Source organism: Ovis canadensis, chromosome 1, assembly GCF_042477335.2.
Source record: "Ovis canadensis isolate MfBH-ARS-UI-01 breed Bighorn chromosome 1, ARS-UI_OviCan_v2, whole genome shotgun sequence".
Lineage (NCBI taxonomy): Eukaryota > Metazoa > Chordata > Mammalia > Artiodactyla > Bovidae > Ovis > Ovis canadensis.
Window position 1 is genome coordinate 203,770,032 of NC_091245.1, and position 142,503 is coordinate 203,912,534.

A 142,503-nucleotide genomic window follows, 5' to 3' on the forward strand; every position below is an offset into this window, starting at 1 on the left:
GCTTTAGGCATTGTTCTCAACTAAGAGCAACACTAGGAAAATGAGTATGAAAATCAGAAGTGGGTATGGACACCAGATGTTCAGTTATTGGGATACAACAAAGATTTACAGCCAGCAAGTGAACAAACATTCACAGAGCTCAGATGATGTGCAGAAAGAGGGTGGGAAGGAAGGAGGAGACAGGACTGGAGAGGGGTCAAAAGAGGAGGAGATAGTTTGAAATCTGAGGAAATGCAGTGGATGTGAAGGGATAAAGGCCTTCACGACAGCTAAGGAGAAAGGCAAACAGATTCAAGGGGGATTAAACTCTGACTGATGGCAGAGGAAACTGACTTTGACTCAAATGTCCGGGCTCAGTCCTTCCTTAGCTGTGTGACCACAGGTGAGAGATTCCTTAACGGTGAAGACACTATGGGTGTCGTAACGGTTAGTTTCTTTGCCCTCAAAACAGCAGCACACACCTGCAAGTATAGACAAGCCCACGCATTCACACACACCTACACGCTTGCATCTGCTTGTCGAGAGGGAAACACATTTGGTTTCTTCCCAGGAGCCCCACCCCAGCTTCACTTCTGTTTGGTCCCCCATGTGTGTGAATGATTTTAGTATCAGCAGAGAGGTTAATTCAGTGTGAATAGGAGTGTGAAAGAAAGGTTGTGGAACCACGAACCTGGGTTTAAATCTTGGTGTTGGTTTACGGTGGTCACCTAATCCATTGCTTTCCATAAAAACACACTGCAAGTCATGTTCAATTTTAAATTTCCTAGTAGGCACATTTAAAAAGTAAAAAAAGCAGGTGAAATTAATTTTAATATTTGACTTAATCCAATAGATTCAAAATATCATCATTTTGATTTTGGATGTGAGCAAGCAGTAAGCGGTAGCTTGCAGAAAGCAGCAGCGAGCAGTAGCTGGAAGCAGGGTCTTAGTTTCCCAGACTGGGAGTCCTAACCACTGGACCATAAGAGTCAGCACTTAGGGCTAAGGTCCCTAGTCTTACAAGAACAAATTCAGGCAAGGAAGCAGAAGGTAAAGAGAAAAGTAAAGTTAAGGCAAACCATTAAATATCACAGTTATCCAAGCCTATGCCCCAACCAGTAATGCTGAAGAAGCTGAAGTTGAATGGTTTTATGAAGACCTACAAGACCTTTTAGAACTAACACCCAAAAAAGATGTCCTTTGCATTATAGGGGACTGGAATGCAAAAGTAGGAACTCAAGAAACACCTGGAGTAACAGGCAAATTTGGCCTTGGAATACGGAATAAAGCAGAGTGAAGACTAATAGAGTTTTGCCAAGAAAATGTACTGGTCATAGCAAACACCCTCTTCCAACAACACAAGAGAAGACTCTACACATGGACATCACCAGATGGCCAACACCGAAATCAGATTGATTATATTCTATGCAGCCAAAGATGGAGAAGCTCTATACAGTCAACAAAAACAAGACCAGGAGCTGACTGTGGCTCAGATCATGAACTTTTTATTACCAAATTCAGAGTCAAATTGCAGAAAGTAGGGAAAACTGCTAGACCATTCAGGTATGACCTAAATCAAATCCCTTATGATTATACAGTGGAAGTGAGAAATAGATTTAAGGGCCTAGATCTGATAGATAGAGTGCCTGATGAGCTATGGAATGAAGTTCATGACATTGTACAAGAGACAGGGATCAAGACCATCCCCGTGGAAAAGAAATGCAAAAAAGCAAAATGGCTGTCTGGAGAGGTCTTACAAATAGCTGTGAAGAGAAGAGAGGCAAAAAGCAAAGGAGAAAAGGAAAGATATAGGCATCTAAATGCAGAAAGAATAGCAAGAAGAGATAAGAAAGCCTTCTTCAGCGATCAATGCAAAGAAATAGAGGAAAACAACAGATTGGGAAAGACTAGAGATCTCTTCAAGAAAATTAGAGATACCAAGGGAACCTTTCATGCAAAGATGGGCTCGATAAAGGACAGAAATGGTATGGACCTATTAAGAAGAGGTGGCAAGAATACATGGAAGAACTGTACAAAAAAGATCTTCATGGCCCAGATAGTCATGATGATGTGATCACTAATCTAGAACCAGACATCTTGGAATGTGAAGTCAAGTGGGCCTTAGAAAGCATCACTACAAACAAAGCTAGTGGAGGTGATGGAATTCCAATTGAGCTATTTCAAATCCTGAAAGATGATGCTGTGAAAGTGCTGCACTCAATATGCCAGCAAATTTGGAAAACTCAGTAGTGGCCACAGGACTGGAAAAGGTCAGTTTTCATTCCAATTCCAAAGAAAGGCAATGCCAAAGAATGCTCAAACTACCGCACAGTTGTACTCATTTCACATGCTAGTAAAGTAATGCTCAAAATTCTCCAAGCCAGGCTTCAGCAATACATGAACCGTGAACTCCCTGATGTTCAAGCTGGTTTTAGAAAAGGCAGAGGAACCAGAGATCAAATTGCCAACATCCGCTGGATTATGGAAAAAGCAAGAGAGTTCCAGAAAAACATCTATTTCTGCTTTATTGACTATGCCAAAGCCTTTGACTGTGTGGATCACAAGAAACTGTGGAAAATTCTGAAAGAGATGGGAATACCAGACCACCTGACCTGCCTCTTAAGAAACCTGTATGCAGGTCAGGAAGCAACAGTTAGAACTGGACATGGAACAACAGACTGGTTCCAAATAGGAAAAGGAGTATGTCAAGGCTGTATATTGTCACCCTGCTTATTTAACTTCTATGCAGAGTACATCATGAGAAACGCTGGACTGGAAGAAACACAAGCTGGAATCAAGTTTGCCGGGAGAAATATCAATAACCTCAGATATTCAGATGACACCACCCTTATGGCAGAAAGTGAAGAGGAGCTAAAAAGCCTCTTGATGAAAGTAAAAGAGGAGAGTGAAAAAGTTAGCCTAAAGCTCAACATTCAGAAAAAGAAGATCATGGCATCCGGTCCCATCGCTTCATGGGAGATAGATGGGGAAATAGTGGAAACAGTGTCAGACTTTATTTTTGGGGGCTCCAGAATCACTGCAGATGGTGACTGCAGCCATGAAATTAAAAGACGCTTACTCCTTGGAAGAAAAGTTATGACCAAGTTAGACAGCATATTCAAAAGCAGACATTACTTTGCTTAAAGTCCGTCTAGTCAAGGCTATGGTTTTTCCTGTGGTCATGTATGGATGTGAGAGTTGGACTGTGAAGAAGTCTGAGCACCGAAGAATTGATGCTTTTGAACTGTGATGTTGAAGAAGACTCTTGAGAGTCCCTTGGACTGCAAGGAGGTCCAACCAGTCCATTCTGAAGGAGATCAACCCTGGGATTTCTTTGGAAAGGAATGATGCTAAAGCTGAAGCTCCAATACTTTGGCCACCTCATGAGAAGAGTTGACTCATTGGAAAAAACTCTGGTGCTGGGAGGGATTGGGGGCAGGAGGAGAAGGGGATGACCGAGGATGAGATGGCTGGATGGCATCACGGACTCGATGGACGTGAGTCTGAGTGAACTCCGGGAGATGGTGATGGACAGGGAGGCCTGGCGTGCTGCAATTCATGGGGTCGCAAAGAGTCGGACACGACTGAGCGACTGAACTGAACTGAAAAACAAAAGTACATGCTGGGATGAAACTGGAGCCAATTATACAGAGTGAAGTAAGCCAGAAAGAAAAACACCAATACAGTATACTAACACATATATATGGAATTTAGGAAGATGGCAATGACGACCCTGTATGCAAGACAGGAAAAAAGACACAGATGTGTATAACGGACTTTTGGACTCAGAGGGAGAGGGAGAGGGTGGGATGATTTGGGAGAATGGCATTCTAACATGTATACTATCATGTAAGAATTGAATCGCCAGTCTATGTCTGACACAGGGTGCAGCATGCTTGGGGCTGGTGCATGGGGATGACCCAGAGAGATGTTGTGGGGAGGGAGGTGGGAGGGGGGTTCATGTGTGGGAACGCATATAAGAATTAAAGATTTTAAAATTTAAAAAATAAAAAACTAAAAAAAGAAGAAAAAAAAAAAAGTATATGCTGAAAGGCACCTAGTTGAGCTCAGAGAGACAGCCGCACCTTTGGGAAGTTTAAATCCTTAATGAAGGGGCAGTTTTCTGGGTCTTCACTTCCCTCAGGCCAATCACCTTGCTTTGTCCCCTCCTTGGGTAATTTGTCTCAGGCCCCTCCTGGGGTCCACACATACACCCTAGCCAAGTTGGATCTCGAAGTGAAGGCTTCTGGGAGGAGTATGACTCATTATGGCCTGGAATTATCCTCTGACTTTTGACTCTAAGGAGCCTTTCTGCCTTATCAGACAGGGTTTTTTCCTTTCTTTGTCCTTGCCATGATTATTCCCTTGAGGTAAGAGAAAAGACTGGCTATTTACCCTCTTTTTGTTGACTGTAAATTCCTCAACTGAAGCCCACCTATCTCTTACCTCAAGAAATGAAGAGAGGAGGCTCAGTTCAGTTCAGTTCAGTTGCTCAGTCATGTACGACTCTTTGCGACCCCACAAATTGCAGCACACTATGCCTCCCTGTCCATCACCAACTCCTGGAGTCCACCCAAACTGATGTCCATTGAGTCGGTGATGCCATCCATCCATCTCATCCTCTGTCCTCCCCCTCTCCTCCTGCCTTCAATCTTTCCCAGCATCAGGGTCTTTCCAAATGAGTCAGCTCTTCGCATGAGGTGGCCAAAGTATTGGAGTTTCAGCTTCAACATCAGTCCTTCCAATGAACACCCAGGACTGATCTCATTTAGGATGGACTGGTTGGATCTCCTTGTAGTCCAAGAGACTCTCAAGAGTCTTCTCCAACACCACAGTTCAAAAGCATCAATTCTTCGGCACTCAGCCTTCTTCACAGTCCAACTCTCACATCCATACATGACCACTGGAAACACCATAGCCTTGACTAGACGGACCTTTGTTGACGAAGTAATATCTCTGCTTTTTAATATGCTGTCTAGGTTGGCCATAACTTTTCTTCCAAGGAGTAAGTGTCTTTTAATTTCATGGCTGCAATCACCATCTGCAGTGATTCTGGAGCCCCAAAAAATAGTCAGCCACTGTTTTCACTCTTTCCCCATCTATTTCCCATGAAGTGATGGGACTGGATGCCTAGATCTTAGTTTTCTGAATGTTGAGCTTTAAGCCAACTTTTTTACTCTCCTCTTTCACTTTCATCAAGAGGCTCTTTAGTTCTTCACTTTCTGCCATAAGGATGGTGTCATCTGCGTATCTGAGGTTATTGATATTTCTCCTGGCAGTCTTGATTCCAGCTTGTGCTTCCTCCAGCCCAGCATTTCTCATGATGTACTCTGCATAGAAGTTAAATAAGCAGGGTGACAATATACAGCCTTGACATAGTCCTTTTCCTATTTGGAACCAGTCTGTTGTCCCATGTTCAGTTCTAATTGTTGCTTCCTCATCTGCATACAGGTTTCTCAAGAGGCAGGTCAGGTGGTCTGGTATTCCTATCTCTTTCAGAATTTTCCACAGCTTATTGTGATGCACACAGTCAAAGGCTTTGGCATAGTCAATAAAGCAGAAATAGGTGTTTTTCTGGAAGTCTCTTGCTTTTTCGATGATCCAGCGGATGTTGTCAATTTGATCTCTGGTTCCTCTGCCTTTTCTAAAACCAGCTTGAACATCTGGAAGTTCACAGTTCACATGTTGCTGAAGCCTGGCTTGGAGAATTTTGAGCATTACTTCACTAGTGTGTGAGATGAGTGCAGTTGTGCGGTAGGCTAGCTGATTGCAAATTTCCAACCTGGAGCCCATCTATCTCCCACCTCAATTTCAATCTGTAATTAATAGGAAAACTTATGAATGACATTTTTCTATTTATTTTACACTGTGGCACACCTTATTTAAGCTGCTAACAGTCAAATGTGGCCACTGACTAGACGTCAGAGGCTCCCTGCTTCCAAGGAATGTAGCAGAAGCTGCCAGATCCTGAGGCCTCCATGAAGACTGGTCACAGGGAAAGTAAATGCAAGGTGCTTGGCACAACCCTGGTGCATAGAACATACTGGACAATGTCTACTGTCACAGCCGTAACTGTCTTTGTGGTCCTCATCTGCTCGCACACGGTACAGTCCCCATGCGACTCGGCTGGCCAACTTTTCCCAGCCCACCTGAATGGAGTCACCACTAAGCGAGTCAGGTTAGGAGAAACAGAGCTGATTATCCTTGAGCCAGGAGCGGGTGGTTCCCAGCCTCCCAGTCCACCCACTGCCTGACAATGGTGTGATTCAGGGCAGCGATAGAGGATTGTTGACTTTACAATAGGGGGAGGTCGGCCAGGTGAGGCATTGTTTGCTGCAGCTAGGAGAGGCTCAGTCCATGGGATTAGGTCTCTGGGGAGGTAGAATTATGGTATCAAGTCTTGACCTGAGAAGGTGGGTTGTGTACTTAGGAAAAACATGCAGCAGCCACAGCTCCAAAACTTCAGGCTGGCACTGTCCTTGTTAAAGATGATCTCCACGGCTGGTTAGCCTGTTTTTCCTTCTCTTTCCTCCTTCTATCTTCTCTTCCTTCCAGACATACTTTAATCCGTTTACTACCAAGGCTTGGCATTACACATAATAAGCACCACTGCTAAGTTCTCTGTGTGTGCCTAGCCCTGTGCTAAATATTTTGTTGTCTTCTTCTGATTTAAGGTCCTCAGCCAACCCAGGGCTATAGGTATCTCTATTATTCCCATTTTTCAAATAAGGAAAACTGAGGAACAGAGAGGTTAAGCAGCTTACCCAAGGGTTTACAGCAGGGTGTGCATCTAGCCTGTGTGGCTTCAGAGGAGGAAGCAGAGTTCTTGTCTTCAATGAGTGGATACTAGGAAAGCAGTGGGGGAGGAACTAATCTTCTGGAGAAGTCAGGGAAGGAAGTAACATCCTGGCTGGGGCTTGAAGGATGAATAGGAGTGTGCTGATGGGCAAGGTAGGGAGGAAGTGGGGGCTTCCCAAGGAAGCAGGAGCTGGAGCAGTTAAAAACAAAAAAAAATGTGGATTACGTGATTTATTTTCTTTGTCCTTCCAGCTGCCTCCTCTATAAACTAAACGATTTTTGTTGCTCCCAACCCACCCAGTAGCTTCAGGCCTTCCATTGGTAATCTGTCTCCTAAAGTTCCCTGCCTCTGGAACTTCTCTTTTTACTTTTATCAATCATATGTAGGCAATGTATGAAAAACTGTAGAAGATTTAGAGCTCATTTTTCAGTATCAAAATGTTCTTAGGGAAAATCTGCTTTACAGCATCAAAAGTGGGGTCTTCTTCAAGAATCTCTATGGTGTTGTGGCCAAGAGCACAGACTCTGGGCTCAAACAAGCCTGGGTGTGATCCCAACTCTACCATTCATCAGCTATATGTTAATAGATTGAGGCCACCGTTAACCTATAGAAAGGATGTGAAGTCAGGCAGGATCCCACACAAATAAAGTGCCTGGCACACAGCTGGGTCTGCACATCACCAAAGAGATTCTAAAAGATAACAAGGGGCCCTTAAAGGAAGACAGGTAGGATTTCCAAACCACATCTCACACTAACCTTAAATGAAGGAGGTTGGAGGCAACAGTGCTGGTTGATGAGGAAATATCAAGGATGTCTCAACTTTTCAGGGCACCTAGGGTCACTCAGGCCTAGGGCCTAACTCACACTAACCCACTGTAAAAACAACTGATGTATAAACCAGACCCTGAAGGTTAGTTTATACTGGAGAAGGATGCCTCTCTGGCATCTCCCCAGCAGGTTGGACAAACACTGACAAATTCTTCCTCTCTAATCACCCTTTCATATCCTGCAAATAGTGTTCACTGTCACTTTAGAATGCCAGGCAACAATGCATTTGACCTTCAATAGCTTGCATTCAATGCTGGGCAAACGCCCTGGTTCCTGAATAGGAGGCCTGGTCCTGTGCAGAAAGGTAAATTTTAATTAGGGATAGACTATCTCTGAGGAGCTGCCAGGCACCTTGCTCAGACCTGGGAACTTCTCAAGTTATCTCATCAGCACCTTTACAAGCAGGCTGGGAGGATGCAGTCTCTGCAGATGGCTTCCTTCATCCAGAGGTATTGGTTCTCATGGATTTCACTCCCAGTGGGTGGTTTTATCGCTAAATTCTACCCTAACCAATACTGCCTGCATTGACCAAGGAGGGGAAGGGGAATTAACACCACAGCATGCCAGCACTGCTGAGTGTACCTACAGTCAACCCTCGTAAAGCCTCGCTGGAAGTTACCTTCACAACCACGTGATGACTGTGTCACCCCATAGCACGTGTCCTTCCTAATAGCCCAAGTGGAAGATCTGCCAGGTTAACAGGACCAGAACTTGGTTTTGGGACACATTCTCACAGAGGGCCTGCAGCTCTGATATATTTTCTTTCAGTGGAATCTCTGCTATAATTCAGTTGCTTCTTTCTAGATTTGGTCTGCATGTTGGGGTTTAAGGAGATCCTGATGAAGAAGTAAAAGAATATGGGTTGGGAGCTGGGGAAATGGGTGATGGTGATCAAAGACTGCAAACGTCCAGTTATAAAATGAATAAATTCTGAGGATGTAATGTACAGCATGAAGGCTACTAGTTACCAGTATTGTACTGTATACTTGAAAGGTGTTAGAAGAGTAGATCTTAAATGTTCTCATCACACACGAAAAAAAGGGGGAAATAGTAAGAATATTAGGTGATAGATGTGTTCAGTTCAGTTGCTCAGTCGTGTCCGACTCTTTGCAGCCCCATGAATCGCAGCACGCCAAGCCTCCCTGTCTATCACCATCTCCAGGAGTTCACTCAGACTCACATCCATCGAGTCTGTGATGCCATCCAGCCATCTCATCCTCTGTCGTCCCCTTCTCCTGCCCCCAATCCCTCCCAGCATCGGAGTTTTTTCCAATGAGTCAACTCTTCTCATGAGGTGGCCAAAGTACTGGAGCTTCAGCTTTAACATCATTCCTTCCAAAGAAATCCCAGGGTTGATCTCCTTCAGAATGGACTGGTTGGATCTCCTTGCAGTCCAAGGGACTCTCAAGAGTCTTCTCCAACACCGCAGTTCAAACACATCAATTCTTTGGTGCTCAGCTTTCTTCACAGTCCAACTCTCACATCCATACATGACCACAGGAAAAACCATAGCCTTGACTAGACAGACCTTAGTCGGCAAAGTAATGTCTCTGCTTTTGAATATGCTGTCTAGGTTGGTCATAACTTTTCTTCCAAGGAGTAAGCGTCTTTTAATTTCATGGCTGCAGTCACCATCTGCAGTGATTTTGGAGCCCAGAAAATAAAATCTGACACTGTTTCCACTATTTCCCCATCTATTTCCCATGAAGCGATGGGACCGGATGCCATGATCTTCATTTTCTGAATGTTGAGCTTTAAGCCAACTTTTTCACTCTCCTCTTTCACTTTCATCAAGAGGCTTTTTAGCTCCTCTTCACTTTCTGCCATAAGGGTGGTGTCATCTGCATATCTGAGGTTATTGATATTTCTCCCGCAGTCTTGATTCCAGCTTGTGTTTCTTCCAGTCCAGCGTTTCTCATGATGTACTCTGCATAGAAGTTAAATAAGCAGGGTGACAATATACAGCCTTGACGTACTCCTTTTCCTATTTGGAACCAGTCTGTTGTTCCATGTCCAGTTCTAACTGTTGCTTCCTGACCTGCAGACAGATTTCTCAAGAGGCAGGTCAGGTGGTCTGGTATTCCCATCTCTTTCAGAATTTTCCACAGTTTCTTGTGATCCACACAGTCAAAGGCTTTGGCATAGTCAATAAAGCAGAAATAGATGTTTTTCTGGAACAACTAACTTAAAATGAATGTGGTAATTCATTTTGTAATATGTATATATCAAGACATCATGTTGTATATCTTAAAATTTACACAGTGTTTGGTGTTAATTATATCACAGTAAAAGCTGGAAAGAAAAAAGGGATATGGGACAGCCAAAGTTGAGTGGGATGAGAAAGACGTGTGTTCAATGGGAGTTCTCACCAAATCCCACCAGATGGAGGCATATATAGTAATAATTTAAAGAGAATTCTAGACATAAATAAGAGAGAAAAAAGATATTACTCAAAATTACTAGTAATATTTTTGGAGCATTCCTTTTTGTATAATTTTGACCTTTGGAATCATGGTGCTGTTTTCAGTAGTCAAAACAATAAAATTAATTCAATGAAACTGGGAGGAGGGAGCTAAAACGGAATACAAACAGAAGCAAACGACTTGTATTTCAAATGAAACACAGTGAAAGGGAAAAAAGAGAATTAATCCAAGTAACTTTTGAACTCAATTCTTTGATTGCATATTGTCAGTCTAAAAAAAAAAAAAGAAATGCAAACAAATCTTGAAACTCTCCGTAGTAGGTTTGCTTTTCCATAGTGGAATCAATGTGGTAATTCCTAAAACTATGTTGTGTGTTGTAATGCTGAGCAAATGACGCTGTTCTACTGTTTGGGAGGCCAGGTTCTCACTGGGGAGGAGAATGCAAATGGGTGAAGACCAGAAAACACTGTGAGTTGGAAAGATACTAGAGGAGGCAGTATAAGTTTATAGTTTTACATAGGCAGCATGAGTGACTGTTGAACCACATGAAATTACTATTCTTTCCAATTTTGTCTACTGTGAGGGTCTAGAAGCAAAGGTACTCAGCAGGACTGAGTACATCAAGTGCTCAGATCTCAATTTTTAAGTAGTGTTTCCCATGAAAAGCAAGCAAAACCCATTGAAGAAGTGACTGATTTCAAGAAAAAAGTACAAGATGGCCTCATGCCAGAAAGTAAGCACCTGCTGAAAGAATGATTAGTTCATTTAGAGGAACCACTTGAAGGAAATCAATTGCCAAACCTGGGACAGCCTGAGCATCAGAACATAATGATAAGAGTACTGAATTATAACTTATTGAATAAACTAGTGACCCATAAGTCTGTACTGATACTAACTAAATAAGGAAGAAGGAAAAACGTTTGCTTACAATAAAATGCCAATTACTAAATATAGTTGAAATTACAGAGCTAGAAAATCAACGTTATAACCATCCATGGAAAAACTAATTAAGGCAAGAATCATTAGTATACATTAAAACTGAGTGAAAATTTTATATATGGAATAGGTTACCTATATAGTGTCAAAATATCTCCCCACAAACTGCTTATTAATTACTATTCCTTGTAAAGGGAGAAATTATAATTACATAAGCTGAGAAACCTGGAAGACATCATCCTAGCCAAATAATCAAAATTAGCATCACCAATAATGGACAAACACACCACGTGTTTCCTGAGGACCCAGCATCACTTCCATGGTGTTCCTGTCGGGAGGGAGAAAGGACAACCTAAAGCTAATCACAAGCAAAGATTAGACACATTTCTAGACACACTATGTGTGTCGAGGGAAGATTAGACACACCTGAGCAAAACTAGCCTGTACTCTTCCACAATGGCAACTCATGAAAGACAGAGAAAAGCCAAAGAACTATTTTAGACTAAAGGAGATTTAAAAGAGACTTCATAACTAAAGACAGTATTTGATTCCAGTTTGATCCTGGATTGAACCTTGAGATAAGGAGGAAAGATTGCTTCAAAGAACACTGTTGGGACAATTGACAAGTTTTGCAAATGGAATATAAGTTGTAAAATAGTATATACATGTTAAATTTTCTGATTTGATAACTATTCTGTGATCATGTAAGAAAATGTACTTGCTCTAAGGAAATAGACCTGAAGTATTTAGGGATAAAGAGAAAAGTGATGATATCTGTATTCTCAAATGGTTAAGAAAAAAATAGTATTAATCTGACTCTGTGTGTGTGTGTGTGTGTGTGTGTGTGTGTGTGTGTGTGTATAGAAAGAGAACGTGACAAAATAGCAACAATTTGTCAACCTGGCCAAAGAGTATCTGAGAGGTCTTTGTACTACTGTAATTTTGAAGATAATCAAAATAAAAAATTAGAGATACTATAAAGTTGCTTGGAGAAGGAAATGGCAACCCACTCCAGTATTCTTGCCTGGAGAATGTCATGGACAGAGGAGCCTGGTGGGCTACTGTTCATGTGGTCACAAAGAGTTGGACATGACTGAGTGACTAAGCACATAAAGTTGCTAGTTATTTAAATACCAGATAATGATTAAGAAGTAGGAATTATTAATGGCATCCCTTGCCATAATGCCCAAATGCTATGGAATTTATTCAGTGGGCACATTGACTGTGTCCCCTTAAATCTACATGTTGAAGACCCTATCCCAGTGTGATGGTAACTGGAGGTGAGGCCTTTGAGAGGTAACTGGGTTTGGGTGACATGATGGGGTGGACCCCTCATGATGGAATTGGTGCCCTTATGATAAAAGAAGAAACCAGGACTCTCTCCCTGCATCATGTAAGGATACAGCAAGAAGGTGACTGTCTACAAGCCAGGAAGAGTCCTCATCGAGAACCCAACCAGGAGAATTCCCTGGTGGTCCAGTGCTTAGGACCTACTGCTGAGTTTGACCCACTGGCTGAGGAACTAGGACCCACAAGCCTCAGGGTCAAAAAAGAGAAAAATGCCCATAAAAAAGCCATCCAGTTTGACATCTAGATCTTGAACTTCTAGCCAAGGACTTCTAACTTCCAGAATTGTGAGAAATAATCTGTGTTGTTTAAGCCACTCAGTCTAAGGTATTTTTTACAGCAGTCCAAGCTGACTAATCTCTAAATTACAGAAAATACTAAATATAGAGTGATCTCCCAATGAGAAGATTCAACTCTTGAGGGCCAAATGCTTGTAGCTTGAGACATTCCCAATAACAGCATTATACATGGAGATTGGGCTGGCCAACCCTCACTTTCTGTAAATGGCATAACCAAAGTCCAGAGAAATTAGATGATCCTCCTGAAACCTCACATCCGGCAGGGGCTGAACTCAAGACCCACCCCCACCCCCAACCCAGAGACCTTCCAGATGGGTGCATGGTGTTTGTTGTTCTCTTTCATCATGGAATTTGTTGGGTCAATACTCAGACAGATAGACTATTATTAACTACAGGACAGAACCAATAGACACGCCCACAGCTTTGATACAGCTTCTGCTAATGCAAGGGTCCCTGACCTCTGGTGGGCTTACATTAGAGGACATCGACCTTGGGAATGAATTTGTTTTCACCTTTCCCAGTGCTGACACTGGCCTCAGGGGTGGGTGCTCTTTAGTGGGGCCTCTGCTGTGTGGTGTGGAGGAAAGGCTGGAGCTTATGGTTGGGTGAAACTGTCAGATAGAATCTGTCACTAGCTGTGTGATTTCAGGCACTCAGTTTTCTCACCAATATAAACAGAGACAATATGTATATTTTACAGGACTAAATGAGTTCATGTATGTGATGTATGGCCAGACAGTCACAAGTCTTAATTTTTAGTAATTTTTTCTTTTTTCTTTTGGTCCCAAAGCATTTATGCCTGTTAATGGAGCTTTAGATAGAGGGATGACTTACTACAAGTCACTTAAATTTTTTTCTTGCTAAAATAATATTTTAGAAGTAATTTTTCTGTGTTTTAGAAAAACTAAAAAAAAAAAAACCAGAAAATAAAAAAGATAAGAATATTTCACTATACTTTCTTCTATGCATATATTACATACATTTTATATAAGATAAGATAATACTGTGCTTACTGTACTGCCAGTTGCTTTTAGATCTGACAATAGATCATTCCCATCTTGATACATGGTCAAACTGTAGCTGTACAAACCTACTTGTACAATTTAATTTTCAATTACTACACAGTAATTCACTGACAATTCATCTGATTATTGAAATTAATGCTCTTATAGATACAAAGATTGTTTTCAATTTTCTGCTGCTAAAAACAATGCTACATTTAATATTGTCATGGGTAAATCTTTGTTCACACCGTTAATTATTTTCTTAGTACAAATGGCTAGAAATGGAATTATGGGGTTAAAGGAAATTCCTAATGCTACAATTTTTGCTATGATTTACCACATGGCCCTCCACAAAATTTTAAAAAGTAGTATTCACACTAGCATTGTATAAAACATTGGGAAATGATCTTCATTTGAATGTCCCAAGTTTATACTTTTGGGCTCCAAAGTGGACAGACAGATGGAGCAGGACCATGATAGGATAGGGATGGGGGTGGGGTAAGAAGGAAGTTCCTTCATTCAAGTAACTTCCTAAATTATTCTCCAGTGAATGAAGCCATGACAGGAACTATGCTAAATGCTGGGGATTAATAATTAAATTCCATAAAAATATCATATTGCCTGCCTGAGGAGCAGATAACAATACCATGTGATAAATCTAAGCACAAAAGTTAAGCCCAGGGATTAGCCCCAGTCCTGGGTAGATGGAGGGGCTAAAGGGAACAAGCAAACATTTCCTGGAGCATGTGACATCCTACACAACTCTTGAAGCAAACAAGAGTTAATTCCATGAAGAAAGGCAGAGGGATTAAGTGATCACGACCTCCAAGTGGGAGCACACTCAGGAAAGTCTAAGCACCAAAGAATTCAAACCAGAAATGTTCTAAAAAGGCTTTCTAAAGAAGTGCCTATTTTTTGATCCACTCCATCCTAACTTGAGAATAATGTGCTCCAGTGGCATGAGGTGGACAACAGACACTGGGGCTGTAGATGGCAGTCATTGACCACAGGGAGGGCATCTGAATTTAGGAGTGAAGGGCCATGCTCTTTAGAATGAAATCCCCATGTGATGGGGGATACCTGGCTTGCAATACATAACTGGTGACAATTCCCAGCCTCTTCTGTGTTTTTGTTATTTTTTTAAAAATATTTATCTATTTGGCTGTGCCGGATCTTAGTTTCCACATGCAGGATCCTTAGCTGTGGCATGCAAACTCTTAGTTGAGGCAAGCAGGATCTAGTCTCCTGGCTAGGGATTGTACTCGGACTCCCCTGTTTTAGAAGCACGGAGTCTGAGCCACTGGACGACCAAGGAAGTCCCTCTCTTCTATCTGTTAACGGGTAGTTTTTCAAGTGTTCACCTTTTCTCTGGAGTTAAGATATCTAAACTTCAAAAATGCTATTGATTTTGGACAAACTGGGCCCCAAAGATTATGGGTAAATTTTCTTTTGCTGCAGTTTTATGTGACTTGAGTGTGTGTGTGTGTGTGTGTGTGTGTGTGTGTGTGTGAATTAAAAGGGGAAGGGGAAGAGGGGAGAAAGGGAAGGACAGGGGAAGGACAAGTTACCAAACCAGAGGGGTAGACAGGCAGGCAGAGAGCTGAGGCCCTCCTGTGTTGCATGGTTTGCATGGCATTCTCAAAGCACTGGAGTCACAGGAGGGTTTTATAGACTAAGTTCTCATGAAGATCATTCCAGAAAACAGTGGTAAGAGACCCAGCTTCTGCAGGATACCCCCCTCACTAAGGTAAGAGGCAAAAGAATGGACATGGGTTTCCAGCTCATGCTCGTGTGTTCCAGCCTGCTCTCCACCCTCCACTTCGCAGCAATCTTCTCTTTCAGAACACCTGTCCTATAGACTTCAGGCTCCAGCATCAAATAGAGAGACAGCCTTAGAGGGACTGTTTATCCAACCTCCACAACACAAAGGGGTATACAAGTGCTTAAGCCAATTCCTTGTAATACCCCGCAGTGGTTCTGCTTCTCTGGTTGAACCATGACTGATACATCACCTGTCAGAGGTGATGCTACAGCAGAGATAGAGGTGATAGTGCAAATAGAGACAAAGGGATGCCTCTGAGCTGCACTAAAGTGTAGAAAATCAAGACTTGGTGACTCATTAAGTATGGCAATGAAGAGAGAGAGGGGTCAAGAATGACCTCAGAAGTCTCAGGCCAGGCATCTGGGCTGAGGAGGTGTGATGTGAGGTCATCACGAGAGAGGAGCAGTTTAGGGAGGGAAGGAGATGGAGGACTGAGTTGGGACTATTAAATCTGAGAGCCTGATGGATCTCTACATGGAGATTTATAATACGTATTGAATATATGGGACTGAGGCTGAAAAAGGATAAGATCATCGTCAATACCACAGGAGGTAAAACCATGGGAGTGAATAAGCTCCCTTCTGGTAGGGCAGGTTAGGTGGTAAGATGAGACTCGAAGTCTCATGTATATAAGAAACAAGCAGAGGAAGATGAGCTAAAAAAATAAATGTCTGAGATTGAAAGGCTGCAAAAGAGAAAGCCAGGCTCCACAGACAAGGCACTGAATTAAAAAAGGAAATAGGTGGTCAGAGGGTCATATGCCAGTGAGTGTTTGAACAAAAAAAGGGCTAACCAGATATCCATTTGATCCAGCACCAGGAGGTTTCTGGGACCTTTGTTGACAGTGGTGTCAGTGGAGTGGTGGGGCAGGGTGGGGTGGAGAAGCCAAATTGCAGTAAAAAGCTGGAGGCACTTCTGTTAAGCCCGGGTTAAAAGATGCAAAATTTTTAACTATGAAATGAGAGGGAAATAGACAGAACACTTCACCAGTGTTGACAAGATGACAAGATATACCAAGTTCTGATATGAAATCCTAGTATTAAATAAGCATATTAGCATTTTCTATCTGCATTTCTGAACATGTTTAGGGCTGTCAATGAGCCCATTCCATTATTTAAAAAATTGTTTTAAGCCTATTGATGTAGTTCTTTGCTAACCTTATCCCCACCTCTATAATTGTAGCTGCAAACAATGTTAAAAAAATAACAACAAAAACTTAAAAAAAGAGAGCCGAGAGAGTTCAGGAAGTTGAGACCATTGTTCATAAAAGCTTGGCTATCAATAAAAGAAAGCAACAAATGATAGAGAGGAATACAGCACTTAGGAAAGACCTTTAAAACAAATGGAAAAAAAGAAAAGAAAAAAAAATAAAACAAATGGAAGAGATTCAAGTACATTTCTGTACTGATCTGCTGGGGGAGGCATAGGGCCATTGGGGTGGGAAATTGTTAAAAAATACCTCAGAAGGGAAGAAGGAAGAAATTGTATGGACTAAACAGATAAATAAATAAATCAATTGAATTATACATTGGATAAGATTGCCAAAGGGAAGTGAAAGTCACTCAGTCATGTCTGACTCTTGGCGACCCCATGGACTGTAGTCCATGAAATTCTCCAGGCCAGAATACTGGAGTGGGTAGCCTTTCCCTTCTCCAGGGGATCTTTCCAGCCAAGGAATCTAACCTAGATCTCCCCCATTACAGGCAAATTCTTTACCAGCTGAGCCACAAGGAAAGCCCAAGAATGCTGGGGTGGGTAGACTATCCCTTCTCCAGAGGATCTTCCCAACCCAGGAATTGAACATGGGTCTCCTGCATTACAGGTGGACTCTTCACCAACTGAGCTACCAGGGAAGCTTCCTGATATGAGCTTCCCTCATGTATGATATCGGAGAAGGCAATGGCACCCAACTCCAGTACTCTTGCCTGGAGAATCCCATGGACAGTGGAGTCTGGTAGGCTGCAGTCCATGGGGTCGCTAAGAGTCAGACACGACTGAGTGACTTCCCTTTCACTTTTCTCTTTCATGCATTGGAGAAGGAAATGGCAACCCACTCCAGTGTTCTTGCCTGGAGAATCCCAGGGACCGGGGAGCCTGGTGGGCTTCCGTCTATGGGGTCGCACAGAGTCGGACACGACTGAAGCGACTTAGCAGCAGCCGCATGTATGATATGGGCTTCCCTCATAAACCACTGAAACTTCAGAGTAACTCAACTCTGTTTTACAAAACATCTCTGAAGTGGAGGAGGTTGAATACAATACAGAAAAAATATTAATAGTGTTTGTGTCTGAGATAGGAGGCACTTGTTTTTATTCTTTCAGCTTCTCAGTATTTCCCAAATTTTCTTTAGTGAGAATGTAACATTTTTTTTAAATTTAAGTAATAATTTTTTGAAAGGAGATTTGATAGTAAAGGGGAGGGAAGGGATAGAAATTGGCTTGAAAGGGATGCAGTCTTAATGGGAGAGTGGTATTTTAGGGCAGGAATTATCTGAGAATGTTTGCACTCAGTGGGGAGGGCGAGTCTGATGTTAGGTTGGAAAGGATGCTGGGGAGAGCCATGTAATTAGGGAACATGATGGGGTAGAATAGGCTAGGGGGATGGCTGAGAGGAGAGAAAGACCCCTACCCTGAGCAAGAGAGAAGGAGGTAAGAATGGATGACTTTGGAGATAAACTGGAGGGAGGTGGAGGGTATTTTGGCCTGGGATCTTTCTTTTATTTGGAAACTGGGAATTTCAATCTGTTGAGGGTTGAAATATGGGAGTGTTATCAGGGGCTTGAGGAGGCAACTCTTGCACTCTTGTGGATTAACCACTGAGTGTGCTCAGTTGCTAAGTTGTGTCTGACTCTTTGTGACCCTATGGACTGTGTGTAGCCCACCAGGCTCCTCTGTCTGTGGAATTTTCCAGACAAGAATACTGGAATGGGTTGCCATTTCCTACTCTAGAGGGTCTTCCCAACCCAGGGGTCCAACCCATACCTCTTGAGTCTCCTGCATTGACAGGAGAATTCTTTAGCACTGTACCACCTGGGCATCCCACTGGGCAGAGTGGGAAATAGAGGGAAAATGAGGAGCGTGAGGCTGGGAGTCCTGTGGTCCCACCTAAGGATGGAGAGCAATGCTTATCAGCACACCAAGAACAAAGTGATGGGAAGCCCTTCAGCCAGACCCAGCAGGCTGCAAACAGGAATGGGAACGTCCAGCTGGAGCTGGGCCCTGGAAAGGCAAAGAAGGTCAAGACTTGCAGAGGGTGCTGTGTGGGTATCACTGAAATTGCTGACTGTGAGATTGGGGCTCACAGGCAAGAAAGTGAAACCAGGAGGAGTCCAGCAAGACGGAGGGACTGAAGCCCTCAGTGAAGCTGAAAAACCAGTTTAACTTACCCAAGGGTGTGTGAGAGGTGGAGGAAAAGGCAGCTAAAGGACCAAGAAAGGGTGTAGCCAGATTTACTGTTCAGGATGAGGACAACTGCTCCATGAGGGTGTGACTGTGGGGACAAGATCCCTAAAGTAGTGTCACTGGACCATGTCTAATCTCAACAAAGACTTTATTTGAGGCTTTCTAAGGATAAGACCATGTCCTGTGTAGACTGAAAAACAAAGAGATAGATTAAAATGGACCAGACAATCAAGGTATGATGATTGAGAAGGGGAGTAGCAGTTTTGTAAAGACTTAAATGCTGATTTAAGGAATCTAGACTTTATTCCTTGCATTAGAAGTTTCTAAATGTTTAGAATCATGTACCCCACTAATAATAGAATGTTTGAATATGGATATGTATGACTAATTATTCAGTTCAGTTCAGTTCAGTCGCTCAGTCGTGTCCGACTCTTTGCAACCCCGTGAATCGCAACACGCAAGGCCTCCCTGTTCATCACCATCTCCCAGAGTTCACTCAGACTCACATCCATCGAGTCCGTGATGCCATCCAGCCATCTCATCCTGGGTCGTCCCCTTCTCCTCCTGCCCCCAATCTCTCCCAGCATCAGAGTCTTTTCCAATGAGTCAACTCTTCACATGAGGTGTCCAAAGTACTGGAGTTTCAGCTTTAGGATCATTCCTTCCAAAGAAATCCCAGGGTTGATCTTCAGAATGAACTGGTTGGATCTCCTTGCAGTCCAAGGGACTATCAAGAGTTTTCTCCAACACCACAGTTCAAATGCATCAATTCTTCAGCACTCAGCCTTCTTCACAGTCCAACTCTCACATCCATACATGACCACTGGAAAAACCATAGCCTTGACTAGGTGGACCTTAGTCAGCAAAGTAATGTCTCTGCTTCTCTGCTTTTGAATATGCTATCTAGGTTGGTCATAACTTTTCTTCCAAGGAGTAAGCATCTTTTAATTTCATGGCTGCAGTCACCATCTGCAGTGATTTTGGAGCCCCCCCAAAATAAGGTCTGACACTGTTTCTACTGTTTTCCCATCTATTTCCCATGAAGTGATGGGACCAGATGCCATGATCTTCATTTTCTGAATGTTGAGCTTTAAGCCAACTTTTTCACTCTCCTCTTTCACTCTCATCAAGAGGCTTTTTAGCTCCTCTTCACTTTCTGCCATAAGGGTGGTATCATCTGCATATCTGAGGTTGTTGATATTTCTCCCAGCAATCTTGATTCCAGCTTGTGTTTCTTCCAGCCCAGCGTTTCTCATGATGTACTCTGCATATAAGTTAAATAAGCAGGGTGACAATATGCAGCCTTGACATACTCCTTTTCCTATTTGGAACCAGTCTGTTGTTCCATGTCCAGTTCTAACTGTTGCTTCCTGATCTGCATACAGGTCTCAAGAGGCAGGTTAGGTGGTCTGGTATTCCCATCTCTTGAAGAATTTTCCACAGTTTATTGTGATCCACACAGTCAAAGGCTTTGGCATAGTCAATCAAGCAGAAATAGATGTTTTTCTGGAGCTCTCTTGCTTTTTCCATGATCCAGTGGATGTTGGCAATTTGATCTCTGACTAATTATTATATATGTCTATATCAATAATTGATATGCTCAATATTAGCAAAGCTTAATTTCTTTCTTTGCAGGTAAAAATAAGAGTAGAACCCTTTAAGAAAATGAGAAGGCGAATCATATACTGGGAGAAATTGTTTGCAAAAGACATACCCGATGAAGGATTTTAATCCAAAATAATGAACTCTTAAAACTCAACCATAAGGAAATGAGCAACCCAATTAAAAACTGGGCAAGGAGAGAGACAAAATGGTAGAGAAGCAGGTGGGTAGGAGTCCCTGACTGCCAGAAAGGAATACGTGTGCTGTGCTGTGATTAGTCGCTCAGTCATGTCTGACTCTTTGTGACCCTATGAACTGTAGCCCACCAGGCTCCTCTGTCCATGGGGATTCTACAGGCCAGGATACTGGAGTGGGTTGCCATGCCCTCCTCCAGGGGATCTTCTCAACCCAGGGATGGAACCCAGGTCTCCCGCACTGCAGGCAGATTCTTTACCATTGAACCACCAGGGAAGCCCAAGAAACTGGAGTGGGTAGCCTATCTGTTCTCCAGGGGAACTTCCGAACCCAGGGATCAAACTGGGGTCTCCTGCCTTGCAGGTGGATTCTTTACCATCTGCGCTACCCGGGAAGCTCCCCCAACCCTCCCTTTTTTTTTTTACTTTAACTGCTCCTAACTCTTGCATGTCTGTAACTAAGTTTGCTTCTGCCCCCTAACTCTGCAGGAGCTAAAATTCACATTTTCTCCTATAACTCTATGCTAAAACCCCTGTCTGGTGTTTACCCTTACAGCACCCTTCTCCTTGTAGATACATATCAGAAAAGAAGGCCACAGAGCCAGCGAACCACCGGGCTCAACTCCTGGGTTACTGACGGCAGTTTATGACTGTCTTTGAAACAATGCAAGAGGAAGAACTCAGCCTCATCACTGACCCCTAACTGCGAGCCTTGGCTTATGTAAGCCCCTAGACTCCTCACGGAGGGGGAGAACAATTCTTGAGGCATGAGCCTGCTGGGATCCTCTCTCCACCAGTTGAGAATAAAAGCCACCTTTCTATTTCCTCCAAGCTCTGTCTCTGTGTATTTTTCATTCTGCTTCAGTGGGCAGAGAAGGCTAGACTCTGGCTGGCCACAACTGTTGAGCTGCACCCTAGAGGTCTGCAAGTCCTGTGCTTGCCCAGCTGTGAGACTGAAGAAAGAGCCCAGAGTTTGCGACAGAGACATCAACGATGTAATGGATGAGGGAGCTTACTACACATCTGAAGCAAGGCCCTGGAATGACACCCCACAGTGTGCAGTGGATGGTGGGCAGAATGTGCCAGCAGGCTTCACTCTGGGTGGGGGGAATAGGAAGGCTATCAGTTATGGGGGAACTGACTTCAGCTTGGCTCATTTGTTACCAGGAAACCAGCAGAGTAGCTGAGCCCTCTAAAACCCCCAGGGGCTAAGTACCTTCCTGCAGCAGAGGTTTTCTCTTTGTTAAACTATCAAGGAGAAGCCACTCTGAGCTCAAGATTAGAACGGTACCTCAGGTGGGATGAGGAGGGGAGTATATAGGTATTTTCTAATTAGAACCTATGATTTAAGAGGATGATTTAGGGACAGTCAGTTGAATAAGGTGTAGGTGAAGCAGGAACTGGTCAAGCAGGGGATGTACAGAAGCTTTTCAGCAAGTACTTTGTAAACCTTGTTTACAACATTGCCATGTGATTGTTACATGGAAGAGAAATGCCCATCACCCTTTGTCAATATCACTGGAACCACTTTTTAAATTTTCCTGTGTAGCAAATTTCCATGAGTGCTTTTGATGAATACTATTCTATTATTCTTGGGCTTCCCTGATGGCTCAGCAGTAAAGAATCTGTCTGCCAGGGCAGGAGATGCAGGTTCAGTCCCTGGGTGGTCAGGAAGATGCCCTGAGTAATGGGAGATAGCAGTGGCAACCCACTCCAGTATTCTTGGCTGGGAAATCCCATGGACAGTGGAGCCTGGTGGGCTACAGTCCATGGCATCACAAAAGAGTCAGGGACATGACTTAATGACTCAAAAACAACAGTGTTCTCTAATTCTAATAGTCACTGTTATTATCACTGTTGTATTTCTATTATCCTGACTCCCACCACATATTGTTGATTGGTGTGGTGATACAATATTGAAAAACATACCTGAAATTCAGTAACTTTGGAAGATGAAGCAGATGTGATTTTTAAAAAACCATTAAGAAGGCAAGTAAACGAGACCCATGCAATGCTATTAATTTAGGAGAGCGCACTCTGCAAAATATTAAAGATGATGTTGAGAAAATATAGGGCTGTATTAGATGTAAAAATATGCTGAGGCACTGTTGATTTAACAGCTCCATAACTCATTCTCTCTAATTTATGTTTATTCTTGAGAAGAAATTTTTCTAGAATATGCACATTTCAAATATTACTAAGTCTTTATGTATGCATTCCTTTCTTATATCAAATAAATCACATAGGAAACTGTTCCAGGTAAATTCAAGTCAGGAAATCCTAGAGACATTTGGAATGCAGTGTTAGAATTTGAAAAAAAATGCCCCAGCTAGAGCTATAAAGTTGGAAGTTATCTGTGTAAGATCGAGAGTTTCAATCATGAGAAAGAACAGACTTCCTAAGCTTAGAGTACACATTTAAGAGAAGCTCAAGGACATAATCTTCAGAAGCCACCAAATTCAGAGTACAGGAAGAGGAAGCAGCTAGGGAGGACCTGACTGAGTACCTAGAATGTGTCATGAAGGTTCCAAGCATTTACTTCTAGCGTGGAATTTAATCCTCCCTACAGTCCTGGCAGACTGTTGGCATACACCTGGTTGTATAATGGAGGCCAGAATAAATCAAAAGTTGAGTTGTCTTAGCCCAGACAGCACAAGTCTGTCAGATTAAGGCATGGAATGGGATGACAGAAAAATCAAAGGCACAATTATAAGACAGAGAGGAGAGAAACCGGGGTAACTCAGATGAAATGAACCAGCGCCCTCTGCCTCAGTAAAAGACACCAGCCTCTACCCAGTTTGCAAAGCCACAAATCAGGAGTTATCCTTCACCTCTCTCTCTCTTACATTAAATCCATTTGTAGGTCCTAGGGGTTCTACCTGAAGTTACATTCCTATTTTTCAACCACATCTTCTGCTCACAACCTTAGACTAAGGTACACATCTCTCCCCTAGAAAGCTCCAGTCACTTCCTATCCCATGGCTACTCTTTCCCAGATACAACCCATTTTTCCTATAGCAAATAACAATGTAACATGAATGCTATTGGCTTTTGGGGGCATTAATTAACCTTCATTCATTGTTAGGACTTCATTGTTGGGAATGTCCTGTCCATTTCAAAATGTTTAGCATCCCTAGTCTCTGTCCAGTACCATCCCAAGTAAGTGTCTCCAGTTACTTCCAAATGTCCCCAGGTGGGGGGAGTGGGAGGGAATAATACTGCTTCACCCTACCTTTCCTCATCCCAGGCCTAGAACCATGGTGCCTGGTTGATCTCTTAAGGTAAATCAGATTATGCCACTTCCCTGCTTAGAATCTTTAGTGGTTTCCCATTGCACTGATTTTTCTCAATGCAATCCTAATTCCTTCTGGGGGACTTCAAGGCTGTTCACGACCTGCCCTCATCTACTTCTTCAACCTCATCTTCTAAAGCCATCCTCTTTCTCCTCTTAGCTGCTTCAGTCCAGCTTCCTTTCTCACCCTTAGCTACATCAACATACTTTCTGCCTTTAGGCTTTCATGCCTGCTCTTCCTCTGGGAAGCTTCTCCCTTGTCTCCTCTAGACTAGCCCTTCTCTTTCTCTGCAGGGTTAGGCAATAGTACTTCTGAAGGGGTGAGGCTGCCAGTGGCTATCCTGGCTAAGACTGAAGGCAAGCACTGATGACAGAAGGAGAGAAGGAAGAAGGGAAGGGGGGAGAAGGAAAGGAGATGGGGAGGGAAAAAGAGAGAAGGGAAATGATTCCTGGACTCTGTGGTGCCCTAAGTAAGACTCACCCATTTCAATTCCCAGCACACGAGGGAGTGACATTTCTCTTTTTACTTAAGCTGCTTTGGATTGGGTATCTACCACCTGCCAAGGAAAACACTCTAATACTTCGTGTTCCCTCACAGCCACACCCGAGTATAACAAGGGTAGAAAGCGAATGAGTCTTTTAATCCTGGGTGAAAGGTGAAATTTTCAGAATTCCCTTGCAAAGTCCCTCAAAGAAGGACTAATCTCTTTGGCAGAGTTGCCCAAACCATTTCCAGTTCTTCACTAAATATTGCCTCTGCCCCCTGCCCCATTACATCCTTTCTCTCTTTCTTCATCCATCTCTTCCTATCTTTTGCCCGAAGGACACTCAAAACTCTTCTCTCCTGGAAAAGAAATCTTCCGTCTACCTTCTAATCTATCCTGAAGCAGGAGAACAGATGAGTTCCAGGCTAGACATTTTTGCAACCAGCCTCCTGTTTATACTTCCAGATAGAAATAACAAGTTCAGTTCAGTTCAGTTGCTCAGTCATGTCCAACTCTTTGCGGTTCCATGGACTGCAGCACGCCAGGCCTCCCTGTTCATCACTAACTCCCGGAGCTTGCTCAAACTCATATCCATTGAGTCAGTGATGCCATCCAACCATCTCATCCTCTGTCATCCCCTTCTCCTCCCAGCATCAATCTTTCCCAGCATCAGGGTCTTTTCAAATGAGTCAGTTCTTTGCATCAGCTGGCCAAAGTATTGGAGTTTCAGCTTCAGCATCAGTCCTTTCAAAGAATATTCAGGACTGATTTCCTTTAGGATGGATTGGTTGGATCTCCTTGCAGTCCAAGGGACTCTCAAGAGTCTTCTCCAACACCACAGTTCAAAAGCATCAATTCTTTGGTGCTCAGCTTTCATTATAGTCCAACTCTCACATCCATACATGACTACTGGAAAAACCATAGTTTTGACTAGACAGACCTTTGTTGACAAAGTAACGTCTCTGCTTTTAAATATGCTATCTAGGTTGGTCATAACTTTTCTTCCAAGGAGCGAGAGTCTTTTAATTTCATGGCTGCAATCACCATCTGCAGTGATTTTGGAGCCCCCCAAAATAAAGTCTGACACTGTTTCCACTGTTTTCCCATCTATTTGCCATGAAGTGATGGGACCAGATGCCATGATCTTAGTTTTCTGAATGTTGAGCTTTAAGCCAACTTTTTCACTCTCCTCTTCCACTTTCATCAAGAGGCTCTTTAGTTCTTCACTTTCTGCCATAAGGATGGTGTCATCTGCATATCTGAGGTGATTAATATTTCTCCCAGCAATCTTGATTCCAGCTTGTGTTTCTTCCAGTCCAGCGTTTCTCATGATGTACTCTGCATAGAAGTTAAATAAGCAGGGTGACAATATACAGCCTTGACGTACTCCTTTTCCTATTTGGAACCAGTCTGTTGTTCCATGTCCAGTTCTAACTGTTGCTTCCTGATTTGCATACAGATTTCTCAAGAGGTAGGTCAGGTGGTCTGGTATCACCATCTCTTTCAGAATTTTCCACACTTTGTGGTGATCCACAAAGTCAAAGGCTTTGGCATAGTCAATAAAGCAGAAATAGATGTTTTTCTGGAACTCTCTTGCTCTTTTGATGATCCAGCAGATGCTGGCAATTTGATCTCTGATTGCTCTGCCTTTTCTAAAACAGCATGAACATCTGGAAGTTCATGGTTCATGTACTGTTGAAGCCTGGCCTGGAGAATTTTGAGCATTACTTTACTAGCATGTGAGATCAACGCAATTGTGTAGTAGTTTGAACATTCTTTGGCATTGCCTTTCTTTGGGATTGGAATGAAAACTGACCTTTTCCAATCCTGAGGCCACTGCTGAGTTTTCCAGATTTGCTGCTGAGTTTTCCAGATTTGAGTGCAGCACTTTCACAGCATCATCTTTCAGGATTTGAAATAGCTCAACTGGAATTCCATCACCTCCACTAGCTTTGTTCATAGTGATGCTTCCTAAGGCCCACTTGACTTCGAATTCCAGGATGTTCAGAAATAACAAGAGGAACAGGGTAAACAGCCGGACTTTGTCTCCTGTGGACACTTTAAGATAATAGTCCAGCAATGGCAGGGACAGAGAGGGACTAAGCCCTGCTTGGGTAAAAGATCAGGAGCTCACATATTTCCCATCCTTGGAATCAGAAAGACCTCAACTGAGCATGCACAGAAAGGCTCCTCGGGGGTCAAAAAGGGAGAGGATGCCAGACTGTACGTTTTGCTAACTTCCCAGGGACGCTCGTGCTGAATTCCATCTTGGCTAAAGGATGCATGTGCACAGAGGGGAGGACCCTGAGATAAATCAGCGGTAGGGTCAGAGCAAGACAACTGGCCAGAGGAAAACAAAGACCAGGAAGACTGCCCCCTTGTAAATGATTTAAACTTCCCAAGGTGTGACTCTCTGAACTCACCTGTGAGTCTCTCTGCATGTGTTCTGCTTTTCTAGTACACGTCTTACTTTCCTTTCTACCTTTTGTCTCCTTGGCGATTTTTTTTTTTTTCTAGGTAGACAAGAACTGGGGCCCAGAGTCTTAGCCCCAGTCCCTCCTGGTCAAGTGCTTAAGACTTTGTGCTGTCACTGCTGAAACCAAGTTTTCATCCCTGGTCAGGGAACGAAGGTCTCGCTGTAAGCTGCTGCTCTCCACTGTGTCTGTGCAAAATCAATCCTTTAAGATTATATACTCTCTCTCCCACCCTTCACCATCAAACTGCTTGAAAGATATTACACACTCCTCTCATTTTCTCATCATCTTCCACCAGGCATCTTCCACCCTGACACCAGGCTTTCATACTCACCCTTCTTGAAATTCTATAAGCCAGTGGTCACCGTCACCTCCGAGTCAGTGTACTAACCCATGGCCTTTTCTTGGTCCTCATGTTTATTGCTCTTTCTACAGCCTTTAGCTCAGCTGGTCACGCCCGCCTCATCTCCCCTGGCTTCTGAGGCACCTAATGGTTTTCCTACCTTCCTGGCCATTCTTTCTGGTTACTGGAGTGTTGGCAAAACCACCAGGCAAGAGTGATAAGGTGAGTGTCAATGCCTGATTCAGTCTTCTTGGGTCAAGTGAAACCACTCAATCAGTTATTAGTCCCAGTCCTTTAAAATTTCATAAGAAAGGGCCCATCACTTAGGTTGCTCAGAACAACCTAATGCTAGTGGATAAACATTGAAATTGTCTAGGCACCACTCTATAATGGGAACTATTTATCTCTTTATGCTCTCTGAGCACTTGGATAGCATCTACAAATGTCCACTGGATTTACCACTGGAGGTACCCCTTTTCTATTCATACTATAAACCAGAGCTTAAACTTGAGGTCTTAAAATGGATTGGCTAGAATCCATTTTAGTATATAACTCTGGGAGTTGGTGATGGACAGGGAGGCCTGACGTGCTGCGATTCATGGGGTCGCAAAGAGTCGGACACGACTGAGCGACTGAACTGAACTGAACTATATATATACTTCCCTGGTAGCTCAGAGGGTAAAGTGTCTCCCTGCAATGTGGGAGACCTGGGTTCGATCCCTGGGTTGTGAAGATCCCCTGGAGAAGGAAATGGCAACCCCTCCAGTATTCTTGCCTGGAGAATCCCATGGACAGAGGAGCCTAGTAGGCTACAGTCCATGGGGTCGCAAAGAGTCAGACACGACTGAACAACTTCGTTTCTTTCTTACTATATACACATATAGTACAATCAACAGGTATAATTAAAGTGAGGCTCCTGTGTTAATTACTGACTTTTCCTTACCTGGGAATTGGTGAAAACCAATGGTTGGTTTGTCTGTACAAAGTTTCAGCACTTGGTCCTAATTTATTAATATTTTCTGACCATTATGAAATGAAAGAGTTATTTTCTTAGAAGGAAATTATCAGATCATATAGGTTGTGAGCAGATCCTGGTCTTACTTTTTCCCATGTATATAGGAGGTTTTGTTCTATTTTATTCCTATTTTCACTTTGGTTTTGATTAGGGACACTTGTGGTATGGTTGCTGGAAAGACCACGTCAAGGCTGAGATTGGACAAAGCAGGCAACAATCATGATGACATTTCAGCTTAGAACCTTTATTAGGGCATTTTTAATGACAAGCGGATATAAACTTGGCAAGAGCACCTTTCAGAGTCACAGTTCCAGTTATTTTTGTGAGGTCAAGAGGAGGTAGAGAACACAGTGGTGATGGCTTACATCAAAGCAGTGAGAATCAAGCTGCTGACTTTATGTTCCATCAAACATCACTAGCACCTCCTCTGCTCCTGTCCTTGGAAGGATGAGAAGTTGGGACTCAAGACCTGACATTAATCTAGACCACAGGCAGCACTTGCTGCCAGAACAGACAAAACCCCTACCCATACTTGGACAAAATGATAGCTGTATTCTCTGCGCCAAACTGTCTCATCTCCGACCATCTTCTAGATCTTGAAGTATCTGATTCTCCCTGGGCAAAGGTGGACTGGACCTCCAGGAACGCTAGGCTGCCCCACGATGGGTGTTTTCCCCACGTGGAACGCTTCTCCCGAGGCCGACTCCACTGAGGCCACACCGGAGAAGGTGTGGCGCAAGTCGTAGTGTGCCCGGTGCAGCGGCAGGGGAACTGCTACCACGCTTGGCCCCGCCACCACGGAGCCCACGGGCAGGCCGGCTGCAGAAGGCGCAGGCACAGCTGCGTCAGGCACAGCTGCGTCCGGCACAGCGCTTGGGGCCCCAGCTTCGGCGCCTTCGGGCTGGGGCTGCGGAATCACAGGCTGGAGGAAAGAGGAGCGTTTCTTTGGGTCAGCTGCCTTTCTCCTCCTTCCAGGGGAAATTCCCACCCAATACTCTCACAGTAATAATTTTTATTTGTAAGGAATCTGGCAAAGAAGAACTACCTAGGTACAAAGAATAGTCATCAGGGTTCCAGGGGTGGGGTAACTGGCTTGCGCCATTCCCTTTCTCACCAGCTGTTTTGGGGTTGGTAGACTTACACTCACGTTTCACGAGCAAAAGAACCCCACCTTACGGCTAACTTTCACCTCTTTTTCATCTACACCTGCAGTTACAGGGAGCTAGCAGGCAGATCTACCCACCTAGTCTCTGCAACTCAGAAAACCACTCCCACACACCCTCTCACTCCCCGGGGATGGCAACTAGAAAGATGAGGTTGCCAACTGCACCTGGGGGTGGTTCTGCCCTATACGCTACCAGTCCCTGGAAGGGGAGGGCATGACTGAAACCTTTCATTTACTGATGATTTCACATTCCTGGCACTATCTGTGTTGTGGGGCTCAGAAGAACAGGCAGCTAATGCCCTAATTACTATTGCATGGCAGAAATCCAAAGGGGTCATTGGACTCTGAAAAGCAGGGCGAGTACATCTGTGGGGCCCTTACCTGCGTTTGGAACAGTGTGCAAGTCACTGTGACGTCTTCCCCACCAAGAGCTTTCTGAATGACAGAGCCTTTACAGAAGCCATATTGCTGCCCACAGAAAGAGAGGAGTTATTTCAGCAGGTCCAAAAAGTGGACTTCTCCCCCAGTTCCACTTACACTCAATATATCCAGGGTGAACCGCTGAAATTCTTAATTCCTGTCTTTTTGTTTTGTTTTTAAAAAACGTTTTCCCTAAAGTTTAGGCTTTCTGCTTATATTTTATATAGCATGTAGAAAATACAGAAATGTTTTGGGAGTGAGAGAGCTCACCCATAATCTCAGAAATTGTGGTGACCCAGAAGAACTTCTGTTAACATCTATGTATTTCTTTATTTTTAAATACTATTAGATATCATTTGAAAGTTGACATGATTGTGACTATACCATTTTGGAGACTGTGTTTTTCACATGCTAGAATGATAGCATTCTCTTATATCATTCATTATTCTTTGAAAGCATAATTTCTGTGACTATAATTTTCTATTTACTAACGTCATATTTTATTCAACAATTCCCTCCTGTTGGACATTCAGATGTTTGGGGTCATTTTGAATATGTCATAAATCATCTTTATAGATATATTTTGTCAAACACATTGACCTCTTTAGGCTAAATTCCTAGAAGTAGACACTGGCTTAAGGACTTAGATTGCATACCTGAGGTATATCTAGAAAATCTACATTTTATACTGCCGGCAGCCTGATATGACTCATATTAGTTAGGAAATAGCCTCTCTAACTCCAGGGGCCTCCAGCAGATGAGAAGATCTGGAGATAGCTCTTAAGCAGGGGAGATGACACCCCAAGGGATGACCTGGCATGACCCAGCCTCACAGGGCATGAGTATTTTGCATTATCTCTTTCCACAGCCCCAAGATATAAACTTGCTCTAAGAATGTTCTGTTCCATGACCAGCTTTGCCTGGCCCGCTCACCTTTTCTGCCAGTAGGTTGCACTTGGTTGGATCTACGACCTCTTTAGCAATACAGTCAGTAGCAGCCACTGCAAACTCCACAGAGACAGAACCTGGAAGAGGCTGATGAAGATATATAAATTTTCGTGAAGCAACATGACAGCATGAGAAAGGCAGGGAAGGAGAGCCCAGAGGGAAGTAGTGAGGGCCATGGTACTACGTAGTCCAGGGAGCACCATTCACGTAGACCGCACTGTGTGGCCAGGAAACATGCCCCTGGTGGCTTACACAGGGCTCACATGGGGGCATTGGGTTTTAAGGGCTTGCACACAGAAGCTGGGGTTTGGGTGTTCCCTGAAGTAGGTGCAGGTATTCACTGCCCATCCTTCCAGAGCAGAGGTGAGTTTTCAGGCAGAAAGCAGGAACCCAGAGGGCTGACTGATCTGGGTAGAAACCCTGCCTCCTGCCAATTTCCGTATTGAGGTTGCACTTTGAGACCCAAGGTTCAGGTTATTCCAAGATGGGATGGGAAAGTAATTAATTTCTCTCCCACATATTTTAGATAGCAGGATCAAATGAAAAAGATAAATGGAAGTGCAGAAGATATTTATGCTTTTCTATCTCATTGTTCTTGGAGCATAAGGACACTTAAAATAATAAAATATCTCTTATTTGTTATAGTCTGGGGTAGAGGTTCTAGAATCACATATATCCTGGTTAATAGAATTACTACCTACAGTGTATTTCCAAGTATGCCATGGCTGGCATCCAGAATACCAGTTGTTGTTGTTTTTTTTTTAATATTAGAATTATATTGTGTTCAAATGTGCTAACCTAACCACAGGACAATTAGTTGTTGTTGTTTTTCAGTGATTCCACGGCATTTTAAGATTCTGCCATTATATATAAGTATGCCCATGCCTTTGTAAGTATCAATTACAAGAGTTGATACTTACAAGAGCAGGTGTTCAGTGGTGATAGGTGATGGTGATGTGGAGACCCATGAATTTACAGTGTGTGCTTCTGGATAAAATGGGAACTCCCACTCTGGTGTTAACTAAACCCGAGGAACACAGCCTGAACAGACACGCAGACTCTGACTATTTTATGTTGAAGTGGCTTAGGTGGGGGGGTGCGGTGAGGGTGCTCTGGGTCCAGGACACTTAGGACCCTTTCTTTCCCTTTTCTCCCACCACCCTCCTTGACTTCCTGTGGCTGCCTTGCCCCTGCTCCCTCCCTCACACTTGCTTCACCACGTTCTCACCGCAAAGTGCCACCAACCTGCCCGACCTGTCAGCAGGGTCTCAGTCTTACCACAAATTGAGCCCGAGAAATTTCCACCAGCTGAAAGTAGGAGCCGTTATTCTGGGCATTGAAGGTAGCCAGCGCGACCTCTGCTGCGTGCACCACCTGGCTGTTGTTGAGCGGGGCCAGCAGGGGGCAGTCTGGGCACAACTTGCGCACGTCCTCGGCGGAATCTGCGCACAGAAGTAACCCGGTTCGGGCCTGGAATTCTCAGCGGCATTTGTCGCCGCTCTGCTTATTTGAGAAGGGGGGCAGGAGGAGAAGGGGACGACCGAGGATGAGATGGCTGGATGGCATCATGGACTCGATGGACGTGAGTCTGAGTGAACTCCGGGTGATGGACAGGGAGGCCTGGCGTGCTGCGATTCATGGGGTCGCAAAGAGTCGGACACGACTGAGCGACTGAACTGAACTGAACTGAAGACAGGCTCCAAACAGTTACAGGCTGATTCTCTGCATCTTACTTAAACCCTCGGGTGGCCCCTGGCGTGCTGGCATTTTTGCAGGAGCTCCTCTCACCAAGGGGCGATTTTCAACCTCTGAGCTGAACAATTTCTTAAAAAACAGTTTTAAAACCCCCAAACTCAGGAAATTTGGCTTCCCCTTTTCATCACCAATAAAGTGGCTAGATCTGCTTCTGTTAAAACCAATTCAGGTCCCTTCCTCACTCTCTCTACCGGGTAACAGTAATAAGAATAGTCAACTCTACCTGGACTGGAATCACATTTTGTAAACAGCACGGAAAACTGGCCATCTTGTTTCAGCACGTGGATATCGCAGTCTCCTTCCACAGCCTGGAGAAATAAACCCACAGTGAGGGCCCCAGAGGGTTGACCTTCACTTCTCAAGGTGGAAGATGGGAGGAGGGGGGAAGAGGGCGTGGTCCCTCAGGCGTGGATGTCAAAGGTGAGCCTCACAAAATCTCCTTCACTTGGTGATGTTGAAACAGGACACTGTCTGGTTTTATAGAGGTTGCGGGGGAGGCGTGGTGGGGGGGGCAGGGTGCAACAAAAAGGGGAATTGTTAAAAATCGGCGCTAGGGAGGGCACCATTGACTGGCAGTTTTAGTTGGGGCACCACCCCGCCCCACCCCTGCATTTGCCAGGAGAGGGCCACTCACGTGCTCCGTCTGCTGCCTCACGCTGCAGTTCGCCAGGGGCGTGGGGTCCAGTACGTGGCAGGTGGTTTCCAGGGTATCTATCTCAATGTCATATACCTCTCCCGTGGGCCGCTGTGGAGACAGAGGATGAAGAGGTGAGCCTGAGCCTGCTAAGCGGGTCCACGGGTGAGCCCCCACTGGGTCCCCACACACCCATTGTTGGAAGGGTAAGAAAGAAGTGGGCATGGGCTTGGACAGGTTGATGGAACCACAGTCATTGCTCTCAGATGTAATTGGAAGGCAAAAATGACTGTCGGTGCTTACCCTTCCAGTGGTACTTTGAAAAAGTCAGTTTGGGATTTTTCTCAGTCGAGCAGCCAAGTAAGGTGGTGTAGGATAATAACTTACTGTCTCTCCTTTATCTTCTCCATCCCTCCCTCTACTTCTTCCTTCCTTTCTTCCTTCTCAATACCTATTTTCCTTCCTTCCCCATTTTCTTTTCCTTCCTAAAGGAAAAGCTATCATCTGTGGCTTTTTGTCTTGTAGATGCCTGGATGCAAAGCTGGGGTTCCCTAGTGTCCCCTGCTGGTAGTAAGGGGGAAGCGTGATCCTTCCTCTGCTGGCGGAAGCAGTGTGTCTGTCCTTCACTTGCACAGAGGAAAGGAGTAGTGGGTAAGGCTTGGATGATTCCTTGGAGTTTTCCCTGCCAGTTCACCTGTTTCTGCATCCTTTCTTCAAAGACCAGAAAGTCCAGAAGGTACACATATACCTATTTTTTTCTTTCAGCCCAATTCTGCTTGCCTCTCATTTCTGTTGTGCCTGATTCACTAGTACCTGAAACCTCAGAATCTCTTTTCCTGTTTTATATTGTGCAGATGTGCCCAAATTAACTTCCTGAAAACACTCAGAGCTAGTGAATAGGAGCCGGGCACTCCTGCGGTTCTCAAACCCTGCTGTAAGTGAAAATTGCAACGTTGTTCTTTCTTTCCTTCAAATACGCAGGTTGTGTGTTATTTCCCCTGAACTGATCATTGCTTCCTCTGAACCACCACTGTACTTCACTATTGCAGAACTCCTAAACTCCATCCGGGACAATCCTTATTTCAATTATTTTGTCCCATTGTAAGATCAGAGGTCTGTGAGTCAGTCCAGACGTCCTAAGGTTTGCCTTATTTTCCTTCCTAGATTGTGACTCTTCTGTGGCACTAATTATGTCTTTCTCATCTTTGTGTTAGGTTGAATCATTAAAATGCCAATATCTGACTGCTTTTAATATACAAAGCTGGCTATTTCATATGATTCAACTTAGCATGTCCCATAGCACCTGACACTGGTTCTTGTTCTGGAAGATTTGTAATTAGCATAGGCTGAAAGAATTATCCTTCATCAGCTGTAAAATCTAATTTCAAATGCCTTTTCCCCACCTCTCCAAATCACTCAGCTGACCTCCAAGGCACATTTCCCAGTTTCATCATTGTCACCAGCTTCAGACTGCATTGCTTTCTCCTCCAGCATATGAGGAGGCGAATCCTTTCATGCCAAGATTTCTCACTGGGATGTGGGTACCTTTCTTGGGAAAGCAGCTTGTGTAGAGGAAGGAATACAGTACTGAAATAGAATCCTTGCCTGATGCTTACTATTTTATGACCTTGGGTTAAAAAAAAATGCCCTAAATATGTCAGAGCCTTGGTTATCTCTTATGTAAGACAAGGACAGTACCCCCACAGAACTGGGGACGCAGCGGGGAAGGGATTACAGAGATGAACTATATGAAAGGGCCTGGCACATAGTAGGCACTTTAAAAATGCGCGCTTCATTCACACTCAGTCTTTATGCAGAGACACAGAAACAAAGAAAAAGAAATGTTTTCCGGCCAGTAGTAGTTTGGCAGCCAGAATCCTTTCTCTGGTGCTAGTTTTTCTAGAAGGTCACACTTTCTACTTGTGACCTTCAAAATACCACTTGAAGCCTCGTCCTCTCCTCACACTTCCTGCTCCCATCCAGCACCCTCCTGGAGACCCTGACCACAGTACAGAATGTCTCCTCTCTTCCTTCAGCCTGCCCTCTCCCTCCCTCCCTGGAGGAATCAGGGCATTTTCGCTATGCAGTTTCCTTTGTTCTGGGAGGCAGGCTCTCAGAGACACCCAGCTGAGCCTCCCACGCCAGCCTGCCCCACCTGGCAGGGCAGGTTCACTTACCCTCGGCCACACCTTCACACTGTCAATCTGGTTCAAGGTGTGTTTATAGCCCCGAGGAAGGTGCTTGTTGATGTAGTCCACGGCCGCCAAGGCTGCTTGCTCTGTGTCTGGGTCATCACAGGCCGGTTCCTTATAACCTGCAATCGGGTCAAGCGGGATCGAGCGGCAGCTACAGAGCTGAGCCAGGCAAAAGAGCAGAAGGAAGGATTTCATGGTGGCTTCAGAGAGGCCCCGGTGTGTCAGCAGGCAGGCAGCTGGAGGCTTCCGGACCAACCCAGGTGCTCTGCCTGGTGGAGTGTTGAAAGGCTTTATTTATATGTTGGAGCCTGCGGAAGGATTGCGTAAGGATATGGGATGATTTCTGTTCTGGTTCCAAAAAAAAAGCCCCCTGCAAACATCAGTCCTGGAAAAGCAAACAGGTTATGACATCGCTGGCCCCCAAGAAATCTGCCAAAGTCAATGCTGCTTAGGGGCCGGTGTGGGCAGGTTGGGGGGTGGGCTGGGGAGATGCTCCAGAGTTGGCCTGGAACATGGTAACAGCAGCAAAGAGGGGAGGCAGCTGAGAGGACAAGGTGAGCACCAAGGTGACGAGGGGCTGGCATAGTCGGCCCTGGAGCACTGTGATTCTGGCAGCAGAGAGAGTGCCCTCCATTGGGAGCTGAGGGCAACATGGAGTCCATGTTGGGAAAGTAGGGATGCTCAGCAATTTACTAAAATCTTCGCATGTCAGGGACAATTACCTTCTTCTGGAGGCAGAACAAGGCCCACAGATGTAGCAAAGGTACCAATGATTTGGAGTGAAGAGGGAGAGTTAAGGGATCTTGGATAAGAGCTTGGATAAGATCCTTAGAGAAAAGAAGAAAGGAAGGGAGAGATTTCTGCCTGGAGTGGGGAATGGCGAGAGAGCCCTTCCTCCCTGAAGCAGAGCCCAGAGGGCTATGGCCTGCAGAGCTTCCCCACTGCCACTTCCCCTTTTCTCCAGACCAGACTGCCAACACACTGCAAAGATGCACCCTGACCTGGGTTCCCTGGGTGGCTGAGTGTGATTGGCACCAGTGACCAAGTGCCACCAGTGACCCTGTGCTCCTGTGGCCTGTGCCCTCAGCCAGTAGACGAGTGCAGCAGAGAGGAGCCTTGGTGCAATAGCCATTCACTTGGCAGACCTCTGGCTTTGAATTCTGCACTGCAGGCTGAGACGCTATGAGGACATTAAGAACACAGATGCTTCCTTAGGGCCCTTTGGAGCATTAGCAGAACTAGAGTGAATCTTGGTGGCCAGAGCACGAGGTCACAATATTGGCTCAGACACTGCCTCTCAGTTGTGGCCCATGATGATCTCAGGTATGACCTCCAAGGAGAGGTGGTCAGGATAGCGAGAGCCATGGAAAATATCATCCGAGGTTTAGTTTGGTTTAGCCTGGAACAAAGAAGCCCGAAACGTGGAAACCAACACGTTTTCCAAATATTTAGAGGTTATCATTACGTGGGGGTGGACTTGCTCTGTTGTTTGCTATTGCTTCAGAGAACAAAACTTGGTTTAAAAGTGTGTGTGTGTGTGTGTGTGTGGGGGGGTGTTCTGTAGAGAAGCTTAATAATATTGACTTCCTGTAAGGAGGGAGATAAGCAGCGGGGGGAGCCTGTGATGGGTAGAGAAGGTAGTAGGCAGTGTAAGCACGGTTTTCACATTTGCTCCCAGCTGTTCACACACAGACCCTTAATTCCAGAGGCTCAGAAGCTGTGGTCAAGACCCCAGGTTCTCTGGTCATCCATCAGGATAAGCCTCAGAACTGGGGGACTTTCCATCAGCCTTGTGCCCCATTGCCTCCAGGGCCTTGACTCATGAGAAACTTTTTGCAGATGCTCTGCTTTTCTTTTAAAATGCAAAATATGGTCATTACTAAAAATTTGAAAATCACAAAAAATATATGCAGTGAGTACATGTTTCACATGTCATAAGCTCAAGTGTCTACAATATAATTTTATTTTCCATAACACAATTGGATTTCTGACTCTGAGCTTTCTTTCATGAAAATGGAATCTACTCACTTCCAGGCAACTCAGCTTTCCAGGTACTTGGATTGAAACCCAGTCCAATTTAGGTTTGCCATTATGCTTCTTCTGATGAGGTTAGAAGAAAGCCTGAAGTGCAGAGGGGGAGATTTATGCAAATACTGATTTTGTCAAGGTCAAGAGGTATCTACTTTTGCCTTGGCATCTTCTGCCAGGTAGCCTGTCTCATGTGGTCTTCAGACAAATGCACTCTTGAGCTAATGGCCTGCTTTCCTCCATCTAATCGGTAGAAAGACAGTCCTCCCACATCCTATGATCAGGGGTCATATCATCAAAACTGTGGCACCCTTTCTAGCCCACAGGCCTTTTCTTAGCTGGGAGCTACCCCCTTCTTTTTATTTTTTTGGTCACACCTCGCAACATGCGGAACTTCCCAGATCAGGGATAGAATCCATGCCCCATGCAATGGAAGCATAGACTCCACTGAACAACCACAGAAGTCCCAGAGCCACCCGCCTCTTTAAGCTTAGGAGAATTTGTCTGCTTGCCCTCCCAGGCTGTGGGGGCTTCCTGAGGCTGACTCAAACTTGTCTGTTTAGACTTTGCTGTCATAGCCCACTGGCCCCCACCCCCGCTGCCCTAGGGCAGCCCTGCTACTCAGGGGGCTTCTCCCTGCCATGTGGTATCTCACTGTGCTACCTGTGTGTCCCCTCCCCTCCCTATCCCTGCAGTGAGGTTCCAGGCTCTTCTGGAGGCTCTTCTCCAGGACTCCCACACTGTTCTGGGGGTTGTTCTATTGCCATCCCAACCTGAGGGTAGGAGGAGAGAAAAAAAGTTCTCTCTGATCATCCTGTCTGACCATTTCTGTCTTATACTTGGCACATTTCTTTTGATATCTTTGTTCTTGGATCTTTCATGGGTGACAATTTCTAAAGCCCCAGGTATTGTCCTGTTTTGCTGATGCTAGAAAAACAAAGCATGTAGTAAAGAGCAGTTAATATCTCAGCTGTCATCCTAACACAGATAAACACTGAAACAAAATTCACCCACAGTCTCATCACCCAGAGATCAACAGTGTTAATGTTTTGGTGTATTTGCATCTTATTTTAATATAATTCAGTGTAATATAATCATACTTATATACAGCTTAGTATTCTTTTTTCATTTAACATTATAACTTGAATATTTCTTCAGGTTATTAAATACTTTAAATCTGCTTATAATTGACTACCTATGATTCTGTTGTATCATAATCTATTTTACCATTCTCTTATTGTTGTGTATTTAGTTTGTTTTCAATCGAGAACTCTCATATACAAAGTCGTAATGAACTTTTAATTCAGGAATCTTTGACTTTCTAGTTATTTTTATGCAAGATAGAGATTTATTAGTGAATCATTGATTTTAGAACATCTTAATTTCTGTGGCCAAATTGCCTGTCAGAAATTTCTACGTTAATTTCTGTCCCTACCATTTAACTGGTGTATTTTATGAATATCTTTGGTTTTAGCTCAACTATTCTCTATGTCTAATGCTTATAAACTAAAATAGCTTTGGTGTCAAGCTGAATAAAAAGGTCTCAATTTTTTTCAGTTGGAAAACCAAAGATTACCATTTACTTACTGAAAATGAAGGAGACACTAGAGGATCTTTTGATATGTTTTCCAAGAAAACTGTGACAAAGGATGCCCAAGGGAGGCTCTAAGTATTTCACCGTGCCTGGCGACATCACTTTCAAACTCTGAAAGATTTTCACACAACAAATGCATATATCCATCCTTGAGTGATCTTGGGTAAGTTTCACCTACTTAGCTCTAGCATGTCAAGAGGAGATAAGCATTTACTCCATTTTCTGGTCATGCGTCTCATTACTTTAATGACTTCTCTTTGCATTTTTCTTTGAGGCCCAGGTCTGCAATAAAACAATGTCTAGTAGCACAATGAAGATATCAGGAACTTGTTAGAGCTGGTTGGGAAGAGCAGTCCCAAAGATCCAAGGAGCAGAAGAGGACCAACAACCACCAGGAGATGGCAGCAGGGTGCTAAGCAGTGCTTGGTGTGTGGAGTTCATGGGCTGATGGCGGAATTCCAAGATGGCAGCTAGGGTTGGCACCAGCTGCTCTGTGTTTGTGAGTAGGGCTGTCCACTAGGGCGGCGATGCGTTCAAATTTCTCCAAAGCAGAATTCAGCCTTGAGAGTTGTTAGCTGGGAGTCAGATAAGGATGGTGGCAAGTGCAGAGTCAGAGTTGCTGGGGGTTGGTTCTGTTTGGGCCCTGCCAGCAGACAGGAATCTCGGAGGGAAAGATAGAGCTAGAAGGGGGTGAAATATCAAGTCAGGCAGTGAGGGCTCAGTTGAGAGCTAGTGACATGAACAAGTGCACGTCAGCAAAAGCCAGTGGAACCATTGGTTTTCACAGGGAGGAAGTGGCAGTGGTTGGTGTTTAAATTGTTGGGCCAGATTCTTGGCTCTGCCCTTTCTGGTACTTAAAGGGCCTAGGTCCTAAGAAGCCCAGTAGTGATTTCTGATTAGCCAGGTATTTCTTCATCCTTATAGGTATTTACTGAAAACCTACTATCTGTGATGTCAGGTGCCTGTAAGCAGAGTGATGAGAAAACAGTCTGCACTAAAGGAGCTTACCTTGACTCCCTTGGTCCAGCAACATCTGATCAGCCAAGAGCTGTAAGTTATATGAGATGATTGTGTTGTATGTCCTAGGGAGACAGGTTGGGGTTTATATCTCCAGTGTAAAACCCTTGATCAATAAAATGCAAATTGCCCTTCTCCAAGGACCCACCAGGCTTCTTTTCTTTTTTTTTTTTTAAATTTTTGTTTATTTATTTATTTTTATTTATCTGCATGGGATGTGGGGCTTAATTCCCTAACCAAGGATCTAACCTGTACCCCTCGGCACTGGAAGTATGGAGCTTCAACCTCAGGACCACCAGGGGAGTCCCCCACAAGGTTTCTCGTGAAGATAATGGAGCCCTAGTTGCCCTGAAAGTTATTTAGAAGAGACTTTTGCTTTCAGGGCCGATGCACCAAAGTTGGGAGACACTGGCTTGAGCACAGTTTGGCAAAACAGATTAAACCCCAGTGACCACAGGTGATTACTTCCTTCTTTAGGTGGAGAAAGGGCTCAGCAAGCGCCACCCCCCCCACCCTCCCCCTGCCCAATCCTGCTCATAACCGTGATCTGGCTCAAAAATCTAATCCATGGAAAGAAATGCTTGCTTTGAGGGTCACACCTCCTTAAATTATGTGCCTTCATCCTGTACTTTGGTGGATCCCAGTCCTGGCCCTGAGGAAGAGGCAGAATCTAAACCCAGAATAGAAAAAAATGTTTGTATTTCATCAAGTCTTTCAAGTATAGTGTTTTCCTTTCTATTTAGATATTGATATTCTGTATGAAATCAGCCTCAAGAACTCAGCAACACTTGTCTTTGGCTTTCATTATCACATAGGAAGCTATGGGGAACCTTCTATTCTCTTCTGTTTAGAAGAAGACTTACTATCATACACTGCTTAGTGTGGCCTTGATACCCGCTCCAACGTTCTGTCTCACGAAAGAGAATCATTTAGGATTAAAGAAAGAATGGGGAGATTTGGACTTTCTGAAGCTGTAACAGTGTCCCCTCAGAAAACAACATCATCATCAGAGCAAATGATATTGATTCCTTATTTTGTAAAAGGCTTTGTGCTTTTCTTTTTTCATAACTGCCTGAGAGTTGTACTGTTCTCATCTTCCATCCTTTATAGAGTAACAGAGATTCGGAGATGTTCAGAAACCTGCCCATATCACACAGTAGTGGACCCTGGCTATACTCCAATTGTTTTTCTCTATTAACCTCAAACCAAAAGAATATAGGGCCCCCCCAAAACTGAGGAGGTTGGCTCCTAAACATTGCCTAAAAGTGAATAAATCATTATTCTTAGCAATAGGAAACATGGCTGTATGCCATATTTGAAGAAACGCAAAAGATATAGAAAAATGTATTGTGTGGTTAACAATTAAAAGAAGGAAAAAAAATTAGTTTATCCACCTCATTTCAGTCAGTGGAAAATAGCTAAAAATCGATTTTGCAGAAGAGACTTTCACCTCTTGACTTCAGTTGTTTTTGAAACTATCTCCAACTCCAGTTTAGGAGGTAAATAAAAGGTAAATGATTACATTATTTCTGGTTAAATGTTTTCCAGGGGAATGCTAGTCAAGGCAGAGAGTTACATCTATCCTTCCTGCTGGTTTGTCATCAACATTTGATATCTTCCAAATAAGTGAGTGGCTGTCTTCAGACCAGAAGGAAGATGAGAGTTGAAACCATTGTCTTCTAATGAGCACCTTGGGGTGCCATCTGCAGCCATTGCACATGGAGGTGTTCAGAGGAGCTGGGGCCTTGGGTCGTATGGTTATACTGAGGCCACTGAAATCAGCCAGCTCATTGTACCTTAGTAAATCTGGGCCCTTCTTTATCCAGCATGTAGATGACTGGGGTTGGAATGGGTCCTTTTTGACAGTGAGTCAGTACTGGAAGTTTGATGGGATCCATTTATTGACTTGTATTGAGTTATTCTCTGGGCACACATTAACTCAAACCATTTCTCGGACACTTAGACTGTGCCCAGTGCTAAGGATGCACAGATGGAAGGCGACGTTCCTGTCTTCGATGCTCACTGTTGAGTCTAGCTCTGCAGCGCTCTGCTAGTTCTTGAGCACAAACTAGAGGAGTACAGACTGTGGGTCCTGCCCTCAGCCTGCATTAAATCCAGAGGAACACAAGCCTGAGTTGGGAGGTTCTCAGAGGACAGCAGGGTCCATGTCATTTTCAATTTTATGTGCTCAGCACCTGCCTCCTGCCCAACCCCGTAAGACTAAGCCCCATACATGATCACTGAGGGGCTCTTGGCCAGTCTCCTACTCAACTCAGAGCCTCCTTCCAATGTCTGGAGTCTTCCTGAGGACATCCGGATGCAGACTTCTCTCCACCACTGTGGCAACCCATCTGTTATCGAATCCCTCTAGTAACCAGGAAGTTACTAGTTTTCTTCATGCTGAGTCAACACCGGCCTAACTTGCAGCCTCACTAACAGATGCAGATTCTCCCTTCAGGAACTACACTAACTAAATCGATTTCTTGATGCAGTGTTGGGCTTCAGGCATTTACAGACATCCTAAGGCAGTGGGAGGATGAACGCTAGCAGGAAGGCAGGGCGAGTAAGATGGAGAGGGGCAGATGGGTTGTGGGGAAGGGCTCAGGAGCAGCTTAGCTTGATCAGGAGCCCTGCATTTAGAGTTAGGTGCTGCCCTTTACTGGAGAAGGCAGTGACACCCCACTCCAGTACTCTTGCCTGGAAAATCGCATGGACGGAGGAGCCTGGAGGGCTGCAGTCCATGGGGTCGCTGAGGGTCAGACACGACTGAGCGACTTCACTTTCACTTTTCACTTTCATGTGTTGGAGAAGGAAATGGCAACCCACTCCAGTGTTCTTGCCTGGAGAATCCCAGGGACAGGGGAGCCTGGTGGGCTGCCATCTATGGGGTTTCACAGAGTCGGACACGACTGAAGTGACTTAGCAGCAGCAGCCGCCGCCCTTTACTAGCTGTTTGATCTAACTAGAGATTTAATCATGGTAAGCCATAGTTTCTTCATCTGTTAGGTAGTGGTAGTGGTTTAATTGCTGTGTCTGATTCTTGCAATCACATGGACTATAGCCCACCACACTTCTCTGTCCATGGAATTTTCCAGGCAAGAATACTGAAGTGGGTAGCCATTCCCTTCTCCAGGGGACCTTCCTGACCCAAGGATTGAAGTCACGTTCCCTGCATTGCAGGCGGTCTCCTGTATTTCAGGCAGATTCTTTACTACTGAGCCAGTGGGGAAGCCCTCTTCATCCATTCACTAGGGCAGTAAAACCTGGCTAGCAAAAACGTTCTGAGAATTTAATGAGATAACACTTGCAAATACTCAGCCTAGGGCATGGCACACTTTGAGCTATCAATAAATGGGAGCTCTGAATAACGCCAATAGCACTTTAGTATAGAAAGCAAAAAAAGATATCACAGGGTAAGGGGAATACAATGTGACTAAGATATGGTCTTTGCCTTCAGTTAACACTGACTAACAATGACAACATCCTATTCAGATGCAATATAGGCCAATGGCTAAGAATGAGGGATCCTCAACTTTATCACTTTTGACGAGTTCCTTAACCCATCTGAGTTGGTTTACTCATCTAGGAAAAGGCATACAGATAGCAGTGCGTACGTCAGAGGATTGCAGAGAACATTACATGAGATAGTACACTTAATATTCCTAGCATCAAGTAAGTATCTACACTGCCACATAGAGAGAAGAACTAGAACATGTGTAAGAATGTGACTGCATTTTTTGCACCAACAAGCTGGCAAAGAGAGGGCCATGTGTGTGTAACTTTTAGCAACAGGAAGGAGCAGCAGGAGAAAGGGGGATAGTGGGATTGTGGAAAGCTATGTATAGGTTCTTCCCTGTTCCTTGTGCTAATGCCATCAATAAGGCAGGACTCGGGGATAAGGGATGGTAGGCATAGATCAGTGGCTGGCAGGGCTGGGGCAGGCGAGCCCTCAGCTAGGTGCCTGTGAGGTGGGGAGCCAGGCAGGCAGGTTCTGGAGTGCTCAGGTAGGTGGGCAACTCAGGAGATTCCCTGGGAGGGGATTCGAAGGAGCATTTAAACAATTGTGTCTGCCCAGTGGGCCTCTCAGTTTCCCCCGGAGGGTTCCAGTGTAGTCACCTGGCTGCTGACTGTGTTCCAGATAGTGGTCCAGGTACTTCCAGACAGTGCCAGCATTTAGCAGTGCTCTGTACTTGTTGTTACACTCTGCTGTCACCGAACTGAAATTCCTAATAACTTTTGAACAAGGAGCCCTGTGTTTTCATTTTGCATTGAGCCATGAAATCATATAGCCAGCTCTGTTAATCATAAAAGGAACCAAGCTTACAGGCATTCATGGGAGGAGGGGAGAATCATTCCCCACTGACGGTAGGCAGCAGAAAGGAAAGAAGACATCACAGATGGGGGTGCATTTTGAATGTGACCCTGAAAATGGGCAGGGTTTGGATAGGTAGAAATCAGAGTATGGCTGTCTGGTTGGGAGAAACACACTGACAAAGTCAAGAGGTGGAGGAGGATGGGCTGTGTTTAGGCAATGGTAAGAAACCCTGTGAATTCAGAGTCCCCACTCCTGGGCTGCTTACATGGGCTGTCCCGGGGCAGCACTGTGCTCAGCTGGACTTTCTCAGGGTAGCCTTTTCCCCAAGACTTCTCTTAGACCTTTCCTCCAGATCCATTCTGCTAGATGCCTGTCAAACTCATGCATTAAATTTAGCCATGGTATTCATAGAAACCACAAAGCAAGGCAGCAGGCAGGAGAGGTAGATATGACAAAGAATCAAGTAGAAAATTTTCATTGAAAAGTGTGGTTATTGAAATAAAAGTGGAAAATACTTCATTAGGTCAAGTAATAGATCAAATGCAGACCAGGAAAAAATTCAGTCAGGAATCCCCATCATCTAACTTGCTCTCTCTCGGTTTTTGGAACTCAAGTTCTGTGTCGGGGTTTGCATAGCAGGCACGTGGTGTAAAGGTGGAATTCTGACAAGAGTCCACATCCTATCCTCTGTCCACTACCCCACAGTGCCATGGCCCTCATTTCATTCCATAGTGGTGGGTTTCCCCAAACGGACTCCTGGAGTGATCTAGAAAGCATTGCCAGCATTGGTACTTATAAATTTAGCTATGGTCATACTCCGGCCATTCAGAGGAGAGATAACATGAAAGATATTTTCTTCTAAACATCTCACAATCTCTATCCCCAACCTTACTACCTTAAAATTTATCTTTAGAGTTTTATTTCAAACTTCCCTAGCGGTCCAGTGATTAAGGCTCTGCACGTCCAATGCACGGGCATGGGTTCAATCCCTGGTCTGGGAACTAAGATCCCACAGGACCTAAGATCTCACATGCCCCACAGCATGGCCAAGAAATTAAAATAAATAAATAAATAATTTAAAAGAAATAAAGTTTAGTTCAATGAACAAAGTGGATCATGAATGGCACTCCAACATACATTTTGTGTTATTTCCATTTGATTTGCATAAATATTGAACTTTGTCACTCGATCAACATGCCTTGATTTTCCTTTTCCTATTATAAGCATGCCATGGCTTCTGAAAGTTGGAGCTCCCATTTCTAAATTAAGTGAGACAGAGTTATAGAGATAGCTAGTTGGTTTTTTGTGGTCCCAGAGCCTCAGCCCCCTTCTAGGCCATGTTGCTGTGTGTCTGGGGATTGGTGGAACAGACCACCAAGACACCATCTGCTGGAGGGGTGGGGCACCTTCTGGGGCAGCACCCACTTCCTTGGATAGAGTCAGGGCCGACAGGCCTGCCTGGTACGGAGGCCTCCTCCACAATCAAAGCAAACAACACAACAGTGTCACTCAGATTTGTCTCCTGGCCTGGCACTGCTTTGAACTCATTATCTGAATTCTATTATGAGAAAGAACTGAAGAGGGCTGTCCCCAGAGGACCTCAGGAAAATTCCAGCATTTATGTTTTGTTGCCTGTTGACAGCCTATAACACAGGACAGCGAAGAGACCTTCGCCCACAGACTGTACAGAACTCAGTGTGGCCCTGGGTGCTCCAGGCCCTCTGCTGGGGCAGGAGAAGCCAGGGCCCAGCAGCAGGAGTGGTGCCCAGGACAAGGGCCAGCAGAGCCTGGAGGCAGGCAGCAGAGTCCAGGAGCAGGCAGTGTGCCCTGCAGAAGACAGTGGTGCTCTCAGCGTCCCCATGGCATTTGATTGCTGTTAGAAAACAATGTCCACTCATTGTAAATAGCTATTATACAGTGTATCTCTAGCGGTAAGCATTTAACCTAAAGAAATTTGGAAGCGTTGTGTTTAAGAAGGAATAGTAAATGGTTACCCAGGGAAGTTTAAACCAAGGGAGACAAGATTATGGAGGGAGAGGGGATGGCAGCATTATCTCTTTGTGAAAATTCCAAAACTAACAGTTCAAGGTTGATTTACTTTCTGATGTAATAGAAGTCAAATTCCGTTTGTTATTCCTGTGTCCTTTGTCCATGAGCTTAAAGATAAGTCCATGGAAAAGTATTGACCAGAGAGCCTGAGGCAGGGGGCGGGAGGGCCTTTAGTGGAGTGGATGGGGGTGAGGTTTACGCCCTAGTTTCCATCAGCACTGCCTTGCCTTTGATGTGAATGATTGATGTTTCATCCAGTCTGACATGAAATGTTACAGAAGTGCCACTTTATGATATGTCAGCTGCACTCCCTCCAACCCCAGCTAGCTTACCCTGAGCCCCACTGCTGAATAGGAATCCAACCCCCAGTGCCTACAGGCTTCAGTTCCACCTCTGCTCTGCCACTCCGATGATGTCACAAACACGATGAGGCCAATTTTCCTACCAAGGTCAGGAGAACAGCCATGGCTCTTAGAGAGGAGATCACTGAACAAGCCTGCCTCCCCACTCCCACTGGCTGGCTCCCCCATGCATAAGCTGGCCTTTGGGCATTGTTGGTTCCCCAGGGTCTCCAAAGTTCTTGTACATTGAGGCTGCTTGATAAATGTGTAATGACTCAATAGAGTATATTGTTTCCTTCTTGTTTCCCTTTGAAAAAGTCTGCAATTGTTTCTAATTGTTTTTTTATACCAAATTAAGCCTGCAAGAAGCTTCCCAGGTGGTGCCAGTGATAAAGAACTCACCTGTCAATGCAGGAGACATAAGAGATGTGGGTTCCATCCCTGGGTGGGGAAGATCCCCTGGAGGAGGGCATGGCAACCCACTCCAGTACTCTTGCCGGGATAATCCCATGGACAGAGGAGCCTGGCAAGCTATTGTCCACAGGGTCGCTAAGAGTTGGACACAACTGAAGCGGCTTAGCACACACACAGGCAAGCCTGAAAAGTCTTCCACAGTCAAGTTCTCTCTTCTTCCTTGGCATAACTCTGCCCACTCCCTCTCTGCCCCACAGACACTGGACTTTTCCCTGGCTGAAGAGAGGACATGGAGCCCCTGCCTGAGTCATAGGGAGAGGGGCTGGTATTCATGGCCAATCAGTAGGAGGAGCTAAAATGACTCTAGAACAAACTGGAAGCCTGGCAACGGTCAGTCAAAGTTTCCATGTGAGTGTGTGTGCTCAGCTGCTCAGTCGTGTCTGACTCTTTGCGACCCCATAGACTGTAGCCCGCCAGGCTCCTCTGTCCATGGGATTCTCTAGGCAAGAATACTGGAGTAGGTTGCCATTTACTTCACAAAGTTTCCATACCTGACTCCTCAGTCAGTAGGTTGTATATTATATCAGCCTATCCCCTCCATAGTCAAAGCTATGGTTTTACCAGGAGTCATGTATGGAAGTGAGAGACAGACTATAAAGAAAGCTGAGCATCGAAAAATTGATGCTTTCAAACTGTAGTGCAGAAGAAGACTCTTGAGAGTCCCTTGGACAGTATGGTGATCAAACCTGTCAATCCTAAAGGAAATCAACCCTGAATATTCATTGGAAGGACTGATGCTGAAACTGAAGCTCCAATACTTGGGCCACCTGATGCGAAGAACTGACTCACTGGAAAAGACCCTGATTCTGGGAAAGATAGAAGGCAGGAGGAGAAGGGGCAGTGGAGGATGAGATGATTGGATGGCATCACCAACTCAAAGTATATGAGTTTGAGCAGACTCCAAGAGATAGTGAAAGATAGGGAAGCCTGGCATGCTGCAGTCCATGGGGTCACAAAGAGTTGGACTGGACTGAGGGACTAAACAACAACCCCCTCCATGGTGGACAGCAACCTCTCGTGGAAATAAAGAAACCGTCTCAAAAATGTTTCTTGTGGGCCTGGGTTTTCCCTCTGGAGGGGTTTTGCAATCTGTTCCTGCATGCTCAGGCTGTGACAGGGACTCTGAGGTCAGCCAGCTGGCCATTGCCTACTGTCTGTAGTCAGGGAAGGCTGGAATTCTGAAATGGAATAATACCATCGTTCACAGAAACTAATGTGTTTTATTAATATTATATAAAATTAAAACCCTTAATATTGATTTCAAGAAAATTCTTGGCACAAAACAAATAATCACACGACAAAAAAATAAAGAGACAACAAAACAAACAAAAAGTGAGAGGATTTTGCCAGCATATAGTCGGAAAAATAATTTTAAAGACATTTTTAGGGAATTTAAGCCCAGAACCACATAAGTAGCTTGTACTCTTAGAAGTATGAGTGAATAAAGTTATTCATTAAAATAAATGGAAATGTGTGAAAGACAAGTTTACATTTTAACCATATTGTCAGTACATGTAACAGTTTCTACTGCAATATAAAGGATGAGGTGCATGTGTAAAGAAAATCACTGCCTCTCTGTTCCCCTGCATAAATGTCCAAAGTGGCGTGCAGTTTTCGATGCATGCCAATCCATGCACCAGTCCAGGAAGGACTCACCAGGGTCTGGCCTGTCACTGCACACACTCACCCATCAACAGTCATGTCTTGGCCCTGCTCTTCTAGGTTTCCATGCACATTTCTCACAGATTCCTCCTTCATGGAACATTCTCAGGACTCAGCCTGGCTCTGCCTATCCAGGCCCTTCAGCCATCGCTCTTGCCCATGGCAATTACAAACAACACGCATCTTCCATGCAAGCTGCCCCTTCAACGCGGGTCCATAGAGTGACCAACCGTCCTGGCTTGATGAAGGGGTCCATGGGGTCGCAAAGAGTTGGACATGACCGAGGGACTGAAGAACAAACTCCTCCAGAGTGGACAGCACCTTCTCCTGGAAATAAAGAAACCGTCTCAAAAATGTTTCTTATGGGCCTGGGCTTTCCCTCTGGAGGTTTTTTGCAATCAGGCTCAGGCACACAACCCACACCCCAAGTTTCATTCTGGAATTTGAAACTTCTAATTCTAAGACCAGAAACTAACAAGGATGAGTTGGTCACCCTGGTGCTGGTACAGGTCACACCAAGTACTGTGAGTCTTGACTTTCAGAATTCCAGCAGCATAGGCCCAAGAAATTTAAGGCTTCCTGCTGTATTAACACCCTGACAGATGGTACACCACAGGTCAATTCTGGAGCCACCTGTGTTTATTTCTTATAAGACTCTGTGGTTGGTTTGCTTTTCCCTCTTTTAACCTTTAGTACTGTTGACCTGAAACAAGTGAACTACCAGATATTTCTCCAGCAAAGATGGATTGCTGGGTCAGCAGAGAATTGGAGTTCGGAGCCTGAAACCATGGCGAGGTACATACAAGTCCCAGCATGGCAAGGGAAGGAGAACACTTTTATAGAGAGGAAAAGGAATTTGGGAGGGCTGTGGTAAACAAATAGTCCATGGCTTTTCATCAGCTGAGTCCTTACTGGGAAAGAAGAGGAGTCTTCCTTCTTCCAGTTGGTCTATGCTGTCATCTCAGGGCATGAGAACTTCAAACAGTCTGATTTTAAGATCAGACCAAAGTTCCAAACCATAACTCACATAGAGAATAAAGCTTTAACCAGAAAGATGAAACCTTTAAATAGATCCTAAATAAAGGAGAGCTTTAAACACAAGGGAGTGTGAGGTCAGATCCAAGAGAAAGATGTACCTTCCGACTCCAGGTTCATGAGAAAAGCAGTAAGCCACTCTGGGCTCAAGTGTGGATACCATATCTATTTGTTTAGCAGTCCTGGAACCACTGAAAGTCTTTCCTGGTCCCTGTTCATGCCACCAAAATATTGACTGAAACAAATAGACTGCTAGATATTTCTCCAGCAAAGATGGGTTTATTCTGACCAGTAGAGAATTACATTTCATTGTCTGCAACCAGGGTGAGCTACAGGCTAGTCCCAAACAGCAAGGGAAGGAGAACGCTTTCATTAAGAGTGAAAGGAAGTTGGAAGGGTTGTAGTAAACAAGAAGTCCATGGTTTCCCACTGACTGAGTCCTTGCTAGGAAAGAGAAATCTTGCTTACTCTGGGGATCTGCTGTCCTCCCAGAGCGTGAGAGTGCCCCCTTCTGGTCTCCTAACTCTATTTGCAGTTTCTCTATTAATGTTTTATAGTACACCCCCTCCTGGCAGTTCCTGTCTTTCTGGCCCTGGAGCTCACTGAGAATGTAGGGCCAGTTTCCATCCGCTCTTTGCAGGAATCCTTCAGCAGGGACATTTCTGTTTTTTTTTTTTTCAGAGTGGGGAGTACTACAGGGTCAGAAATCCACACATGAGCAGGTCAATGAATGTTTTACACTGGTTGACACTAGGGGAAGATAACCTGTTAAGGTTTCAAAAATACAATGTTTTATCAGAAGTGCAAATTTCTTCAAAAAAAGTTTAATTGTATTTATTTCATAATAGTAAATAATAACTGTCTTCACTCAGGCTGCTATAACAAATTACCATAAATTGGGTGGCTTAAACAGCAGACATGTATTTCTCACAGTTCCAGAGGTTGAGAAGTCCAAGGTGTTGGCAGATCCAGTGTCCGGTGAGGGCACGCTTCCTGGTTTGCAGATGGCTGTCTTCTTCTTGTATCCTCACATGGTGGAAAGAGAGATCTTCTCTCACATCTCTATAAGGCACTAATCCCATTTATAAGGGTTCCATCCTCATGACCTTGTTACCTTCTGAAAACTCTACTTCTGAATACCATCACTAGGCATTAGGGCTGAAATCTATGAGTTTGGTGGTTGGAGGAGAATTAAGGGCCACAAACATCCAGTCCACAGTGATAACTAATATTTAAAGAGTATTTGCTGCATACCAGGTACTTTGCCAAGTACTTTTAAGTACATCGTGTGGTGTATCTTCAGAATATGATGTAGGTCAGGAGACTGAGGCTCAGAGAGGTTCAGATACTTCTCCGAGGTCACATTGCTGATAATGGGAAGATCTGGGCTTTGAATTCAGACAGTCTCACTGCAGAGTCAGCACTTGGATTCAGAACCGCAGACCTGGAGCTAAGCAGGATCACACTCAAGCAAATTGAGAACATTGCAATTTCATAGACAGTGTTCTGGGCAATTGTGGAGCGAGCGTTATCAGTCAGGGTACATCTCCTTCCTGAACCTATGTCTTCCTGGACCTACATCTGTATCACTGATGGGGCTCTCAGTTTCTACAGCAAGAGTTAAGTAAAAGATAAACATAGCTGTACATTGAATGAATCCAAGAATTGCCCAGAGTTTGGCCAGTCCGAGATTCTATGGTCATTCTGGATTTATATGCTGTCACCAAAATTCCAGGGACCACACGCCCATGGGCTTACACGTAGCCAAGGATCCGTCTCAGTTCAGCCAGTTTCTCTAGAAAGTGAGCCACGCTGACTAGATCTAGGCTTGAAACTTCAAAGAAATGTAAAACAAAGACCATCAAAGAAATGTAAAGACAACTCATAGTGTGGTACTTCGTAACAGTTTGAGTTTGCATCTCCTTTTTGATCAAATTCTTGGCATGCACACACATCTTGGAGTAACTGTGTTTTGAGTTCTTCCCTAGAGTTTTAGGTTCAAATGTGACATTTTGCATGTTTTCCAAGTTTTCTGCACTGAACATAAATTATATGGGGTCAAGGGTCAGTGTGGGAACCCCTTGCACTAGATTGTGAGCGCCCCCCCTCACCCCGTGCTGAGAAGCATATTTGAGCACCTTACACACACCTATCCTCGGCACCTTGCACAGCACTTGGCAGCTGGTGGGGATGAATTCAGTGATCACACTATGGCAAGTCCTGAGGGCTACCAGAAGATGCAGTTGACTTTAAGGACTTTCCTTGTGCTATTTGGTTTAAAACACAATTGTGCTATGCTTCGTCGCTCAGTTGTGTCTGACCCTCTGTGACCCCATGGACTGTAGCCCGCCAGGCTCCTCTCTGTTCATGGGGATTCTCCAGGCAAGAACGCTGGAGTGGGTTGCCATGCCCTCCTCCAGGGAAACACAACTAGTAGTCCTCTTTTCCCAGAACCAGGTTCTGAGAGGTTTCAGCTATGGGAATGAAAGGAACCAGACCTGTCCTCTTGACAACAGTCTCCGGTTTGAGTGTCCACGGCTCCAATCAGCATCCTTCATGTTCTCATGGAAGGTCACTGACGTGTAACCCACATTTTTCAGACCCCCCCCCACCAAGCAGAGAAGGGGATAACCCCATGGACTAGAATGGTGCTACCTTTGGCTCAGGTCCCATTTCCAAGACTCCTGCTCCCAGAATCTTCCCTTCCTGGGTGGCAGGGACAGGGAGGTGCTCATGGATGTGCAGATAGTCCCTTCATTCTTCTTAACTTTCGCTGCCCTCTTTCACGCTGCAGAGCACCATGAGGCTTCTCCATTGCTGCTCTAACATCCCTGGCTCATGGTTACTGCTCTTATGTTTATCTCATGTGATCTCCCGGGCAAATTGTATTTTCTTAAAAAAAAAAGGGGGGGCACAGCAGTATATGCAGATCTCTGTACTCTTTCAGAACCTGAAGAGTCTTTCATCAAAAGGTTGAGTCTAATTTCTCTCCCCTGGAATATGGGTGAGCCTTTGTGGATGCCACGAATAGAAAGAATATGGAGAAAAGATGCTGCGTGACTTAGGAGGCTAGGTCATACAAAGAAATAAAGCTTTTCCTTTCTTTTGTCTTTTGAAACATGTGTTTTGGTAAGCCCTGAGCTGACATAGAGGAAGGGCAGCTATGCTAAAGCTGCCATGCAGCCAAGGTTACATGGGGATAAAAATTCCCAAGAAGCCTCATTGTTCCAGCCACTAGCTGCTTGAATCCTCCCAGGGTCAACTATTAGAAATGTGAATAGAGCTTTCAGACAACTCCAGTCCCCAGGTTTTGAGCTGTCCCTGTAGACACCACATGCACAAAGGAGCTGTCTTCATCAAGTCCATCCCATACTGCGGGCTTGCAATAAAAATAAATGTTGCTATTTCAAGCTGCTCAGTTTGGCGTAATTTGATCCCGGCAATAGTAACTGGGGTATCACCATTAACAGCATCATCAGGCTGCTCACCTGGCTTCCTTCTTGTTGCAGTTGGTGAGCAGAATTAGGGGAAGTTTCTTGCTCCCACCAGTGTCAAAATTCTTTTATCAAACCTCAAAACATGGAGACATCTAACTCATACCATTTGGAGACTTACAGCTTCACATAGTGGTCCTGATGGTATAAAACTTCGAATCAACTGATTCTTTAGTTGGTTACAGTTTTGCGTGCTCAATAGTTTCCGTTGTGTTCGACTCTTTGCAACCCCGTGGACTGTAGCCCACCAGGATCCTCTGTCCATGGGTATTCTCCAGGCAAGAATACTGGAGTGAGTTGCCATGGCCTCCTCCAGGGGATCTTCCCGACAGGGATCAAATCCACATCTCCGGCATTGCACACGGGTTCTTTATCACTGAGCCACCAGGGAAGCTGTTGTTACAGTTACTTGCCCTCAAAATTAGGTGCGAGCCCCCTTGTAATTGTGTTGTGCTGTGCTTCCCCCATCCAGAGCATCGTGCAGGAGTCAAAGCTTGTCTGGTCAGCTTTAATGTGTCCTGCTTCTCTCCCAGGACTTTTGGACCTACAAGCACATTAGGGCTATGAAACTGTTACACACATACTAGGCACTTGGCATTTTAAACTCTTCGTGAACGCTCACCACTAATAAAAGTACTGAATAGATCAAGACTGAGAGGACATAGCTCTGTTTTGTGCCAGCAGAGACCAGCTCCCTTCCAGGTTGACACTGATTCATTAATCAACAGCATGTTCAGCCATAGTTAGTGAGTTATGAATCCAACTATATGTCTCTAATTCTGCCCCCCAAAGATATAAAGGTATGGATCATAAAATGCCTTGCTGAAAACCTTGTCTATCAATTTTCTGTTGTCCTAGGTTCGGGACCCCACTCCAGCACTCTTGCCTGGAAAATCCCAGGGACGGGGGAGCCTGGTGGGCTGCCATCTATGGGGTCACACAGAGTCGGACATGACTGAAGCGACTTAGCAGCAGCAGCAGCAGCAGCAGCAGCAGCAGCAGCAGCAGCAGCAGCAGCAGCAGCAGCAGCAGCAGCAGCAGCAGCAGAAGAGACACAGGCTTTAATTACCTGACTTGTTTTTAATCATCTAGTTTGGCTCCTCACGATGTTTTCCACAACTGTTTTCTCAGGATCCATCTTTTATTTATTTTTGTTTTTTGACAGAATTGATCTCTAAATCAAAATCCAGCCCCTGTGGAATCTACATTAGGATTAAGTGAGGCTAAGAGAGGAGGGTAGAGATAGTCAAGGTGCATTATTTATTTGAATTTGCATTGAAAGTTATCATTCTTGTCATTTTAATGAATAACTCATTTTTTTAAGTGATAATAGCCGGAAAATGGCTTTTTTAAAAAGTCCGGAGTTTCAGGGCTGAGTTTTAACACTAGCATAGCACTATTATAGTGCCACCTTGAGGCAAACCTCATGCATTGCAGAGGGGAAGAAATTTAAAAAAAAATCATAAACCTTTACAAACCTTAGTTCAGCAACATAGAAATACTAACTTGCTCCTTTTTGCCTATCTGCCACAAGCCAGGGATTCCAGTTGGAACTGTCCAATGACCCTGTGAAATAGGTGCTATTATTATTACCATTTTGCAGATGGAAAAACTGAGGCATAGCTTGTAAGTGGTGGCACTGGAGTTTGATTCTAAGCAGTTTGATTCTAGATCATATAATCACTATGGTATATAAAACCTCCAATTTTGCATCTGTACTCTGTCAGGAAGAACGTTTGAAATGTAAAGGGCAGAATGAACATCAGTAGGGGGAAATAGAAGCCCAAGAGGGAAGAGCTGATGACAAGAAACACTTTTACCACTTGAAAGGAAATCATGTCTTCTGGACTAGACAAAACCTAAGTGTTTAAAGGAATATAGAGGAGGTTGTTAAACATGGCTGTGATGTTGAGGGACTGTGGAGGATAGGCTGAAAGACTGAAGATGCGCAGTTTTTCCAAAAGCTAAGAACATGATAGTCAACTTAGGCATCATTTGTAAGCATGTAAATTAGAAAGTATTGATCCCTAGGGTGCAAATATGGACTTGACCCAAATATGGGTCAAGTCAGACCCACCTCATTTCCTAATAAGCTGTTGTATAAATGGATTTCAACAAGGCCTCTCAGCATATCCTTGTCGACATGATAAGAAATATGGCTACATGCAAAACAGCTATTTTCATGGAGGCTGATATGACTATATGACTATATGCTGATGTTTTGATGACAACCTGGAGCAAGGCTTTCAATGGCAAAATTCAAGAGTTGGCCTTCAATTCTTTTCTTCACTATTTGGATGAAAAATCTTGATGTCTCAACCAATACAGAGGACAGATACCATCAAGTGGAGAAGCACAGAATATCAGATGACTGAGTTGGAATCCCAAAACATCGTAACCATCTGGACTGAATTGAATGAGATGTAATTGAGTAACAGTGAACATGAGGTCCTTCATCCCAAAGTATTAAGTCAATTTGCCCCATATTGAGAAGTAACCTGGCAGCCTCCCTATCAGTAAAGTGAGCTACACACATAATTTAAAATTTTCTAGAATCCACATTTTGAAAAGTAAAAAACCAAAACTAAGGTAAGGTGAATTTTATAATGTATTTTATTTATTATTTTAATAATATATTTTACCAAATATACCCAGAATACTATATATAAAATTATTGCATTACTTTACATTCTTTTTTTGTACCAAGTCTTCAAAATCTGCTGTGTACTTTACACGTATAGCATCTCTCAGTTTGCACCAGCCACATTTCAGGTGCTCAGAAGTGAACATATAGGACACATGTCCCATATTGGACTCAGCGGCTCTAGAGTGTCCTCATTGACGCTTAGCTCTGTGATGGCACTGCACTCTGATCATGGCGTTCTCAGGCTGGCTGCATCAGTAGAGATACCTTACTTACAGTTGTTCCACTCGTAAGTATCGATTTCATTTAGCGGAAAGAGAAAGGGTCTGGGCTCTTTGACATAAACCATGGTGGAAGCTGCACCGGCACCCACTATCTGTGACCTCTAGTCAACCCTTCATCATGAGTTCTGGTACCATGCCAGTGACTGAGAGTCTGGAATTTTAAAAAAATAAACACTCCTCAAACTTTTTCTCTCTCTGCTTATCTCCTGGAGTCTTTGTTCAGGATAGATGTTTTTACTGGAGCTAATGGCAGCTTAACTTTTTTCAAAGACTAAATTCTTCCTTCCATTTTTAAGACCAACCAATGCAACTTTTACAATTAATTGGTTTTAAGTTTCCATATCCTGTTCCCTTTTCCAACAACAGTGATTTCTGAGCACTAACACCCATTCAGGAATCTGGCAATATAACCAATAGTGAATGTAGCTGAAGAGCAGAAACTAAACTTACATAAATATATAGCCAAAATGTTAGAAATGTGCAAAAACTCGCCTTAAAATATATCACCCATCATCATTTCCAACTGGCTTGCCCAGTGTCACAGAACTGAGTCTGATCCCAAGCCAGCCACCCTTTCTGCTTCATTATATATCTCACTGCAGGGACATTTTTCCCTGCAGGGCTGAAGACGCTATTATCTTCCCACCATCACTACCTAGAATATTCCTCCACACCACCTGTTTTCTTCGAGTAGAAATCATGAGTTCATGGTAGTTGAAGATACATTCTCTGGAGCAGACTGCTTGTCTTCAAATGTTGGACCCACTGCTTGTAAGCTGTGAGATGTAATTCAATTTCCTCATCTGTAGATTGAGGATAAGTCTCTCTTCCATATAAACAACCTCATCCATATAAAACACTTGAACAGAAACTGGCCCATAGTAAGGACTCAATAAATATTTTCTACTCAGTGAATAAGAGGACAAGTTTTCAGTTCTTCACATGAAAACTTTGTAACTCACAGAAACTTTTTTTTGGTACACAGAAACTTTTGGCTCCAGGGGGGCTTACATATTGACTACCATGACCTCCCAAGCCCATTCCGTAGGAAGCTTGCTGCCTTGGAGATTTCTGCTCCACTTCGGGGCAGCATTAACTTCTGGGAAGGCAGCTGTACCCTAGTGCAAAAAGCTTGGACTTTAAAGCCTGGTTTTACAATGTTCCTGTCATCTCCACCACATCATATTACTATGCTTTATTACAAGAAAACCTATGGAGCTCTGATACAAGTCTTTCCATATTACAATATGTTTCAGAGAAAGCACTTAAATAGTGACAAAGCCCCATGAACATTCTTTTTTGCAGCTTAAGAATTATATCTGGGGTCTTCCTAGCTAAGAACAGTTCTAGCTTAGTATGTGACTGATTCTTGCAAAAATCTTGGAAAAAAATCAATAGGTGAAAATCATGATCGAGAGCTCTTCTGGGCTAAGATATAGAAGATAAATGTTGATAATTATTCCTCAGAAATTAACTACAGAATCTTAGTACATATGAATATTAAATGTACAGAAAGTCCATGAAACATACATATGTATCTGTGTGGTGCATTTACTTTCTAAGATTTTTTAGCATTTTAAATATTCCTCAAATTTCTTTCTCTTTACAAGTAAATGCACAGTTGGCTCACTCAAATCCAAACTGTGTCTGATCAAGGTTAAATGATGTGCTTGTTAACTGTTCTAAATGGATGGAATTTCTTTCCCTCTTCCCTTAATTTTTATAAAACAGGGAAAAATAAATGAAAAGGCAACAGCAGCTTTGGCTGTTATATAGACATAGACAGGAATGTTGCTGGAACCATACTGATGGCTAGACAGCCACTCCATAAACCCTCTGCAACAGTTGTTCAACAACATTGAAACATTCACTAGCTAAAGTAGAGAAGAGTGTGATCTGACCACATAATGAAGAAAAAGGAAAGAGGTTCCAAATTCACATATATTGAGGTCAAATACCACCTGAATTAGGTGCCACTGACAGAAGGAAATGTAAATTTGTTACTCTAGTACTTTAAATTTCATTTTCTAGGGGCAACAACAATCCTAGTTCCCAGCACAAGCCAAAGACTTGTTAAACATGTCAACTGAGATTGGAGACATGAAAAGTGCTTTCTAAACAGTAAAGTTCCCATGTCAGATTTTACTATTCCCTAATTAAAATGAGAAGGAATATACTTTCTCAAGGATAATTAGGGGCATGTTTCACCCACTCTCATCTCTAATTTCTTCAGGCTCCTCTCTAGAAAGTGCCATGTGTGTTTAACTGGGTATGGGGACTTCACCACTCTCTCACAGGTTTGTGCGTTCATCTTGCTTCATGGGAGGAAAATCCAACTAGCACACAGGTCCCAGGGAGGGAAATGAGGCTGATTAAGGAAAAATGGCAAGGAAAACAGATGGAGATGGGAGAGACAACAGGGGAGCTAAACCAACAAGAAACAGGAGTCAAGAAAAAAATTAACAAAAGAATGTATTTAAAAACAGACTTCTCCAGTTGGCATTTCAAATGAAACAGCTAACCATTAACTCCAACCCTTTGTATAGTGTCTTTTTGCTTCTGGAGTCCTCTTGCAGCTTTAATTCTTGAAACTCGGGCGGCAGCACCAGACATAAATCCCAAAGGGAGAGGTATTGTTAAACCTTTTGCTGGTCATTCTTTTCTCAACACAAATGGACAAATTCTTAAGCCCGCTTACTCATTTCATGACGATCATTAGAAGAAAAAAAATTAAATCAAACTTGCATATTGAAAATGAAAACAAAAATACACACACACAAAAAAACCCCTGCAGATAATAAATATCGCTGATTCACTTATTTTAAAACAAAGTCCAATTTTATTCATTCTTAATATCCTTGCAGTCCATTGTAAACCTTCTGCACTGATCCTTGTTTCAGCAGCTGTTTGATACCTGGAGGAAGAATGAACAAATGACTCCATTAACAAAAATGTAGCTTAAAGAGCATGTCTCACAGGAAGGCTCCACAAAAGGCCCTAGGACAAGCATGGATCTGAATTAAACAAGTAACCACCCATGTCCAACTTCATCACGTGAGGATACCCATACACGCACATCCAAGGGAATCCCTTGTCTTTGTGTCTCAGGCAGACATACAACACACACACCCCACAAAATTCCATGAGAAGAGGCAGCTGGAATGAACAGAAAGCTCTTCAGCTGTCTTCCATCCCTTCTTCTCTGTCCTCTTTCCACTTTTGACCTCTTTCCTTTCTCCTTTACCTTTTCCTTTTTACTTACGACCCACCACCTGGGCCCTCTTCTCAAGCAACCATTGTAGCCTTCACCCTCCAAGCCTCTGATCCTTCTAAAGCAGAACTCATCTTTCCCTGAACAATAAACATTATACCCTCACCTTCTCTTGCTTCCTCTGACAACTGTTCTTTTGGAAAATCCACATCGAAAGTGATTATCAAAGAGCCCTTGATGTTGTTGTTGTCAAAGTTGGGGAGCCCTTCCCCTTTCTTCCATAGCTTGGCTCCGGGTCTGGTGATCTTATCCCGGGAAATATGTACCTGGAAAGCAAAAGGGGATGTAGAGAAGGACTGTACTCTCGGAACACAACCCACAGCTTCCAGTGAGCACTGATACCCAGAGCGCATTTCACAGCTCAGCAGAGCACCAGGATGAAGGGGCAAGCAAAACATGTCTCTGTGGCTCCAAAGGACTGAAGTAACCTCAACATCAGCCACAGGAAGGCTTTAAAAGGACAGGACTTTTAAAAGAACTAGTTTGCTTACCTTGTGACCATCTAAGTGAGTAATGTCCATATCAAAGCCCACCAGAGACTCTACGAGGGAGATTGTCACATTTGTGTATAAGTCATCTCCTCGCCTTTCAAATATGGAGTGCCTGGAAGAGAACAAGGTAAAGATCAGTAACTTCCAAAGTCTTTTTTTGGAAGAGTTCAAAAACTTTTTAGAAAAGTCATGGAAAAGGATGGTTGCCACTCTTTCAAGCAATAAGCATCTCTTAAGACACTCCTTTGTGTATAGTATTAATAGAGACTATAAAGTTAGTAGGATTTATTAAGCCTTCATCTTCAGGAGCTTGTGATCAGCAAAAGCATATAATTAAAATACAAGTAATCAGATTACGGAAAAAAGAGGACTTCTGGCCATGGAGTTGGGGGAGAAGGGCATCAGAGATCGGTGGGGATCCCAGAGCTGGGTTTATAAAGGCCCGGTCAGCTCTGAAGCTGTAGATAAGGAGGGTGCATGGGAGACTGGGGACAGGACAAGAGGGAATTCTGGCAAAGATATGGACTTGAGAAGGGACTAGGTTCATTCAGGAAACAGAACATATCCCAGTTTCCCAGGAAGTGATCAGAAAGACAAGGCAGATGAAGAACACTGGGGAAAGATCACTGAGATTAAGGAGTGCTCTGAGAGAGAAAAGTCTTTGGCATTGGGGGCCCATTTCTCCATATTTGGGTGGGAATCTTGTTTCAGTGAATCCTTAGAAGCAGAGGCATCACTGGTCTCCGAAGTGGTAACCAAGAAAGCCTGACTTCCAGGCAAAATTCTTATGTAAGGGGCACTGCATGTTGAAGAGAGGCAACCAGGGAAGCTGCCCAGCAGCTGCAGATAACGTCACAGTAGGTTCTGTCTATGGAAAAGTCTCCCATTATTGCATGGGGCGCATTTCCTCAGTTAATATCTCTGACCTCCTCATCTGCTTCTCTTTCACACCTCCTTACTTGTCTTATCAACGCTCTCCAACCAACATCGTTTAGAATCTTAAGTCCTGAGTAAATAAATATTTAAGCTCAATAAGGGGCTCCAACCCAAAGAAGACTTCCAAACTGAGATGACTTACTTGACAACTTTGATTCGGAACCGCAGGTCTCCTGGCTCTCCATCCACGTGAGGCTCACCTACTCAGAAGAGATTACCACACACTGTAAGCAGAACACTGCAAATCTGTTTGGTAGCTGAAAAAAGTTTTTAAAGCCACTAACTTGGGCTTTGACTGTTAAGCCTATCTGTGAGCACAGTCTCCCTACCTGGTTATATCAAATTTTACATTATTAGTGAGGCTCACCTGTGCCTCAGGCACAGCAGTAAATAAGTTGACCTATTTCCTAAACAAAGAATGATTCACTGATTTCTGAACCTTATATTTTTTAAATTTTATTTTTTAATTTTTTTAATTTTAAAATCTTTAATTCTTACATGCGTTCCCAAACATGAACCCCCCTCCCACCTCCCTCCCCATAACATCTCTCTGGGTCATCCCCATGCACCAGCCCCAAGCATGCTGTATCCTGCGTCAGACATAGACTGGCGATTCGATTCTTACATGATAGTATACATGTTAGAATGCCATTCTCCCAAATCATCCCACCCTCTCCCTCCCTCTGAGTCCAAAAGTCCGTTATACACATCTGTGTCTTTTTTGCTGTCTTGCATACAGGGTCATCATTGCCATCTTTCTAAATTCCATATATATGAACCTTATATTTTAAAGCTATTTTTTCTTTAGAGTTTTAAATTTAACCCCAAAATGAGGTCTGAGAGCATCTTATTAATGTCAATTAGAGTTACGTCTCTTCTTTTATTGGGGAGTTCAAATTAATCCATTAAGTTCTGAACATCTTAAACTTTGATATAATTTAGGCTGTGTGTGCATGTTAAGTCACTCAGTCATGTCTGATTCTTTGTGACCCCATGGACCATAGCCCTCCAAGCTCCTCTGTCCATGGGATTCTCCAGGCAAGAATACTGAAGTGGGTTGCTTTGCCTTCCTCCAGGGGATCTTCCTGATCTAGGGATCAAACCCACGTCTCTTATGCCTCCTGCACTGGCAAGCAGGTTCTTTATCACTAGCACCACCTGGGAAGTCCAACTTAGGCTACTAGACAGTAACTTTTGGTCATCATATTCAAAGGATAAACAGTAATGCTACAGCTTAAAGATGGTCACAAAAAGCTTCCTGTATCCTAAAAAACAATGGAAGTGTGTTGGAAATGATGCATGCATTTATTACGTGGCCATGAAGTATGGGGTGAGGTGGGAGGTATTCATAAGCAATCAGAGAGCAGAAAGTTATGATAATAAAACATCAATGTCAGTATTTCACCTTCTCCAATAAAGGGGTACTCCATGCCGTCTCTCACCCCAGGTTCAATTTCTACCTCCAGTGTTCGTTCTTCATTCACTAGTCTGAGACAAAGAGAATTTAAAAGGAAAAGCAAATGAAAATATAAACCAAATCCCAGACACAGATAATTCAAGTTTTATCTACTCAATCTACTGTTTCTTGGAAGACTAGGCTATATCTCTAGATGACAAAGCCACTCGATATCCATTCACACCTTCCACCTGCCAAATGCCAGGGCAAAGCTTCTATGTATCACGTAATCACACAACCACTGATTCCAAAAGGGCCTACAGTTGGCCGGCTGTTTTAACATGAGGATCAGTAACAGAGAAAAGCACTTACACTTACATCAGTGTCCACCTGAAAGGACAGTGTCATGTTTATCAGAAAATCTAACAGGTGAGTTTATCCTATCTGATTTTTCCCCCTGATCCCACAAATAAATGAGCTAGATTTAATACATACAATTGAAGGTTCAATAAATAGTTGTGTTCACAATATAATCAGCAAACAATATGTCTCTAATCTGAAATTTAGCTAGACATATAAGATTGCTCTAAATATTCCAAGTAGAAAAAAATGGAATATCAACAACTTTAAGAATATTCAGAAATAAAGCTGATTTGTTTATGGACATAAAAGAAGACATTCAGAAGAGATACTTTAAGAAGAAACAAAAATGTAAATTTCTTTGCTCTGTCCTCTGGCAGGACACGAGGAAGAAAGGGAAGGAAAAAAAATCTAGGTATGGACCACTGGCATCTTATTAAACCAATGAGATGATTAAAGTGTCCTTTGGCAGAGCGAACAAGGTGCTTCTACTCACTTGACATTCGGGCACTCGTCGCAGACTACCTCCTGGGTCATCTGGAAGCGCCCAGGGCCCAGCTGGGTGGTCCGCATCTCCTGCCTGCAGTTGCACTTCCGTTTGCCAGGGGCCTGCCTCGCCACGGGTTTGTTTCTAACCACCTAGGAAGTGCACACACAGCATAAGCTTCTCTTTGCATCCCCCAGATTTCAGTTTCCTCACCGGATCTGGGCTGGAACCTTCCCTTCTCTCCCAAGCCATCCTTCAGGGAGACCCACAGCTGAGGGAAGTCCTGGAGGAGTTACAAGTCAGCCCCCACACAGGACTGTAGTAAATGGATCTTTAACGGACTCAAATTCTAAAGCTGGAGGAGAGAGAGGAGGGTAAGGAAGAGAACTAGAAGATAGTGTGCATAGGATCACTTTTTCTAAGCCACAAAGAAATACTACTGAGTTAACATAGTCCACAGAATTACTATTTCTCGAGAAATTTGAGCTGTGTAAAGCAGGAGCCCTGAAGAACAACCACAGCCTTCAAAAGCTGGCATGTGGCTCCCACTCCAAGATTAGCCATGATTAACCTCATGAAAACACTTCCTTGTTTCAGGCAATTCAATCTGGCACTGTTTTCCAATGTTGCCTCAATCTAGATACTCAGCCTGTAAGAAGAGACACAATGAGCATCTCCTTGTAGCTGACTGCAATCAAATATTCTGATCCCTCCAAATCAAAGGATATATATATTATATCCTTCATATATAATAAAATATATGAAGAAATGCATGCCTATGCAGCTGAATGAGGCGAATGCTTGGAGAAAAATCCCTCAAAGCCTACTAACGTATGAAGCCCAGTTCAACAGAATAAACAATAAAAGTAATTAGAGCTAACAGTTATGGCACTTAATATGTGCCAAGCAAGGCCCTAATCACATGTATTTACGAACTCTTTATGACACAGATGCTGCTATCATCTCCATTTTACAGAGAATGGAATGAAAGCACAGAAAGGCTCAGTAATATGACCAAGGTCACACAACCAATGTATGGCAGAGCCAGGACTCTAAATCAGGCAAGTCTAGCTCCAAAGTCTGCACTTCTAACCACTATGCTCTTTTAGAGTAATTATTTTTCTTAAAAAGAATCGACCGTGGGGGCATTTAAATAGCAAGGTCACATACATTCTTTACAATTAGATTAACAAGGAATTTGCTAACTATAAGAAAGTGATGTGTACATTATGTATAGCCAATGACTACAGATAACAGGCCTGCAAGGGAACATGGGAAATTAATCTCTGTACCTGAATATAGGTATAAGGCTTCCTAATAGCACTGTTTGGAACTGGAAAAAAAACTGGAAACAACCTACATGCCTATTGATCCAATGTGGTCACAGTGAAATTCTATTCAATAGAATTACAGCTGTAAGCAACAACATGGGTGAATCCTGACAATATTAAGAGTAAGTAAAAAGAGGCCAGTCTCAGAAGATAATGTAGTCTGATGTTGTTTTCAAAAAGTCAGAAACAATGTGAGTGAACGAAATACTATTCAGGTATACATACACATATAATAGAACAAATAAAGAGTGGCAATAGAGATGAAACTCAGGATATGACGTAGTCACCTGGGAAGGGAGGTGGGGGGATGGAATAGGGAAGTAGCATGTAGGTAGATACAAGTCCTGGTTTATTGTTTTATTAAGTTCTTGGGCTGAGAAATGAGTTCATGAAACAATTACAGCGTATCATGAACTAATCATTAGTCCATGGAACATAATCATGGATTATGATTCATTCAATTCTACGCACTGCCCCCCTTCCTAAAAGACAGAGAAGGTACCCAGAAACCTCTTAGTTTTAGTCATAACAACACATTCTAGAGTTAATATGAATAGGTGCAAAATTTGGACTTACTTCTACAAAATTTCCTGCATACACTTCTTCCAAAGTGACTTCTAGATCTACAATAATATCACTTCCTCTTGGAATATTTCTGTCTTGCTGACGAGGGGTTCCTCCAAACATGAAACCAAAATCTCCAAAGAAGCTGTTGGTAAGTGTAAAATCATCAGGAAAAGAAATCAGAATTCACCTCTTACAATTTTAGTTTTCTTCACACTGATAAAATATTGTGACCTACCAATGAGCAAAACTGAAAGACATTTTTAATACACTGAAGTAATAACATCATATATAACTTATATAGTATTTACAGTATAAATATACAGCACATATATATTGCCCCAACACAAAAAAACTACTTTTTAATATTGTCTAGATATACAATACAGTGTACAAAGTATGCCAATGAATTATAAATCAATGAAAAAATAATCTCTTTAATACTGACAAATATCAGAATATAATGGAGATGTTGAGAAAGGGTATAGTATCTATAAGCCCATGTATTGCTGAAACCAACAGTAATTTTGGACTCTTGTAGTGTTCACCTTTATATGCTTTTTAGATACTAACTTTGGTGAAAGAAGCTACTGCTTTGTACAAAAATCTTGGATACATAATTAAACTAAAAAAGCATCAGCCTCAGTAAAACTCTGGACCTGACAGAAAAGGAAGTTCTGGTCTCATATGGTCAAAATTAACTTGTGTTAAATAACAGAAGCATCACTTTAATATAAACAGTGACCTTTAACTCCATAGGAGTTCTAATTTTAGTCTTAAATTTTGGTTAAGAAGTCTCAGATGTTAGCATAGTGATGACAACTATACAACCCCTCAACTCCTCCCTCCAGAAAAAAAAAGACAAAAAATCCCCCAGTCTCGGTGAACAGACTCCCTGAATCTTGAATAAAAGCAGAGGGAGAGGATTTTGATGCAGGAGGGGCATGGGCAGAGCCTTTTCTCTTTCTGGCATCTCTGGGTATCACTTCTAACTGCCAAGAGGTTTGAACAGAACACTTCCCTGGTAGGCTAAAGCAGCCAAATCAATCCTGGGGAAAAGCAGGATTTCCTAACCATATTCCTCACACATCTTCACAGGTCCTGAAAATCTACTGTCACCCCCAAACACTAAACATAGCAACTGTGATTCTTACTTTTTTTGAGTTCACAAAACTCTTTATAAGAATCTGAAGAAAGCATTGCATCCTCCCCCCACAGAAATGCATATTCAAATATCTTTTTATTTATAATTTGACTCAAAACCCCCGATCAAGACCACCTATTTATGCATCATCAGAGCACATGAAAATTCAAATGTTCAATAAAGTGGGCCTCAAAGAGTGGGAAGGTAAGGTGTTTATCATCCAGCCACTCAGCATGCTCAGAAAGCCGGGAGCAGCAAGAGACGGAGAGTTCTCTGCCCTGACTCCTTCCACCAATGCTGATGATCACAATCATCCCTTTCTTGCTGCCAGGATGAAGAGGCAGCTCTGGGTATAGGAGCAGGAATTTCTCTCTCTTACAAGAATCATCTTGCTCAGTAAGTGGTTTGCAGATCTGAAGACAGCGAGGAGACAAAATGAACTGGTTTCCAACATATATCACCCCCAACAGAGTGGGAATTGATTCAACTGATATGGTTGGCTAGAAGGACATCCTATAAGTACTAGCCATCTTTGCTGGAGCTTTGTGAAAATAGAGAGGTACATTCCCATACAAAGGATGATGAATGACCTGCTGGTCAAGGATCAGTTGAGTTGTACTTTTCATCAAAAGATTCTGAGCAAGGGAGCAAGGATACTTCTTCAATAATCACTACGTGATCCACTCTCAGACACTAGTACTTTGCAGACGGATAAGTCACTTACTGTGAAAAAATGTCCCCATGGGAGCTCTGATGGCCGTCTTTCAAGCCCTCCTCACCATACGTGTCATACTGTTTCCGTTTCTCACCGTCCGACAGAACCTGGGGGCAAAAGCCAGCGGAGGGGCCGATTAGGAAAAATGGTCTGGTACGGTGCGTTCACATCCATGTTTCAGAATTTGTAAACTCTGATACTGTGTGTAAAATTTTAGTGGATGGTGGTTTTCATTTTGTATGGTATTGAGGCATGTTTAAGAGTTAATAAATTCTTTGATCCACGTTCACTTTGTAACTTTTCACAATGCTCAACTCGTGTTTTTAATTTAAATTGATCAGAACTCAAGGAGCTGCATAAACATCATGCAGATTAGCACTAACAAGATTAGCGACATGGCTATGAATGTGAGGGCAGTAACAGGAAAGAGTGAGATGAATTCCTATACCATAAGCTCTACCCGACACTACCCCACACAAATTAAGAGATTGGCAAGTCGAGAGAATCAAATGACAGGTTTCCAGAAAGGTCTACACTGCAATATTTTCATATTCCCCTTTCATTCTTTTGATATATGTAGAAATCCATTTGTGGAAGAGTGCTGTCTGGCACATACAGCTCACAATGTCCCGAGTCTGAATTGCAAAGAGTGAAAAGGGATACTGCTCTACGAAGGATGCTCAAGCTCAATTTCACAACTTGAAAAAAGACTTTCTAAAGTTTTAATGGTTTTAGAAAACTAGATGCTCAGTCATAAGTATATGCTTTCTCACTGGGACCATTTCATATCTAGAATAAAGAATGTAAAACAAAATAAGCTTCAGCGTTATTCAAAATTTGCCTTCCAAAAAAAGCTTCCCATTTACTGACAGCATTCTGAAATATATGCACTTTGAAGGGGCTTTCCAGGTGGCTCAGTGGTAAAGAATCCGCCTGCTAAGCAGGAGATGCAGGTTTGATCCCTGGGTTGGGAAGACCCCCTGGAGAAGGAAATGGCAACCCTCTCCAGAATTCCTGTCTGGAGAATTCCATGGGCAGAGGAGCCTGGCGAGCTACAGTCCCATGGCATCGCAAAGAGACTGACAGAACTTAGCAACTAAACAACAACATAACTGAAAATTCAACAACTTTATGCTCTTTGGTATTCTTACATTTCTATTTAGACAGCAGACGGAAGGAAAAAGTTATTCGAAACTCATACTTGTGTTGGCTCAGGAAAAAAAAAGGTTGGAAATATATGGGGCTTGTTGACTCAGCAAAAGAAAGGGAAGATCTGATTGGCATATGTAAATAGGACACATTTTTGGCTCAGGGCCTGAATGATGTGTAAGGAGCCACAGTAAAAAAAAAAAAAAAAAACTATTAACATTTAATATACATTCAGAAGGATAAGAAGAAAGTCAGTGTATAAGAAAGTGAGCATTCTTAAAATCAAAGAGAAATGAGTTAGACTAGAAGTGACTAGAGTACTCAACTAAAGCCACTATGATAGAGCAGGTGAAAAATAAAGGGTTTGGTAAATATCCTTTAAAAAAAAAAAAAAGCTACTTTGGGGAAATAGAAATGGGCAGAGTTAACTTAAAAAACAAAACAGAAAAACCCTCATTATTATGTTATTGGGATTTTCAATATTTTCACTTTCAAGTCCACTTCTCTGTTCTTGCCTTGGCAAAGAAATTAATTCTACATTGGATCCATAGGAAATTCCATTTCAAACCCCCCCAAACAAAGACTATTTTTAAGTCAGCTTCTTTTTGGACATAGGAGGCTTCTGTAATAACTCATCCAAAACTACCCTTAAAGTTATCTATTATCATTCACTTACTCCTCACTTCTCTTCTGTCTAAATGCAGTTTTATTCCAGTCTTGGAAACTTTTATTTTTAAGAGAAAGAGAGGAATTTCTTAGTTGACTGGCCAATCAACCAGTCTCAACTAATTACCTGCAGTAATCTCAGCTCAGTAGAGAAGACAGACGTATTCACAATAGACCCTTCAACTTTAGTGAGATTTTGATTTGTGGACACTGATTTATCCAAGGACCAAAGACAGGCAATCAAGTGAATGACACAAAGAAGAAAGAAAATTTGAACTGGGGACTAGAAAGGTTCTCAGTTAAAATGCAATTTCATTGAATGATGCATGTATAGCCTGCCTAGGTCATGGTGAAACAACATGGAGAATCTACAAAGAGGATGGAAAATCCTTAGCAACAGTTCTCCCAGAAAATAGTTTTGATTATTGGGTTTCTATCAAGTAATGGGAGTATTCATGGTAAATAAAGTGCAAAACATGGAATCCATATTAACAAGAAACAAAATGTTACATATAGTAATTTAAGAGGGTCCACCAACTCTCTCAAGTTTATTTGTGAGCCTAAGGTTAGGAATTTTGGTCCTATAGGTGTTGAGAGAAGAAAGGGAAACCTCATTAATTTTAAGTTTCATGTGCATATAAATCACTTTTACTTCATTCACTTCTTTAACCCAGGCGGCCTTAGGAATCCCCTCTTTGTGGTTTCCTCCACTAAAATATTTTCCAGACTTGTTTCCAATCTTCTCACTATATAGGGATTTAATCTGAATTCAGAAGCTGTAGCTCCCTGACTCAGTTCAGTTCAGTTTAGTTCACTCAGTCGTGTCCGACTCTTTGTGACCCCATGAATTGCAACACGCCAGGCCTCCCTGTCCATCACCAACTCCCAGAGTTCACTCAGATTCAAGTCCATCAAGTCAGTGATGCCATCCAGCCATCTCATCCTCTGTCGTCCCCTTCTCCTCCTGCTCCCAATCCCTCCCAGCATCAGAGTCTTTTCCAATGAGTCAACTCCTCGCATCAGGTGGCCAAAGTACTGGAGTCTTAGCTTTAGCATCATTCCTTCCAAAGAAATCCCAGGGCTGATCTCCTTCAGAATGGACTGACTGGATCTCCTTGCAGTCCAAGGGACTCTCAAGAATCTTCTCCAACACCACAGTTCAAAAGCATCAATTCTTTGGCGCTCAGCCTTCTTCACTGTCCAACTCTCACATCCATACATGACTACTGGAAAAACCATAGCCTTGACTAGATGGACCTTAGTCGGCAAAGTAATGCTTTTGAATATGCTATCTAGGTTGGTCATAACTTTTCTTCCAAGGAGTAAGCATCTTTTAATTTCATGGCTGCAGTCACCATCTGCAGTGATTTTGGAGCCCAAAAAGATAAAGTCTGACACGCTGGACTGGAAGAAACACAAACTGGAATCAAGATTGCTGGGAGAAATATCAATAACCTCAGATATGCAGATGATACCACCCTTATGGCAGAAAGTGAAGAGGAACTAAAAAGCCTCTTGATGAAAGTGAAAGAGGAGTGAAAAAGCTGGCTTAAAGCTCAACATTCAGAAAAGGAAGATCATGGCATCCGGTCCCATCACTTCATGGGAAATAGATGGCGAAACAGTGGAAACAGTGTCAGCTCCCTGACTACTGGAGTCAAATTAATTTTTTCTGTGCCCTTTTAGAAAATGGGAATAAATGGTGACTAGAACTGATAACAATGTATTGTATAGCTGCAAGCTGTGAAGAAAGCAGAAAGTAAATGTCCTCACTATAAAAAGAAATACATGATGTGAGGGACTGAGCAAAATCCTTTCACAATGTATACACATATCAAATCACCACAACGTACACTTTACATATCTTACAATTTCATTTATCAATTATATCTCAACAAAGCTGAAAAAAAAATATAACCACCAATCTCTTATCCTATTTCTAGGGGAAAGGTGAATTGCAACACATGCTAAGCAGCTAACTCTTATATTAATACACATGAAAGATTATCAGCTGCTTATTTGTAAAAATTTTTTCACCATGGTGTTGTGTAAAATGGTTCTGTGTGAAACGGTTTTTCAAACAGTAAAAAAGGTGATTAGGATTCAATAAATACTCCTCTGTGTTGTTAAAAATGAAAAAGAAAGAAAATGGGAATAAGAATATGCCCAGCTCTACTATATTTCATGTTGTCCTAATGAAGATTAAATGAAATGATACACATCAAAATGTTTTAACCTCTAGATTAGAGGTTGTAAATTCAAACTATAGCTATGTTTTCTTTGATCTGCACATAAAAGAAAATTTTAAATTGAATTAGTTCCCAACACGTTATAACCACGAAAATTTACCAAAAAAATCAGGGATTCCACTCCTCTAGAAAAATTAAATGATCTGGCAACACAGTGCTTACATCTATATATGGCAAAAACTGGTTGGGGTTGAAAAACAGCTGCCCCCTTGAAATGAGTCAAGAAGTCTTCAGTTTGTCACAGTCCTCTTCATTCCCTGATGATTGCTAAAATGGAGGCAGAATATCCACTCTCCTGTTTTACCTAATACCTGCCATGCATATTATCTGCCTGGTCCACGTAGGCGGGTGGATTTGCAATCCTCATTTAGATTTTGTTTCTGCTTCTGGCTCCAACTTCCAATCTACTATTAATCTACCAATTCTATCTGCTTTCATTCATCTTTTTTAACACTACTCTCCTTAATAAAACAAATGCTGATATGAAAAGGGCAGGAAGTAGTACCTTCTAAAATACATGTACAATACAGCACTGAGCACTACTTTTATCTACTGTCTATTTCTTTTAAAAAGTGACCTGAAAAACGGGAGTGTTACTCTGCGTTACATGGTCTTTTCTGTATCTGCAAGGTTTTGTTTATACTTTACCTTCTTCCTGACTCACCTCATAAGCAGCACCCAGATCCTGGAATTTCTCCTGTGCCCGTGGATCATCAGGATTCCGGTCAGGATGAAGCTGCAGGGCTAGTTTTCTGTAGGCCTTTTTAATATCCTTTATAGAGGCACTGCGAGGCACCCCCAAGATCTTATAGAAGTCTCGCCTGGGGATGCAGGAGAGGGAGAAGATACTTCATTAAAGGGTTATACATTACATTTTTAAAAGTGAAATTTTTTCCTTTACATTTAGGTTTGTGTCTGAGCAAAGAGGTAGGAAAATGAAGGTACATATGTGACACACAAAAAGAATGACTTAAAAAACCACACCAGAATTTGTAATGAGTTTCATACACTGAAGCAATCATAATGAGAGGCTATGTACTTTTTGAACAATGCTAGGATTATTCAAAGTATCTGTGGCATTCTTAGGATAACTAGTTTTAGTCAAGAAAGTCATTTTCTTATTTTATGGTCATACCGCTATAATCAAATTGAGTCTCTTTGTCATCCTCTATTATCGACTTCAAATGACTTGACTGCTTCCAAAGATCAAATAATCTCAAAGGATGATTTTCTTTATCCAAAAAAATTGTATCATATAAACATTCTGACTAACAGTAGCACTCTTTGAATGTTAAAGATGAAGTGGCTGAAATTAACTTCAAAGGTTAACACAGAAGTTAAGTCAAAGCCCAAACAAGAGAAGCCTGAAAAGAGAATAACATTCATTTGAATGTATGAGTTGTGGAGTTTTGCGCTGAAAAAGAGAAAATATCAATTTTGCAGTCATTCAGTCAGTTCACTCACTCAGTCGTGTCCGACTCTTTGCGACTCCATGCATTGGAGGAGGAAGTGGCAACTCACTCCAGTGTTCTTGCCTGGAGAATCCTAGGGACGGGCAGCCTGGTGGGCAGCCATCTGTGGGATGGCACAGAGTTGGACACGACTGAAGCAACTTAGCAGCAGCAGCAGCATGCTGACATCTTGTTCAAACAACTTAAGGTACACATTGCTTTAAGTGCAAAAAGTGCTAACAAAAACATGTTAAAAATACAATAAAGTTTTACCTAGGAGAAGAAGATTTTTATTTTAGAAATATAAGATGTTTCACAAGGGGAAAAAAAAAGTTTAAGCATATATGCACACAGGGTGGGGGGACTTTTAAGAGAATAATAAGCACTTAAAAGTGTCAAGTTCTTCTAAGTAGTGCTTTCTTCTTTCAGAGTAACCTACAAATTTGTCAGAAGCTAAGGATTTACTATTTTCCACATTCTAAATATGAGCCTGGCATATCAAATTCAGTGGATACCGGCCCTACAGGACAGTGGATCTTAAAGGCTGGAGAATCTCTAGAGTCCAGGAGGTCCTGCTTCTTTCAAACAGGTGGCACATTATCATCCTCATGTCAAAGATGGGAATTTTGGTTTTCTTTCAAAGTCACATAATTCATAAGTTGGGTGGGGCTAGAATTCCAGTCTACTGGCTATTCGTGAAATGTTTCGCCCCTCTGCTTGTAATACTACTCAGCTCCCTAAGAATGCTTCCTGGAGAGACAATGAGGCATGACAGCTTAGGCTCAGTATCTCACGAAGCTGAAAGGTACAAGGGCTCTTCAAAGGGTCTGCCTTGCTCCTTCATTCCAATTTCTTTCAGTCCCGGCATGGCTACCCTACCTATTCTCCCCACTTCCTCACTTTGCCTGGTATCACAACCCACCCACTTTAATGCCAGCCCAACGGCTCGTTGTAGACTTAACACTGTATCGTCCCCTTCTCCAAACTCAGCAGCCCCTCATCCCACGTTGCGTTTGTCACTGCATCCAACCCTCGCTTCTCTGGGCAAATCTAGCTCTAGGGCTTCCGAGTCTAAGTCCCTATCTCCCGGGTCACCCACTGTCGTCCTCTCCATCCCACTAGCCTGGCCCACACTACCCACTCCTCCTCTCCACCGCCTCACCACAGCAACGCCCCCTACCACTCCCCCCGTCGGACAATGTCCCCTTCTCTCCCCAGCCTGCTTCCTAGCCAAGACTGACTTAATGGCCCCGTGCCCGCAGATTCCAATTCCTCACCCGGCGATCACGGTCCCGATGAGGTACAGCAGCAACAGGCAGAAGGTGCCCAGGTTCTGCGGGGCCATAGTCCCTCTGTGCCGGCCCCGGTCCCCCGCACTCCTCACAGCCCCCGCCGCCGCGTCGGCTCGTCAGCCCACCGGGCCCTGAGAAGCCGTCTTACGCCCGGGTCTCCGACTTAGTTAGGAGCGACAGCTAGCTTGCCCCCTCCTCTACCAGTCCACTTCCCGGGAGTCCCGAGTCCCGGCGAGAGAAGCCCCTAGCGGGCCAGAGCCAATCGCTGCTCCGGACATCACACGCGGCCGGCGCCTCACAGCCAATCAGTGCAGTACACTTCACCTCCGAGGCGGCGCGGGCGGCCAGTTAGGCTTCGGGACTGCAGCCGCAGCTCCCGGCCAATTAGAAGGGGAAACGTCAGAGAATCGCGCCGCCGCAGGAATCCGTCCGGCCCAGGCACCTGCCAGTCGGAGAAAATTACGTAAAGATTGGTGATGTAGGATGCGTCCTAGAGCCGGCGTCCACGGTACGAGAAGTTTCCCTCCGCCCGCCTCCTTGGACTCTCTACCAATCACAAGGCTCTTCCTCCAGCACTGGCCAATTACAGGAGGGAAGTTTTATATTGGTTACAAGTCTAGGAATTTCATTCATATAGAGCTAGGCGCTGGACGCCCGGGAGGAGGTACGCGAGCGAGATGGGCGGGGACAATGACTGAAAGTCAACGGTACAACGGACGCGACGCTTAGGTCATGATTTGCCTTCTCCTAACAAAACTCACGCGAAACGGTCTTCGTTTCGCAAAGAAGAGGCCTGATGTCCGTGGAAGCAGACAGACTTAGGTTCGAATTCAGCTTCCACCACTTCTAGCGGTGAGAACATGCGCCTTGTCCCAAGTCTAAGCCTAAGCTTCTTTTCTACAAAACTGAGGCACAGCATTTACTGATAGTATTGTGAAATTTTAATCTGTAAGCCGTCTAGCGCAGCGTCTGGCACATAGTAACCACGCAAAGAATAATAAATATTACACTTAAAAGAACCAAAACAAAAAAACAAAAAAAACCCCTACCAGAAACGACCCTCTGACCCCTTCCACCCACCCCTTTGCTCATTTCAGTAAATCACCACCTAGTTGTTCACTGCAAAGCTTCAGGTATCTTCCTTGATTTCTCTCCTGTGTCCCCTATCCGAATCTTTACCTTTAAACCATTTCTTGAATCTGTCCACTATTATATATCTCCACCACCTCTTGGCCAAGTCACATCATCTCCCACCAGGCAAGGGCTTCCTAACTCGTCTCCCTGCCTCCACTCCTAATATCTTAGGATCTCTTTCTCACCCCGACCCTTTTCCCTGCCATGATTTTTTACACACATGTCAGATCATATAATTTCTCTGCTTAAAAGCCTCGAATGACTTTCCGTTGCACTTAACAATAAGATCCCCAGCCTGTATACTAGCTATTAGATAATATAATAATGTTTACTTGTTTAGCCACTAAGTCGTGTCCAACCCTTTGTCACCCCATGGACTGTAGCCTGCCAGGCTCCTCTGTCCATGGGATTCTCCAGGCAAGAATACTAGAGTGGGTCGCTATTTCCTTCTCCAGGGGATCTTCCTGACCCGGGGATCAAACCATGTCTCCTGCATTGGCAGGCGGATTCTTTACCACTGAGTCACCAGGGAAGCCCCATAAGAAATGTCTAAAGAGATTTAAAATTTATCAATTATATATATGTATATCACTTGGGTATCATACACATTAAAAATATTAATAGGCAGGGAAAGACAAATATATAACTTTAAATATATAACTTTAAATAAACCATCTACCTAATTATTCTCTAGTGCCTAAAAAGTTTAAAGAGGAATACTGGCCTAGCTGAGTCAATGTTAAAACATTGATAATATAAAGAACCAGATTTGTTCAGTTGCTCAGTCATGTTTGTATCTGACTCTTTGCGACCCCATGCAAAGCAGCAGGCCAGGCTTTCCTGTCCTTCACTATCTCCAGTAGTTTGCTCAAACTCATGTCCATTGAATCGATCATACTATCCACCTATCTCATCCTCAGGAAGAGAAGGGGTGACTGAGGATGAGACGAAAGAAATTGAAGCAGTCACCCAAATTTTCAGAATAATGTTAATCCTAGAAAATATCTTAGTTCTAAAATCTAGTAACATCCCAAAGGCGAGAGTCTCTTCCTGTACAATCCTAAAAGTCTGTACTGTTACATCTCAAAAAATAAGGAATGTGTATAAAGTCAGATTAAGATGATAATCTAAAATCTCTCAGTCTAGAATATAAAGAGCTGGGGAAATGGGAGAATGATACTGTTCAAACATGCCAGTGATCATCTGCAGAATAAATATAATGAAATAAAAATTTATGGGAACTTAAATAGAAAAAGCAAACCTCACAGATAAATATTTGAGCCATGATTGGCAATGCAGCTATGGTGATCAAGTGATCACAGCAGGTGGCAGGCAAAAGTCAGAATCAGGAAGCAGGACATAGGAAGGAATGTATAAATGAATGCACCTTGACTCTCAGCATCATTCCAGTGTGCAACTAGCCAAGTTTCAAGTGCTCTATAGCCACATGTGGCCAGTAAGAAACATTATTTTTTAATAAAGCTTGGAAAAAAAGAACAAAAAACGTACATGATCTGTACCTTCACCTAGTATACTCCTTACCACGTTTTCCAGCAAAACAGTTTCCTTTATCTTTTTTGAATACATCAAGCTCATTCCTAGTTAAGGCCTTTATTCTAGTTTTTTTTCTGCCTGAAACACTCTTCCCTCAGATCCTAACAGGGGTGACTCCTTTTTAAACTCAGATAACAGCTTAAATTCACCACTTTATAGAAGACTTCTTGACGGAGCAACCAAAATTAGCAACTATTGAATCTCTGTTTTTATACTGCTCTATTATTTTCATCCCTGCCCTCACACACACATACTGGAATGCCAGTTTCATGAGAGCATGAATATGGACTGTTCTCTTAACAGCTGTTTAAGGCAGCAGCTTAGAACAGAGTCTGCCACTGCGTAAAAGTCGCTTTAACTGTGATCTTCGTGTGCTGGCTTCTTATTCTTCAGGCCTCAGCTCAGATTTGGCATTCACCCATTCTCCCTATCAAAATATACACTCCAAGAAAACAAGGGCTTTATGTTTTGTTCACTACTGTAATTCAAGTGGCTAACACTGTGCCAGATACAGTGCAGAGCTAAGAGGGAGGCCAGGTTACTGCTTTCAGGAAGATGCCTACTAAGGGAGAGAGGCCACATGCAAGAGGAGCTAAATTGCATTTTACGGTCTTTTTTACCTTTGTATCTCCCACACCTAGAGGCCATAAACGAACTAAGAAAACAGAAAATGGCCAAAAATCATAAAATGAAAGTTTAGAGAAAAGAGTGATGTTCTTATACTAGGTGAAATCCAAAAAAAAAAAAAAAAACTTAAAAGCAGTAACATGGTTGACATGAGCTCACCCTGGTCGCTCTCGCTTCAGATAGCCTGGGTTTGTATCTTTGCTCGGTCGCTGTGGTACTTTCACCTCTCTAAGCCCTAGTTTCTTCATCTGTAAAACAAGTGTACTTAGAGTGCTCTTAGGAAGACAGATAAGTTAAGGTGCTTTAATCAGTGCCCAGTTCATAGTATTCTACAAAAGTAAACTGTCACTTTCATTATTATTACTGATGAAAGCGTGCTGACCTTACCAGCAGCTAGTCGCTGACCACAGCTCTGTGGAGGCATAGAAAACTTCCTACTACCCTGAGTAGAAAAGCTCGACTCCAGAAAGCAGCCAGGTCTGGTTCCAGGTTCCAGCATCAAGGACTCTTGGCGCCAGCCAAGTGTTTCGCAGATCGCGAAAGAAGTACTGGGCCGCTCTAGCAATGTCGTGCGCCAGGTCTCGGTGGTGCGAGACCTCGCGCTTGCGCAGAAGCTGGGCGACGAGCGCTGGGCCGGTCTGGCGCGCAAGGCACGGCCGCGCCCTGAGAGGTCCGGGGGAACGGCCAGTTGCCTTCGCAGGTAACCGCTCGCGGGCCCACGCCAGGGAGGGAGGAGAGGGACCATCTCGCTTCAGGCTCCGGCTGGGAAGGCAGCCTTTGCGCTCGCCAGGTTTTGGGTCCTCTACAGACCCTGTTACCTGGGGCTTCTCTGTTCCCGAAGTCTGATCGGGGCGCCCTCGGGCTGCACATCCCGCCTCCCAACCTGGACCGCGTCCTACCCTGGACAGCGGATGAGGTGGCGGCGAAGCCTCGGGAGGACGGCCTTGGGCCTCACGCTGGTCTCCCTTCCTGAAAAACCAGGATCCCAGGGCATCCCAGGGAAGCTTTTGAAGCGGAAAGGAGCTTCCGTTTATGTTTATGAATTTAGCCGTCCGGAATTTCGTGGTTAGAATAGAGGGTTCGTCTCCATTGAGCTTTTGATTGCTCGCTATAGAGACAGGTGGACTATACTGGAGTGGACCAAGATCTTCCTCACAGAACCTGCATCGTCTGATTTTACTCAGAGAGTTCAAAGATAGCTGTCATCCACCCTCTCACACCCTTTCTGGGGTTCATGCTTCCATGATTCTTCACCTGGCCCTTACGTGGCCCTCCGTTTAAGACCACTCATTCTGGTAATTCTCTTCTGGATTCACTCCCACTTTCCAGATTCTCCTAAAACTGGGTTCCTAAAGTATTAATATATATATTTGTAAGTAGCTCAGTTCTGAAGTCAGAGTGACTTGAATTCTAATCCAGGGTTCTCTGCCAACTCAAGTATGTGACTCTAGGTAAGTAACTCACTTAACTTTTCTAAGCCCCCGTTTTCTCATCTGAAAATGGGGATAATATATGTATCTCTAGGTGATTGTAAGCATGAAAGAAGGTGAAGAACATGAAATACTTAGAATGCTACCTGGCGCATAATATGCACGTAATTTATGTCCGTTATTTTTTGAACAGAGAATTCCCCGAAGAAGCACAGCTTTCTTAGAATCAAGTGCCAAACAAAAATAGCAGTAACACTTTTTTTCATCCAGTCATAAAATGAAGGTTTTTAAAGTAAGGTTAATGCTGAGGCGTGCTCGATGAAAACCATTGCTTGGTCAACTGATGGAAAATTTTATATAATCATTTTGGAAAGCAGTGGACATATATGGCAGGAACTTGAGAAATGTCAATTACTTCATTTCACAAATGCACATTTGAAAATTTTCTCTGGGAATTAATCACAAGCCAGAATATATGCAGAAAGGTGGTAATTATAGCATTATTTATAAAAGTGAAAACGTTAAACTTTTTATCGCGGAAAAATTTCTCATATATAAAAGTAGAATAGGTAAGTGAACCCCCATGTGCTCATCATCCAGCTTCAACAATGATCACTATTTTGTCTGTCTTGTTTTTGTGAAAAAAATTAAATTTACAAGGTGTCTGAAAATAGAACAGTTGAGTAAACTGGAGTATATTTTTTCAGCTTTTAAAATAATACAGAATTGTATTATACAATGCAAAATATACAGTGTTACCACAACTATGAACATTCAAAAACCTGTGTAGAAAAAGGAAGGAAGTACAGTAAAATATTAACCAGTTTCCCTTTGGTGGTAGGCCTATGGATACTTTGCTCCCCTTCCATTTTTAGATATTTAATAAATATTCCATTAAAATGGTGTCTTGTTGTTACAACAAGCAATAAACCAACAAAATCTAAAAATATTGCTCCTGAACTAAGGACAATAGAATATGCCAGAGCAGGTTAACTGTTACGGAGAGTAAAGGTGCTTTAATTTCCTTGGTCAGTTTTTTCGGTTTATGTTTGCATGAGCGTTCTTGTGTGCCACCTCGTGCTAGTGCTTGATGTTGCACTCATATGGGCAACTAACACACCCAATCTTTAATCAATCTCATCCTCTATATGTAAGTGATTAGACTTTGGAATGTTATTCCTCTTATTTTGATTAGTGTTTGCCCTCAGGGTAGAGCAAGATTTCTGGTGATAGGATGGCTCTCTTTTTCCATTTCTTCTTTTCTTTATCCTGAGCAGGCATCTATCTCATACCTCATGCATTTATACTCTTCCTAGAACAACCACTTTGAACAAGTCAGATGGTTTTATCACATTTTTTTCTTGCTCAAATAGATTATGATGAGATCTGACCAAAAAATCTATTCACTTTTTAAACTGACCTAGTACATTTAAATGGAGAAGGCAGTGGCACCCCACTCCAGCACTCTTGCCTGGAAAATCCCATGGATGGAGGAGCCTGGTGGGCTGCAGTCCATGAGGTCGCTAAGAGTCGCACACAACTGAGCGACTTCACTTTCACTTTTCACTTTCAAGCATTGGAGAAGGAAATGGCAACCCACTCCAGTGTTCTTGCCTGGAGAACCCCAGGGATGGGGCAGCCTGGTGGGCTGCTGTCTGTGGGGTCGCACAGAGTTAGATACAACTGAAGTGACTTAGCAGCAGCAGCAGCAGTACATTTAAAAACAGTTAAGGGAGAGGTCACCTTACAAGAAAATGTGTAAATGAGTTTTGTTTCAAATTAGTTTGTAAAGAAACTTTGTTTCCTAGGTATGCAAAGAAGCCTTTTCATGCAGATGTCCTTAGAGATAATATGGATCAGTCCGGAGTTCTCCTCTGGGTGAAAGCAGAACCCTTTATAGTGGGTGCCTTGCAGATTCCCCCTCCTTCCAAATTCAGTCTTCACTATCTCAGGAAGATATCCACCTATGTGCGAACACGGACCATAGAGGGAGGTTACCCACGCCTGTCTTGGTCTACATGGAGGCACATTGCATGTGGGAAGCTGCAGTTAGCTAAGGATCTGGCATGGCTTTACTTTGAAATGTTTGATAGTCTTGCAATGAAGACACCAGAGGAGCGCCTGGAATGGTCTGAGATTCTGTCCAACTGCATGTCTGAGGATGAAGTAGAAAAGCAAAGAAATCAGGTATGAATTTATATGTATATGTGTGTGTGTTTAGTTACTTTGGGAAATAAACTATTTAAAATTTTTGTACTAACTATAGAGTGTGCAAGTTTTAGATTTTAATGACCATGTGTTCCCAAAGCACCATTTAAGTTTTAGCATTTCCAGTTTGGCAGTATTTAGTGAATTAGTCCTTACTTAGCAATCCATACCCATCTACTTTCAAAGTGATAATGATACAGAAACCCTGTAATTGGAAGAGGGAGATATTTTCATTGACATTAAAACTAATATTGAGGTATGTGGGTGCTTATGAACTGTTGACCTGTTACAGTAAGAGCACCTGCCTATTTTTAAGTGTACATCTGCTATGTGCTGGGATTCAAAGATGATTAGACTAGCAGCTCTGCTCTCATGGAGCTTATACACTAGTAGGGGAAGCTGGTGTGTGTAAAAAGGTGCTATTTAATAAACATTTCTTCAAAGAAGACATGCAGATGACCAACGATGCTAATTATTAGAGAAGTGCAAATCAAAAACCACGTTGAATTCTACTCAGTACTCTGAAATGACCAGTATGGGAAAAGAATCTAAAAAAAGAGTGGATATATGTGTAACTGATTCACTTTGCTATGCACCTCAAACTAACAGACCTTGTAAATCAACTGTTACTGTATTACTCACTCAGTCGTGTCTAACTCTTTGTGACCCCATGGACTATAGCCCACCAGGCTCCTCTGTTCATGGGATTCTCCAGGCAAGAATACTGGAGTGGGTTGCCATTCCCTTCTCCAGGGGATCTTCCCAACCTAGGGTGGGAATCTGGGTCTCCAGCATTGCAGGCAGGTTCTTTTCCATCTGAGCCACTAGGGAAGCCCAAATCAACTATACTCTAATAAAAATTGTTTAATAAAAACCACTTTGAGGTATTACCTCACACCATTCAGAATGGCTATCATCAAAAAATCTACAAATAATAAATGCTGGGGAGGGTGTGAAGAAAAGACTACCTTCCAAACTGTTGACGGGAATGTGATTTGGTACAGCCACTATGGAAAACAGTATGGAGGTTCCTTAAAGTAAAAATAAAGCTACCATATGATCCAGCAACCCCACTCTTGGACCTACATCCAAAGAAAACTCTAATTTGAAAAGATGCGTGTACCCCAGTGTTCATAGCAGCATGTTTACAGTAGCTAACACTTGGAGGCAACCTAAGTGTCTGTCAACAGATGAATGGATAAGGAAGATACATATATTAATTACTCATCATAGAAAAGAATGAAATCATGCCATTTGCAGCAACATGGATGATCCTAGAGATTATCATACTAAATGAAGTAAGACAGAGAAAAACAAATACAATACCACTTCTATGTGGATATAGAAAATAGTACAAATGAACTTATTTGCAAAACTGAAATAGACTCATAGAAAACAAACTTGTGAAGAGGGGAGATAAATTAGGAGTATGGGATTAACAGATGCACACTACCATATATAAAATAGATAAACAACAAGGATCTGCTGTATGCCATAGGGAACTATATTCAGTATCGTATAATACACTATAATGGAAAAGAATCAATGTGTATATATATAATGGAAAAGAATCAAATGTGTGTATATATAATGGAAAAGAATCAAATGTGTGTATATATAATGGAAAAGAATCAAATGTATGTGTATATATAATGGAAAAGAATCAAGTGTGTGTGTGTATGTGTGTAACCGAATCACTTTGCTGTACACATGAAATTTAACACAGTATTATAAATCAACTATAATTCAGTTTAAAAAGCACTATTTAATATAATAGAATGTACAGTAAAAGTATACATAGAGTACAGAAACAGAATAGAGAAGAGAATAATTAATTCTGGTGATGAGGAAAGACTTCACAGGGAAAGTATATTAATCAGAGTAAGCTTGTTACAGTAACAAGTGAGTCCAGCATTTCAGTGGCTTAGTGCAATAACATTTTATTTCTTATTCATGCGGCAGTCCAACATAAGGCATCTGGTCGGATGAGGCTCTAGGCTGCTGTTGTCTAAGCAATGACTCAGGGGTCTAGGCATCTTCTGTCTTTTGGAGCCACTATTGTACTAGTCTGCTTTGCTGCAGTTAAAAACAAACAACAGTGAAATTCCAGTGGCTTACAGTAACTGGAGTTTATTTCTTGCTTATTTGACTTTTAGTTTGCACTTTAGTGAAGGCTCTTTTCCAGGGTCTGGCTCTGTTTCTGCCCATCTGGGGACTCAGGCTGAAGAAGCAGCTTCTGTGAAGGTCATACCTGTCTTATGATAGAAGGGAAGAGCAAAGGAATAGGAGAAAAGTTTTGACACCTCTTTAAACTTTTGCTCAGATGTGACATAAACAGCACCTACTTTTGTTCCATTGGCTAAAGCCTTGTCATATGTCCATGCCTGATATTATTAAGATGGGAGGGAATCTGCCTCATAGGAAGTAGGGAAATCCTGTGGCCACGGGTAGAGCCATGTAAGCCCCTTGGAAGATGAGGAAGTAAACAATTGCAAATAAAATACAGTTTTCTACGGCCATGCCCACTAGGGCCTGAGTCCTTCAGTTCTATTCTTTGGGAGGCTTGAAAGTGCTATATGTAAATCCACCCATATTCCATTGATTGTAACCCAGTTATGCCATATCCAGTTTCAAAGGAGGCTGGGAAATGCCATCTAATGGTGTGCTCAAGGAGGGAAAGGTATTTAGTTAGCATCTAGCGAGACTCTGCCACATGAAATAATATCTAAACAAGGTTTTGGAAATTGAAAAAAAGTTTGGCAAACAACCAGGAGGATAAGGGCATTATAATTAGTTGTTCTGTCGCTAAATCATGTTCAACTCTTTATGACCCCATGAACTTCAGCACTCCAGGCTTCCCTCTCCTTTGCTATCTCTCAGAGTTTGCCCAGGTTCACGTCCATTGCATCAGTGGTGCCATCCAACCATCTCATCCTCTGTTGCCCCCTTCTCCTCCTGCCCTCAATCTTTCCCAGCATCAGGGTCTTTTCCAGGAGTCCGCTCTTGGCATCAATTGGCCAAGGTGCCGGAGCTTCAGCTTCAGCATCAGCCCTTAAACATTTATTGAGTGCCTACTATGTGCAGTAGTGAGTGCTGTGGATACAGAGATGAATAAAACCTTCAAGAAGCCCCAGTGTTTTTTGAGTGCTTACTATGTGTGCTAGTTACTAGGAACATAAAAATGAAAAAGAGATCTCATAGTCTCATGGAGAGGCAGGTATATGGAGAAGTAATGGCAGTATAATAATTATTAAATGGAAGTACTAATATGCATAAAATCAGGAAATTGTGTTGAGTGAAAAAAGTCAGTCCCAAAAGATGACATACTGTGATTCCATTTATGTAACATTCTTGAAATGACAAAATTATGGAAATAGAGAACAGAAAAGTGGCCAGGGGCTGAAGAAGGGGTGAGGGAAGGTAGGAAGTCAGTGTGGCTATAAAAAGGCAACATGAAGGATCCGTGTGTGGATGGAAGTGTTCTCTACCCTGACTGCATCCATGTCAATACCGTGTCAATACTATTGCACAATAGTTTGGCAAGATGGGAAACTGAGTGAAGAGTACATCAGATCTTTGTTCTTGCAGCTGCATGTGAAACTACAGTTACCTCAAAAGGTTTAGTTAAGAAAAAAACTAAAAAAAAAAAAAGACATAGATTCATGAGGTTCCATGTTGACTGCTGATTTGAACAGCTAGGTTTAGGTGGTTCTGAGAATCCATATTTTTAAGTTCCTTAGACTTCATGATTTTGAGCTGTGTTGGCAATCAGGGTGAATATAGCTGTAGTCCTAGAGGTATTACTTCACTTTTTTGCCTCTATTGTATGTGTATGGGAATGGGTATATGAGGATAATCATGAGCTTCAAACCATATCCTCTTCAAATAAGAAATGATTTAGAAACATTTGTCAGGCCAGTAGTATTTTTTTTTCAGTCAAGCACTTTCAAAGAATTTGATGAAAACCTGAGGCCTACTCCTCCACAGAATACCATACACCAAAAAATTACATACAATTTCAGATGTTGCCCTGATATCCTAAACTTTGTTGATTAGTTTATGATTATGTTAACTTCTATGTCTTGATTAAATTTCCTGCCTTTCTACTTTTTAATTCAAATTACTAAGGTTTTTTAAATATAATTTTAAACTTTTGAAATAATCTACTTCATAAAATAACGTGCTTCATGACTTTTGGGAGAGAATATCAATGGCCATACATGCTACATAGCTTTCTGAGAAGATAAGTGACTCCAGTTTAATTAGTTTTAGACACTCCTACATCTGAGTACCAGAGACATATGTATCCAATGCTAGAAACATTTTTGCATTTGTCCTTTTAGGATCAGAACACTGAGAATTTCTTTTACTGTATCTGCTTAGTTGTAGACTAGTGGTTGACGTCATTAGAGGACATGGGTTCATCATTTATTTTCTTCTTGGACAGCTTTCAGTGGACACCCTGCAGTTTCTGCTCTTCTTACATATACAGCAGTTAAACAAGGTCTCCCTGAGGACATCTTTGATTGGGGAAGAGTGGCCTAGTCCCAGACACAGATCTCAGTCTCCTGACCTGACTGAAAAATCCAGTTGTCATAATAAGGTACTGTTTAAATTATGGTCTCTTTCTCTGAAAGGGACAATTTTCGAGGGAGATATATTGCCTTCATTAAAAATTACTTTGAGTAACTTATATAAGACAGATTTACTGGCTTGTTTTGTTTTGCTTTTTACTTTTTTTCCTATTTATAAAACAAAATCAACATGTGCAGTCTTAATCAACATAGAGAAGTGATTTCAGTTCCTTCAATGACACAAAAATCACTTAGATAATTTTCTGGCAAATCATTTACTTGACTCTTAATTAGTGTTCACATTTTTGCAAATGTTGATGAATTCGATTTCACATGATTGTAGACAAGTCAGTTAACTTCTCTTGCTTGGCTTCTTTTCTCTACATGGTGATGATAATGCCTATTTCTGAGTGGCTGTGAGAATTCAGTAATACATAGCACATGACTTGTTGCACAGTAAGCACCGGTATATGGTGACTTTAGTTTGTGTATGGCATCTCACAGCAACTGACTGGACCAGGGATGGACACTTGACTAGAGTAACCCATGCCTTGGCATGAATTTGAAATTGGTCTAATTTGAAATGGTGACCGTGGCCCAAACAATACCCCAAGGAGTTGAAGAAATTACCAATTGGTGATGGGTATTTGAGCTGGTAGCTCATGTGGCATTGAGACCAGTGCAGCTACCACATTTGTGAGTCACCTGGAGTTATGATGGATTAGAAACTCTGAGGGAGTCAGAGAAAAAGAAGAGAATGGAACAGATATGCAGAGTGTCCTGGGAGAGGAAGAGGTTCAAACTGGCTTTCCAGTTCCGGTTCTGATGAGGCCTCCCTACAATTCCATTTGGGAGATGACTATGTGTCCCTGCAGTAAATCTCCCTTCACTTAAATTAACTTATATTCCCTCTGCCGGTGAAAGTTACTACCAGCCAGCCACCCATGCTCTCTTTATCACCACCCTTACCTACTTAGTTGTCAAGCCTTACTGATTCTGATTCCAAAATAACTTTAAAAAGTTGTCTTTCTTCTTCTTCTTCTATAGGTCCTAGTGTCTTTTTTTTTGCTTTTATTTCTGGTATTAGATCCTACTTGATCATCGTGCTTTTAATCTATAGCCCACCTCCTACACTGGAGTTTCCAGAACACAGATCAGTTGTATCCATCTCCTGTCAGAACTCCATCAGTGAATTCTCACTGTCATTGTTGTTTGCACCCTTGTACTCTTTGGAGTCCTCTCCAGCCTGCTTACTGTGGGGGAGGGAGATGCAGCAAGAGGGAGGAAGAGCAGGTGAGGTTGTGGGCAGCTCTGCTTTGAAGTGTTCTCTAACATCCAAAAGAGGGTTTATTCAAAAGAGAAAATGGTATAGCTGTTTACAAAATAGTTTGAAAATCTCTGGCACACACAATGAAGCCCAGAGACCTTAGTATTTTATGCAAGGCTTTTGCTGAATGCAAAAGCTACCTACCTACCATTTAACCTTCCCCTGCCACTTCCCCAGCATGCTCCCTACACCCCACCCAGAATTTTCACTTCTCTCAACATAGCACGTAATTTTACTCCTATGAGCATTTGGATGCAGTTTCCTAAGGCTAGAATGCCTTTTTTCCCGATCTGTTTGCAAAACTACCAATGTCAATCAAGAATCTATTCAAACAGCACTACACTAAGATGTTTTCCCCAAATGACGTTCTTGTTCCTCTCCTGCCCGTAGAACATCTTTCAGATCTCTGCTATAGGTCTTATCTCATTGTGTTTTACTTTATGTTGTCATTTCACTACACAGATGCTGAATTCCTTGAGCACAGGAACTATGTCTAGTAGTTTGTATAATTCATCACGTAACACGGGTCATATCACATAGAGGTATTCAAAAAATATCTGTCAAATGAATGAGCCAAGTTATTGGAACGTCCGCCAACTCAAAACTTATTCCCAAAGTAATAACTTCTTTTAAATCTGACTACTGTAAGATCAGTTGCCTTTTTTCATCGGATTTTGAAATTAGTTCTGTGATTTGAGAAGGTAAATTAAAAAAACCTAGTGCTTCATGAAATGTTTTAGAATATTTACTAGCTGTGTGACCTTGGGCAAGTTTCTTTTTGTATCTCCATTTCTTCATCTGTGAAATGGGCATGGTAATGGCATCTAATTTAAGACTGTTGCTAGGACTAAATAATGATAAAGTTTCTTTAACAGTGCTTGGCACACACTGAAGCTTAGCTATTAGTGTTACTTTTGGATTCTTAGGTAGGATAGAATCTCTTTATATCTATCACATGCGCAGAAAATCTTTATAAGTTTTGTATAGTCACCTTGAATGCTTTTGGGGGGATGAGGCAAAGTGTAAACATAAAACAATTAAAATATAAAAGTTTCAGATCTCACTGAGTCTCTTTGTTTTGTTGAGAGTGCTTTCTTTTGATATTTTTTAGAACTGGAATGATTACAGTCATCAGGCTTTTGTCTGTGATCATCTGTCAGATCTCCTTGAGCTGCTTTTAGACCCAGAGCAACTTACTGCATCATTTCATTCAACCCACAGTAGTCTAGTCTCTCGGGAAGCTGTTGTGGCACTCAGCTTTCTAATCGAAGGTACAGTGAGTGGAGCTAGGAAGATATATCCGCTTTATGAACTTGCACTGTGGCAACCACTGCATGCGGAAACTGGCTTCTCAAAGACCTCTAAGACCTTTTCTTTCTACAAGCTGGAAGCCTGGTTGAGAACCTGCTTGACTGGGAATCCATTTGGTACATCTGCTTGCCTCAAGTCTGGGAAGAAATTGGCTTGGGCTCACCAAGGTATTTATTAATATCTTAATCTATATTAAATTGACTGACAGGTTATGGAACCTAGTATTTTCTGGTATATTAGTGATCACACATCTTTTGTGGAAGACCTCAAGTATATTGCTACTATAAAAGGGAAAAAGGGGAACATCTCTATTGTAAATGACTTTTTCTCAAGGCAGCAACAATCTCAGTTGACTCATTAGTCCAACTTGCTTTGGTTGCAACTAACAGAAACTCCAGCTTCAGTTAGTCCTTTCTGTGCTCTACTTTCGTCTTTTCTGGCTTGTTTTCCCTCTCACTCTCATGCTGATTTCCTTGAAGCTTTCCCATTTTCTGTGCCGCTTAGCAGAAATTGGCTATTCCGCAGTTATACCCTCATAGAGTTGTTGCAAAAATGAAGTTCTTTTAGCTATACAGACACAGGCAGACTAGCTATTTCTGAATTAGAAATTTAAATTCATAGTAGAGAGAATTTGGCTTTGGTTGCAAAGGTATCTACTTCTGATTGTCCAGTGATGGCTAACAGGATAGGTTCAGGTACTGTATGACTTCTTCGGGCCCAGGTATAAGTTTTAAGAGAAGAGGGCCTCAGATGTAGGTGCTACAGTAAGGCAAATGCCAGGCAGAATTAATAGGAAAAAACTAGAATATACTTTCAAAATCTCTGAGTTTCAGAGATAAAGAGAAAATAGTTTCCATGCAAATGTAAAAAAAAAAAAAGCAGTTTTGTATCAAATTTTTGTAATGCTAAAATTCAGAAAACGGTTGAGCAACATCTATAATGATCCAAGTATTTTGCATGCAACCAAGTTATTGCTCTAGCATGAGGTCAGACTCTCAGGTATGTATGGCTCCTATAAACAGGAGACACTATATAATTGTTGATGTTGATAAAAGAAATATAGGTGCAAGTAAGTTTTAAACATTGTTAGGGTAAGTACTAGGAGGAAAAAGGACATCTGACCTCTTAGGATTATAAAATGTATAGATAGTAGGATTACAAGTAATTTTTATCTTATTTTACTTATAGTATTTAAAAGTTTTCTACAGTAGCCATATATTAATTTTCCAATAAAAGAAAACAATAAGAATTGTTTTAAAAGAAGAATAGTGTACTATGTGACCTCTCCACATCTGGCAGTTTTCTTTACAAGAGTGGTCCTGATGGCTTGCAGGGAAGTACAGCCTGAGAAAGCAATGATGTCATGGTGAGACTGTGTTAGGAGGGCAGCCTGCACAGAGTTTTTGAGTGTGAGTTTGTGCAAGGCAGCATGTCTGAGAGGAAGATGTACTCTCAGAAATGATCCTGAGAGTAAAGACATGAACCTAAATAGAATGCATGGAAGGATGTGGTAAGTAACTTAGAAGAAGTTCAGAGTTTGTATTATGGCAATTTAAAAAGAATATTTCAGAGTTGGGATGATAAATTAAGGTGAGTTGGGGAAGATATTTGAATTGCATCAGCTCTACCACTTACTAGCCATATGGCCTTAGGCACGTTACTTAACTTGAAGAGTAGACATGAAAAAAATCTTAGATCTATAGGCAATCTTGAATGGATTATTGTAGATTTCACCTTTTATTAAAAAGACAAAAAATTTAAAATTTGGCAACATACAGAAAAGCACAGAGAGTAGTATAGCATACACCTCTTTACCTGACACCCAGATCTAATACTTTTTAAACCTGTTATGTATCTAATTTTAGACATGTAGATATGTATAAGCTCATTTGGATGATGGGTTTCCTTTGAAACTATCTCGTTTGTATTTTTCTTAAATAGTTGAAGGGACAACCAAGAGAGCAAAGATTGCCTGTAATACTCACGTGGCCCCAAGGATGCACCGCATGGTGGTGATGAGCCAGGTTTACAAGCAGACGTTGGCCAAGAGCTCAGATACTCTGGTGGGGGCACATGTAAAGATCCATCGTTGCAACGAGTCTTTTATATATCTGCTCTCTCCCTTACGGTAAGCAGTCTTCATAGTGTTCTGACATTGTTACATCTTCTTTAGAATGGGTTTGGTCCTTTTATTTGTCATCACAGAATAATATCATAGTCAAACATTTTTTAATCTTGTTCAAAGGAATTTACCTCATTTTTCAGATCCGTGACAATTGAGAAGTGCAGAAATAGCACCTTTGTCCTGGGCCCTATACAGACTGCTCTTCACCTCCATAGCTGTGACAACGTTAAAGTCATTGCTGTTTGCCATCGTCTGTCCATCTCATCGACGACAGGTTGCATCTTTCACATTCTGACACCTACACGCCCCCTTATTCTCTCTGGGAACCAGAGAGTAACTTTTGCCCCTTTTCATACCCATTACCCGATGCTGGAGGACCACATGGCCAGGACCGGCCTTGCTACAGTGCCTAACTATTGGGATAATCCCATGATTGTGTGCAGAGAGAACAGCAGCCCAAGTGTCTTCCGACTCCTACCACCATGTGAATTCTATGTGTTTATTATTCCATTTGAAATGGAAGGGGACACAACAGAGATACCTGGGGGTCTTCCATCTGCATATCAGAAAGCACTGAGCCAAAGGGAAAAAAAGATACAGGTCTGGCAGAAAACTGTGAAGGAAGCTCGTTTAACAAAGTGAGTAGTTTCTAGAAGTAAGTAGTAACTTGTCTTATGTAAAACTCCACGGGAAGGCAAATTAATCTGCATGCATGCTCAGTCTCTCAGTCGTGTTTGGCTCTTTTGTGACCCCATAGACTGAAGCCCGCCAGGCTCCTCTGTCCATGGAATTCTCCAGGCAAGACTACTGGAGTGGGTTGCCTTTTCCTACTCCAGGGGATCTTCCCAATCCCCAGACCTGCGTCTCCTGCATTGGCAAGTAGATTCTTTATGACTGCACCATCTGGGAAGCCCCCCAAATTAATCTGCACATGTTTATGATTGTGCTAAACAAACAAAAAAGACAAAGTGTGTCTTTTGTTAAGGTCAGTATTCCAGGTACTGTTTGGTTGGGGGATGGGAGCAAGTGCATACTCAAGTATTAGACTCCCTCCTTTTTTTTTGGTATAGTAAATTTTTTTTTTTTTATACACAAAAAAACACTTTGTATTGGGGTATAGCCAGTTAACAATGTTGTGATAGTTCCAGGGGAACAGCAAAGGGACTCAGCCATACATAATACATGTATCCATTCTCCCCCTAAAATTCCCTCCTACCCAGGCTGCCACATAACACTGAGCAGAGTTCCATGTGCTATACAATAGGTTTTTGTTAGTTATCCATTTAAAATATAGCAGTATGTACATGACCTTCCCAAATAGACTCTCTCCTTTTAAGAAGCTTCAGTTTAACTGGCAGATATAAGACTTAAATGAAGGACCGTATATAAGGTCAATCATAAATGGATTACTTTTAGTTTTTAATTTTCTCCTCTGCACTATATTGGTGGGTTTCAAATGGTTGTGTATCAGGATCATCTAAAGAGCTTGTTAAAAATACAGGTCCTGGCTCCTCTACTCTACAGATAGACTTCCCAAAAGTGGGTTCCTAATGCTGGTCCATGGACTCATGCCAGTTTTTGTCAAAGTTCCTAATTAATAGTAAATTGTGAAAAATAAGTACAGTGTTTTTAAGTAGTGCTAAATTTAGTCAACTTAGAATACTGTCTTTTATTCTGAAATTGTTTCTTTCTTACTTTGTAGGTACTGAAGTATCTTGTTTTTAATAACATGCTTGATATAATAGATGCTTATGGTTTATTATGTCCATCACAAAATTTTATTTCAAGGGTACTTGTCTTTAAACTCTAGGAGCCAGGGACACATTATGTATAAAGCATATATAAAGATTCAGAAAACATGAATGTGGGTAGTTGGAGAAGATTGATGGAAAGAATTTGTGTTGGACATTGAAAAAATGAGCAGATAGGAATTGAGGGTTAGGCAGAATACTTGAAACAGCATTAGAGGAACAGATGTGGAAGCAGAAGCAGACGTAAGGTGTCCTGGAAATCAGTTGCTTAAACAAGATTCAGGGTGTGGATAATGATATTTAAACTTGTATGAGTAGATCAAGCCAGATCATGTAGAATCTTGCATATCAGTCAATAAGAGTTAGATTTATGTGGAATTAAATAATAGAGGGCATAAAAGGGTTTTAAACAATGGAATGAAGTTCAGAAAGCCATTTCATTTATTCAGGAACATTTATAGAATGCCTGCAATATGCAAACCACCTTATTAGATGGTGTGGCAGGTAAATGTGATTGGCACATATGAAGATGCTCTGACTAGATCTGAAAGAGGGAAGTCAGGGTGGTATTACAATATTCTAGACTAAGAAACTGGACTAGAGTGGAGATAAAGGGTGTGGCAACCAGAAATATTTTGACAGGAGGCTGAACTTGGTACAAGATTTTCTAAAAAAGACAAAGATGACTTCAAAACTTGCACTCCAGTTTAGACACCTTTGATCACTTTTCTTCTGGACAGAATAGCATGTACAACTTAAAACGTAGTTGGTGCTCAGAATAATTATGAAGTAATTATTTAATAATTAAGTAATCATTGTCTGTACAATATTTTGGTGTTTAATTTTGTTAGAGATGTTAGGAAAGATAAGTAGGAAACATTATGGTACCACAAGATGGAGGGGTGCTTCTACAACATTGTCCATTTGGGAGCTGGAGCTAGTTTGAGAAGAGGGTATCAAGTTCTTTTGGAGGCTGTTTACATGAAATGTCCTATATCCTAATAGTGTCTTGATCCTTAAGACTTAGAAAAACTCTTACTTTAATAATTGGATTCCATTTGCTTGGTATTAGTTTTTTGTTATTATTTTTCCTGATTATCATTATCTTGGAAAATAGCAGCCATTCTAAAAATGTTTCTGTTTCTCATGATCCAGAGCTGTGATTTGATGTGTAAGTAGGAGTGCCTATTTTAATTAGATCTCTTGATTTTATTGGATGTTAAAATTAGTGTTGTTCTTTGGACAGCATGTCTGTATTGTAGTGGAAAGTACTCTGACTCAGGAATTAGTACAGACCATGCCACTTACTATATGACATTGAAGGTGTCATCTGATCTATCTCTTGGCTATATCACATATATATATAGTGTATTTTCTACCTGATACGACTGATATAAAGGTTCATTAATAAAGATAACGTATAGTAATGATGCATGTATAAGACACTGTAGTGGTGTGTCCTGTACCATGTGTAGTAGTGTGAGTGTAAGACACCCTGCTTAATGATGAGTTTGAGAGACACATCTTCTAGGTGAGATTGTTTACTCAATGTCTGAGACGTGACCTGTTAGAATTAACTTCATTCTAAGAGAAACTGTTGAAAAAAGACTCGATCCAGCCATCTAGTTTTCTGGATGCATTTTTGTGGCATATGGATTAAGGAAGGAAGTATATAAGATATACTTACACACTTGCATTTAGATTCTTAAAAATCTTTTTGTTTTGTATTGAGGTATAGCAAATTAACAATGTTGTGATAGTTTCAGATGGACAGCAAAGGGACTTAGTCATACATATACATGTATCCATTCTCCAAACTCCTCTCTCATCCAGGCTGCCACATAAAACTGAGCAGAGTTCCACGTGCTATACAGTAGGTCCTTGTTGGTTATTTCATTTTAAATATAACAGTGTGTACATGTCCATCCCAGATTCCCTAACTGTCCCTTCCCCTCATCCCTCCTACTGGCAACCATAAGTTTGTTAGTTCTAAGTCTTTGAGGCTCTTTTTGTTTTGTAAGTAAGTTTGCATTTAGCTTCTTCAAAATAGTTGCTGGCTACCAAAAATATAAACATCGGTAATAGTCACAACTCATGCTTTATCTGGGAATCCACTGTAAAAATACTGCTGTTATCTGTAACAAACATTCCACTTGGTTTGTATCTCATGGATTGAGACACCAAGATACTAATAATACAGATCAGTCATGTTCAGCTTAGCAAAACAATGCTGATGACCATAAAAGTAAGTGAGACGTACTGAGCACTTACTATGTGCCCTGTACTGTTCTAAGCGCCTTCTATGTATTAACTCATTTCTTCTTCCTAACGTCAAGGCTGTATATTGTCACCCTGCTTATTTAACTTATATGCAGAGTACATCATGAGAAATGCTGGGCTGGATGAAGCACAAACTGGAATCAAGATTGCTGGGAGAAATATCAATAACCTCAGATATGCAGATGATACCACCCTTATGGCAGAAAGAGAACAAGAATTAAAGAGCCTCTTGATGAAAGTGAAAGAGGGGAGTGAAAAAGTTGGCTTTAAGCTCAGCATTTAGAAAACTAAGATCATGGCATCCAGTCCCATCACTTCATGGGAAATAGATGGGGAAACAGTGGAAACAGTGGCTGACTTTTTAGGTGGCTCCAAGATCACTGCAGATGGTGATTGCAGCCATGAAATTAAAAGACGCTCGCTCCTTGGAAGAAAAGTTATGACCAACCTATACAGCATATTAAAAAGCAGAGACATCATTTTGTCAACAAAGGTCCGTCTAGTCAAGGCTATGGTTTTTCCAGTGGTCATGTGTGGATGTGAGAGTTGGACTATAAAGAAAGCTGAGTGTAGAAGAATTGATATTTTGAACTGTGGTGTTGTAGAAGACTCTTGAGAGTCCCTTGGACTACAAGGAGATACAGCCAGTCCATCCTAAAGGAAATCAGTCCAGGGTGTTCATTGGAAGGACTGATGCTGAAGCTGAAACTCCAATATTTTGGTCACCTGATGTAAAGAGCTGACTCGTTTGAAAACACCCTAATGCTGAAGATTGAAGACAGGAGGAGAAGGGGACGACAGAAGATGAGATGGTTAGATGGCATCACCAACTCAATGCACATGAGTTTGGGTAAACTTTGGGAGTTGGTGATGGACAGGGAGGCCTGGTTCATGGGATCACAAAGAGTCGGACATGACTGAGTGAACTGAACTGAACAATTGCTTATCACGGATGAGGAAATTAAGGAACAGAGAAATATAAGTAACTTACCCAAAGTCACACAGGAGTCAGGATTTGCATCTAGTCAGCCTGGTTCCAGAACCTAGGTTCTTAGTGTCTCTACTGTTTTCTGTGAACTATTATCATATATAATATAATCATTATAATGATGTGATATAAAAGTGGATCATTGGAAAAACATTCTTTTAAAGCAATTCTGTTGTTTGGATGCTGCTGGTATTTAGATGCCTAGATTTTCTCCCATGTACAGAAAGCTTATACACATGCAGAATCTGGAATGTGATAAGGCACTTAACACATGTTAACTGTGAGTTAGAGTGTCTTCAAGTGGTAAGATCCTTGATAACAATAGAAACAAGGAAAAGCACACAATTTCACCTTGGGAACATGGAAAGACAGAGGAATTATTTGCTAAGTTGAAGTGAAACTCCCAACATCATCCTTTTAAAGTGATTAGGTTATATCATTTCCTTACTGTGGCGCCTCTCATGAGTCCCCATCATACTTGAAACAAAATGCAATATAAAACCTTCATGGTACCTACCAGGCCCTTTCTGCCTCATTTTTCTGCCATTCTTTTCCTTATTCACTGTCCTCCCACCATAATATGATCTTACTTACTCATTGCCATCCAGCCATACACCACCAGGAATGTGTCTGTAGAATAAAGTTGGGTATCATCACGTATTGCAAGGAGGGAGAGAATTAGTTACATCTCCATAAAAGCATGTTTAAAAGAACTGGTCATTGCATTTTGGCTGTGATAGATGATTTGGGGGAGGGTCCTGTTGTGAGCTGAATGCAATCTGGAAATGAGGGTAATTCTGTGATTTGGTATTGTAATAATTTTTATATTAAAGAAGAGAGGAATGAAGGGGATAAAAATGTGATTGTAAAGAAACAGCAGTCACTCATTAGCCAGGAAAGGGTAATGCTCAGTCATTTTTATGGTTTGGATCACAAAATGCTTTTGTTTTTCATCCAGACCTGAGATATGATTATGGAGTGGTTTTGTTTTTGTGTTGATCTAACATCATCCCACAATGATCTTGTCTGCTGTTGGTGTGCTGCGGGATTATTTATGTTTAACAGAAGAGCCCCACAACCAGGCCAGATCCAGACTACACCTAGGCCTAGCTAAGCCTAGGTGCTAAGCCAACTCCTGGCTATCAGGAGCTTCTCTTCTCTTGCTTATCCTCAACATGTTAAATATTCTTTCACTTTTGAGCCTTTGCAGTTTTTTTTCCTCTGCCTGGAATGTTCTTCTCCAGATATTTATTTTTCTTACTCCACCACTTCATTCAGATTTCTGCTTAAGTGTGATCTTAGGTGTTTCCTGTCCGTCCTTTCTAAATTAGCATTCCCAATACTCTCAATTTCCCTACTCTGCTCTGTTTTGCTAACTACTTAGGTTCATACACACACACACACGTTATTTATTACCTATATTCCCTACTAGAATATGCAGTTCACAAGGAGCACAGACTACATAGATCACAATGGGAACCACTCCCTCTGGAGTCGTGTGGTGCAAACCTGCCTGGACAGAGGCCACTTCTCTTTTCTTTACATGTCTTATCAGTCAGAACACTACTCAGCATCACTGGTCCTCAGTAAATATCTGTTGAGTGAATAATCACAGTAGAAAATATATAATTACTGACAAGTCTTTACAAAGAGAGAATTGTATTTGACCAATCTTTTTTTTTTTTTGGTGGTGGTGGTGATGTAGTATGTAGCACTGAACAAAGCAGTCATTCAGAGAGAACAAATGAATAACTAGAAATAATTTAAAATTTATCCTATTAAAGCATTTTGTAACCACTTGGTATAAAATTAATATGAGTGCATTCTTTTTGCAATTTTAGGGATCAAAGAAAGCAGTTTCAGGTACTTGTGGAAAACAAGTTTTATGAGTGGTTGATTAATACAGGACACCGTCAGCAGCTGGACAGTCTTGTGCCTCCTGCAGCAGGCTCCAAACAAGCAGCAGGATAAGACTTCCTCTTCGAAACACTGGTAGGTATTTACAATGGCGACCATGTAAATTATTTGTGGGAAATCTTACAAGTGTGTCCCACCCCCCCAAAAAAACCACACAGACTTATGATGTTACCAACCATTGCTATTTTTTTCCACTGCTCCCACCAGCATATACAGAATTTTAAATGCCCATATTTACAACATTTTATACTGAGAAGACCAACCAGAATATTCAAACAGCACCTATAACGTTATCAGCAAATATAATAGCCAAATTTGTCTTTTTTGTCTCTCGCCTGACACAGTCCAAAGCTGTTCTGTACTTCCCTGTATATGGCTTTAAGGTTTACTCTTTCTAATACATTTCACCTCTATCCTGTAAATCCACATACTAGTCATTTAATTTAGCTAGTCTTTGTTAATTGTGCCTTAATACATAACTAGAATTAATCCAAATGAAGATTTGAATACTAATCTTTAGGAAACCTGCATTCAATAGGAGAGGACATAGATACAGACACATTTACTGGAAGTTGTTTAATCCAAATACATATTTTTTTTTAATAGAAATTAGCTTATTTTGCTATTTGAAAGTGTCTTTAAAGACTCACAACAGAAAAACACAAAGGACATAAATAGGTAGTTCACAGAAAGATACCAAGATCCTCACTTTCACCTAAAATTAGAAATGTAAGATACTATTTTTCATCTATCACATTGGCAAAGGTCAAAAATGTAATTTACAACATTAAGACATTTCACTTACCACTGAGCAAAGTAAATTTGTGCAACCTTTTTGGAGGATAGTTTGACAAAATCAGAATTAAAAATGCACACATTCTTTGACTTTGTAATTTCACATCTTAGATTTAGCTTACAGATATGCAAAGATCTGTTTAAAGATCTGTAAAGATCTGTAGCATTATTTGAAATAGCTGTAGGCTGGAAACAAGCCAAATGTTTCTCAGCAGAGGACTGGTGCCTATGAACCAGTTCATTCATGCTTGGAATGCATCTTTAAAAAGAGTGGAGTATATCTACAGGTGTTCACCTTGAATGATCTATAGTGGAGTGAAAGTAAAAGGTGAGAAGGGGAGTAAAGTGTTGCCTTGTGTGTTTGAGAAAAAAAGGAGGGATAATCCCACATATTTATATACTAATTATATGCTTTTAAAATTTCTGAAAAGTTATAAAGAAATTGTTAGAGTGTTTACCTGAGGAATGAGACTAGATGTCTAGGGTAGGAGAAAACTTATTCTTAATTTTTATTGAGATATAATTCACATACCATAAAACTCACTTTTTAAAGTGAAGAATTTAGCAGCTTTGATTATATTAGCAAGTTTGTACAGCCATCACCATGAACAAATCCAGAACATTTTCATCACCCTAGAAATAAAGCCCATATACATTGATAGTCAAGCCCAAATCCTCCAACTCTGATATCTCCTCTGCCCCCTGTTCCCAGGCAATCTCTAACCTGCTGTTTGTCACTTGACTTGTCAGTTTTGGACATTTCATATATTGATAAGTGGAATCATGCAACATATGGCGTTTGTGTCTGGCTTCTTTCACTTAGCATAATGTTTTTAAGGTTTATCTATGTTATAGCATGTGTCAGTATTCTTTTTTATGGTTGGATAGTGTTCCATTTGGAGAAGGCGATGGCACCCCACTCCAGTACTCTTGCCTGGAAAATCCCATGGATGGAGGAGCCTGGTGGGCTGTAGTCCATGGGGTCGCGAAGAGTCGGACACAACTTAGCAACTAAACAACTACTATTAATATTCCATTATATGGATATACCACACTTTATCTGTTCATCAGTCGATAGACATTTGAGTTGCTTCCACTTGTTAGCTGTTGTGAATAATGCTGCTATATGTACTTTCATGTACAAATTTTTGTGTAGAGATATGTTTTTATTTATCTTCAGTATACAGTACAGAGGAGTAGAATTGAAAGGCCATATGTTTAATTTTTTGAGGAACTGCTGAATTGTATTCCAAAGCTGGATAGCATATTCTTTACTGTTTATACATTGTTTATATCTTCAGTATGTATTACTTTTTATGAAAAAAGAATTTTACAATACTTCAATCGCTCAGTCATGTCTGACTCTTTGCAACCCCATGGACTACAGCACACTAGGCTTCCCTATCCATCACCAACTCCCAGAGCTCGCTCAAACTCACATCCATTGAGTCGGTGATGCCATCTAACCATCTCATCCTCTGTTGTCCCCTTCTCCTCCTGCCTTCAATCTTTTCTAGCATCAGGGTCTTTTCCAGTGAGTCAGTTCTTCACATCAGGTGGCCAAAGTATTGGAGCTTCAGCTTCAGCATCAATCTTTCCAATGAATATTTAGGACCGATTTCCTTTAGGATTGACTGGTTAGATCTCCTTGTAGTCCAGGGGACTCTCAAGAGTCTTTATGCGCAGCTTTCTTTATAGTCCAACTCTCACATCCATACATGACCGCTGGAAAAACCATACTTTTGACTAGACGGACCTTTGTCAGCAAAGTAATGTCTCTGCTTTTTAATATTCTGTCTAGGTTTGTCATAGTTTTTCTTCCAAGGACCAAACGTCTTTTAATTTCATGGCTGCAATCACCATCTGCAGTGATTTTGGAGCCCAAGAAAATAAAGTCTGTCACTTAAAATACTTAATTAATAAATAGTGAGATTAAGAATTGAAAATCTGATGAAGATTATACAAAAGAAATGGGAACTATAAGAGGATAAAACTTTACTTTAGACTAATCCCCACTGCCTACTACTTTGTCTATATGTGAGTTTCTTTTCTTTATGTCTATATGTGAACCTAAGAAAAAAGGAATGTAGTTAACTTTTAACTCAAGTTTTATCACTCTAAATTATCATGTGATTGATTTATGTGATGTTGCGAAAAGGATTTTTTCCTGTTTTTCCTTGAAGGTGACAGAAAATTAAGTGATTATAGTTTTGTTTTGTTTTTTTTTTCAGTCATTTTCAGGGTCCTGGCAACATGTGGATGAACAGAAAATTGTGCACATGTTGAAACTAAACTGGGAAGGTGCTTTTGCTGCTTGAGACTTTGGAGATTTTTCTTCCTATTTAAGACCTTTCTTTATGTTTCCTTCCAATTTCATTTGTTACTGTTTACATTGAATTTTAGTCTAAACTTATATTATGTAAACATATTGTTTATAGAATATCAGAAGGCTCATTTTATGATGCTAAAATGAAAAAGTTGATGAAGATATTATGTTAATATTAAAATGACTTGAGTATTGATTTAGTAAACCTTACATTTTAAGTTGTGTAATGAAAGGGTTTCATCCTTTCAGAGTTAAATAAGAGTTTTATAGTTCTTTGTAAGTATTTAAATTGAAATTGCTATGCCTTTTTAAAAAGTATGACTTGTTGGAGTATAAATATAGCAGAAAAGCTTTTATACAAAGATATTTTAGTCCTTAAAGTATACAACAATGAAATTGTGTAGAATTTTTATTTTTCATTTTCTGCTCAAATTTTCAATAAAACTCTAAAAAGTAATTTTCTCCTTTTGATTAAAAAATAAAGTTTTAACTTTAGGAAAGGTTTCCAAAGTCATTCTGTGCTGTTATATCAAAATAAAGTTTACATTTGATAGGAGAGTTGTGTTCTTTAAGATAAAGGAAAAGTTTAATAAATAATCTGATTGCTGATAAATGTTGTTTCATATGCTCTGTGGTCAGTTAATTAGTAATTATATCAAAATTATATCTCTTATGAAGAGTTAAGGAATATCTCTTATTTCTAAAGTGAAAATTAACCCTCAGAATGTTTTAATTGGAGTTCTTACAGTTTTTATTTTAAGATGAAATTTAACCAAGCAGAGCATTATCAAATAAACACTGGAGTAGTAGGAGTGTGTTTTGGAAATTGCTATTGTTAATAAAATTAATGGTATTAATTAGATACTTTCTTTAAAGTTTATAAAATTCAGAATACTAAGCACATAACTTAATACTTTATAACCCAACAAGCTTCATATCAAGGCACATTTGTCATTTTATGAACTAACCATAATATATCTGGGATCATCCCATTTATAAAAAATTTGCTGGAGTCTTTGTTAGTGGAAAGATGAGGAAGTAGAACTTTTAAGAAGAGTATATTTGACCAGGAAAATTAAAATGGAGAAGACTTGATTTGTTGTTTGAGTTTCAGTTCAGTTCAGTCGCTCAGTCGTGTCCGACTCTTTGCGACCCCATGAATCGCAGCACGTCAGGCCTCCCTGTCCATCACCAACTCCCAGAGTTCACTCAGACTCACGTCCATCGAGTCAGTGATGCCATCCAGCTGTCTCATCCTCTGTCGTCCCCTTCTCCTCCTGCCCCCAATCCCTCCCAGCATCATGAGATGTAATCTTATTCATAAAATCAGACTTATATTAAATGCCGAAAACTATTCTCTACACGGGTTCTAAGATGATAGCATGGCAGAGGAATGTCACCTAGCAGGCGGCAGGTCAGGCTTAGCTAAACCTTTGTGATGCAGGATTTCCGCAGTAACTTTTGCTTCTTGGGCTGCATATAGTAGCACCCTTTCTTATGGACTAGAATTTTGTATATATGTGTGTGGGTTGAAAAAAATTTCAGACTTAAAGGACAGTTGCGGGAGTGTGCATTCCCACATGCCGTGTCTGGGTTGACCAATTGTTAACGTTTTGCCACATTCACTTTTGGAGAAGGAAATAGCAATCCACTCCAGTATTCTTGCCTTGAGAATCCTATGGACAGCGGAGTCCATGGCGTCGCAAAGAATCGGACACGACCAAGTGACTTAACAGACACATATTCACTTTACCACCTGCTACATAGTGTTACTATTCTATTTTTGCTCAACAGTTTAAGGATAGGTTGCCCACATCTAGGACCTTAACTCCTAAATACATTAGTATGTATTTATTAAAACCAGACATTCTTTTACATAATCATAGTACATATAATTAAATTCAGGAAGTTTTAACGATGGCACGATAGTAGTACCTAATATATAGTCTGTATTACAATTTTTCTAGTCATTCCTAAAATGTCACTTGTGTTGACTTTTCCCCCCAAACACAATATCATGTACTGCCATTAGTTGACATGTCAGTTTTATTGCTTTGGAACATGTTTTACTTCTGTTCAGAATTAGAGTGTGGTTTTCCAACTCCTTTCCTACAAGCTCTGTTGAAGTGAAAAAAAAAAAAAAGATATTGGGGATTTCAAGGTGGCTGCTTGCTAAAAAACCAAATTGCCCAGGTAGGAGGATCTTCTTTGTTTTTAATTTTGAAAAATTTGGCTGGGTTTTGGTGTCTTGACTCAGCAGAGTCTATAATGCAGCAAGGCTTGGTAAGCATTAAAGAGGGTACTGAAGCTTTCCTTTATTTCATAATCCCGATTGTTTTTCTAGAAACCATCAATAGCCTCTAAATGACTGACTCAATTTTTGGATCCTATTCTCATGACTAAGCAAATGTTTGATTTGAAACCAGCCCAGTATAAATGTCTCTGTGCCTGTAACTCTCTAGCCATTCCTGGATTTCAGCACTGGGGAAACCAATCTATGCACCAAACATGTCTAAAGCTGGAACCAAAGTAAGTAAATGGTCACACTGATTTCTAGCCTACCCACTTTCTTTTCACCTAATGATACATTGAAAGAAACATTTTTGCTTCTTTACCTGGAGGTGAGTGTGATAGTTAGAAGGCTGGGATGATTGAAGAAAAGATGAAGGAATGCTTATTATATTTTCAATTCCAGCAATTACCAAATAATTTATTAAGGGTTTTATCTTCATGTGTGGTGCTATGTTGAATACAGGTAGGTAATGTGTAAGTATCATCATGATTTCTGCCTTCTAGCAACTGATCTTTGAATTTCCACAGGAATAAGACGTGCAGATAAGAGGATTATGTGGAGCAGAAAACTTTCAGTATTCAATTAAAATTTTGTGAAGTGTAGCCTCAATCATTAATATTCTAAGTGGCCAAAGTGGGTAGACCGATCAGGTGAATTAAATCCTACATCTCCCCTTCATTCAGCAGCTACTCTTATCCTGTTCCCTAAATAAATTACTGACTTAGATCAGGAAAATTGCTTCTCAAATATTTGATCCATAATTGTTGGACTGGAAATTGATTCTCTTTGGGAATGAGGGAATATATCTTCCTTCTCTTTTTAATTCTTCACTGACTATAGGTCTAAAGCAAAGCCTCTGGTACCTGGTTTTCCCTCCAATGTTTTACTTTGAAAATGTTCAAGCCCATTGAATCTTAATAAGAAAGAAATGGTTAAAGAATACGTGTTTGTCCTTTACTTAAATTTCCAATTGTTTACATTTTGCCATATCTAGTTTCTCTCTGTGTCTCTCTTTTTACTAAACCATTTGAAAATAAATAGCAGACTTCATTATACTTTGCCTTAAGTGTTTAGGCATATCCTAAAAATAAGGGCATTCCCTGTATAAACAGGATATCCTTAGCAAAACATAATACCTAATATTCAGACTATATTCACATTTTCTCCAAGTGCTCCCTGCAAAAATGCTTCATGGCTGGCTGATGTGGGATCCAGTCAAGGAACATGCATTTCATTTGGTTGTCAAGTTTCTGTAACATTTTTTAGCCTCTTTAATATAGTCCCCCCTATTTTTATTGTTGTCCTTTGAGATTTTGACATTTTTCAAACTCCAAACCCAGATGCCTTATAAAAAGTACTGAAATCTGAATTTTTCTAATTGTTTTCTCATGTTTAGATTTAGACTACCACCTTGGCATGAAAGCTACATAGGCCATGTCAGGCACTTCCCATTGTATTTTTTCAGGAGACACCTGTTAACTTTTTCCATAATTGGTTAGTGCCTGATTTTTTTTTTCCCCAATTTGGAAAATAGAACTAATAATCATATTTGCATCCAGAAGGTTTGGGGAGAAAAGTGAGACAATGTCTTTAGCGCTCTGAGATTTTTGAAAAATATGCCATGAAAATCCACTAAAGAGAATCTGAAATCTTCAGAGGGCTATCCACATGCATGGAAGGAAGACTGTTATAGAGTAACTCCCACTTTCAGTGATTTCCAGCGTGGGAGTGCTCTTATTCCTTGTAGCTGGTTTATTCACTTAGTTAAAACTTACTTGCTAGATCAAAGGAGATAGTAATTCATCTCTTACTCTTATTGCTTCTTCCTTTCTCACTATCTTGCTAGCAGTTTAATCAGAGGAGTTATGGGCTAGGCAAAAGCAATTTTTCTGTTTTTGTTATCTGTAGAATACTCAAGAAATTTTCCCCTCTTCTGTATTGGATTAGTAGGCTTTTTTAATTGACAATTGGAGGGATTTTGTAATAACTTTTAGGAAAATCTGCACATTTCTTAGCCTTCTCAACATCTTTGTTTGTCCAGCCTCTCAGCTGACTATAAGGTGGATTTCATGGTCCTTCTACAAACTGAAATTGAGTAGAGGTGCACCTGGGTCCTAAGATTTGGAAGGTCTCCAACTAAAAGAACAGCTTGGCCCTGGAGCTCAGTAATGGTACTATGGCAATGCTAGTGCTTTGTTTCAACCTTGGGGTGGTTGGCTGGTCTGCTGGGAAGGTGAACAGCAAGCAAAAAATTATACAGATTTCTACTGTTCGTATACTGAAGTCAGTCAGGTAAACGTGCAGAAGGTAGTAAGTATGAGAAACAATGAAGGAAGAAAGATATTAATTTCCCATGGCATATCCCTTGTAGAACATCTTACTTGGTGAATAGTTGGCCAAAAACCAAAGGTCAGTTGAATGAAGGAGTTTAAAATCTATCCATTCTTACAGAGGTTACCTTGATTTTCCTAAAGATCTCACCACCGATTTTGGGAAAATCCTGTCAGAAGGATCAGTCTCGCTCCATTTCCAAGAGTAAGTGGCATATGTTGAACAGAGCTAGCTGGGCAGGTAGGAAGACAACAGAGGGAGATGAAGTGACCACTGACTACCGGCCAGAAGTTTGCACTGCTGTCCACAACCAAGTTGTAACTAGCTAGTGACCTTAGGCAAGTCATTTAACTTCTTTGTCTGTCACCGATGTAGAAAAAGTTTATTGGCAGTCACGAGGCAGCTATTAAAATTGCTTTACTGGCACTGTGCCATCAGACCCTCAGAACATCTCCAGTGGACAGTGTTACCTAGATTTAACTAGTGGTGGTGCAATTTTGTTTTCTCATCTGTAAACAGGTACCACATATCTCTAAACCTGTCTTATGCTAAAATGGAAAAGGGAGCAGGAAGAGATGAATGTGGGAAGGGGCAAAAGGGGGTGGAGTATATGATTTAGGGGTGGGAAGGGTAAGGAAGCTTTTAGGGAACAGGAAAGAGAAGAGAGAAACAGAAGGGGCCGGGAGGGGAAAGTTTACAGTGGAAGGAAGAAACTATTAGTTGGTTACCATCTAGAAAGACTCACCTGGGGTAGAAAAGAATGAGGTGATATGCTCAGGTGCAAGTCATTCTTGGTTTCTCCCTCTCCTTCACTCCCTGCATCTGACTAGTCACCAGATCCTCATCCTCAGTGCTGTTCGTGTTGCTCTTGCCTTTGGCTGGTCCTCAGCAGCTCTCAACGCCACCATAGCAGTCAGCTCTGTCTAGGCACAAGCCGCTACATTGTTCTAGCATGGCTTCTGGGTCACTGCTAGCTTTGTTTCCTAACTCTTCACCACGCGCTCAGTCTGCACCAGGCTTAGTGAACTACTTGTCCCTACTCTATGGTGGGCCATGTTCTTTCACTCCTTTATTTCTTTAAACAAGCTGTCCTTTTCCCTTTGCCTCTAGAAAACCCCTCCTTATCCTTCAACCCTCACCCCAGAGATCCTCTCTTCAAAAGTCCTCTCCAGATCGTAACTGGCTCTGCCGCTGTCGTCTAAAATGGCTGACCTGGTTTTTCCTCCTTCCAAACTGATAAAGCACGTTAGCCACCAGGTGGCGGCACAGCATCAGGGAATGACACCTGTGATTTCAGTTGGAATTATAACCTGGCAATGATCATGGGTGTGGAATCATAGAAGAAGGGACAAACTCTGTGGTCCATTTGGTCTAGTGGTTTTCAGAAACTGCGTCATGAAGCCCTGGGACTTCCTGGGAACTCGGCTGCCTCGTGCAAAGAGAGAAGTGTTATTTTACAGGCAGGACTTCAACTCCAGTCCAATCCTTTTATTTGACCAATGAGAAGCTGCAGCCTGGAGCGATGGCTTGATTAAAATAGCAGGGCTGATTGTAGAGCTGCAGCTCTCCAGCCAGGCGTAGTATTTCCCTGTTTCCCAGGGCTGCATATTTCCCAGTGCTGTCACAGGCCTTGGAGGATTACCCTGAGGATTGTGGTGCAACTTAATAAGAGCTTGAAGCAAAGAACATTCTTGCCTTGTCATTTTGTTACTTTGCAATGATTCTATTGGCAACAAAATAATAGTACAGAATTTATATCTTCATATTCTATATTATCTAAAGTTCTTAAGCTAAAGTTTATGTTTTGTTTTTCTTTTTATATTTCTTCCTTATCATCTAAAATGAATTTCTGTATTTGGAACTCACTCATCTTGGTGGCTCAGACCTTAAAGCTTCTGCCTACCATGTGGGAGACCTGGGTTCGATTCCTGGTTCGGGAATATCTCCTGGAGAAGGAAATGGCAACCCACTCCAGTACTCTAGCCTGGAAAATCCCATGGACAGAGGAGCCTGGTAGACTATAGTCCATGGGGTCGCAAAGAGTCAGACACGACAGCGACTTCACTCACTCATCTTCCAGCCTTTGTTGAGGGTTTTGTCCAGTTCTGGGCATAGGAATCCATAGCTTAAATAAGGCTTGATCCTTGCCCTTGAAAGAAGTCTCGGTGGGAGAGAGAGATAAAAAAGTGAAAAACGTATTACAGAATGTGGTAAGTAGAGTGAGGAGGAAGCCATGAACCTGAGTCTGAAAATGATGGCTTATAGTAGAGCCCTCATAAAGTCCTCATTCCTGTTGCTGACAACTAAAGTTGTCTGCCAGAAGGCAAATGTGAGGTACAGTAGAACTATATACTTCTCTCCTCAAAATGGAGGAAAAAGGAATTCTTAGAGTGGGAAAGATGCCCTAATTCTCACTCTTCTGTAAGCGTAGCCACCTCACCCCTCAGTCCTTTCTTTGTTTGCCCCGTACTCCAGATTACTTTCTTTGAAGACAAAAACTTTCAAGGCCGCCACTATGACAGCGACTGTGACTGTACGGACTTCCACATGTACCTGAGCCGCTGCAACTCCATCAGAGTGGAAGGAGGCACCTGGGCTGTGTATGAAAGGCCCAATTTTGCTGGGTACATGTACATCCTACCCCGGGGCGAGTATCCCGAGTACCAGCACTGGATGGGCCTCAACGACCGCCTCAGCTCCTGCAGGGCTGTTCACTTGGTGAGTCTGGAGGTGGTGGACTCCCTCTCCTTCCCCTTCCACTCCTTCAGGCTTTTATGCAGAGGAGTTTTCTTAAGATTTGCCTACTTCTTAATGGTTGGTTATCTCTTGTTGGCTGCTGAGGCTTCAGTCAAATGTTAGATCAGTTCATCATAAGACTATACGCTTTTTTCCACTTTCTTTACCCCTTATGTATTTTAAGGAATAAAGTTTTCCTTATTGAACATCAGCTGTTTTAGTCAGTACACAGTAGGGATGGGAGTTTAGATCATCTCGCTTTCAAGATGGTGGGTCCTGAACTGCCCTCTTCTCTGAGTTCCTAGCCTGCTGTTCATTCCCGTAACAGTTGCTGTTCTTTTCCCCTTGTTTTCTGTTTGTTTGTTTTTTTTCAGTCTAGTGGAGGCCAGTATAAGATTCAGATCTTTGAGAAAGGGGACTTTAATGGTCAGATGTATGAGGCCACGGAAGACTGCCCTTCCATCATGGAGCAGTTCCACATGCGGGAGGTCCACTCCTGCAAGGTGCTGGAGGGCGCCTGGATCTTCTACGAGCTGCCCAACTACCGCGGCAGGCAGTACCTGCTGGACAGGAAGGAGTACCGGAAGCCCGTCGACTGGGGTGCAGCTTCCCCAGCTGTCCAGTCTTTCCGCCGCATTGTGGAGTGATGACACAGACGCACACAAACGCTGGCTGGCCTTGTCATCCAAACAAGCCTTATAAATAAAACAATTGGCATGCATTCCACTGTTTACTGTGACGCCTCTCCTTAAACACCTTAAACAGGGACCAGTCAAGTAGTGCCCGCCACAGCACGCAGTTACATAAAGCAACTCACCCTTCAGGTTACCCTTCTGTATCTTTGTGCCAAACAAAACAGGATTGCATTAAAAGGATAGAAAATCATACTGCCACATGGTGGCCCTTGTTGCTTAAGGTACAGTCATCAGAGCTGCCGTTTCTTGTGTGCCTTCATGTTCCCATTTCTCTTCACAATAGCCCTATAAGTGAGGGGGTAGGAGGCAGTGTCTGTTTGCATTTCACAAATAAATTGAGGCCTAGGGAAGTTCAAAAGTTGCCCAAATTTACCATCTGGTGAATGGAGGAACCTGGATTTGGTACAGGACATTTATATTTCCAAAGCCCTTGTCCTTTTTATTTCTAACTCTTTCAACACATTGGCTGGGGATCTCTGTGTGTAATGTAAGACCACAAGAAACTGAAAAGCTAGGAAGGACAGGGCCTCCCAACGTTTTGCTTGAACCAGCACACCTATCAAAAATAGGCAGTGAAAACAGTGCTGTTACTTGAAAAAAAAAGAACTGTGTGCGCCTGCACACGTGCGTCTGTGTGTGTGTGTGTGTGTGTGAGTCACTCAGTCGCGTCCAACTCTTTGCAGCCCTATGGACAATAGCCCACCAGACTCCTCTTGTCTATGCAAGAATGCTGGAGTGGGCTGCTGTTTCCTCCTCCAGGGGATATTCCTGACCCAGGAATCAAACCTGCATCTCCTTTGTCTCCTGCATTGGCCGGCAGGTTCTTTATCACTGAGCCACTTGGGAAGCCCTGTGTGGTAATTCTCTCAAACAGTATTCATTTTGTTAACTTCCCTTGCCCTTTGTAATTTTGTCTGTTTTGAGTGAGGGGTTATGATAAACTGGGGTAAAGGAATGGGAGGATGAGCACTGAGCTACAGAGAGCTCTGGGCCTCCCTACCTGAAGCTAACTTTTCTGATCTCCAAAACCAGCTAGCTGAACCAAAGACTTGCTCAGGTCCTGTCAAACATCAACATTCTCTGGAGGCTGAGGACTAGCTGATGGCTAAGGACCGCTGACACTCATTTTTAGAGGCATACTTTCAGGAAGTGGTTCAGAGATACCGCTCCTCCTTTTCTGCCCAGGAAACTGGAGCGGTGGTAACAGTGAGTTAGGGCCAGTCTCTCCTCTCATATCAACTGCTGCCACGTTCCATTCCATGGTGAGTCGGCCGCAGTCTGTTCAAAACAGCCAGAAAAGCAGCTCTGGCAGCAAGATAGGAAAACAAGTGTCAGGATGACTAACCACAGCCTCAGAGAAGAAGATGGCTTTTGACAGATGAAACTGAATTATCATTTCTAGATGTTAGATGCCTTTTGGTTCATTCCCTAATCCAGAAAGCAATTGCAACCATTCTCCCCAGCTGTAGAGACATCAATCAACTTGCACTTAAAAGGAATTTTACTAGCAATTGATATTAGAGGTCAAGAACACTTTACGTTCTTATCAATCAATCTCAGTTCTGGCACAATATTTTGGCATTAGAGTGGGAAGCTAATGTCTCCCTTTCCCCCCAACGCACCCCCCCACCACCCAGTTCAAGCACACCCAGAAGAGCACCGACATTTAGAATTATTATCTCCCTCTACCTTTTATTATTTTGCTGCTCTGAAATGGGGGATTTCAAGAAAACTGGACACAAGCATTCTTAGACTATTTCAGCTCTGCTTCCGTCCTGAACATTCCTCACTGAAAATGCCTTTCCTCGCGGAAGAGTCAGAAACGGATTCCAATCCTTCCACTGGCAAGTGTTAACTGTAAGTCACACAGTCTAATATGCATAACCTCAATTTCCTTATTTGTAAGATATAAGAGTTTGTGGGCATTAAAATGAGATAATATGTGAAAAATACGTAGCATCCGTTATTTATAGTAGCTCTATTCTATAAAGAGTGTGAACCCGGAATAGCAAACACTGAACTACTTTTTCCTAAAGGAAATACAGGATTGGGTTCCTGTGAGCCTCTGGTCACAACATTCTTGTCAACTAATCAATATATAACCTTTTAAAATATGTGCTTCTTGTAATATATATTATTGATTCGTTATTTTCTCTGTAAGGCACATCACAGCTTTCTTATGCTAGGGAACACTGGACAGGACCTTAGCACTGCCTTTGGGGTGGTTATATATAGCAAAATCATGAACCAAGAAGGAAATAATGCAAAAAACATAGAAACACTGCAAAAAGAACTTCTGTTTACAGTACAAGAGCTGAAACAAGAAGGCAGAGCGTTTATTCCACCTCAACTGAGAATGTGCACGCTGGGTGACAAATTTTTCACTGCTGTGTCTGAGAATGACCTCAAAAGCACCATGAGCCGTGATTTGGGAATTACACATGCGCTGAAGTGAGCGGGCAAATTCACGAGTACGGAATCTGTGAATGACGAAGATCGAGTACCTTTCCCACCTTGGTGCTTGACCTGGTACCTTTCCCCAAGACATTAAGTATTAGACCTCTGTTGTCAAGTTTCTCTGTTTTCTGGGTTTTGTTATTTTACTTGTGTAGCTTTTTCATAACTCTAATACCCCAGTTGTTTTCAGAAAAGCATCTCGGCATTTTGGCAGATGCTTCCTAGTTGGGAAGAAACATATCAGAATCATCCAACCCACCCTGTTGCCTTGAAAAGCAGCCACCCACCACAGGAGTCTGGCTGTCCCTTAGTTCTCACACCCGCCTCCCACCTGGTTCTGAGTCCCACCAGTCCCCTGGCCAGCAGGGTCGTCCAGAGAGCTCACACACACATACTCTGTTTTCTCACTTTCTCCTCAGTCTGTCTTGTTTGGGGTCTCTTAGGCAACAGAGAACAGTGAATCACCAAGCTTTCTTTCCAGCCCTTTGCCTGACTTGCCCTTAGTATCCGGAGAGAAGGATCCCTCTATGCAGGGGAAGCCACTGTGTCCACGGGCACCTCCTCCCTCTGCCTCTTTCACTCAAGCCTCAAACTTCAAAATCAGAGAACTGTGTGCCCGGAGGGGCTGGGGGTCTTGCGTACACTATAACAAGGGAGAGAGAGGCTTTTTAATCCCAGTTTACAGACAAGGAACTCGGGCTCAGGGAGGATGAACAACTTGTCCAAGGTTACCAGTTCGCAAGTTCTGGTTCTTTCCTCTGCACCATGCAACTTCTGCCTCTCAACCTTCACAACATAGAACCAGGGTACCTTCCGGTCATAACATGAGCTATTTCTTTTTAAATAGCTTTATAGAGATATAATCCACACCATACAATTCATCTGTTGAAAATGTACAACTCAGTGATTTTTAGTGTATTCGCAGCCATAAGCAACCATCTCCACAGTCAATTTACAGCATTTTTGTCACCTCAGAAAGAAACCTGCACTCTTTGGGGATCACTGCCATTGCCCACCCCCACCCCCAGCCTTCAGCCCTGGCAATCACCAATCTCCTTCATTCTTTTTATGACCAGATAATATTCCATCGTGTGGATATCCCACACTTTGTTGATCCATTCACCAGCCGATGAACATTTGAATCGAGTTGCTATAAACGTTCCTGCACAAATTTTTATGTGGACACATGGTTTCATTTTGCCTGAGTATACACCCAGCAGGGCAAATAGGTCAGGGAGCCTAAGCTGTTTCTTCTTAAATGCTGGAAGCCTACGGGGACTTGAAGCCACACAGACCTTGGTTCAAAACTCTCCTACTTCCTAGCTATAGGATTTCAGGCAAAAACAAATCTCTTAGTCTCTGTTTTCTTGTATGTAAAATAAAGATAATTACACCCACTTCCCAGGGGTTTTGCTGGCACTAGAAGTGATAATAAAGGGAAATTCTTAATTCAGTGAATGATCCAAAGGAGCAGGTACTCGGTAAGGGCAGTTATTCTAAAATCCTCCCAAAGAGGGAATCCCTGCAGGAGCAGACGTGAGAGGAGTGCTTGGTGCTGAAAAGCTTGGAGCCCGTGGGCTGGTGGTCTCTTCAGTCCCTCCCCACTTTAATGATCCGTGAGTGTCTGGGAGACGGTGTCTGGTGAACAGGTATGGAGGAGGAAGGAAGGGGGTGGTTTATGGAGGCTGGGGAGGATTGCAGGGGAGCAGAGAACTCCTGCCCTTGAGGGGAGCAGCTGCTTGCACAGAAAGGGGAAGGTGATCTATTTCTTCCAGGCCTTGGGATGCCCCCTTGGTTTTCTCTTACCTCTGTAAACCATCTCATTTGCTTTCTCTTTGGTGAAATGGCTTCCTGTTTCCCCAGTACCCCGGTGGCCCTTTGTGAGTCAGCAGCCTCCGGGGCTCAGCAACCTGGTTGAATGGTTCTGGAATTGATGAGCTCCAAAGGAAAGCCTGCCAGCACTTTGTCCCCTGGGAGGACACTGGGCAGAGATTTGTTCCCATTGTTCACGCCCCACCTCCCTGAACAGGCCACATTAGCCCGCGCGCTGACCCGTGGGCCCGGACAATGGGGGTCTGTCTGGGGTGCTGACCTCCGCGCTTCTCAGCACACACCGCGTGCTGCGTGGAGCTCATGGGGAACTTGATGACCCTGACTAGTTCTGCAGGGTCCAGCACTCAGGACACCAAGAGAAATCTTTAGACCATGTGTTCCGGTGAGCCGGGGAGGGGCAGGGGGCTTTCTGCAGGTTGGTTATAAACTAGAAACAAAAGCATCTCAACCACTAACAATCTTTGGAGGCCTCCTCTAAAACCCAGGGGTCTTTGCCGTGGAGAGGAAGCTGGCTGTGTCTCAGGCTCAGAGTCATACAGGTGCTATATAGGTGCTGTTCCAGAGTTGATAGGGCCCTTTCATATGCAACTCCATATGTACCCCTCATCATGGTTATGAGAAAAAAAGACAATATTTTATTCCCACTTTACTTGTGAATACACTGAGTCACTGAAGGACTATGTGACTGTAGGGGTCATTATAGACCTCTTGGGTCCCCATGGTCAGCAGCAGCCCTTTGGTATAACAGGTGCTCATGCCAAAAGTCTCTCCCATATGACAACTTTGTAAAGATCATCTTAAGAAGGACGCATACTTTCTGAGTAGGTGGCTTCTGTGACTGAGTGAAATCCAGGTGAGCATAGGACTGCTGGGCTGGGGAGGGACATGTGAGTGTCAGGAAGCATGCATCAGAAAGACACGTAGAGATGCTTTCTGTTTAGGCCGTGTTTTGTGTTATCTTCTTCCTTTCTGCCTTTCATTTTTCTGGTTTCTGATTGGGCCCTGCCACAACAGGACAATCTGACAGATCTGTCAAGCCAAGTGGAGGTTTGATGGGTTATCCTTCAGGCTTATCCTTTTAAGCAAACCCAGTTCATGAAAAGTTTCAAATGTACAAAACAAGTAAATTAGGGGGAGAATATTAACTTTAAAGTGGCTACTTACAGGAGTCTTTTAAAAGTTTACATTGAAAATTTCAGCAAAATGCAATGCGCATGGAAGGCTTACTATCAAAGAGTTGTGTATTGAGTGAGAATCTATCACGTGGTAGATAAAGCTGAGGTACCCAGACTTATCAAAGGAGATGCTCTGAGTCTGTGACAGTCTCTTCCTGTCCTCACACCCTGAAAAGAGGACCCTTTCTCTGCCTTGGGGCCCACACTTTAGAGTATCCTGTGTGTGCTAAGTCATTTCAGCTGTGTCCGATCCTGTGTGACCCCATGGACTGTAGCCCACCAGGTTCCTCTGTCCATGGACTTCTCCAGGCAAAAATAGTGGAGTGGGTTGCTGTGCCCTTCTCCAAGGAATCTTCCTGACCCAGGGATCGAACCAGCATCTCTTATGTCTCCTGCATTGCCAGGAGGGTTCTTTACCACTAGTTCTACCTGGGAAGCCTCAGAAGGATCCTACATATCACAAACCCCAAAATACAAAGTGTTTTCTGCATTTCTGTCTAAATCTCTGTCTCTGTCTGTCTTTCTCTGGTTTGGTAACCAATTCGATAACGGTAATTATCCAGGAGAGGGTCACTTAGGCTGAAATGGATCCACTAGACCAGGGAAGAGGGAGAAAATCACAGTCTCTGTCCTGGGAAGCCAGAGAAACGGGGTCTGATTCAGGTTTTTATTTACTTGTTTGGGAAGGGTAGCTTCATTAGCTTCCTGGTGGCTCAGATGGTAAAGAATCTGCCTGCAATGTGGAAGATGCAGATTTGATCCCTGAGTCAAGAAGACCCCCTGGAGAAAGGAATGGTTACCCACTCCAGTATTCTTGCCTGGAGAGATGGTTACATAGCATCACTGATGCAAAGGACGTGAATTTGAGCAAACTCCAGGAGATAGTGACAGGGTAGCCTGGCACGCTGCATTCCATGGAGTCACAGAGAGCACAGAGTCAGACAGGACTTAGAAACAACATGCTTCATTAAATTCACCCTTTAAAGTATTTGCCTTGATGAGTTTTGATAAGTGTCTACAGTTGTGTAACCACCTGCACGATCAAGGTCTAGACCACTTTTATCACCCAGTTAAATTCCCCTCTACCCTCTTGCAGCCAATCCTTTCCACCCTTCTTTCTCTGGAACCACTGCTCTGTCTTGTCTCCCCATAGCCCCCCTTCTAGAACGCCATGAAGGTGGATCATGCAGCCTGGAGCCTTCCGTGCCTGGATTCTTCTCTTAACATGATGCTTTTGAGATATATCTGACTTGTTGCATATTAGTAGTCTATTTTTTTAAGTTACTGAGTGGTGTTCTACTGTATGGATATACCACATTTTGCTTTATCACTTACCAGCTGAAGGAAATTGGGTTGCTTCCAGAAGGCCTGCCTTGTTGACAGTCACTTCCTATCACACAAAGAAGGCATTTAGCCAAAGCATTTTCTATAAGATAACTCTTTCTCTTCTCTGTACTTGGGTGATGTGGTTTAGGGAGGTACTTAGAATTGCCTGGAATTCCTGGTTTGGCAAAATGACACTCAGACTCAGAGAGAGGAACCTGTTTATCTCAACTCCCTGGCGACCTTGATTAGGTCTGTCCCTATCGGTTCTGAGGGTCTAGTCGCCAACTGGTAGTCCTGGGCCCAGGTCCAGCTAATGCCCTATCCTGGCTCACAGGTTCACAGGTGGCCAGGCTGACCCAGGGGAGAGCTCACCGCTTTTAGTCTCTGGGGGGCAAGGGTGGTGCTGGGGAATAGGTTGCGAGGTCCCAGGCCCATTGAGGGAGTAGCTTTGTGCAGTGTCTCCAATTTTAGCCATCTGGATGTATGGGCCTCTGTTTTCACCCTTGCTCTAGGCCTGCTCCCATTGGTAGCTGGGGAGGCTGGCCTGGGGCCTCCTCATCAGCAAATGTTGTCTCTGCACTGGTGGCCCTCTAGTGGCACAGAGGACACAATTCCATGTCTAAAAGCACCTGCTCTGCCTCCAGAGCATAGCTCCTGTGCCTGGAGGATCTTACCTCATTGTTCCATCTGGTCCCCTGACTGACGGCAGCTGTCCGGCCAAGAGAAAACAACCCGTGCTTGGCAGTCCTCCCCGGCGTCCTGATCGACTGCCTCGCTCACCCCCCACAGCAGCTGTTTCCTCCTCACCACCCTCCAGGCTCCCCACACACCCGGTCTCTCCAGATACCTCCACCTCCTACTCGGTGGGAACAAGAAAGACCGCAGGACCAGGCTTACTCAGCCCCTTCCCTGCTCCCCACAGGATTCTTCCTGTCTCCAAAACATCAGGGGTCCCTGACATTTTGTTCTGGTCAAGGGTGGATCCACCTTCCTCTCTCTCCTCATAAAGACTCCCGTATCTAAGTTTCCTGAGCCACAGGCTCCAGCTTTCATCGTGTCCTTGTCTCCTCCCACTTCTACTCGATCACAAAATCCTACCTTCTGTGGATTCCTCCAAGGCTCCCTCTCTGACCCTGCCCCCCCGCCCCCCAGGCACCCACTCTTGTGCCTCTGCTCAATCTCCCCTCTCCCCACCCCAGGCCTCCAGGCTTCTCTCACTCCTCGCCCATCCATCAGCCTTCTTGTGTTCAGAGTGTTCTTTCAAAACCACAGTTGTGATTGTGTCACTTCCTTGATTTAAACCCTTCTAGTGAATTTCTCAGGTTTGGAGTGTTCTGAACCAAATCAATGCAAAGAAATAGAGAAAAATAACAGAATGGGAAAGACTAGAGATCTCTTCAAGAAAATTAGAGATACCAAGGGAACATTTCATGCAAAGATGGGCTCAATAAAGGACAGAAATGGTATGGACCTAACAGAAGCAGAAGATATTAAGAAGAGGTGACAAGAATACACAGAAGAACTGTACAAAAAAGATCTTCATGACCAAGATAGTCACAATGGTGTGATCACTCACCTAGAGCCAGACATCCTGGAATGTGAAGTCAAGTGGGCCTTAGAAAGCATCACTATGAACAAAGTTAGTGGAGGTAATGGAATTCCAGTGGAGCTATTTCAAATCCTGAACGATGCTGAGAAAGTGCTACACTCAATATGCCAGCAAATTTGGAAAACTCAGCAGTGGCCACAGGATTGGAAAAGGTCAGTTTTCATTCTAATCCCAAAGAAAGGCAATGCCAAAGAATGCTCAAACTACCACACAGTTGCACTCACCTCACATGCTAGTAAAGTAATGCTCAAAATTCTCCAAGCCAAGCTTCAGCAATACGTGAACCATTAACTTCTAGATGTTCAAGCTGGTTTTAGAAAAAGGCAGAGGAACCAAAGATCAAATTGCCAACATCTTCTGGATTATGGAAAAAGCAAGAGAGTTCCAGAAAAACATCTATTTCAGCTTTATTGACTATGCCAAAGCCTTTGTGTGGATCCCAATAAACTGCGGAAAATTCTGAAAGAGATGGGAATACCAGACCACCTGACCTGCCTCTTGAGAAACCTATATGCAGGTCAGGAAGCAACAGTTAGAACTGGACATGGAACAACAGATTGGTTCCAAATAGGAAAAGGAGTATGTCAAGGCTGTATATTGTCACTCTGCTTATTTAACTCATATGCAGAGTACATCATGAGAAACACTGGGCTGGAAGAAGCACAAGCTGGAATCAAGATTGCCAAGAGGAATATGAATAACCTCAGATATGCAGATGACACCACCCGTATGGCAGAAAGTGAAGAGGAACTAAAAAGCCTCTTGATGAAAGTGAAAGAGGAGGATGAAAAAGTTGGCTTAAAGTTCAACATTCAGAAAACGAAGATCATGGCATCAGGTCCCATCGCTTCATGGGAAATAGATGGGGAAACAGTGTCAGACTTTATTTTTTGGGGTTCCAAAATCACTGCAGATGGTGATTGCAGCCATGAAATTAAAAGACACTTACTCCTTGGGAGGAAAGTTATGACCAGCCCTAGACAGCATATTCAAAAGCAGAGACATTTCTTGGCCAACAAAGGTCCGTCTAGTCAAGGCTATGGTTTTTCCAGTGGTCATGTATGGATGTGAGAGTTGGACTGTGAAGAAGGCTGAGCGCCGAAGAATTGGTGCTTTTGAACTGTGGTGTTGGAGAAGACTCTTGAGAGTCCCTTGGACTGCAAGGAGATTCAACCAGTTCATTCTGAAAGAGATCAGCCCTGGGATTTCTTTGGAGGGAATGATGCTGAAGCTGAAACTCCAGTACTTTGGCTACCTCATGCAAAGAGTTGACTCACTGAAAAGGACTCTGATGCTGGGAAAAGTTGGGGGCAGGAGGAGAAGGGGACGACAGAGGATGAGATGGCTGGATGGCATCACCGACTCAATGGACATGAGTCTGAGTGAACTCCGGGAGTTGGTGATGGACAGGGAGGCCTGGCATGCTGCAATTCATGGGGTTGCAAAGAGCTGGACACAATTGAGCGACTGAACTGAGCTAAATCCAGACTTCCCAGGCCTTGGCCCACATCCCCCACGAGGTAGCACCCTGTGCCACTGGCCTGGGGTGCTGTTGTGCAGTGACTGTGCAGGGCCACCCAGCCACGCGGAGAAAGGGGCTTGGGAAAACCGCAGGCCCACAGAGGGGTTCACAGGCCTCATCTCTTTCCACTCTCCCAGGCTCCCTCACCCCCACCTCCAACCCACAGCACTCACAGTGAATCGGTAAATCACTGATAATCCTTCAAAGGCAGCCTGCTGTTTCCCGCCAGGAATCATCCTCCCTACCTTTCCCAGGTAAGTCTCCTCCTCATCCTGGCTATCAGCTCAGATGTTTCCTGGGGTAGGGGTAAGGGTGTGGGAACGAGCTGGGGGAGGGCAGGGAGCGTCTCCTCTGCTGACATCACCTCTTCCCATCTGGCTACACGCTCTCATCTGAGCTCCTGCCACTCTCCACCCTCACCAGTACCCCAGTCCTCTGTATCCTCAGTCACAGCTGTCTCTCCACATTTCTCTCCTCCTTAGACCATGAACTCCTTGAGGTCGGAGGCTGTCTCTCATCCATGTATCACCAGGGTGGATGTCTGTTGTAACATGGACATTTACTGTGCACCTACTATGTGTCAGGTGTTTTGTGTACATTGCCCATACTGCTGGGCTAGGAAGAAAGATTTCTCCTGAAGACCTAAACTTAGGCATAATTTACTAAGAATAACAGCAGGATGTTCAAAGCCATCTTTGGACAACAGAAAGCCTCCTCACCCTCCGAGTTTTATTGTATCCTAATGGAAATTTTAATTGCAGGTGTGCATGCTAAGTTGCTTCACTTAGCGTGTCCTACTCTTTGCAACCCTAAGGGCTGTAGCCCCTCAGGCTCCTCTGTCCATGGGATTCTCCAGGGAAGAATACTGGAGTGGGTTGCCATGCTCTCCTCCAGGGGATTTTCCCAACCCAGGGATCCAACCCGCATTTCTTATGTCTCCTGCATTGGCAGGCAGGTTCTTTACCACTAGTGTCACCTGGGAAGCCCCTTTATGAGCAAGGATGAGTTAATAAACAGGGCGGGTTTGGTGAGCCATGGAATCCAAGAAAAGTCGAGTCTCAGGGACAACGTTGGGTGAGTAGGTGAGAATGTCCTAGCGCTGACTTTGGAAGAGGAAGCCTGGGGGTACCTTCCCAAGGACAGGAGGTGGAGGAGGCAGGCTTTCAATGGCTGGATTCTCTAGCTGACAGCTGTCAGACATGAGGCCTGCAGCTATCCTCGTCTGAGTCCCTGTTTTTCAAACTCGACTCTTGATTCTGACCTGGCTTCTGACTAATGTGACTGTGGGTTGGGCATAAGGGCTAAGAGTTCTGTGTCCTCCAGTTGTTATTACTCATAAATTACTGTCCCATCTTTATTGCACTGATACAAGTTCGTTTCTGGACTTACAATGCTGAAGACCAAATCTTGCACCAGGACAACCTTACCAAAGTGATGAAAGGTATTCTGTGAAAAAAACCTTAGGACACAGCAGCATTCCCAGGAGGTGACATGTCAGTGGAGCTATGTAGCTACGAATGAGAACTTTTTGAATTTAGACATATGGCCAAGTATAATGGCTAACTGTCGGCTCTAGGAACAGATGACACAGATTCAAATTCTGGTAAATTATTTACTGTTGCTGTGCCCCCATTTCCTCATCTACTAAATGGGAATAGTGAAACTGCCTACCTGGCTGTCATTGTCTTCTCTACATCTTAGGTCTGTTCCACCATTGCTTTTCTCTGCATCTTAAGCCTGTTCCATCATTGCACTGATTCTCAGCCAGAAATGCTAAATGAGAAGTTACAGATGAGCAAGCTAAAGCTCAGAGGGTTAAAGTAACTGTTCCAGGCTCACAGAGCCACAAGCGATGGAGCCCAGATTCAAACCCAGGCTGCCCGTTCCCTTTCTGTCCTATCCACTTCCTTACCAGGCAAGACACCATAGCTTCCATTTTTGAACCACAGATAGGGGCCCTGGGCCTCTGCTTGCACTGGTTCTACCTGCTGCTTTAACTGAGCACTGACCTGCCACTGCTGCTGGCAATACCCACTAGCAAAGGGAAGCCTCAGGCAGACAGGCAGAGGTGGGTTTTCCAGATGTTTTTATCCTCTCAGTGGAGCTGTGGGCTGTCTTCTTTCAGGTGGACAGAATTTTTTTTCCTGCCCTTATATAAACATTGGCATAGACTTCCCTGTTTCTAACTAGGGGGAAAAAAAAAGGTTGATATTTTAATAAATATGATAAAAAATTATCTAAAGTGATGATAGCATGTGATTCAAAGCCCCCAGGGTGCTGTTAACAATTTGGCATTTCCAATTCTGATGGGAATACTAATGGCAGTCTAGAAGCAGTGTCGTTATGATTAAGACATTGCAACTGTAGAAACTTAGAAGTGTGAACTGCAGCATAGGAACAAATGCCAACATCCCACCAGAGCCAGTTGTGTATGTCAGTTTTGGTTGGCTCCCCCTTCGCAACTCAAGTTCTAGTTTCTTCACAAGGAACACCAAGAGGTTTCCTGGGATCAAAGACTATCTGAGCTGCTGCAGATGCTAGAGCTTCTAGTCCATCGCCCTGCCTGGCAGAGGAGGACACAGGGCCAGAGAGGATGCATGCCTTGCCCAAGGTCACCAAGTTCAACAGGGCACAGCTGGGAGTAGGATCCAGGTCTTTTTCCCCAGACCAGCACCCTCTGTCTTATACCACACCACCTCTGTATTCCCCTCTCTAAGCTCCATTTTTTCCCTCTGTAAAATGGTGTTCTAGTCAGTTGGGGCTGCTGTAACAAATAACCATAGACTGGGTAGCCTAAGTAGCAGACATTTATTTCTCACAGTTCTGGAAGCTGGGAATTCCAAGGTCAAGGCATGGGCAGATTTGGTGTCTGGTGAGAGCTTGCTTCCCGGGATGCAGGTGGCCGTCTTGTGTCTTCACAGGCAGAGAGCAGAGAGGAAGTCTGCAATCCTGTTCCTGAGGGCTCTACCCTCACAACCTAATTTTGTGTTTTATAGTTTGTCCTGACAGATCATTTTAATAATATCTTAAGCCTTGACTCAGTTGAAATCTTAGTAATTTGTATAAGCCACAGGTAATTAAACATTTCTAGGTTGGGCTTCCCAGGTGGTACTAGTGTTAAAGAACCCACCTGCCAATGCAGGAGACATAAGAGATACAGATTGAATCCCTGGGTTGGGAAAATCCCCCAGAGGAGGGCATGGCAACCTACTCCAGCATTCTTGCTGGGATGATCCCATGCACAGAGGAGCCTGGCAGGCTGTGGTCCAAGAGTCGCAAACAGCGAGACACGAATGAAGTGACTTAGCTTGCAGATTTTAACAAGACTTTGTGTAATTCTTGGAAAAGAACCTGGGGTCTTTGGAGACACATGAAAGAGAAACTTTCTTTTTTTCAGTTATATATATATATATAATGGTATGGTCATTCTGACCAGTGTGAAGTGATAATTGATTGTGGTTTTGATTTGCATTTCTCTAATGATTAGTGACTTGGAGATTCTGTATGTCTTCTTTGGAGAAATGTCTACTTAGGTCTTCTGTCTATTTTTTGATTGGGTTTTTTTTTTTTTTATATTGAACCCTCACAACCTAAATATATCCCAAAGGCCCTATCTTCGAATACCACCACGTTGGAGATTAGACTTCAATATATGAATTTACAGGGGACACACAGACGTTCAGTCCAAAGCAAATGGAAATTTAAAATAATTCTTGGATTGTTGAGAGAATTAAATGGGATAGTTTCTGAGAGTTGCTCTGTCAATTGCAGGTACTATCAGGTGTGGGTACGCAGTGGTGGGAACACACGTGTGTTTTAGAGGCTGGCCTGGTTGGAACCCTTGCTTCCCACTTGCTTCTCTAAATCCCAATTTCTATAAAATGGGGTGATCCCATCTTCTGCGTAAAGCTGTTATTTTTATTTTTTTTTTAATTTTTTTTTTTTGTTTTCAGGCTATCCATCAAGTGATGTATTTTATTTTTTTTTTCCATTACCTATTCTTTATTTTTTTTTCTATTAGTATTTGTTTATTTTTTTTTCTTTATGAGTATTAACATTTTATTTTATTTATTTATTTTTTTTAATTTTAAAATCTTTAATTCTTACATGCATTCCCAAACATGAACCCCCCTCCCACCTCCCTCCCCATAACATCCTTCTGGGTCATCCCCATGCACCAGCCCCAAGCATGCTGCATCCTGCGTCAGACATAGACTGGCGATTCAATTCACATGATAGTATACATGTTAGAATGGCATTCTCCCAAATCATCCCACCCTCTCCCTCTCCCTCTGAGTCCAAAAGTCCGTTATACACATCTGTGTCTCTTTCCCTGTCTTGCATACAGGGTCGTCATTGCCATCTTCCTAAATTCCATATATATGTGTTAGTATACTGTATTGGTGTTTTTCTTTCTGGCTTACTTCACTCTGTATAATCGGCTCCAGTTTCATCCATCTCAACAGAACTGATTCAAATGAATTCTTTTTAACGGCTGAGTAATACTCCATTGTGTATATGTACCACAGCTTTCTTATCCATTCATCTGCTGATGGACATCTAGGTTGTTTCCATGTCCTGGCTATTATAAACAGTGCTGCAATGAACATTGGGGTACATGTGTCTCTTTCAATTCTGGTTTCCTCGGTGTGTATGCCCAGAAGTGGGATTGCTGGGTCATAAGGTAGTTCTATTTGCAATTTTTTAAGGAATATCCACACTGTTCTCCATAGTGGCTGTACTAGTTTGCATTCCCACCAACAGTGTAGGAGGGTTCCCTTTTCTCCACACCCTCTCCAGCATTTATTGCTTGCAGATTTTTGGATCGCAGCCATTCTGACTGGTGTGAAGTGGTACCTCATTGTGGTTTTGATTTGCATTTCTCTAATAATGAGTGATGTTGAGCATCTTTTCATGTGTTTGTTAGCCATCCGTATGTCTTCTTTGGAGAAATGTCTATTTAGTTCTTTGGCCCATTTTTTGATTGGGTCGTTTATTTTTCTGGAGTTGAGCTGCAGAAGTTGCTTGTATATTTTTGAGATTAGTTGTTTGTCAGTTGCTTCTTTTATAATTGACTTTTTTTTTTTACCTTCAAAGATGCATGTTTGTCCCCCTTTTTAAGATGTTTTCATTGACTTTTTTTTTCAGGTTAAAATTTATGAAGTATCCGAGAGACATTTTCTGTAGGCCAATGTTTTTATTATTATGGCAAAAGTCACTTGATATGAAACATATTATTTTAACCATGTTTAACCACACAGTTCAGTGGCACTAAGGATATTCACATTGTTGTACAACTCTCACCTGCATCCATCTCTTGAATTTTTCACCTTTCTAAGCTGAAATAAGATATAAATGAGATGCTTTATGTAAATTTATACTTCTCTGTCAAAATATTAACTACTAAATTCTCCATCAAAGATAAAGGATATTAATTCTGTCTTTCATATGCTGCCCACCTTTCAGAGGGAGCCCTGAAATCAAACTTTTGGGAATATTCTTCTAGAAATAGAAGAAATGTTGATTGTAATAGGAATTGGCCCAAATTAAACAAAGAAAACTTTTCTTTATCCAAGAGTGCCTACTGTTTCCAAAGGTGTCAGTATAACCAGCTTAGCAGAGAACAGGCAGCCATGACTTCCCATGAGGTTGACAAGATGTCAAGGGCTGGCTGTCAAAATGAAGGGCTGTCACCTCAGTGTTCAAAGGACTTGGCTTTGCTATTTATGGGAGCCTAATTTGCTTATGTAAGAGAACACTCAAGGCTGCCATCTTTATAACCAGTGCAGATCAGCCCCACAGGGCTGCTGTGTGAAGAGAGTGGACTGCTAATCCTCCAGTTAGCTTTCTTCCTCTGCTGTCATGGAGGACGGTAAGAGATGCTCATCCAGATTCCACGTTTTTTCCAGTCTGTTTTTAGCTCCACGGTGTCCTGTCTTCCTGGTCTTACCCCTTTACATTTGCTGTTAAGGCAGTCCACGTGTGTAAAAGCTGTACACAGTACAGAACAATGTTCTGTCTCCTTCGCAGCCCTCCTCTATCCTGACACCCCTGCTCTCCCCACCAACAGGCAACTACCACTCCATGTTCTCATTTCTGCCCTCAGGGATATTCCTTTCATTTTGTCCTACTTGCTCAATTAAGATATACTCATTGAGAGTCTGTTCTAGGTACTGGGGAGAGAGCAGTGACTAAGAAGTAGAAAATTCCTGTCCTTACAGAGCTTACGTACAGATGGTACTTCTGACCTTTGTATGTGCAGCAGGGCTTATGCGTGCTCAGATGTGCCTGATTCTTTGCAACTCCATGGACTGCAGCCATACAAGCTCCTCTGTCCATGGAATTTTCCAGGCAAGAACACTAGAGTGGGTTGCCATTTCCTACTCGAGGGGATCTTCCTGACCCAGGGATCAAACCCATGTCTCTGCCATCTCCTGCATTGGCAGGCAGATTCTTTACCATTAGGGCCACCTGGGAAGCCCCTTGTATGTGCTTTCTTTGCTTTTATAACCACGTCCACCCCAGCTTCAGTACATCAATCATTATTTTACACACTTTCCTATACATTGCTTTTTTCTCTTAATCCTGATTCTAGGAGATTAATAATAAAGGATATGTTTAAACCTAACCCAGAGTCTTTTTGTTTTGGTCACCTGGGCCCCAGACATCAGTCTCAGCCAGACCCTTTGCATTTTAGGGGGGAACAAGGGTACTACAGGTCAGGCAAGGATACCTATTGGCCAGAACAGGGGCATGTGCTCACCTTTTTGTCCAGGGAGATGGTGTCTATTTCCAGGAGAAGGGGCATGGGAACGTTCTCAAAACAGAACAGTTACTAAGCCCTATTTAATGGGCTTCTGGCAGTCACCCTTCTGGGCGGCATCCCTGCCAGTCCAATGTTTCTTGGACCAAATGGCATGCCTAAGACTTAAGTTAGAATGGAAATTTCCAGAGCTATTTTAGAGAGTTTTATACAACATACATTTTGGTGCACTGACACATCATTCTTTCACTGATTCACTCTTTCCTCCAACATTAATAAGCATGTGCCTTATGCCAGGCAGTGTTCCGGGCATCTGAAGATACCTGGATGAATGCAGGATACCTGGGTCCCTGGTCTGATAAGAGACTCAGTCCCTGCCTTGAGAACCTGGGGAAAGGAAATGGGCAGAGGGCTGCTGAGATGTTTAACCCACACAAGTTGTGTACAGCAGGTTGTCTACAGATGCCTTGGGAAGGGGGTGGGGTCAACTTACCCTGCCCGTGGGGAGCTTTCAGAGAAGAGAGGCACAGATGTGCAGAAGATTCGTGAAGTGGGGTGGGGGGCTTGAGATATATATTAGAACTCTTTGGGGGACAATAAATAGAAAGCAAACTTAGCTAACTCCTTTAAAAAAAAAAAAAAGGCACCATACGATTATAGCAGCGTTCTGGAAAACCTGGAATGAAGACCTGGAGGACCAAAGGCAGGCCAGGCAGGAGCACACGTTCTGTGTCTTTTGTCTTCAGTTCTCTCTGTCTCTCACTCTTGCCAACCGCCTCTCCCCCACAGAGCAGCTTTCCCGATCCACATGTGGGAGCATGGCAGGTGGAAGGGCTTGAAGGCTGAGTGGGAGAATGGGACGGGGAGGTGGACAGAGGCTAACGGAACAGCCTAGCATTCCACACAGGGCCTGGAACCTCGTGGCAGCCAGGCTGGACTCACAAGCCTTCCCAGAAAGCGAGTGAGGTCGGCCACTGCCAAGAGAGGGCCAGTTAATCCAAAGGAGCAAGAAGGGAAAACCGCCCGACCTCTGAGAGGGGGGATTCTCGCCTGAGGGGCCACCTGGTGGAAGAAATGTCCAGAGAGCTGAGAAGAAAAGGATGGCCTTCCACCAGAGGGATAAAAAGCAGCAGAAGTCCTGTATCCCTCTAGGGCACCTACTAGTCACACGCCAGTGAGCCTTGCTCAGAATGAAGTGTGGCAGAAAAGAAGAAGGAAGTCCTTTCAGTGTGAGTTTTACACCCATACAGCCTTGCTTTCCAGAAGCCCCAGGCTGTGGGCACAGCAGTCAAAGGTTAATGGGAAGGGTTTCCTAAGTGGTCCCCCAGCGCTGTCGTGTGGGAGCTCACTCACCACCAGCTCCCAAGTGGCTGCAAACTGTGTGCACAGCAGTGCTTAGTGACAAAGAAATAAACTTGCCTCTTCTCTGGATTCAATAAGCCAGTGGCCTGCAGAAGGACATGACGGGAGGGTGTACCTCTGAGGTTCCTTCCACAGGGATGTCACCAATATTTCAATTTATTTGTGGCCTGGATGCTGAAGTCACAGAAAACACACACACCCTTCAGTCCTTCTGGGTGGTTTTCTATAATTGGGCAGAGCAAATTTACAAGTTCAAGAAGTCAGGAGTACTCCCTGTGGCCACTGCTGCTATCCATTCCTACCTGAATGCTGGGGCAGGAGAATTGCAGCCAAAATCTGTCCTTTAGATTATTCAGTCTCAGAGGCAGAGGGGTCAACTGGGTGTTCACACACTATATATGTTATAGATTAAGCGGTCTTGTATTTGCTTTGTAAGCATTCTCCCCATCTCTATTTGATTGGGTAGCAGGGGGCAGAAGGGGTGGGATGTACGACTGCCTATTTCAAGAGGCTCTCTCACTGAGGTGTGTTTGGCTGGGTGGTCTCATTGTATTTCTTCTAAATGTTCCATTTACTTTCCCCATCCCACCTCATCCCTTTGACCCAGGGCAATTGATCTCTGATAGCAGAAGAGAGTTGGTGTATCTAGAAGTACAAGGCTGTGGAGCTGGTGGCCTTTAAAATAAGATTTGCTCAGTAATGCCTGTTCAGTTATTCATTTTCTCAAGGCTGGGCTTTGAAGGGCAATGGTGGCACGTGGAGTCCAGGTCTCCAGAGCCTGTTTGCAGGGGCAAATCAGACAAGCTCAACACCTACGGGGAGGTCAGTTTTGAGCACCTGGAAGAGGAATCAGGGTTCAGATCCAGCTAAAAATGATATAATTTTCATTTCTTGAGCCCAAACTATGAGCTAAGCTCTTTTCATTAGACCTGATAAAGGGGGGCTAACTATGTCACGTAATAGAAGCACAAGCTGATATTCAGAGCAATTCACCCAAAGTTACATACTTTACAAGTGACAGAGCCAGAATTCAAACCCATGCATTTTGAGTTCAGAGCCAATACCTCACACAGTCTTATCACTTAACTACGTGTTTGGAGGAAGTTACTTACCTTGAATAGCTTCAACTTCCTTATCTAAAAACATGGTTATAATAACAGTTCCTACATTCAGGGTTATTGAGACATTCCATGGGATAGGGAGTTTGGAGCAGGGACAACGAGGGGCAGCAGTTACCATGTGACTCTATGTAAGGGCCAAGAAACCCAGATCCATGCTGGATGACTCTTCCTTGAACCCTGGGCTGGCATCCAGGGCCATGTGGTCCTCAGCCCTCAGATCTCTCCAGGGGAGGGTGGCTCGGGGTGGACCTAGACTCCAACAATGAGAAGGAGATCCTCATCAGGTGCAGTGTTGGGCCGTGAAGCCCAGCCAGGTGAAGGGATGTGCTTGCCTCTCATTCTTCCCAGCCAAGCCTCACTGGGCTCAGAGGAGGGCCCCCTGCCCAGCACTCATAGAAACCCTCTTGAGCTGGCCTAAGAGCTGCTGGTGGTGGGTGGTGGGTGGTCCCTCTAGCTAGAATGCTCCAGAGAACAGATGGGGCTCTCCAAGCTGTTTGGAGGTGGCAGATTGATGTATATTAACTGGCAAACCGCTCATCATGTAGAGGCGGCCTGGAAGGAGGCCTGCAGTTGTGAGTGGGCGAAGGGGACCACAGGGAGGAAGTTGGCAAGTGCAAGGCACCCTGTAGGCGGAGGCAAAGGCAGAACTGTGGGCGACCGCGTTCTGGAGGTGAGGAGGTGAAACAGCTCGGCTCAGAGCCCGCTTGGCCCCGACTCATCGCCAAGGGAAGCATATTGGATAACATTTGTTAAACTCGTCTCATAGAAACAGTGTTGTGGGAGCCTGGAATCAGCACGTGGTGCTGCCAGAGGCCTTGCTGCTCTCCTGGTGCCATCTGCAGACAGGAGACCGAGGTCCAGGTGGGGTACACTTGTCTGAGTTGCATAGTGACCTGTCTTTTTGTTGACGGCCAAAGGCAGTCTCTCCAAAAGTAAACCCAAGTATTTAAACATATATCTTGCTTCTATTTTTTAAGTTTTCCAAGTGTGATAGTCAACACAAAGTTTGAAAGAAAAGAAATCATCCAATGCTATAATTTTGATCATTTTGTTCTTTCATTTCCAGGCCTTTAAAGACACACTTTTTTTTTATGCAGTTGCACTCATACACAAGAGAAAATTCTTACTCAATAGCATGATATTTCCTCATGCTGCAGGTTTCAGGGTTATCATCAAAAAAAAAAAGCAAAACCCACAAATCGATGTTCAATGACAGAGTTGGACTCACGAAACATGCCTGGTCTGAATTTAGTTATAAATTTGACAACTAAGTGTTTTTCTGGTGTCCCTCCTGTCCTAGATAATATTTTACGGAAAGATCATTTGTAACCAAAATGAGAAATAGGACAGGGTGAGAAACTGCCTGTTTTTGCCTGAAATCCCAGACATGATCAATGTTTATGTTCTGTTAGGACAATGGTTCTCAGCTCATCTGCACATTAGAATCACTTGGGGAAATTTTTTTAAATATTTATGCCTAGACCTTGTGCCCAGAGATTCCAATTTCGTTGTTTGGGGATGGAACCCCGGCAGAAGTACTAATACATTTTCCAAAGCTTTCCTAGGATCCTTCTTCAAAGGATCCTAATGTGCAGCCGAGATGGAGAACCACCAGTGTAACAGACTGAGTCCTTAGAAAGGTCCTCACCATGTGGCACATAGAGGATAAGGGCAGATCAGTTAGAGTTCTGTCTTATGATAGGGGCTTTCTCGGTGGTCCAGTGGTTAAGACTCTGCACTTCCAATGAAAGGGGCAAGGGTTCAATCCCTGGGTCAGGGAACTAAGGTTCCCCATGCTGCACAGCACAGTAAAAAAAAAAAATTTTTTTTAATTAGAATTCTGTCCTATAGTAAAGACTTTTGCCATCTGCAGAGTGTGACAGCTGCAATTTAAAAACATACTTAAAATTGTTTGGCAGGATATGGCTAAGAATACTGGGTGCTAAGTCATGCCTGACTCTTTGCAGCTTTATGGACTGTAGTCTGCCAGGCTCCCCTGTCCCTGGGATTCTCCAGGCAAGAACACTGGAGTCAGTTGCCATTTCCCTCTCCAGGGGATCTTCCCAACCCAGGGATCGAACCCCCATATTTTAGTTATCCTGTACTGGCAGGTGAGTTCTAGTATCACATGGGAAGCCCAAGAAGCCCAAGAATACTGGGAGGGTTGTTTAATGGACCAGGAATTAAGGTGATCAGAGGGAGATCTGGGAGCATGCTTTGAATGGGAGGCGGCGGGGGCGGGGGGGGTGAGGGGGGGAGTATGATATAGAAGAGTTATTCCTGTCCACATGAGGGCTTCAGTGGATTTCTGATTCTGAGCTCAGCAATAGTTAAGAGGCCTCGGTGGCATTGTCCAGGGAACCTATGTGCAGCGTTCATCCCAGCTGGCCTGTGGCGGCTGCCCCTGGCTCTCCCTCACAGCCCGGAACCTGTGGGAAGCTTCTAGGTTGCTGGGGAGGTGTGCTCTTGGCACAGGATGCTCCAGCCCACAGGTCCTTGTCTGTTGTCAGTCAGGGAGGAAGCAGTCACCTCTGTCTCTTCCATCTCTCTCTTCAGCTCAGCTTTTTAAAATGGCCTCAAAAGTTCTTCTTCCCTCTGGTTGGAAACCTTGTCTGAGACTGTTTCAGCACATTTAAGCTCGCTGGTTGACACTGCATACCCTGGGATTTCCTTGATGCCCTGTGCCTGTATCTTCCTGAGGCTGCCTGACTCCCTCAAGGGACCGGACAAAGGGAGAGGAAGTCAATTCAGTACATCTGCTCTGCCATGAACAGTGACAGGCAGAGTCATGGAAATGATGAGGTCAGATCCTCACCCTTCCCACCTAAATTGTGTGTCAGGCTACCCTGAACCTCTGCTGGACACAGAGCTACAGGAGCACATGAGAAAGGATAGTCCATTTTGTCCAAGCACTCAGGACTCTCTGCACTCAAGAGGGGCTGTTTGAGCCGTACTTAGAATGAAGATGTTCTAGAATCTATCATTGTGGGGATTTCCCTGGTGGCTCAGTGGTAATCTCGCAATGCAGGGTTCGATCCCTGGTTGGGGAACACATGCTTCAGAGCAACTGAGTCAGTGAGCCACAACTAGAGGGTCCAAGTGGTACATCAAAGCTTCCTCACGACCCAGTGAAGGTCCTGAGTGCTGCAACTAAGACAAAGGCAGCCAAATAAACTAATTTTAAAAAAAGAATCCATCATTGTGTAACAAGTGTAGTGACTTCCAACAGCAATTGGTTGCACTCTCTCATTGCTCTGTGGGTTGATTAGGCTCCCTGGGAGAGTCTCCTGTAGGGTTGCAGTCAGGTTGCAGCTGGAGTCATCCAAAGGCTTGATTGGGCTTGACATCCAAAATGGCACCACTCACATCTGGTACCTAGTTTGGGTAAGCTGGAGTGGCCTGGGCTGTATATGGTTTCTCCAGTGTGGTTAGCTGTGCTTCCCCACAGCATGTAAAACTCAGGGCAGTCGAACTTCTTATATGGCAGTTGACTTTCCTCAGAGCATAATTCCACAAGACCAAGAGGGTGGAAGCTGCAAGGCTTTTCATGGTCTAACCTTGGGAGTTAGGCAACATCACTTCAACTGCATCTTACTGGGCAGGCCAGATCTGAGTGGGAGGAAATTACACAAGGGCATGATGACTAGGAAATGTGGTTCGCTGGGGATTTCTTTCTTTCTTCTTTCCTTCCCTTCACATCTTGGGGGATCTTAGTTCCCCAACCAGGGATCAAACCTGGGCCCCGTGAGTCAAAGTGCCGAGTCCTAACTACTGGACTGCCAGAGAATTTCTGAGGGTAGGATTTCAACATCCAAATCCAAGATTGGAGGAGGGAAGTGTGCTTGGCAGAAGAGAGCTCATGAGCAGGGCACAGGTATATGTGGAGAAGAGAAGTTGTTTTAGTTTTCATCATTTAAAGATCTAAACAGAAGTTAAGACTGGAAAAATAGGTGGAGGTCAGAAGGTGGAAGAAGGAAGAAGGTGGATTTTATTCTGTAGTCAATAGGGAAGCACTGTGTGTTGCAGGGTTGGAAAATTCACATAATTAGATCAGAGCTTCTCTTTTTATTTGTGTTTTAAGGACCCTGGAGCTCATCTGCAAAGACTCCTATGCACAGTGACCAGGTTGAAGGGGATGCATTTCCATCCTTGAATGTTTCCTGTCTTTCCAGTGACTTCCTGTCTATGTTTCCATCCTTGAATGTTTCCGGTCTTTCTAGTGACTTCCCATCTGTGATTGACAAGTAGTTTTATTTATTTGGTCATGCCTCACAGTATGTGAGATCCCCATTTCCTGATCAGGGATTAAACCTGCAATCCTGCAGTGGAACTGCAGAGTCTTAACCAGTGGACCCCCAGGGAGGTCCCCAGAGTTCTGTTTTGAACTCCCTTGCAGCAAGGTAGAGGACAATTTGAAAGACAACTGATCCTGGAGGCTAAGGGACCCCTTAGACAATGAATGCAGCAGGCCAGGCGAGAGAGGCTGAGAGTTTCACCAAAAGCAGGGGTGTGGGGCTCAGGGGGACAAAGGAAAAGGATGAATGCAGGGAAAGGTTCCGAAACAAAATGAACAAGGTGGAGCAATTGATCACGTGTGGAAAATGAGGAAGAAGATGAAGGAGAAGATGAAAAATGGATTTTGAGATCAGGTGATGGGTAGGAAAGAAGACTGAAAGCTGAAATGAATCTGCAGAATTCAGAATCGTCATCCTGCAAGCCGCATGCAGAGGCCTTGGGAGGGCTGTGACGCTGGGAAAGCGTTCTTACACTAGGGACAGAGGAGCTCCTGGAGAACTGATTAAAGTGAAGACATGACTTTGAGAGTCTGATTCGGCAGGTCTGGGTTGGGCCCCGCGACCTGCATTTTTAACATATACCCCAAGTGATTGTGATGTTGGTCCTAGAACCCTATTTTGAGAAATGTATAGATAACAAAGATCATAGTGCTTAGAACATTGGGAAGGGTGGGCATTGAGTTTGTAAATGGAGGGCAGGGAGCCAGAGGAGTGAGGGCAGTTATCAAGAGAATCGGTCTTGCCTTTGCCAGGTCAGCAGGAGTGTGGGCCTCAGGGAGGAAGGAGCAGGCAAGTCACTCAGATGCTGCAGGGTGGTCAACTGAGAACAGCCACCAGGTTTCACTCTGGAGGGCTCCTGTGGCCTTGAGGGAGTAGAAATCAGAGCATAAGAAATTAAGGAGGGAACAGGGGTGAGAATAGAGGCAGGCAAGTGTCGATTACTCTTCCCGGCAGTGTGGAAAAGGGAAGAAAAGGAGAAAGAAATGACTGAGTCACAGCAGGGCTGAGGGGAGCATCCCTCCAGGCCGAAGGGGAGGGACAGAGAGAAGGCGAGAGGGAGGGAGAGCTTAGTGATAGAGACCAGGGGCTTCTGTATCTGGCTTGTAGTCCTAATTGCTTCTTACCATTTATGTGACCTTGAGCAAGTAATTCCATCTCTCTGAACTTCAGTTTTTCATCTGTTACAACAAGGATAACAGCATCCACCCTACTGATTCGTGGTGGGAATTGCAGTGCTCAGCAGAATCCCTGGTCTCACTCAAGTGGAGCTAGTACTGCCTCTGCAGCTGGTTGGGAGGATGAAAGGAGGGAACAGATGTAACGACACAAATAATAATGATATCTGGTACTGCAAAAGCCAAAGGGTTCACATTTTTTAAAACATATTATACAAATTCCAAACATAAACAAAATTAGGCTAACATAATGAGCATCCAAATACTCTCACCAAGATTTAATCACTCTTAAATTTTGTCACACTAGCTTCAATTTTTCTTGTTGCTAAAACATTTTAAAACAAATTCCAGAACTATCATTTCACTCTTTTACCCCTAAAAACCTATGCTTTTTTCAGCATTGCTCTTTCATCATCATAGTTACATACCGAACCAATGGTTTCACACTCTTTGGTAGTATCTAATGTCCAAGCCATAATCAAGTCTCCCCAGTTGTGTAAAAAATGGTTTGTCCAAGGTGCTTCATTTGGTTCACATGTCTTTAATATTTCTTAGTCTGAAATAGCCCTCCTCCTCTTTTATGCCACTGAATTCTTAAAGAATGACGTGAGTCAGTTGCTTGGCAGAGTAAGTCACTGGGGCGTTTATGTTGTCAGTTCCTCACAGTTTCACTTGTTCCTTTAAGCCTTGAAATTTCTTTGTGTGTGTGTCAGTCACTCAGTCGTGTCCAACTCTGTGACCCCATGACTGTAGGCCACCAGGCCCCTCTGTCTCAGGGATTCTCCAGGCAAGAGTACCATTTCCTTCTCCAGGGAATCTGCCCAACCCAGGGATCAAACTCATGTTCCCTGCATTACAGGTGGCTTCTTTACTGTCTGAGCCACCAGAGAAGTCCCCTCAGTTATTATAAAAATTCCATTGTCACTGGGGAGGAAACGGAGGTACACTGACCTCCCACTCCAGGCCTCTATTTGCCAGTCCAAGGTCTAGCGTACACCCTCCTGCTCCTGCTGCTCTAGAAGTTTCTTTATATAGAGATTAATTTAAAAGGCTTGATGGGATCAAGTTTTGTGAGGGCAAGCACTGTCCATGGCTGTGGTTCGTGTGCCAGGTGTGAGTCTTAACCTTGGCTACACATTACAATCTGTTGGAACACTTCAAAAAAATCTCTTTTTTTGGTACCCGAGACCTTTTAAATCATAATTGGTGGGGATGGGTCTCAGGCATCAGTACTTTTTAAAGGTCCCCAGGTGATTTCAATGTGCACTATCCACTACTGTTTCATCTCATCCAAAGGCCCATTTATTTGTTGGTTATCCCATCCTTAGTGATCTCGTTAAGACGAAACAGTGGGTTCAGGTGGTGGGATGCATACCACTCCAGGCACAGTTCCCATTAACAGACCATTGGATTGGATCATCCATTGAACCAAACAGGATTGCAAAAGGAGGATTTTTGCAGTTCTGCATTCCGTTCACATTTTTAAGCTGGAATTCTATTTAAAAAGAACTTTCTCTTATTCATCTGGGCTAGTCGGTTACCCTGAACTACAATCCACCCAGGCAAGGCAAGATAAATGGTTAATCAAGAAAAATGATGATATCTTTTTCTGAGACTGTTTGAGGGAGATGAGGGTTGAAAATACAAACCTTCTAGGAAGTGAAGATCAGAAGAGAGGAGAGGAGGTCACGTTATAGTCTGAGGTCAGGTCACCCTCAGCAAGAGGAGACAGACAAAGAATGTCTGGAATACGTGCAGTGAGGAACGTAGCAAGCAGCTAATTATCAAGGAAAGAAGCACTGAGTGACCGAGGGTCCCGCTGGGATGAGAGTGTAATTTGTGTTGGAACCACTGCTGGCGAACTTCGCCAGCAATGTTCAGCAGCAGACTAGCACTGACCCAGGTCTGGCTAGTGCTGAGCGGGCAGGGTAGAAACTGAAGGAGAGGCGGGTGAAAGGATGCGGATGCAGGCAAACCCATCAATACAGGAGCACCTCTGCTCACATGTGTGGTTTTCTTGCCTGCAACCCCTGATTTCCTGGCCACCTCCTGCTTGTTCTCGGGTCACGGACACATGCTGCTTCCTCCAGAAGCCATCTGATCTTCTAGCTGAGAAAGCCGTGTCTGACTGAGACACCCCATGGACAGAGGAACCTGGTGGGCTATAATCCACGGGGGCGCAAAGAGTCAGACAAGACCAAGCGACTAACACACTTCAGTCGGATGGTATTAAGAGGTGGAGCCCTCGTGGTGGGATTAGTATTCTTATAAAAGAGATCCCCCAGGACCCCCTGGCCCCTTCCAGCATGTGAGGAGACAATAAGAAGTCTAAGACCTGCAATGCAGGAGATGTGGGTTCAATCCCTGGGTGGAGAGGAGGGACTCAAGAAGGTCCCCTGTAGGAGGAAATGGCCCATTTCAGTATTCTTGCCTGGAAAAGCCCATGGACAGAGAAGCATGGCAGGCTACAGTCCATGGGATCTCAAAAGATTTCAACATGACTTAGTGATTAAAGTATATGTATACACACACACACACATATGTAAAATGTGTGTGTGTGTATATATATATATATATATATGTATTTCCTAGAACTATGTGATTGGTGCATTGAAAATACTATGTAAGTAGTGGCTGTGTACATGGAGATAGTGAGACCACAAGGCGAGGAGGGGCAATGCCACCCGGGGGTGGGGGCATGGGTGGAGGCAGGGAAAGCTCACAGAGCAGGGCCTAGAGCTGAAACATTAGAAGTGAGTACCGTGGCCACCCAGGGGAAAGGGGCCGTACAAGAGCAGTGGTCATGGAACTTCCAGAGCACTGGCCTGTATGTAGTACATCAGTTTGGAGGAGACTGGGCTGTAACATTGCTGGCATGGAGCAGGTCTGGCCCAAAGCAAGTGCAGGACTCGGAGACTTCCTCGGGGAGGCCTCCCACTCCTGGGGTCCTGACTGCAGCTTCCAGCATGTCCAGGGAAGTGGCCACAGGATGGCTCCATGTCCCCAGAATAAGCCAGGGCCATTTACAGGCTGACTGTGATTTGTTTAAAGAAAGCAGCGCAGTTTGCCAGAGCTGGAGGAGACGTTGATTTTGTTATGTGGGCCGCATGAGTCATCCAGGAACAAAGCTAGAGATGTAAATACACTTCACACAGCCCCAGGGTGTCCCTCTGTGGCTTCCCAGGGCTGGTTGTTACTTCAGGCAGCTCGGATTCCCTTCTGTGGAAAGGTCCAGTGCTGGAGAGACTGAGGCATGTACCTCCTGGGTCCATGCCAAACCTTAGCCTGTTTGGTAAGCCCCAAAATGGGTGGGGGAAAACACCTGTCTCCTTCCATTCTCTGGTGGGATTTTGAAGACAGCCAACGTCCACCACCTTGGCTGTGCTTCTTCTCATATGACCATGGGCATAGTCCATGGCCCCTCAACTCATCCAATTTATCATCTGAAAATGAGGTGCAAGGCCCTCTAATCAGGGCTGTGGTGAGGATGAACTGTAAGAACTCCGGGGACAAATATCTGCAGAAGATGTGCTCAAGACATCTTGGTTCTGCCCCTCAGTGGATGTGGAGTGTGGAAAAGCAGTGTCTCTTCTTGTGGTCCTTTGTTGGAGCCCTTGGTTCAGCTGCTTCCCCTCTCTGAACTCCAGTATGGGATCTGTCAGAAGAGGCAAGTAAACTCAGTCATCATCTTGCAGCTCTGATAGTGCACAATTCTATGACTAAGACAAGAACAAACTTGCCTTGAGGTAGCATTAAGGAAAATCCCATGGATGGAGGAGCCTGGCGGGCTGCAGTCCATGGGGTCGCTAAGAGTCAGACACGACTGAACGACTTCACTTTCACTTTTCACTTGCATGCATTGGAGAAGGAAATGGCAACCCACTCCAGTGTTCTTGCCTGGAGAATCCCAGGGATGGGGAAGCCTGGTGGGCAGCCGTTTATGGGGTCGCACAGAGTCAGACACGACTGAAGCAACTTAGCAGCAGCAGCAGCAGCATTAAGGATGTGCTGTCTGCTCAGCTAGTTAAAGTTGAATGAGGCATTAATGGTGCATAACCAAGTAATAACTCCCAGAAAGTGCTAAATCAATCTGGGTTATTGGTTCTAGTGGGCAGGCAGTGCTATTAATATTTGGACAGTGTAGTTATTTATTTAGGGCTGAATCACAGGGGCTAGAGGAGGGCCTTTCCCCAAGCCTGCCACGAGGTTCATCAGCCACCTGTGGGAAGAAAAGGGAAGACCATTAGCTTTGTCTCAGAGCAGGCAGTTGGTGCCCGTCTAGAAGCTGGGAAACAGAAGGAATGCCTTATCCCCTACCTCCAGAGCTGCCTAAAATATCAACCTGTTTTCAGGCTCAGGTCAAATTCAGCCTTCTCTAAGAGGTCGACAGCCTGGTCTTCTGGAAGAACACATGCTTTAGACTCACAAATTTTGTCCTTGTTCTGCCTTTTACTGGCTGAATAATTTGAGGAATGTTATTTCACCTTTTGGAACCTCAGTTTCTTCATCTATACAATGGGAGTGGTAATAATCTCATTCCGCACAGATTGTGTTGGTTAAATGAGATAAAGAAAGTACCTACACGGTGTAGTAAGCTTTTCTTGGCAACTGTAAAGCTTTTCTTGGGCCCCTCTGACTGGAAAGTCTCTTTCTTCTCTATACTTTATAGCACTTTCTCTGTGCTGTCATGGGACTCCCCAGTGGTTCAGTGGTAAAGAACCCACTTGTAATGCAGGAGATCCTTGGGTTGGAAAGATCCCCTGGATTAGGAAAGGGCAACCCACTCCAGTATTCTTGCCTGGAGAATGCCATGGACACAGGAGCCTGGTGGGCTGCGCCCATGGGTCGCAAAGAGTGGGGCACAAGGACACAACTGGGCACCTGAGTGCAACGCACGGTGCTGTCAGAAAGACTCGGAGGTGTTCATGGATCTGCCTTCACCTCCTGATACAGTCTAAGTTTATAGGGAGTGAGGAATCCTGAATGGAGTAGGTGTTCAATTAAAGCATCCCACATGAAGTGAGAGACAAGCTCTGAGAAGTATCATTTCTCTCCTTGCCAGCAAAGCTTCCTGGCTGCTGCCAGCCAGCCAGGTGCAGGTGAGCGTGTGTGAGTGAGTAGGCCTGGTCCTTGGGACTGAATATACTGTGGACACAGGTCAGGGGACAAAGTTGGACAGGAGAGTCAGGCCAACTGTCACCCATCCAGGGGCCTATCTTCTGTCTTTTGGGTAGTAAAGCTCAATGTGAAACACCCTGCCCATCAAACCCTCTTTAGACCAATGCGCTTGTTCTGCTCGTTCTCTGTAATGGGAGCCTCCAGCAGGATACTCACTGCAAAGGAGTGTGAATCACACAAAGCCGTCTGAGAGGAGAGAGCACTCTTTGTAAAAGGACAAAAGACCCGCCAGAAGGTGGCTGAAGACCAGATCTGGTGCCGGGAGCCACAGGGCACGTGGGAGCAGGGGAGGGAAGGGATCACACCAGCTTTGCGTCCATTGTCTGCCAGGGACCATCCATAGAGGAGCATTCTTTAAATACTTTCCATTATCACTACTTTCAAAAACACGCAATCATACAAGTAGTAAGACAGAATCTGTCCATGTGGCTACTTAATCCTTGTGACCGTGCTGTGGAGTGAGAGCCATCAGTCTCACTGACGGCCATGAAAACTGAGACCTGGAGTTGTTGTGGTCTGCCCAAAGTCACAGCGCTCACTTCGTGCCATTTGTCACCCAAGCCCACACTCCACTCTTTGTGCCAAAGTCTGGTCCAGTCTCCCACCCAAGGCAGGGGTGGTCTCCTGCTGGCCCAGGTTCCACTGCTTCCAGCAATGAGGTCTCACAGCCTTGAAATAACAGTCCTAGTAAACTCCTCGCACATGTGTGTCAGACACTGTTCAACACTGTTACCAACATTGCCTCCTATCACTCACGATAGCCCTGGGAGGTAGCCACCATTATTTCCTTCACTTTACAGATGAGAACAGAGAGGTTAAGAAATTTGCCATGGCCACATAACAGCTCTGTGCTAGAGCTGAACCTGAGGTGGCTGCCCCTGAGACTCTGTTCTTTTTTATTTTTTGGCCACACTGTGAGGTATGCAGGATCTTCGTTCCCCAGCCAGGGATGGAAGTGCAGTCTGAACCACGGGACCATCAGGGAAGTCCCTGAGACTGCATTCTTGTCCACGTTCCTGAGAGCTTCCCTCCGGCAGCCCACTTGGCTGCAGTGCTCCTCTGCTTAAAAGATTCTCCCTATTCTAGTCTGAGTCCGGAGAAGGCAGTGGCACCCACTCTAGTACTCTTACCTGGAAAATCCCATGGATGGAGCCGCCTGGTAGGCTGTAGTCCATGGGGTCGCTAAGAGTCAGACACGACTGAGCAACTGCACTTTCACTTTTCACTTTCATGCATTGGAGAAGGCAATGGCAACCCACTCCAGTGTTCTTGCCTGGAGAATCCCAGGGACGGGGGAGCCTGGTAGCTGTAGTCCATGGGGTCGCTAAGAGTCAGACACGACTGAGTGACTTCACTTTCACTTTTCACTTGCATGCATTGGAGAAGGAAATGGCGACCCGTTCCAGCGTTCTTGCCTGGAGAATCCCAGGGACGGGGGAGCCTGGTTGGCTGCCGTCTATGGGGTCGCACAGAGTCGGACACGACTGAAGCAACTTAGCAGCAGCAGCAGCAGCAGCAGCCTGAGTCTGCTGCCCTGGAACTCTGACCCACCTGGTTTTAATTTAGAAAAACTCCAACCCTTCTTCAATGTGAAGAAGCTAGCTGCCTACACCCACCTTCCGTCCACCTTCTCTCAGGTTCCCATGTCCCCCATCTTCTGGTGTGGAGGTGTTTCAGTGGAGGGCACAGAGCTGCCCAACATCCCAGGCATCATTGAGTGAATCTCTAGATTGGATGTTCTCACTGGGATCGCATCACTCCATTGTCTCCTGAGTCATTTAAAACTTCCAGGTGATTCTTTGTGGGCCACAGTGAGACACGTGGGCCCCAGCCCGTGCTTGTGCAGTTGATTGTGAGTCAGGGGCTCCACTCACTGCCCCAGCAGTTGCTTCTTCAGAGGGCTCAGTTCAGCTCCTGAGCCTGTGTGCAAGAGCTTCTAGACCACCCTTGGAGTCCTTGCCCTTTCTGAGCTTCCAGTTGACCTGGGGCCCAATACAGGATACCCTCATTAGGGGAGGCCAAATGAGGGCAAAACGGAGGCTCATAGTAGGGACCAGGTGCCACCCCAAGGTAGTGGTTGAGTGGCACTGGAAGGAGAGCTCCCCTCACCTGAAGGCTGTGTAGGAGACGGCCTTGAGCTCCTTGAAGGCAATGTGAAGGTGTTACTCATGGGAACAGTGAGGCTGAATGGCAAGCTGTTGACCTGGCTCCTGAGTGCTTACATGAATGTTTCCATCGAAGCTGTTCTTCTCTCAGCCTGTTCACTAAAAAACATCTCAGAGGGGGAAGGAAGGGGGCAGCAGAAAGTACGTTGACTTTTTAATCTCTTGGTGACTTGATTCTTCCATCCTATTGTTTATTATACAGGATCAAAATAATGCCAAGGAAGGGAGTCATCCTTGATTTTGGCCAAGTCCTAAAACAAGATCTAAGCAAAAAGGAAATGTATTGGGAAGTTGTCAGGGAGCAGATGGAAGTGATGGGAATTCTGAAGGCAGCCTGGAAGCAGAATAGGAGCCAGGACAGTTCGTACTTGACAGTCAGCATGTCCTGTCTTTGCATTAATCTTCTCAAATCCCGGGGAGTAGGGAGAAGAGTCTGATGGGTTGGACTTAGATCACAGACCCACCTCCTTGGCTGTGTTGAGGTGACAGAAGGAGTTTGATGAAGGGAGTCTCCTGGAGCTCCTTGGCTGCTATACTGAGGGGAAAAAACACTCACACACCACACACCAACCTGCCCATAATGGGGAGAGGTGAGCCCCCAAAAGGAACCTAGGTATTTTTAGGAAAAGAACTCTGGATAGCGAAGGTGATGCACAAAACCACAAATGCCTACCCCATCCATAAAAACTAGGGCTCACATCATTAGTAATTAAAAATAAAAGAAGGAAAAATTAGGATCCTCCTTCTTTGAAGGCACAGAGGGTGGGCATGGAGAACACAGCCATCCTGTCTTCCCTTCCTGGAGGGACTGAAAGATGTTTCATCCCATCCCGGAGAAAGGTAGATGATACTCCCAGATGCAGCCAAAAGTCCAAACAAAATGAGCTGTTTTATCAAAACAAATGGAAGAACCATTCCCTTCTACAGTTCCTTGATCCAAAAGGCTTGTGGAAAGTATTTCATCTGAAAGAATTTCCATGAGGGCCATATTAGAGGATGTACAGCTCTGAATGCAGTAAATGTTTGATTCTGCCTATTCACTGTTGTGTTTCCAAGAGAGAAATTGCTTCTCTCCCCATGTCTGGCCTAAAATATATTCTGATAGGAGATGTCCTTATTCGGGATTATAGAAAGAGATCTCTCCAGCCAAGAGATGAGGAAAAGCAATGATAGTCCATAGGGAATGGATAGGCATAGCCATTTGGAGGGTCCCTCTGTGGGATTCCCTCTGTTTACAGACCATAAGGCCTCATAGCTAGGGTGCTATAAACAATGGGCATTCAGACAGGCTGTAGGTTGGGTTGGATGGGCAACTGGACCCACTGGACTGGGGCCTGATGCAAAAAGAATGTGTCCCCGGGGAAGTTTTCCATGGTGAATGACACACCATCCCTTCTTTCTGGCAGAGTCTGCTTGTGCCCCTGTTGACAGGGATGTGCACTCCTAGGGTCCAGTAGCATGATCCCCAGGCTCCTGAAGGACATAGGCAGAGCTTCCGATTAGCAGGCATTGGCTTCAGACACCTTGGAGCTGAGGGCTGGACTTCTTCAGGAGCAGCTCTGAGAGTCCGGAGTTGGTGATGTTCAAGGGGAGGGTTGGAAGTACTCCCGGAGATGCTGGTTTGTCTATCTGGCTGGGAAGCTCACACGCATGTGTTCATTCTTGTGCACCACTAGCCTGCTCAAAGTATCACAGAGGGCTCTCTGAGCCTGTTATTGGATTTGTAACTGGTATGCCCATTGACATCTCTCACTTGGGGCATGTCTCTTCCAACTTCAAAATAGACCCTTCCTCTAAAGGCCGCAATGCTCCCTTGTTAATAGCTCTGAGTGGTGGCAAGTTCTCTCTGCACCTTCTACCCTTGGGTTTTGCCTTGAGGTGTCCCTGTGAGTGTGCTTCAGTTGTCGGACTCTTTGCAACTCCATGGACAATAGCCCACAAGGCTCCTCTGTCCAGGGAATTCTCCAGGCGAGAATACTGCAGTGGGTTGCCATCCCCTCCTCCAGGGTATCCTCCCCACCCGGAGATAGAACCTGAATCTCTAGGTCTCCTGCATTGGCAGGCGTGTTCTATACCACCAGCGCCACTGGCAAAGCCTTGAGGTATCCTTAAATATGGCAAATTCCTCTTCCACAGGTGGACCCTCACTAATGTGAACTCAAGTGCCCCAGGCTTCTTTCTCCCTGCTAAGCACCCTCCGCTCCCTAAATCTCTCGTTGTACAGTTTTCTGGATTCCTCCTGATGAGATCCCAGTTTCATCTTCAGGCCCGGGCCCAGGAAGCCTCACTTAACTCTCACAGCAAAGGCAGCTTGTGTGGTG

General features: G+C 43.3%; 4 protein-coding genes and 1 long non-coding RNA gene across 22 annotated transcripts; 3 read left to right on the forward strand and 2 right to left on the reverse strand.

The window, feature by feature from the left end:
- Positions 1-28,466: 28,466 nt before the first annotated feature.
- AHSG (alpha 2-HS glycoprotein) lies at positions 28,467-40,065 on the reverse strand. 9 transcript variants are annotated; one of them, XM_069557569.1, is made up of 9 exons: positions 39,991-40,061; positions 37,389-37,481; positions 35,343-35,668; positions 33,166-33,276; positions 32,755-32,839; positions 32,055-32,218; positions 30,762-30,863; positions 29,790-29,876; positions 28,467-29,165 (listed from the first exon to the last, which is right to left on the reverse strand). In XM_069557569.1, the coding sequence occupies exons 3-9, from the start codon at positions 35,553-35,555 to the stop codon at positions 28,833-28,835; spliced, it is 1,095 nt and encodes a 364-aa protein (XP_069413670.1). In that variant the 5' UTR covers positions 35,556-35,668; positions 37,389-37,481; positions 39,991-40,061; the 3' UTR covers positions 28,467-28,832. The 9 variants fall into 9 exon arrangements, with proteins under 9 accessions (XP_069413670.1, XP_069413677.1, XP_069413684.1 ...); XM_069557576.1 differs by having other exon boundaries at positions 35,343-35,745; XM_069557583.1 differs by lacking the exon at positions 39,991-40,061 and adding an exon at positions 38,976-39,693.
- LOC138422545 (uncharacterized) lies at positions 32,243-40,142 on the forward strand. 3 transcript variants are annotated; one of them, XR_011249918.1, is made up of 6 exons: positions 32,243-32,951; positions 33,691-33,901; positions 34,020-34,099; positions 38,946-39,145; positions 39,257-39,481; positions 39,941-40,142. It is a non-coding gene; the product is annotated as an uncharacterized lncRNA (long non-coding RNA). The 3 variants fall into 3 exon arrangements; XR_011249917.1 differs by lacking the exon at positions 32,243-32,951 and adding an exon at positions 33,149-33,299; XR_011249919.1 differs by lacking the exons at positions 32,243-32,951; positions 33,691-33,901; positions 34,020-34,099 and adding an exon at positions 35,847-35,914 and having other exon boundaries at positions 39,941-40,032.
- An 18,609-nt stretch (positions 40,143-58,751) lies between these two features.
- Positions 58,752-77,734, reverse strand: DNAJB11 (DnaJ heat shock protein family (Hsp40) member B11). 2 transcript variants are annotated; one of them, XM_069558459.1, is made up of 11 exons: positions 77,502-77,734; positions 73,785-74,241; positions 71,721-71,877; positions 67,002-67,099; positions 65,146-65,278; positions 63,248-63,390; positions 62,401-62,483; positions 61,138-61,195; positions 60,060-60,171; positions 59,675-59,834; positions 58,752-59,211 (listed from the first exon to the last, which is right to left on the reverse strand). In XM_069558459.1, the coding sequence occupies exons 2-11, from the start codon at positions 73,850-73,852 to the stop codon at positions 59,147-59,149; spliced, it is 1,077 nt and encodes a 358-aa protein (XP_069414560.1). In that variant the 5' UTR covers positions 73,853-74,241; positions 77,502-77,734; the 3' UTR covers positions 58,752-59,146. The 2 variants fall into 2 exon arrangements, with proteins under 2 accessions (XP_069414560.1, XP_069414568.1); XM_069558467.1 differs by having other exon boundaries at positions 77,497-77,721.
- TBCCD1 (TBCC domain containing 1) lies at positions 77,710-100,759 on the forward strand. Of its 5 annotated transcripts, none has more exons than XM_069558412.1 (8): positions 77,710-77,814; positions 80,353-80,731; positions 85,200-85,355; positions 87,765-88,131; positions 89,906-90,092; positions 90,230-90,727; positions 96,950-97,100; positions 100,052-100,759. In XM_069558412.1, the coding sequence occupies exons 2-7, from the start codon at positions 80,396-80,398 to the stop codon at positions 97,077-97,079; spliced, it is 1,674 nt and encodes a 557-aa protein (XP_069414513.1). In that variant the 5' UTR covers positions 77,710-77,814; positions 80,353-80,395; the 3' UTR covers positions 97,080-97,100; positions 100,052-100,759. The 5 variants fall into 5 exon arrangements, with proteins under 5 accessions (XP_069414513.1, XP_069414531.1, XP_069414521.1 ...); XM_069558420.1 differs by having other exon boundaries at positions 77,724-78,565; XM_069558439.1 differs by having other exon boundaries at positions 77,728-77,814; positions 80,638-80,731.
- A 1,637-nt stretch (positions 100,760-102,396) lies between these two features.
- On the forward strand, positions 102,397-108,227 carry CRYGS (crystallin gamma S). 3 transcript variants are annotated; one of them, XM_069558474.1, is made up of 3 exons: positions 102,397-102,675; positions 107,246-107,488; positions 107,881-108,227. In XM_069558474.1, exons 1-3 carry the CDS (start codon positions 102,655-102,657, stop codon positions 108,151-108,153), a joined length of 537 nt encoding a protein of 178 aa, XP_069414575.1. In that variant the 5' UTR covers positions 102,397-102,654; the 3' UTR covers positions 108,154-108,227. The 3 variants fall into 3 exon arrangements, with proteins under 3 accessions (XP_069414575.1, XP_069414585.1, XP_069414596.1); XM_069558484.1 differs by lacking the exon at positions 102,397-102,675 and adding an exon at positions 103,461-104,610; XM_069558495.1 differs by lacking the exon at positions 102,397-102,675 and adding an exon at positions 106,718-106,980.
- Positions 108,228-142,503: the final 34,276 nt, after the last annotated feature.

What these genes read in the sequence shown, in the direction of transcription:
- AHSG (XM_069557534.1), bottom strand. Translation starts at nt 35,555, where the DNA reads ATGAAATCCTTCCTTCTGCTCTTTTGCCTGGCTCAGCTCTGTAGCTGC. An exon ending in AAAATGTGATTCCAGTCCAG is followed by an intron (nt 32,219 to 32,754) that starts GTAGAGTTGACT and finishes TTCTGTGCGCAG; the next exon opens with ATTCCGCCGAGGACGTGCGC. An exon ending in GCAACCTACTGGCAGAAAAG is followed by an intron (nt 29,877 to 30,761) that starts GTGAGCGGGCCA and finishes TTCTGTGGGCAG; the next exon opens with CAATATGGCTTCTGTAAAGG.
- DNAJB11 (XM_069558459.1), bottom strand. Translation starts at nt 73,852, where the DNA reads ATGGCCCCGCAGAACCTGGGCACCTTCTGCCTGTTGCTGCTGTACCTC. An exon ending in CATGGGGACATTTTTTCACA is followed by an intron (nt 65,279 to 67,001) that starts GTAAGTGACTTA and finishes ACTTACCAACAG; the next exon opens with CTTCTTTGGAGATTTTGGTT. An exon ending in TTCCGAATCAAAGTTGTCAA is followed by an intron (nt 60,172 to 61,137) that starts GTAAGTCATCTC and finishes GTTCTCTTCCAG; the next exon opens with GCACTCCATATTTGAAAGGC.
- TBCCD1 (XM_069558412.1), top strand. Translation starts at nt 80,396, where the DNA reads ATGGATCAGTCCGGAGTTCTCCTCTGGGTGAAAGCAGAACCCTTTATA. An exon ending in TAGAAAAGCAAAGAAATCAG is followed by an intron (nt 80,732 to 85,199) that starts GTATGAATTTAT and finishes CTTCTTGGACAG; the next exon opens with CTTTCAGTGGACACCCTGCA. An exon ending in TATCTGCTCTCTCCCTTACG is followed by an intron (nt 90,093 to 90,229) that starts GTAAGCAGTCTT and finishes CTCATTTTTCAG; the next exon opens with ATCCGTGACAATTGAGAAGT.
- CRYGS (XM_069558474.1), top strand. Translation starts at nt 102,655, where the DNA reads ATGTCTAAAGCTGGAACCAAA. An exon ending in TGTCTAAAGCTGGAACCAAA is followed by an intron (nt 102,676 to 107,245) that starts GTAAGTAAATGG and finishes CCCGTACTCCAG; the next exon opens with ATTACTTTCTTTGAAGACAA. An exon ending in CCTGCAGGGCTGTTCACTTG is followed by an intron (nt 107,489 to 107,880) that starts GTGAGTCTGGAG and finishes GTTTTTTTTCAG; the next exon opens with TCTAGTGGAGGCCAGTATAA.